The sequence below is a fragment of the Bufo gargarizans genome, chromosome 3, assembly GCF_014858855.1.
Source record: "Bufo gargarizans isolate SCDJY-AF-19 chromosome 3, ASM1485885v1, whole genome shotgun sequence".
NCBI lineage: Eukaryota > Metazoa > Chordata > Amphibia > Anura > Bufonidae > Bufo > Bufo gargarizans.
Genome location: NC_058082.1, coordinates 431,980,886 through 432,125,064, shown reverse-complemented (window position 1 = coordinate 432,125,064; position 144,179 = coordinate 431,980,886). Strand labels below are relative to the sequence as shown.

Sequence of the window (144,179 nt, the reverse complement as noted above, 5' to 3'; positions counted from 1 at the left end):
TTACATTGTAAGTCTGGACGGATCCGCACGCCTCCGCACGGCCAGGCGGACACCCGAACGCTGCAAGCAGCGTTCAGCTGTCCGCCTGTCCGTGCGGAGGCTGAGCGGAGCGGAGGCTGAACGCCGCCAGACTGATGCAGTCTGAGCGGATCCGCATCCATTCAGACTGCATCAGGGCTGGACGGAAGCGTTCGGGTCCGCTCGTGAGCCCCTTCAAACGGAGCTCACGAGCGGACAGCCGAACGCTAGTGTGAAAGTAGCCTAACTCAGCGATCTACCTAGAAATAGTTGTGTGGGTGCAGGACACATGGAGGCAAATGACACCACTCCTCCTCAACCATATGTGATTAGATAAATAAAAACACTGACAACATTTTTCTTAGTGGAATAGAAATGGCCGAAGTGCTTTATTAAGGGTAACCAAAATGAAAACCAATAAATAATTTAATAAATTAATTAATAATTAAAACCATAAACCATAACAATAAATACCAATTTCAAACCATCTATATAGACCAAGATCCACTCAGCATCAGCTGAGCGATACAGCGCCTCTAATAAAGCACAGCGACAGATAGCACAAAATTAAGGGAGGGAGGGCGGGCGCTGTCCAGATCCGTGACGACTGCCCTGAGGTAGCGGCAAACCTGGAAATATAAAGGGGACAAATTTCCCGCTTTGCGGGCAGGGACAAATCACAGAGCTGGAAATCTCCCCCAGCAACAGGGTAGCAACCAATCAGCAGCTCCGCTTCAGTTGCCATCCAAAAACTTCAACTTAAACAGAACCAGCGCCAACCGGATTCAGCTTCTTGAGGTAAATTTACCTGAAAAATAAGGTGGGAAGGGAAAGAAAAGGGGAGGGGGAGTAAAGACACAAACTGCCTAATAATCTTGCCATAAAATATGGGGGTCATTGCCCCCATATGTCCCCCAAGCTAATCGCTCTGGTGGGCCCTTACAATCGTTTCACCCTGCCCTGAGGCCATTGACCCCAAAAAAATGAACTTTTATAATTCTGTTAGTTAGGTGGGTGGCGGTGGCGGCCATTTTATGCATGCTCAGTGCACCAGCACTGCATCTGAGATTTTGAGACATTGCAAATCACCATTTTTTGGGGGCAAACTACAACATCTGGATTAGTCAGTGTGCAATATAAGGTAGAAAAACACACTTTTTTCTCTCCAAAAACAGTATTTTCCAGATCTGCAAGTGTTAAATTCAAGTTTAATATATAAGCTTTCATGTTCTGTTACCAAAAAATTACTTTTTGGGCAATCTACAACATCTGTATTAGTCAGTGTGCAATTAAAGGTAGAAATACACCCATTATTTTCTGGGGTTTGAAAAACACACTTTCTTTTTACAAAAAACACTATTTTCCAGATCTGCAAGTATTAAATTCAAGTTTAATATATACAGCTTTCATATTCTGTTACCCAAAAAATACTTTTTGGGCAATCTACAACATCTGGATTAGTTAGTGTGCAATTTAAGGTAGAAATACACCCATTATTTTCTGGGGTTTGAAAAACACGCATTTTTTTACAAAAAAACACTATTTTCAGGCCTTGCAGCATCAGCACGTGTGAAATTACAGGCTTATATACTGCTGTCAAATTCAGTTGTTAAACAAACACTCGTTTTGGGCGCAAAAAATTTAGTTGGCAGCCTTTGATGCAGGTGAATACCGCCATTTGGTGCACCAATATTGAATTCAGGCCTTAAAATACAGCCATTTGAAATACAGCCATTTTGTGCAAAGATATATTTACTTCAGGCCTACACTGGTTCAGACCATGTGAGATACCCCCCTACATACAGGGGTTTGAATCAGGCATTTGAAATGCAGCCTTTTGAAATACAGCCATTTTGTGCAAAGATATATTTACTTCAGGCCTACACTGATTCAGGGCGTGTGTGATCCCCCCTATATATACAGGAGTTTGATTCAGCCATTTGAAGTACAGCCATTTGAAATACAGCCATTTGAAATACAGCCATTTTGTGCAAAGATATATTTACTTCAGGCCTACACTGGTTCAGACCGTGTTAGATACCCCCTACATAGAGGGGTTTGAATCAGGCATTAGAAATACAGCCATTTGATATACAGCCATTTTGTGCAAAGAAATCTTTAATTGAGGCCTAGACTGGTTCAGGCTGTGTGAGATACACCCTTTACATACTGTCGTTCTTTTCTACTATTAATTAAACACCCATTTAGGGCAAGATCCTAAATTAAAAAAATATGAGGAGAGCGTCAAATAAGGGACGTGGCCCAGGTCGTGGTGCTGCTGGTGGAGCTCCTGTTGCAGGGAGAGGACGTGGTCGATCTGTGCCAGCTACACGCACAAGTGAAACCCCTTTCTCAGGTGCGAATAGGTGACAAAACCTGCAGCGGCATTTGGTCAGGCCTAATGCTGCTCTACGAATGGTGAGGCCTGAACAAGTACAGGCGATAGTAGATTGGGTTGCTGACAGTGGATCCAGTTCCTTCACATTGTCTCCCACCCAGTCTCCTGCTGAAAGACCACAGTTGGCACCTGCAGCCGATGTCCATCAGTCTTTCACCTCACCCCCTTGCAAATCAGCCAAGCAGTCTGAGCCCCAAGTGATGCAGCAGTCTCTTCTGCTTTTTGATGACTCTGTTAGAAGGGTTTCCCAGGGCCATCCACATAGCCCTGCCCCAGAAGTGGAAGAGATTGAGTGCACCGATGCCCAACCACTTATTTTTCAAGATGAGTACATGGGAGGACCATCGCAGCATGTCTCGGATGATGACGAAACACAGGTGCCAACTGCTGGGGCTTTCGAAAGTGTGCAGACCGACAAGGAAGTCAGAGGTGAAGACTGGGTGGAAGATGATGTGGAGGACGGTGAGGTCCTCGACCCCACATGGAATCAAGGTCATGCGAGTGACCGATGTAGTTCGGAGTAAGAGGCGGTGGTCGCACAGAGCCACCAGCACAGCAGAAGAGGGAGCAGGGTGCAAAAGCGGAGCGGCCGTCCTCTAGACAGTACGCCTGCTACTGCCCACCGCAGCAAGGGACCAAGCACACCAAAGCAAGCTCCAAGGAGTTCCCTGGCATGGCAGTTCTTCAGACAATGTGCTTATTTGGTGTGGTAATCGAGGTAACCTGCGACTGTGGAAGCCGAGGGTGTAGGGCCCTAGCAAGCCACTTTCCGCTTTTATCTCCATATAAAAAAAAAACGTATTTAACCCTATCCTGGAGGCATAGAGTACTCTGATCAAGGATTTAGAGTATTTGTTGACAGAGAAGGGAGATGTCAGCTTTCAACTGGTCAGATGGGGCAAGCTTATTTGATGTTTCTTTACCGTCAAGTGCTATAAGGAGAGAGGAAAGTTTCACGAAGCGTTCTTTCTTAAGTCTGGCACTATGGGATATAAAAATCCCTCTAGGGCGCATTTCATAGCCTCCCATTTTATCGGAGGGGGGACGGGTCATTTTGATGGATATTGGCAAATTCTGTAACGGCAGTGCGCATGTCGGTCATGCAGACTAGGTTGTTTAGAAGGTTATCATTTAATCTCCACGTGAAGGAGCGGGGGCATGTCTGTTGGAACCGGAGAAGGCCATACACAGGTGCATGATCAGACCAAAGGAATCCGTCCATCAAACATAGCGGATCTGAATCTAATAAAGTATGTGAGATAAAAAGATGGTCTAATCTAGCATAGCTATTATGGGCCTGATAGTGAAAACTGAAATCTCTGACTCCCGGATGTAACACCCGCCACAAATCAACTAGACGAAGTGAAGACTGGCCTTCCCTGAATCGGTGTTGGGATGCCGGGGAGATAGAGGACTTACCAGTTGAGGAATCCATGGCAGGGTCCATCACCATATTGAGATCGCCGCCCAGTATGATAGAACCATCTGCAAAGTGAGCTAATTTCCCGAGGATCTTAGAGCCAAACGGTACCTGCCCCTGGTTGGGAAAATAAACGTTAGCAATTGTATACACACGCTGACCATCAGACAGTTTGAGGAAGATATAACGCCCCCTACCGTCAATGTCCGAAGACAAAACCGTAGGGCGGAAAGATTTGTGGAAGGCTATGGAAACACCTCCTGATTTTTTGACAGGATTGGGACTATGAAACCAAGTGGTATAGTAACCACGTTCACACCTGGGAACCAAGGCAAGTTTAAAATGGGTCTCCTGGAACATAACAAGCATGACACGTTTCCGGTGGAGGCTGATATAAGATCTGGCTACATTTTTCTGGCTTGTTAAGGGCTCTGGCATTATAAGTGCAAAAAGAAAGAGAGGTCATCTTTTCTGCTGAGTGAATCACCTGAGAACTTAGGGAATAGGGTAGGTATAAAGGAGTTGAAGACAGGAGGGCAGACATAGGGTGGGAGACAAAACAGACAAATAACTACTAGACAAAGACAAACAAAACTCCTAAAGGAGAGAGCCAGTGACGTCGGCTCAGAGGTAAGCTAAGATGTGACAATGGTCACGTTCGACACCGGGTGTCGATATCCCTAGTGAGGGGAAGGAGAGGTCAAGGGCAAAACAGCAGCCTTACTGACCTCCGGCATGTAAACAGAAATACAGCAATAAAATACACATAGCATGTAACACATGAACATGAAAAAAATGCACGTCCCGTGGCAGCAATTTAGGCTCAAGCAGGCGGTCCTGGATGGCGTCTGGAGGGCCCCTGGGGCTTCGGTGTCGTCGTCTGCCATTGGTCTCTGGTAGGAGGTACCAAGAGGGGCCTAGGCCACTCTGGGAGGTCCACTGCAGGCAGGTCAAATGTGGCCAGGAATTTGGGTAAGTCGGCAAGAGATTTGAAGACAGCAGATCTCCCATCCTTTCTTGCAGAGAGTTGAAAACCCCATCTGTATAAAATCGCATTGTCCCTAAGTATGGACAGGAGAGGTTTTAAGGCTTTCCTGAGCTGCAAAGTACGTCTTGCGAGATCCGGGAGGATTTGAATGGAGTTTGTCCATAGTAGAACCAGCTGCACTTCAGGGCGCCCTAAGGATAGATTCCTTTTCTCTATAAAAATGGGTGTGGCAGATGATGTCCCTAGGACGGTTCGGATCAGACGATTTTGGGCCAAGAGCCCGGTGTATACGGTCAATTTCAATGAATGTAGTAGGAGCTACCTTCAGTAATGCTGCAAAGTAGCTTTGTGCCCAGGCGGCAAGATCTTCTACGGTTTTAGGAACCCCGCGGACAGGAAGGTTATTCCTCCGGTTTCGATTTTCTATGTCATCGATATGGGTCAAAATGTCCTGCAATTTAGCAGCATGCTCATTTATGACTTTGTAGTGGCAGTCCAGGGTATTGAGGATCTGCTCCTGCTTGTTTTCTATTTCCTCCACTCTCTGCCCCACATGTTTGATATCTTGGTGTAGGGCCGCCATATCCTGCTTGTGGGAGGCTTCCATCCTACTAAGCAAAGCGTCCACTTCTGTGGTAGTGGGGAGAGATTTTAAGTGCATTTTTCCAATCCCACTCATCAACTTGGGAGTGGGTGGTAGGTGATCTGCCTGAAGCAGCTGACATGGCTGGAGATTCATGCTGACAAGGCTGTGGGCCTGGCAAGGCTTTAGAGCTTCTGGACGGTGGTGAGGAGGATATGGCCACAGAGGCTGGACTTACCGCTGCTGCATATGAAGTCGGGGGCCCTCTGGTGAGTTGATCTCCCTGGGTGCAGGGCTGCAGTCTTCTCTCTGGTAACAGGCGTTGAGGCGCCGGGCTCAAACGCTATACCTGCCATCTTGGAAACAGAGGCTCTCATGCCTAAGTTCCCGACTGGCTGGACAAGCCAAAAAAGTGTGATATGTCGCCCGGTTCACTCGCTGCAGGTGAACCCTTCTTGCGACCCATATAGAATATTGCGGTCCTCTTTGCGCTATGGCAATGTGATAGAAGCCGGCGGTGTTCAGGAGCTCAGGCTGCGTGCTGCTTACTCCGCCATCGGCAAGCTCTGACCCCTTAATTTTACGAAATTTAATTAAAACCAAAAACCTGTATTGGCTATCTCGTCCTCCTCCACCGCCGCTTCTACCTACTCGGCTGTATTCACCACCTCCTCAAACTCCTACTCCATATGGAACTCCACCTCATAAATCCATATTTTTTTTTTGTACGTGTTTTATTTTATATTATTTCACTACTTTGTCATTTAAATTTTATGGTGAAATTAACAAATTTTGGGGTCTATAGTACCACTGCTATACCTAGTAGGCCGGTAAAAAAATAAAAAATTAAATTGTCATTTACATTTTAGGGTGAAATTCACCAATTTTGGTGTGTATAGTACCACTGCTATACCTAGTGGACCGGTAAAAAAAAATTCTAAAAAATTGGCAGTTACATTTTATGGGGAAATTAACAAATTTTGGGGTGTATAGTACCACTGCTATACCTAGTAGACAGGTTAAACAAAGAAAAAATAAACTGTCATTTACTTTTTTGGGTTAAATTAACCATTTTTTGGGTGTATAGTACCACTGCTATACCTAGTAGACAGGTTAAACAAAAAAATAATAATTGTCATTTACATTTTAGGGTGAAATTCACCAATTTTGGTGTGTATAGTACCACTGCTATACCTAGTGGACCGAACGTATTTTATGTTATTTAAAGTCATTTCCCTATTCACATTTGTTTGCAGAGCACTTGCCATGCTCTTAACCACATTTTGACGCCATTTGCAGCCCTCTAGCCCTTTCCATGACATTTTTACAGCCATTTTAGTGCTCAAAAGTTTGGGTTCCCATTGAATTCAAAGGGGTTCGGGTTCGGGGTCAAGTTCGGGTCCCGAACTCGAACTTTTTTCCGAAGTTCGGCCGAACCCGTTGAACCCGAACATCCAGGTGTCCGCTAAACTCTAGTTATGACCCCTTAGTGTTGCACACAGTTGTTATGACCCCTTAGTGTCGCATACAGTTTTTATGTCCCCTTAGTGTTGCACACAGTTGTTACTGTATGTCACCTTAATGTTACACACAGTTGTTATGCCCCCTTAGTGTTGCACACAGTTGTTACTGTATGTCCCCTTAAAGGGTTTCTACCACTTGCTTTGCACCCATTTCGTTTTCAGACACTAGCGATCCGCTAGTGTCTGATGTACAATACAAGCTAAGTATTATCTTATTCTGTCCGGCCGTTTTGTTTAAAAAAGCACTTTTATATTTATGCAAATGAGCCTCTAGGTGCTATGTGGGCGTCTTTCCAGCACCTAGAGGCTCCGTCTACCTTCCTAAACTGCCGCCCAGCTCGTCACTCCAGACCGCCCTTCTCCTAGCGAATTCGATCCTCCCCCTGCTCCTGGCGTCTGAAATCTCACGCCTGCGCCGCCCGTCTCTGCATTCGGCGCAGGCGCAGTGTAAATGTCTGAGCCCTCCCTGCTCAGACATTTACACTGCGCCTGCGCCGAATGCCGCCGAATGCAGAGACGGACGGCGCAGGCGCGAGATTTCAGACGCCAGGAGCAGGGGGAGGATCGAATTCGCTAGGAGAAGGGCGGTCTTGAGCGACGAGCTGGGCGGCAGTTTAGGAAGGTAGACGGAGCCTCTAGGTGCTGGAAAGACGCCCACATAGCACCTAGAGGCTCATTTGCATAAATATAAAAGTGCTTTTTTAAACAAAACGGCCGGACAGAATAAGATAATACTTAGCTTGTATTGTACATCAGACACTAGCGGATCGCTAGTGTCTGAAAACGAAATGGGTGCAAAGCAAGTGGTAGAAACCCTTTAATGTTGCACACAGTTGCTATGACCCCTTAGTGTTGCACACAGTAGTTATGCCCCTTTAGTGTTGCACACAGTAGTTATGCTCCCTTAGTGTCGCACATAGTATTTATAGCCTCTTTCTTCAAACAGTAATTCTGCACCTTACACTAGAGAAGTCCCTGTTAAGAAAATTAAAACGTAAAGCTCATTTATGTTAGGTTAGGACTACTCATAGAGGCTACCTTGGCGTAGTGAGTGGGCCTATGCCTTTTGATCAAAATTTACACTAATGCCTCATTCAGCATGTAGCATAGGAGGCGGTACACATGCGCTATTTAGTGCTGTCTTCTACAATAGTAGCAGGGATGAGATCAAAGCATAGCAGTGGATGTGCGATTCATTTCTTGTCTTTTCTCCCTTTATCGTAAAGCTCATTTATCCCCGGTTCCCTGATAAACAGAGCTTTCCCTAGTAAATACAATGCAGTGACACCATCGCGCCTGCTGAGCTGAGCAGGAGATCACAGAGGCCGGGGGATGATGCTCGGCTCTGATATCCCTGCATTGTAGCTGCTGGGGAGAGAACGGGATGAAGCCCGGGCCTCAATTAATGACTGTTACCTATTAGGGCCTTGTCCGCGCCTGCCAGCACACATAGTAATCATTACCGCTACAGTGGTAGTTCTGCCCCTGGGAGAGGTGACACGGCTTACTTAAGAGGATTACGCTGGGTAGTACTAGATGGCGCATATAATATCCCGCATTTTAACCATGGAGCAGGGGCAGCTGTGAAGGACAGCTTTTCTGTAGAATCAGATACGTTTAGAACATCATTTTCTTTCTAATGGGGGTGCAGGAAAGGGGTTTTTAGCAATTCACAGAGATCTTGAAAACTCCTTTATGATGAAACCTGCTCTTATCATTCTCACACCTGCAATAGGGGTAGTATGGAGAGGAGAATGGGAGTAGTAGTGGACAGGATGGAGGTGGTAGTTCTCGGTTTGTGTCTAATCTGGTCACAATGGTTGATCCTCTCTCCACCAAAACTCCTTCACCCTAGGGCTGGTGCAGTGATGAGGGGGTTACAGTTCAGATTATGGAGGTAGCAGTCTCACTATGCACACCCTTTGTAGTGCTTCCTGTTTGTAGCAGGTGGGGTGCCTTTAGGGCTCATGCACACGACCATATGGACTGCTGGTATTCAGGGAAACACGGGAAGGGGCACCCTTGGCCCCTTTACCCAACCTTGACCCATAACAAACAACATCGACAACTGTGTCACTTTATTTCTGGGTGGTGATCGGCCACAGCTTCTTCATTAAAGCGGCAAACCTTAATAAACCATAATATCGGAGCAGTATGCCAAACGCTGGACTCCCAGCGGGCAAGTTAAACTGTAATCATCAGAGCAGTATGCCCACCGCTGGACTCCCAGCGGTCAAGTACGCCATCTGCTCCCACCATATCTCCACTGTGCTCAAATGCCGCCACGGAGGAGACCCGTTCTCCCGACGGGGCTCCGACCACCACTCAGCAGAACAGAGTCTGTCTAAACCTTTCTTCCAGGCCGGAAAAGGTAATTGTCCCGACTAACATCCAGATGACGCCATCAGGTCCCATTAAAAACCAATGCCAATAATAAAACGGGTTTATCAAAAAAGGGGGGCATAGAAACCTGTGATGAGAACATAGTGCAGGCGGTGCAGGAAAGTTTTTTTTATCAATTCACAGAGATCTTGAAAACTCCTTTATGATGAAACCTGCTCTTATCATGCTCCCACCTGCAATAGGGGTAGCATGGAGAGGAGAATGGGAGTAGTAGGGGACAGTATGGAGGTGGTAGTTCTCAGTTTGTGTCTAATCTGGTCACAATGGTTGATCCTCTCTCCACCAAACCTCCTTCACCCTAGGGCTGGTGCAGTGATGAGGGGGTTACAGTTCAGATTATGGAGGTAGTAGTCTCACTATGCACACCCTTTGTAGTGCTTCCTGGTTGTAGCAGGTGGGGTGCATTTAGGGCTCATGCAAACGACCATATGGACTGCTGGTATTCAGGGAAACACGGGAAGGGGTAACACCTTTAACTCACCCTTGGCCCATTTACCTAACCTTGACCCATAACAAACAACATCGACAACTGTGTCACTTTATTTCTGGGTGGTGATCACAGCTTCTTTATTAAAGCGGCAAACCTTAATAAACCATAGTATCAGAGCAGTATGCCAAACGCTGGAAACCCAGCGGTAAAGTTAAACTGTAATCATCATAGCAGTATGCCCACCGCTGGACTCCCAGCGGTCAAGTACGCCATCTGCTCCCACCATATCTCCACTGTACTCAAATGCCGCCACGGAGGAGACACATTCTCCCAATGGAGCTCCGACCACCACCCAGCAGAACAGAGTCTGTTTAAACCTTTCTTACAGGCCGGAAAAGGAATTGTCCCAACTAACATCCAGAAGACGCCATCAGGTCCAATTAAAAACCAATGCCAATAATAAAACGGGTTTATCAAAAAAGGGGGCGTAGGAACCCATGATGAGAACATAGTCCAACCCTATTTAAAAATACTAGTCAGACCGCAATGGAGGACTGTGTACAGTTCTGGTTTCCCGTGAACAAGCAGACATAGTGGAGCTGGAGAGTGTTCTGAAGAAGGTGTTAAAAGAGCCGTATGACCTTTTGATCTGATGGAAGACTGCGGAGACTACCTGACCTGACCCTAGGAAGATGGTAGATCCTCTCATGACCTTTTGATTAAGGGGAAGACTGCGGTGATATTCTCTACCTGACCTGACCCCAGGAAGATGCGACGGAGCCCGTCTGACCCCTGGTTTTGGGGAAGACGTGCGGGGAGTCCCGGCTGACTAGTCAGACGTGATAGTCAGATTTGAGCCAACCAGAGGGGAGGGTGAATCCTTTGTCTGCGGAAGAAAGGGCTAAAGGTGCTGATCACTCCTCTGTTTTGTGTGTGTGGCAGTCTGAAATACTGTTGTTTTGATATGGGTCAGTCCCAGCATTATGAAGAAAGAGAAAATACAGCCCCTAGCTAGTAGCAAAGGAAGAATGTGACAAAGAAAGTTAAAAATGTGCAAAAGAATGTTAGAGAAAGTGTAGACTCGGACAGAGGTCGCCCCCTGGCAACAGGGATGAAGATCTGTAAGAATCTGTGAAGTTAGAGCTTACAGACTGCGGGCATCAGAACTCCCGTGATTTTGAGGGGGGGAGTTCTAATGAGTGAGAAACAGAGCAGTGTCAGGATGTTAACTGATGGCATTAACAAGAAAGAAAGTGCCCCAGTGTCTGCAATCAGAACGGCGCTTGTGTTAAATGTTCCGAAACGAACCGGTTAAGTTTTGTTACCCTAATAAAATGTGTGAGTTTAACTAGGGAATATCCTAGAGATTACAGCAGTAAAAGATGGTCAGTTAATGGATAGGTGTTGTATCCAGTGTGAGCTACAGAGACTCACTTCCCCCACCTTGACAGAAACATTCCTGAGATAAGGGGAGCAGGCGAGGGAAAAAGGTGAGAGGGAATGAGGGAATGATGCAGACTAAGTGATGTGTAATATATTATACAAGACAAAGAATTGTTCAATAATTTTCTTTCTTCTTTCTTCTTTCCCAAGCAGTGTACTGTGGGAATCCAGCTTTTAACAAAATGACTATATGATTATAACATGTATATTCTCTTACAGCGACAGACCATCAGCAATTCTGGGTGTGGTGTGGCTATCTGTTTCCAGGAAAGCTGTGTTTGTCTGTGCTGCAAGTTTTGGGATGAAACAATGTGGGTTGGAAGACATAAATGATTCAGTGGAATGTGAATGGGTGTGGCTTTGAGTTGTAATTGAGGCAAATATGTGTGAAGACTGATGGAGGTTTTTAGCAGAGCTGTGAATGCAATTCAGTTCTTATGTATGAGGGCGTGGTTATGAGCTGCTTGTGAAAATGAGTACATGAAAACATGAAAATATGAATGCGTATGGAGTACGGTATATTTATTTATTTTGTTGTTTTTTAAATAATATGCGCATTGAGTATTTTATTTTATTTTTCTTGGAAGTTTTTGGGTTCAAGCTGTACATTTTTATTTATTTATTTAATTTTTAAATTGAAGTCAATAAAACGTTTCTTATGGGCCCTTTGTGTGTTCATGTCTGTATTGTCCGATCTGTTTGTTTCAATGTTTGAAGTTACATTAAGTGTTGTGCTAAACATCAGAGCTCTGTTCTAATGGGCAGCTGGCACCTTACTGATGGACAAAAGGAGAACCATAGCGTCCGACTGAAGGGGGTGGACTTAGATGACAGAGCGTAGGGAGGAGGATAGGGGTGGACGTTACAGACAACGACAGCCCTTGTGCCCATCCCCTAGTTATAAGACACTCCCATGGAAGATGAGAAGTCCTGTTTTGTTTTCCAGTCTATTAATTCTGCGATAGGAAAAGTTGGATACTTCTGTAAGCCAAAATGCAGAGTAACATCAAGAAGCATTGGGGGGTTCAGTGGTGCCAACCATAGGTAGTGTTCCTTTGGCATTGCTTCAGCCCTGATGTCAAACGCCTCATTGAAGTGAGGGAAAAAGTAAGTCTGCCACCCTATGGTGGGCCTGCAGAGTCTGTGGGACCCAGATCCCAGAAGAGAGAGTGTTGTGCTGTGTTTCGTACTCCTCGTCCACACCACACGAGAGGATTGTATTCTATGTTGACCATGCCCGGATCACTGTCCGTCCCCACAGACACCCATGTTTTTATTTTTGTCATAAGGAGAACACAGACAGGTGAGGGGGGGGGGGAGTTAGATCAAGATTAAGAAACAGGAAATCCAGTATCGGCTCTACTTTTAAACATTTTTAGCAGATTAAGTCTGGCCCGATGATATCCCTCACTCTGGGTGATAAAGAAGTAGTCCCGTTTTTGATTGATACTGGAGCAGCCAAGACAGTTGTGCACAGCAAACATGGCCTCCCCTGATTTACTCTCCAAGGACACCAGCCTTTGGGTAGAAGTGGATGGGAAAGTAGTACGCTCACTTTTTTCAACAGAAGAAACCATCCATATTAGATTTGCCCCTAACCAAGATGCGCTTGCCCATTTGCTGGTCAGTGGTAACGCCCCTTGTTGCCTCCTAGGTGCAGATTTGTTTGCAAAAGTACATGCTGGTATCTCATATCTGGAGGACGGCACTGTGACGCTTACAGGTGCCCTCAACGACCAAGAACTTTGTTTGTTGGCCATTAGTGATAAAATTCCCTGGTCCATGTTTGTATCAGTACTCCCAGAAGCTGAGAAAAGCAAACCACTCACCATTGGATGGTACATGACCTACATGCAGTTAATGAAGCCACAATTTCTAACACCCACATCGTGCCCAACACACACACACACACCTTGTCGGCTCAGGTTCCCATTACCTCTACTCACTCCACTGTGATTGATTTGTCCTTTAGTCCCTACCGCCTCACAGATGAGGTGGTAGATGCTTTTTATGCCAAGAACTGGCAATTTTGTGTTCCCCCACACTGAGCCATCAGATTATTACATTTAGATTGTATTGTTAATGAAGTGAGTGGCCTATGACTCAGCTGTCCTCACCCAACTGCATGGCCAGCAATAACTCCCCATAGCATAATATTCAGTCAGACTTGATCCCGTGGCCAGAGGTGCCCCTTTCTGCATCAGAGCTGTAGTAGTTGTACTAGCTATGCTTGATGAAAGCTCTGAGATAGTTCTGAACCACAAAGTGATGCTCATATTACATCTATCCTCATGAACGTACAATCCAAATGATTGTTTTGTTGCCCATTATTGTTCCATTTTGTTGCCTGACAATGTTGCTCTCCAAAGGTGTAATACTTTGGACCCAGCCAGCCTGTTGCCTCTGGACCAAGGGGGGAGGGAAGAGTTAGGGCACCGCACTTTAAACTTTTCTTCCAGATTCAAAGGAAGAGGCTCCTGACTGTTTGCAGATGATGTCACAAGAGGTAGTGGGATTTGGTAAATCAGCCATTAGGTAATCTAGATCATATGCTCTTTGTGGATGGATCGAGGTATGGCCAGTATGGCAGGTACTACACAGGTTGGGCAGTGGTGATTAAACGTGAACTACCACACATGTCTGCTCAGAAGTGGAGCTAAAAGACTCTGAAGATGGCTTGCAGATATGCAGAAGGAAAAAAAGCTACCATTTACACTAATTCCAGGTGTGCTTTGGGATAGCCCATGACTATGGGCCCATATGGAAAGCCAGAGACTCCTTGATCGCTTCAGGTAAACCCATCGAAAATGGGGAAGCAGTGAGGTCTCTGATGGAAGCCCTCTTGTCACTAACATGAGGGGTGATGATAGCAACGAAAGGCCAGTGTAAACAGATGCAGAGGAGGCAAAGGGGAAAGCCACGGCAGATCAGGCAGCAAAGATGGCTGCCAAATTACCTAAGCAGACCCCTGTCTTAAGTGGCCACAGTTCAGGTCCCTGAAATAACTCCTCCTGTCTCCCGAAAGTTCTTAAGACCTTACAGAACAAGATGGGGAAGGAGGAAAGGGACTGGTGGATGAAAAAGGGGGGACTACAAATAAGAAGGGAAACTTTACCTTCCTAGGTCCCTCTACTCCACGATGGCACAGGCAACCCATGGAGTGATGCACCAGACAAAAAACTGCTATGTGTGATTTAGCATGTAGCACATGGTACGCCCCAGGGTTCAGCACTGTAACAGTCAGACATACTCAAGGATAAATGGTTTGTGCCCAGAACAACGTGGGCAAGGTGGTTAAGGTACCCAAGAAACACGTCTTGCTTTTTGTATCTGTTTCAACGTTTGCAGACTACCTTCAAATATCCAAGGTGGGCATGTATGAGTATGTATTGATATGTGATGACTTGTTTTCAGGATGGCCAAAACCGTACCCAAAGAAGTAAAGAAGATTATGGCTGAAGTTGTGTGCAAGTATGGGGTACCTTAGATCATTGAAAGTGACACAGGTGTTCACTTCACAGGTGAAGTGATGCAGGAGATGACGAAGGTTTTGGGTGTAGGACAGGCCTTACATGCTTCGTACCATCCACAAAGCAGCAGTAGAGTAGGGAAAAGGAACTGAACGGGACACTAAGTTAAAGATTCAAAGCCTTAATAGAGTGCCTGCTGGTAGCCCTCTTTTAGTAAGGTATACGCCTAACCGTGAGACAGGCCTTTGTCCCTATAAGGTCCTTTTTGGGTCAGCCCCTAGAATAGGATTTTTCTTCCCACAGCAGCTCCAGATGCAACATGGTTGTCTGACAGATTATGTGATCAGTTTTGTATAAGCATTTGACTAAAGTACATTTTCGAGTTTTTGCTTCACTTCCAGGTTTTGATAAAGTACCAGGAACCCACCCACTTGTGTCTGGAGATTGGGTGGTAGGAAAAGACACGTTAGGAAAGTCCCAAAACCCTGGTTTGATGGTCCATTCCGAGTGTTGTTGACCACAAGCACAGTGAAGCTCAAAGAAAAGCATAATTGGATTGATTTCAAGGAAGTGTTGAGACTGGTTTTCCCTTGTGTGACTGTTGATCATGACTCAAAAGAATATGGAAAATTGTATGAAAACTTTGATCCAGAAAATCAGGAGCACTGATGACCTCCAGTTCCCCCATATAATGTCAACGCCAGTTAGGGAAAGATCATCTGACTTCCCCGTGCTCAAATCCAGTGTCACGGGAGGCTGTTCGCTAGGTATGGCTTGTGGTGGAAGCTGGTGAAGAGGAGGCGGAGCATTGGGACAGATGTTTAGGTTTAGGGAGAGAATGAAATTCAAGGGGGGACTGTTAAAGATGTGTGAATTTTATTATATATTTTGTATATCTAGGATTATAATGAGTTAACTTTTTCTACTTCCAAGTGCCCACCCACCCCCCTCTTTGTTTCAAGACTGGAGAGGAGAGAGAGGGGGGCAAAGAGCTGTGCTGTGGGAAGTGTCTGATTTCTCATCTTTCTACAGGTGTCCCATAGAGTGTCAGGCATTGCCTTATGCATGAACAGGTGGAATGCGTAAGCCAATCATATGGCTTGATTATATGTATATATTATTTACTGCCTATAGAGAAGCACCTCTTTGAAGTGTCACATATGACGTAGGCAGTATTCTTGTTAGAATAAACTCCATTACAAAATGGCGATGGTAACCAGATGTTTACATTAGTTCACATTCCAAAGTGGTACTCACTGCGCAGATGTTGAAGTGTTATCTCTGTTTCTCTTATCACTTTTTCCTTTTTGACCAATGAAACAATGTTTTAGCCTCAGAGAGGACTGCCCTCTTCTGAAGATTCATATACGCTTAGTCCATGTAATAAAGTTAGAGATTGCTTTGACCAATTTCTGTGTCAGTGTCCAGTCTCTCAGCCACGCGTGGATATTAACCCCTGGGGGGGTACATTGATCTGGAACACCAGAGTGTATCTAAAATGCCCTAATTTAGGGTGGTTTTAACAAAGGCAACTAAAGTAATGACTGCAATGAGGGAACTACAGTACCCTGAAAGATTATCAAAAGTAGGATTATTCACTTTAAAAATATACGACTGAGGGGGGGGGGGGGTCTAAATACCATGTATAAATATCAGGGGTTATTACAGAGATCTATCCCATCAATCTACCCCCAGGACTGAGACCTTGACAAGAGGACATCCCCTGCGTCTGGAGGAAAGAAGGTTTGTACATAAACATAGAAGAGGATTCTTTACTGCAAGGGCAGTGAGATTACGGAAATCTCTGCCTGAGGAGGTGGTGATGGTGAGTTCATCAAAAAAATTCAAGAGGGGCCTGGATGTATTTCTGAAGTGTAACAATAGTACAGGCTATAGCTACTAGAGAGGGGTCGTTGATCCAGAGAACTATAACCACTGCACTACATAGCTTCAACTTCCGATAACGGCAACGAACTACCGCCCCTTGATCACTACCTTTGTATTGTATCCCTAACGCCTTCCCATATATGGCCCAAAACAACTCACCTGGGAGATTACCACCAACTTCCTGAAAAAGACAGGGATCATCATATGTAAGGACACACAAGGTCCTAAGCTACGTAATAGACCAGGGGAATTACCACAGCTTGGGTCACCAGCATCTCCGCGCCCCTGGTGAAACTCTATACCAACCACCTCCGGAAGAAGTTATGACCACCTGAATTCCCGGATCCCTTTCCAAAAGATTTCCACCTCTTGACAACCAAAAAACGCCCACCGGGCCTGTGGTCCTCTCTCCGAACTGCACAGAAGATATACGAAAGGCCAACCATCAAACCGCTGAACGCCACGAACCTGAAAGAAAAAACAATTAGCCCTAGCAGCAACACACATAGAGGATCGTATAACTAGCCACAAAATACCTATATTTCATCCAAAAGATTATTATTATTTTTTTTTTTTTAAAGACCAAGGTAAATTGTAAAATCACAGAGGGGAAACCACGCTGATGGGAAAAGGAATTGAAGCCACACCATAGGTAAGTCATAACCGAATACCCAACTAACCGGCCAGCCCGGACCGAAATCGGGCGGTAGGAAGGCACACACCCCTATATATTAACTGGATTGTCATGTATAGATGGACCCCAATCCCAAGAGTACTATTACCCCAATCAAAATCCTAGTATAACACCCCACACGCAGTGCGGACTCGAATGAAGAGACAAACACCCTAGAGGAAAAAGAACAGAAGGCTGAAAGAGATGGGACATGGCTTTCCAAGCTAAAAACTCCCTAACTACACCCGTATCGCCTACCGTACCATGGAACGATACATGCAAAATGATACCTGAAGGGTCACCATGCCAACCTGTGAAGTCCTGTCAAGAGGACCAGTCAGTGTGTCTGACCCGCATCAAAACCTAGATCTGAACGGGGAAAGAAAGGCTGCAGTTTTACTGTGTAACTCTGTTTGTATCAAGGCTCTACCCTGAGCGATGTCTACGAATGGACCTGGTTATCAGCTTCCAGCTTACCATCTGATTCTACCTGTGACTACTGATCCTGCAATATCCACCCAACTAGGGACAGCCCAGATTCGTACAAACCTTGCAACTGCTGCATCCCAATACCGCGTATAAAGTCTCTTGTACCGCATACATCGTGGACATCTCTTTTGGAGTCTGCCCTACTGGATCCCACCAAACTGTAATCCCTGTAACACTGGACATGAGGCAATTGAAATACCACCAAGCTGCCAGTTATGAACCATACTAGTTATCAAACTCAGCACCCGTACATATGAACAAACCCTTTAATATATGCGATTATTGAAAGCCCAAATAGAACAATTTATTTTTTATTTTTTTAACATACACACAGCCTAGTCCCCGCAGGTAGGAGCATAACAGACAGTACTACTTTACACAGGAAAGCACCCAAATATACCGCTCCCTTATACTCTCCTATGTTTAGGATATTTTATTTTATTAGTTTATTTATTTATTTTAAAAATACTTTAACCACAGGACACCCGAAGGGACTGAGCTTTACAACTACTACACCCTACCTCCGTTAAAATGTGAAATAACCACGTCATCTCATGTCATATTTGTATTTATTTTTTATTTTAATATATGTATATATATATATATATATATTATTATTATTATTATTTTTATTTTTTTCAAACATATACCTAACTACTGGGACTTGAACCAGGGGTAGCTATACTCAAGGAAGGTCACTATACCAATGGCTATAGCTGTGCCTCACCAAGTTCCTGCTAAAAAAAACAACTCTGAAGATCGTGTGGATTAATAATACTCGAAATTGAACCCCAGACCGTCAGTATAAGCCTTACCTGGTATAGAATAACTCTCTGTATGTGACAAGAAAAAACAACTGGCGAACTTCCGTACAACCAAGTCCAGACTCAACTTATTCCTATACCATACTATAAAGCTACCCATTCGCACCGCCCTACTTCTGGCACTAAATTAGGTATACAACTGGATCCACAACCAACGTCACGAAACCGACACTGACATAGGGGTTATGTCGCTTTACGTGTTTGCTTATTTATTTACTTATCTTTCCTTTGTTGACGTATAGTCAGGGAAAGCCCTATTCTATAGGATATGGATACCCCAAGTGCTAAACCCGCAGGTGCACAAACTCAAGAAAACTATGGATGGGAAACCTCCCAGCTAATTTATTTATTTATTTATTTTTTAACCTGTACCCAACTAACATAAACCAAAAGAGTTGTAAAGACAGGAATGGTATCCATAAAGCTATAGCGGTACCACTGAGCTACCAGCTCGACTCAGGGGCAGGGAAGCCAGTATCTTTGAAAAGTGCTGCACAAGGACCTCCCACCTCCCATAGCGTTAGTACTCACCAGTCGTAGGAAGGGATGGCACCGCCGAAGGAGCGGGTACAGGAATTCCATCCTAGTGGGCCGCTGCAGTGACCAGGCTGAGAACCCTGGATTGATGGTCAGGCACCAGCCTCTTACAGTTGTTGATTGCAACATCAGACCAGACTTCTCAGACGCGCCCGACATTCCATCTGAAGACGATGGTGAGCACCGCCTAGAGGAACTGGAGTGCCTACTTCTACCGGAAACCCTGGAACGGCGACGGGACTGGCGCTTGCGGGACCCACTTCGGCCATGCCTCCTGGCCACCTGCGAGAAGGAGGAAAAACAAAGAGACCCTGCTCCTGTGTGCCTGGAGGGGAGGGGGGTGCCCTAACAGGCATCAACTGAGACCCAGATTGCTGCATAGTATTAGAAGGGCATGGACTACATAAACGGGGGCAATAGTAATCCCCTTTAGAGGCAAGAGTATATATGTGGGAGCACTGTGATTTGGTATGGGGTGAGGGTGGCGTGGGTCGAGGTACAAGCAGCGCTGCAGAAATAAGGGGTAGGGCCAGGCGCCGCTTCCACCATCGGCGCGGAAGAGGCCATGACTGAACAGTAAGGGGCAGCAGAGACTCCGTCATGCCACCTGGAATGGAGATTGCCGGAGGGCATAAGGAGGGAAAAACAGGGGCAGCAGGGGCAGCAGAAACCCCCCCGCACGGCAGGATTCCACTATCTTGGACACTACAGGCTGGAATGGAGAAGGGGGGGCGGGGGGCGGGGGGCGGAAGTGGATGCTCCGGAGTTGGCGGGTGAAGATCTTCCCAATGCCACCACTACACAGTGCAAACTCTCCTGCCACACAATCGCGCCGTGAAGGGGCGACAGGATGAAGGGGCGGGGCCACGGCACAGCGCTGCATGTCCCCGCAGGCCGTTCAAGAGAAGCGCCGTGCACACTGCCCGAGGGACGCAGGTAGGAATGGGCAACACTGGGGCTGTGACCGATATGGGCAGGGGGGCAGGAACACTGTGCGGACCGCCGGCCCCTTGCTTAAAGGGAACCTGTCACCGGGATTTTGTGTAAAGGGCTGAGGACATGGGTTGCTAGATGGCCACTAGCACATTCGCAATACCCAGTCCCCTTAGCTCTGTGTACTTTTATTGTGTAAAAAACACGATTTGATACATATGCAAATTAACATAAAAGAGTCATTTCTTACTTGTGTGACCAGAGAAGAGTCATATTTTCAAGCTCTGACTCATCTCAGGTTAATTTGCATATGTATCAAATCAGTTTTTTTTACACAATAAAAGCACACAGAGCTATGGGGACTGGATATTGCGGATGTGCTAGCGGTCATCTAGCAACCCATGTCCTCAGCTCTATACCCCAAATCCCGGTGACAGGTTCCCTTTAAATGCTGGGGCTGCTCGCATGGTGTGGCAGCTACCGGCCAGTTATATGAATAGACCAGGGGGAAAGGGTGCCAGGGGAAAGCCATTACTGCTCATAAATGAGCACAGCCAACCCTCCGCATGAGAACTCGCGAGGAGGAACCTTGAGGCCGCGTCTCCCACGGGAACTTGGTGTGGACAGAGCAAAGGGGATTACATACCTCTCCAATTTGCTTCCACCTGCAGAGGAAGTGACCGGAACAGGGAAGGGGTATATGTAACCTTAAGGATTCCTGCACCACCCCTATCCTGTCTAAGGAGGATCCCCAGAGAATTAACCATTAATGGCCCCCTAATCTGCCACCTATTTAACCATTAACATGACGGGCCAGCTCCCTAAACTCTCTAGGAGGAAAAGGGGGGAATGGGGAGGACCACCAGTCGCTAAGCACCCTCCCTCCCCAGTCGGGCGCTTGCCAAATTTTGCCGTCCGCAAAACATTGATCCGCAAAAACTACAGATGACGTATTGCATCTGTTTTTATTTTTTTGTCGGATACTTTGTAACAATGTGTAACACCCCAGAGTTGTGTTATGAAACTCTTCTACCCCGCTACAATCTGTTAAGAGCTTTCACTTTGTCATCTGATGTAATTTTACACTATGTCATTCACAGATATGCATAAAACCTTGTTAAATCTAATAATTGCTGTAATTTCCATGTTCACCAGCAGGTGACAGCAATGTGTTAGCAAGGACTTAAGTTCAGTTTAGTACATCTAAGCTGGAATAGGGAAGAAAGTTAGAGGCAGTGTGCCAACCACCCCTGTTGGGGAAGGCTGTGCGTGTTAGGAGCTCCCAGATATAGAGAAGAAAGCCAGGATCTTGTCTCAGCTGAGACATTGATCAAATCCACAGCCTGATCCCTGCAGCCTCAGCTGGATGAAGCAAGCAGACAACCTCCAGTTCCAGGAAGAAAGTATTCCCTGTGAATACAACTGTGTGTAAAGTCCAGACAGAGACTCAGGAGAAGCCATATTCCTCCTCAGCTAGTCAGTCCCCATGAATCAGAAGATAGAATGTGCAGAAGCAAAATTCCTGCCACACAGTATAGAGCTACAAAGCAGACATCCTTTGCTGCAAGCTCCAGGTTGATAGAGCAGAATATTTCATTCCTGCCAACCATTGCTGAAAGCCTTCTGGGACCTAAGACTAAAAGCTGTACCTTGCTTGGATGAAAGTTACTCTCAGTAAAGACAGAGAGAGAAAATGTAGGCATGCTCAAACCCTGTCACACCGAGCACGGACCAGACCAGGAACCACGGCGTTACTTAAGTAAAAAGAGAAAAGGGTCCAGCTCAATTAAAATGTTCCCTTTATTTTTCAGTGCAGATAAAAGCCAGTTACACTCCAGTCTACATGTTTCGTATCAGGGACAATAGCGATCCTTCCTCATGACATACACATACTGAGGAGGAGGTTGGATATATAGCGCCTCCACCTAGGAGCAGGTGGACACACTAATTACAAGCTCCTCCTTTAAATGAAATTGACAACACATGCTAAAAGGCGTGATAAATTAAAACAAAAGAACACACACAAATCATGGATCAAAAATTCAATTATGTAACATCAAGTCGTGTTTCCGATTAAGTCCACTTGGTGCGGTGGACCCCATTTTAAAAAATCCAGACTCACGATTCAAAAGCTTCTTTTTATAATTACCACCCCTTGATGGTGAAGTAACACTTTCCAAGCCTTGCACTATTAAACCATCTGTGTCACCACCATGCACCGCTGAAAAATGCAGGCTGACTGCAGACACATTTCTGGCATGTGAATGAGGAATGTCAGAGATGTGCCTGCACAGTCTAACCTTAAGGCCATTGGTGGTGTAACCAATATACTGGAGGGAACAGAGAGTGCATGAGATACAATACACCACATGAGTGGTGTTACAGTTGATGTATTGTTTGATGGAAAAACTTTGATTCATGGGATAGGAAAAACTTCCTTGCCAGGTCGCATATAAGAGCAACACGTACAGATTTTATGCCCACATTTATAGCTGCCAAGAAACCACAACCACACTGGAGAGGCTCATGCCCCCTCAGAATAGAGAGAGCGGCCGAGTCTGTTGCCCAGCGTGGGCGCTCTACGGGCTGAGCACAAGATGCCACCTTTCAAGACACTGCGCCATTGGTCATCTGTTGACAATACAGGTAAGTGCTTTCTTACTATGTTACAGACCTGTGAGTATTGTGTACTATAGGCAGTGACAAAAACAGGCAAACGAGAATGCCGTGATTGATTTAAGTTATCAGAGCGACGTGTGCGCTTATGTTGAGTAAATAATAATGATTGTCTGGGTCTGGACAGGGCTTCCTTCTGGGCGTGTGCTAAACCGTGCTGGGAATATTGTCTCATGGAAAGGCGAAAAGCCGCAGAGCGCATCTCCATGCGGCATGTTGCATCCTGAGTGCAGGAGGATGGCAAGACGCCGCATGGAGAATTGTGTTGCCCACAGTTTCTTTGCGAAAGCTGCGGGTATTAATTGAATTAGTGCACGCATCGCCTTCCAGAGACAAATCCAAAAAGGAAATACAGGTAGCATGAAAATGCACAGTAAATTTCAAATTGCAATAGTTGCAATTTAAAAACTCCTCAAAGAGTGGTAATGGCCGCCACATCGCCCGGCCATATAAACAGCAGTAAAGACAAGTTTGAACTTTACCAAAGGTCTGGATCTCAATTTCTGCTGCAAAAATCCCTCTATTATTCCTCCTATCACTACACTCAATTTATTGAAAGTGAGCCAGAAGCCAGGAGTCCAGCCGTACCCAGGAAGACACAGTTGACACAATTACCACTACCATACAGAGACATTACACCACTCTGGCATTCCTAAACTGGGATGTGCGTTATGACACTTTTGAAGGGCCCTGTGATAGTACCCTGCGCACCTGCAATTGGCGTCACGAATAAACATAGACTATCATCTACTCCTGACCCAGTCACTGCATAATTTGGCGTCAGCGTGTATACCCCGTATCCTGCTCCATTGCAAATGTCTATCTCTGTCTGGAAAACAGACAAGTATAGGACATGTTCTTTCTTTTTTACAGAACGGCCATGCGGAAACGGAATGCAGACGGAGTCATTTTATTTATTTATTATTTTTTATTTGTGGACCCATTAAAGTGAATGGTTCAGCATATGGGCCCCCCCAAAAAACAAAAACAGGACGAACACGAAAATAAATATGTTCATGTGCATGAGCCCTTAGAATTAGGCCTCATGCACACAGCCGTGTTCCGCAGCCGAGAGCGGTCCATGGTAACACGGCCTGGATTCCTGTTGAAAGCAGGAGCGCACAGCGTCATTGGTTGCTATGAAGCCGTGCGCTTCATGCTGCCGCTGCACTATAGTAATACACTATACGAGTTTATTACTGTAGTGCAGCGGCGGCATGAAGCGCACGGCGTCATCATATCAACCAATGACGCCATGCGCTCCTGCTTTCAACAGGAATCCAGGCCGTGTTACCACGGACCGCTCTCGGCTGCGGAACACGGCCGTGTGCATGAGTCATTAGTATGCAAATTCATAGGTTTAGTGATTGTAAATCAGTGTCTGCAGGTAATCTACAGATAAATACTCCGCTCTACCACCTGACCACAGATTTCTTCATTTCCATTGAATTCAGTGAGGAAAATAATTATGAATCTTCCCGCAGCTCAATGTCCAGGAGGAGAATCTCTGCAGCGTGGAGGAAATTCTGGAAAATCTCATCCAGTTTGCTGTTACTGGATTTACAAATTCACACAAATAATTGGAGACATTTCTGTCCGCTGTGGAGGTCCAGTAAGAAGAGCTCAGATCCCTCTCACCTCCTCACATGTGCCCTGTGTCGTCACCAGTCTGATATATATATACACCTGCAGCCGCCATGTTCTTACAAATGTCTGCTATTTATTTGGGAAACAGATATTCCTGCTCTTAGAGATAAAACCAGACAGCGTCATCTCCATAAATCTCCATTAATGGCACAAACCACGAAGAGTCAGCAGCTGCCGACATGTAGCAGATAGCAAGATGGCGCAGAAGTCACTGGATGTGGCCGAGCTGAACGCGTTGTGTCCATAGCAGGGACTGGCGAAAAGTGGAGATGATCTTCCCCTTGAAGCCAAGAATCATCCGCAAAGAATCTGAAAAATAGAAAAGACAACCTTATAGACGCGACAACATCTCCTGGGAGTAACATCTGCATTTACAGGATCCTCCAGATGTGAACTTCAGAAGCTGCTAAAATGAAGATGGAAGATGCAGAATTGTCACCATCTGCGTCTCCCATGTCTAGAGAAATGCACAATTCCCCTGCACCCCCTTCTCATGACTCATGACTGAGTTTGGGGTGTAAGGCTCTGTGTTGGGGCCAGGATTTGGTGCTCATCACTTGCCCGCTGGTTCATTAGGAGGATTAGAGGTACGAGTAGAATGAGGGACACCGAATGGAAAGTCTATTCACCTACCATGATGTATCGGACTAGCAGAGCTGAGATCGTAGAACAGGTGCAGTGATCAGGAGGATGGTCAGATAACCCGAAGAGGAACAATGAAGATGTAGTAGGGATGAGTATGCAGTACAGAATCAGGAGGCAGAAGAGTAGTCGTATGGCTAAGGGTCAGCAACTAGGGTCAAGCAGAGCCGAGTGTGCGGTACAGAATCAGGAGGCAGAAGAATAGTCGTACGGTCCAGGGGTCATCAACGAGGATCAAGCAGAGCCGAGTGCGCGGTACAGAATCAGGAGGCAGAAGAATAGTCATACGGTCCAGGGTCAGCAACGGGGGGTCAATCAGAGCCGAGTGCGCGGTACAGAGGGATCATTCAAATTCATAGTCAAAATCAGATCGGATCATAACTAAAATCAAATACAAAATCCAGGATCAGAACCAGCGCTACCAGGTAAGGGAAAAGACCCCAATAACTGTTCCTGGGGCCAATACACAAGGAAGTGAAATAGAGCGCCCAGCCGTGCATTCTGCGAATGCTCCACCTGACAACCCTCCAGCTCCTTGGTAGTCGGCTGATGAGGTGACTTCTGTATAAGGGGCTTATTCTATACAGGGCACACAATCCACATACCATATAGGTCCTCCATCATCTGGTCAGCAGCGGGGAGCGACACAGGGGGCAGACTGGATTCTCCAGGAGCCAAGGTCTTATACAGGCTCCATGGAATTCATGGGAGCAGGGGAGAGTGGTGACCGACTCTCCCACCTCGAACTCCAGGAGGCAGATGACACAACCTCCTCTGGAGCCGGCTGTGCCCAAGATGTTAATGGGCAGCTCCTCCAGCGCCTGGTGTAACTGGCGCACTGCCTGCCGTGTCCTCCTCCAGCCAGTGGTGTTATTGGGGGCAGATGGTCTTCTGCGTCTCCCTGTAGTGGACGCCTGCTCCTCTCCTGTCATGGCTGCCCGCTGTTCATATGGCGCCAGTCGAGCATGTTGTCCTCTGGAAGTCTGTCCTCCAGGACGACCGCGGGTACGAGCGGCACCTTCGAGGGCTGATCTTCCAGATCTGTGTCCTAATAACAAGACATTATATAAATAACTAAAAATTCCATATAACCCCCCAAAACTCTCTCACCTGAGGCCGGTGATTGGTAGATAGCAGAACATGTATGTTATGTACGTAGAGATCACTTACCTCTTCGGGTAGACATTCTGAGATTTTCCATCATGAAAGACTCTGGATACAAAATATGCGCAGAGATTCCCAAAAATGGGGAGCAATCAATAATATTGCTGCAGTCTCCTGAGCAATACCAATACAACTGCACAGAAATGATGGTTCCAATGCCCGACATAGAACTCTTGAGTGATGTCACAGTCACTTGGGGGCGGAGCCATTCTAGAAGGTGATGACATCACAAGTATCGGCAGCCAATGGCTCAGTCCAGTTAATGGAAGTTTTTAAACAATATAAAACATTTATTAATTTTTTTAATAAACCAGTACATTCTAACTACAACTCCTAGCAGAGCTCGTACCTCTGGATTTTTAATATACAGCCACCAATGATGTTCTACCTTCTAAGGAATGACACCTCCCAGCATAGCCCCAACCTCTGGGTGTTCTATCTGAATGATATGTGTTATGCAGGGCCTGGGGCTAGGAAGTCAAGTGACCGACCTAATAGACAATGTGCAAAGTGATTGAAATAATTAAAAATAAAATGATTAATAATATATAACATTATATTTTTCATAATACCTTCAGAGATCAGTAATCCGCACACATGTTCTCCTATAATGGACCATTCACATGCTCCTGTAGCAGGGTTGCCCACCTCCCTTAAATATTTTCTGGACAGCTGAGACAAAAATCACACAGACCACTCCCACTTATATAGACCACACCTCCAAATGCATTCAACTTCATTTTACAGTCCCCAGGATTAAAGGGGTCTTTCCATGTCAGACATGTATGGCCTATCCACAAGATACAGCATGGGGGTCTAATTCATGGAGGTCCCACCACTGGAACACCCCCACATTTGCTGTCAGCCTATTCCTAATTGTCTTGGGAAATAAACACCAAAGCTGGAGATCTGGAGGATGAAATGGTCCCTGCCTTCCTCCATCCCACTCCGCTCCTTCCACTAAATCTCTGGCAGCTTTTTGGAAATTTACTTCAATAATAAATACTAGAAACAGTTCTATAAACTGAGTTCTATAAACTGAGTGTCTTATATCACCAAGTACAGATACACCCACAGCTCATCACAGAGGACCCCTCACCCTCCTGACATGTCCCCATAAAATAACTTATCTGGAGAATCTTTTCTTTATCCCTGTGTTGTGTCATTCCTCTACTATTCCACCAGAAACGTATCACTAAATCACAAACTGGATGCTACCATTTTTCATGTCAAAGGGGTGTCCCCCCACAGTCTGATACTGTCAGCACTGATTGCACAGCTCCCAGTGTCAGACAGTGCAATTGCAAACTCCACCTGGTAACAGCCTTATAAATGCCTATTTATTTTATACATTTCTAGCAGGAATAAAAGAGTAACAAAACAATACAGAATTCTTAGAAATATTCTCTGGAATTATATTATGGAAATACAAATAGTCACTAAAACAGACATGTCAGGAGAGGCAGGGCCGGATTAAAAGCATCATGGGCCTGGTGCTTAAGATTTCAATCGTCCTTTTTTATAGAAACTGAAAACGCAACGCAGAGCAATTTTTCATAACACAAATAAAGTGCATCTGTCATATGTTTTATGCATATGAAATCACCAGCATAGCTGAATAGATGTTGATGTATCGATACCTTGCTTACCTTTATAGAATCTCTTCTTTAGCCTTTATTTAGCTTAAAAATAAATAAAAGTAAAACACTTGTGGGGGCCCAGAGTGTCAAAAGAGGTGTGGTAGGGGATCCTCTGTGCCCTCCAGACCGTAACACCTTTCCCATGTGAAGTCATGCCCGCTCCTTTGGTTGACACCGACATGTTGAGATCCTGCGTATGTGCCATGAGTGGGTGAATGGGGATTGCGGTACACAAATGTGGAGTCTGTAGGAACCTGAGACTGTGCATGCGCCGCAATCCCTATTCACAGCGCATACGGGATGTGTGTGTGTCAAAGAAGGTGCAGGCATGAACTCACCGGGCAGAAGTGTTGCAGCCCAGGAGGACAGCGCACCCCCAGCCACACCTGTTAGATATTGGGCCCCCATAAAGAATTATTTTTTTTTCCTTCCTTTAGTGACATAAAGGCAAGAACAACATCTATAAAGGTATGCAAAGTATCCATACACTAACCGCTTTTTGGCTGTGATGGCGGTTTTCATGTGCGTTTTCATATGTCGTATGCACTTTAAATAATTTTAATTACCATTAAAGTGCCATAACAGAAATTAAAGTGCCATAACAGGAACTTATTGAAAATATTTCTTTTTTGTGAACAATAGAAAACTGGTCAATTAAATAAATCCATAATAAATACAACATTTGCAACAACCATTTCTTATAAATATAACAAACCATATAACATATTTTTCGCCCCCTATAAGACGCACCTGCCCATAAGACGCACCTAAGTTTTTGAGGAGGAAAATAAGAATTCGTTTTTTTTTATCAAAAGGTTCTTTTCGTGGGTTTTGAACTAATGGTGGTCTGTGCATGACCCTATTATGGGGGATCTGTGGATGATACACTGTTATGTAGGGGATCTGTGGATGGCGCTGTTATGGGGGGGATCTGTCGAGCAGCTCCAACAGCCCTCCCCAGCCCGATGTGAGACTTCAGAGATCCGGATTTCAAAACTGCGGGTGGAGGACTTTCCCCTGCTGGACAAACATAGGGACTTGGACACTTTCTTGTTGGTGTTTGAGACAGCCTGCCATCAGTATTAGCTGCCGGAGGACCAGTGGGTCAGATTTCTAATGCCATGTCTCAGGGGAATAGCCCCTAAAATCTTCGGGTACCTGCCCAGTGAGACCATCTTGAGCTATGAGGATATCAAGCAGACTCTGATCCGGCAGTACAACTTGACCCCTGAGACATACCGGAAAAAGCTCAGAAGTTTGCAGCAGGGTCCTACCCAGAGCTGGGCCAATGACATGTGGGCCCTGCTGAGAGCAGTCGACCAATGGACCATGGGATTGGAGCTCTACAACGTCCAACAGCTGAAGGAGCTCATCGCCACAGAGCAGTTCTTGTGGAATTGCCCGGAGGACCTCCAGCAGTACCTCTGTGACGCCAAAAGGGGCCTCTGCAACAGCAGCCCTGGCAGACAAGTACACTAACAACAGGACTTCAGAGGCCAGGAAACCTGTCAGCTGCCCCCACTTTTCACGTCGGTGGGGGAACACCGACTTTGCCACTTCTGTAAAGAGCCAGGAAACTTCAAGGCCATGTGTCCCCAGTGCCTGAGGGACCCGTCCCAGTCATCGATCCGGAAACCATCCACTGTGTTGTGTGTTGTGTGTTGGTGGGGGTGGTGGGAGGTCCCTTGACAATTTTCAACCGATCACCGTGAGCCAGGCCATGGCTATGGGACTTAGAGACACCGGCGCTGAGATGACACTGGTACGGCCTGAACTGGTGGCATCCCATAATTTCTTGCCAGGGAGATCCCTTACTGTCTCCAGGATTGGAGGAGTAGAACCTGAGCTGCCAGTCGCCAAGGTCTATTTGGACTGGGGCGAGGAGTAAGGGAGGTGGGGGATCTTCAAATATCCCTGCCAGTGTTTTGCTGGGGATGGAACTTGGGCGGCTTGTGTCTAAGTACGTGGCCGCTGACACCCCGAGGTCCGGTCCCCCAGAATGTGATGCCATGTCCACCCCTGTTGATACTGTTAATGTTCATAACATGTCTGTTGATGGGGATGTGGGGGTGGGGGATGTAATGTGTGCCTCTCCCCTCAGGGGAGATGAGGTCTTTCACACCTTCTGTGCTGAGGCCCCTGGGTGTGGCCAGCAAGCATGCTGGAACCTGTTGTTCTCAGGTGTGGCTACTGAGGGGACAAGCAGGGGGCAGACATCTGCGGAGGAGTAGGATGCAAATGAGGTCAGGGCTGTCCTAGGAGAAGTAGGGCTCCCAGGTAAAGCCTCAGTGCATGGTTCCTCCATAACCGGGATGTTAGAGGGCCAGGTTAGTCTGTCTGGACTGGCGACTTGGTCGGAAGCCGAGGGGAAGCAGACACTACCAGCGGTGGCAGCGGCCATAGCTGCTGTCACACGCAGTGGGAGTGCTGGAGCCTTAGGGGCCCCTCAGTGGTCTGATGGATTTCCCCCTTCCGACCAAGTGGCAGCTGAGTCAGACGGAGGCCAGGAGACACGTCCGGTCAGGGGTTTCAGGTGGCGTTAGTGGCTGACACCAGCATGAACCCTCTCAAGGAGCAGACGGCACAGTCTCCCACAGACTCAGACCTCGAGCGGGTGGTCTGGGACCAAGGACGGTTGTGCCGGGAAACAGTTTAGCAGGGCTCACCGGAGGAGTAGGAACCAACAATTCATGGTCCGTTATCCGTTCAGGGAGGAGATTTTGTGGGTTGTGCACGAAATTCCGATGGCCAAATACCCAGGGGCCTGGACGGGAGACGTAACCACCCCTAGGGTGTCCGTCATCGAGTGTGTCATGCGCTTCCAGGAAAAGGCGCAGGCCTTGTCGCAATTGGTGCATGACAGTATGGGGCAGGCCCAGACCGACAAGAAGCGGGGGTATGACCAGAAGGCTTGTGAGAGGACCCACCAGGTTGGTCAGCAAGCGTGGATACTGGTTCCTGTACCATAGGACAAGCTTTAGGCAGCCTGGGAAGGCCCGTACCTTGTGCACCAGTGGCTCAAAAGGCCTTCCCTGTGAACCTTATGCAGGCGCATCATGAATGGGAGGCAGGTGCCCTCCCGTAATGCCGCCCTTACCGGGAAATGTTGGACAAACAACTGCGAAATGGCCTTCCAGGCACTGAAGGACGCCCTTTTCAGGTTCACGGTACCCCAGGCAGCCTCATGCGGCCGTTTATAGTACCGACTAACGCCAGTAATTGTGGCCTCAGTGTCATGCTCAGTCAGGGTGACTCCATTGGTCAGGAACAAATGGGAGATGGGTATGCGGGAGGAATGTGCTGCCCCTAGCGCCCTCTAAAAGGGGGAGGTGTGAGGAATATGGATTATTATTTACTGTCAGCCATGTTCCCACACCAGCCATCAGCTGTCAGATAGCAGAGATAGTGAACTCCACAGGGGGGCCCTGCTACAAAGCCCAGAGAACTGGCAGAGAACCTAGCAGGCCACTGTTGTTTACAATTTTTCACCTCCATTCAGCCAGTCAGGAACCCAGCTAATGAAACAGAAAAAAACTCTCTGCAGTTGTCTAGGCCATTCCCCAGTTCAATGAACATTATCAGACATCATGGAACCGGCAATTCATAAGGAATTATGAATCGCCGTCTATCACAGACATAAACCAGATGCATATTTGTGTCCCTGTGGCCAAGATGAACAGGCCCGTGGTCATAGTTTGGTGGTGGAATGCCAGGGAGGGGAGATATACATATCTCCTCACAGAAACCAAATAACGGTTTCATGTTTGGACTCTACTGGTAGCCGGAACCCAGGCGGATCCATTGGTCCCAGAACCACCTCCCTGCGAAATTCTGGTCTGCAGAATGAGCCCTAATTGGTTTTGTGGCTCATGTGCTGCCAGCCCAGCAGAGGGGGAGTGGCCCCCTCTCAGAGGCAAGGAGGGAAGGCGCCGGCTACAGATTAAAAGGCTTGTGCCAGCAAGCGGGCGGGTCTTTTTCTGAAGGGAGGTCACATCGTGCCATGTGTTTAGAGGGACCTGAAACCAGCTGACATCACTGCTTCCTATGTGACCACAGCTAAGAACTCATCACAACCCAAAGGAGTCCTATACCTGGTAAACTGGCTTTTGTTCTGCTTAACCCTGTTTGTACCACGCCATCTGTATTGGTAACCTCAGACCACTGTATATATTCTTTGTGTGCATAGTGTTAATTCTAGTGAGCCCTTAAGGTAATGAAATATATAATTTAATCTTGTGATGCCTTGTATCTCGATCACAAATCCCCATGTCCGTGTTTCGTCCTAGTAATACGCTACCGCGGGTTGGTTTCTTACCCTATATAATCCCTTTAGCGGACCGGGCTTATATCAAACAAGAAACTGGTGGCAGCATACCCGAGCTGAGAAAGCGCAGTTTCACTGGGGCAGTGGAAAGGCTGCCTCAGTAAAACCGCTAGGGCAGCGCTAAAGCCCGTCCATCAGAGCCGGTGACGTCACCGAACACACTGCCGGGCTGAAGTTTCCGCCCAGCAGTGTGTTATTGAAAACAAAAGAGACCTTGCCCTGCGCGATTTAGCGGAGGGCAAAACAGCACATTGGAGCATGAGAGGCTCCGATGCTAGCCTCAGGGGGGCTGCCTGGGTGAAAATAAGGGTACGTCCGGGTTCAGCTCTGAACCTGGACAATCCCTTTAATGGGTTCACAAAAAAATGTGGGTACCACTCGGATAGTATTCGTATTTAGCAGATCCGTGTTTTGAAGACTGCAAAATACTTGAGTTGTGTGCATGAGGCCTTATATATATGCTAAACCAAATCCAGTCTAATAAAATGCAAAGGTCACATCTCAAGTATAATTCATGTGGTGTGATAGTTTCTAGGGTGAACATCCAGAGAACTTCACTTATGAATTTATGAGAAGGAGGCTGCTCCAATCTCCTCTCCTTTCATGTAGCTGGTATTGTCCTGATGTATGGCTCTGAAGTAGTGAGACAAGATGCAGTTGATGTTCCTGCAAAATACTTGCTGGTGTATTTTTCTAAATGCACGAATTGTGCATTATGAGATTGTAGGTGGTAAGTTCAACCTGTGCACAAAGAAGTAAAATTAGATTTAATCATGTGTGTACACAGTTCATATCTGTGTATGCACCGCACATATATCTGCCACTGTAGTGTAAACATATGCGAAGAGTAGCTTTGTTAGTATACACACTCCGAGAGAGTATATTTCCTAAAGAGATATATTTTTGGGCAACAAAGTAACAGCTATTTTCAAGTGTCTTTCTAAGGTAAAAATCTTGTGCAAAAGCTGCAAACAGGGCCGGCGCTATAATAAGGCAGACCAAGCGGCTGCCTGAGGGCACAGAGAAGGGGTGGGCACCGGGGCAAAAAAAATAAAACTTTTATTTTTTTTAAATCAATAACTTGAGAAATTGCGCTGCAGCGCCGCCTGCCCCAGTCTGCATGTGTGCCTTGCGGCCCCGGCCCTCACTCACAGAGCAGCACGCAACACGGTCACGGGGTCTGGGGGGTTTGACTGGCGAGTGGCACCGCGGCAGCTGACGGCAGCAACTGGAGCGGAGGTCTGGTGCGGAGCTGTTGGTGACTGTGACTCTGTGACAGTGACTCACACAGCCAGGACCAGACAAGACGGACAGCCGACTGCCGTAGGTGGCACTGGTAGGTGATGAGCGCAGAGCGGAGTGCTTAATGTTTTTACATAAAAGAACATTAATGGGGGGATGACATGATGGGAGGGGGGACAAAACAATTGGACAAATGTCTGTAGTCTGTCTGTGCGGTCCGCGAGGAGAAATGTGACATGGGGGGGGTGTAGTGAAATAGATATGATGGAGGGGGAGAAATGTGACATTGAGGGGGAGAAATGTAACATGGATAGAGAGTAAGAAATGTGACATGGAGGACTGATGTGACATAGGGGGGTGATTTGACATGGAGTGTGAGAAATGTGACATTGAGGGGGGAGAAATGTGACATAGAGGGGAGAGAAATGTGACATGGAGGGGGGAGAAATGTGACATGGGGGTGATGTGACACGGAGAGGGAGAAATGTGACATGGGGGTGATGGCACATGGAGGGGGAGAAATGTGACATGGATGGAGGGCGGAAAAATGTGACACTGAAGGGGTAAAATGTGACATGGAGGGTTGATGTCACATAGGTGATTTGACATGGAGGGGAAGAAATGTGACATTGAAGAGGAGAAATGTGACATGGATAGAGGGGGGAGAAATGTGACATTGAGGGGGAGAAATCTGACATGAGGAGGTGATGTGACATGGAGGAAGAGAAATGTGACGTGGAGGGGGACAAATGTGACATGGATAGAGGGGGAAAAAATGTGACATTGAGGGGGAGAAATGTAACATGGAAGGGATGAAATGTGACATGGAGGACTGATGTCACATATGTGATTTGACATGGAGGAGGAGAAATGTAACATGGAGGGGGAGAAATGTAACATTGAGGGGGTGAAATGTGACATGGAGGGCTGATGTCACATAGGTGATTTGACATGGAGGGGGAGAAATGTGACATGGAGGGGGAGAAATGTGACATGAATAGTTCTAGTGTGGTAGGATGTTGACTCACAGAGTCAGGGACACCAGTGTAAAGCATTGAGGAATCAGGCAATACTCATAATCAGGAAACAGGCATAGGTCAGGGCAAGCAGAGTTCATGCAAATCCATGAAACTATTTGCACTGTCCCAATGCAAGTGTTTATTTCACTGTATTCTGTGCACTGTGTGCCCAACAGGCTGTGCATGAAGAGGGCAGGAGGTTCATAGATACTGTTGTTAGGCAGAGTTGGCACCACCCCTTCCTCTGTAGGAGGAAGTCAGTCTAGTGTGATCTGTGAATATGTGTGCAGCAGACCAGAGCTGAACAGGGACACCCCTTGGCCTGTGGTTTAAAAAGCGGCAAAGTGACAGCATATGTGTCAGCTACTGAGGAAAAGGGTTATTGGATTCAGTAGAACATATAGGGGCCACATAAGGGACCAGAGCATTTACCAGAGAAAGGTAACTCATCTACATTGTCGCTACAGACTTCTCTGCATACCACCAGTAATAGGCTTCAGGTCCTCTATCATATCAAAAGGAAAGAAGGGCCCTCTCTTCAGAGACTGTATTCCACTGAGCGTACTGCAGAGCTACTATATAGCTACTATATAGTGAGACTGAAACAGGTCAGCCTTAGGCTGAGAGATTGTGCAATCTCCTCATTGCATGCACCAACACCTACATTGCTGTCACATTATTCAGTGAGCTTGCCTTGCACCTCAAAACTCATCTACACCAAGGGTACCCCACATGACATCAGACAGAAGCTCCAAAACCAGGGTGTGCCCCGAAGGAAAAAGGTTGGTACACAGACAGACAAATGGTTTATACTGTAGCTCTATTACAGGCTCTAGCAATCTAGAGAGATCTAGTAAGATCTGTTGAGACCTTCTGCTCGAACAAGGTATGAACCAAACTACACAGAATATATAGCCTAGGCTGATTAACAATTGTAATTTGTCTCTCAGCAGCTCACAGAGGAAACGGAAGTTAACCTATGCAGTACTGCAACTGAGGTGAAATACAATGAACAATAGTACTAATTCACACAGAGGAGACCATGCACATGGGGCAAATGCACCCATAAACCATCACAGTACCCCCATTCCTTTACATACTCTCTTCTTTGGACCAGATACTTGCAGAAATTCATTCAGAAGGGAAGGGCATCAAAATTCTCCAAAGGCTCCCAATATCTCTCTTCTGGTCCAAAGCCATCGGAATTAATTGGAGAAACAGCAGGACATCTGGAATATCAGTTGTGAATGACTGGTTCAGCAACTCTCCTTAAACGAGCCAAGGCCTGTGGTAGGAAAACTTAGTTTCAAGCCCAGTCTGAAAAAAATATTGTTAGAAGAGTCAGTTGTTGGTACTTCAGAACTGTTGTGCATTTTCATACGTATACAATATTATCTAATGACATTATCAAAATGTACAGTATGCTCATCTCATTGCCTTTAAGAATAAAATCAGCCTGAACCAAAGTTCTATTATGTGGCTGAGGAAGCCAAGATGAGTTCATGGCATGAGTTCATGGCAAGTTCAGTTTATAAAAAAATAATTGTGAACATAAATGGACATTGTGTTTAAAAGTTATTGCTAAAGATATGGGACCATCTGTAAGGAGTAAGTCAACTGCCTAAGACATGTCTGTCTGGAGGGAACAAGGTTACTTGATAAGGACTCATATCCTTGAGGCACACCTGCTGTATGAGGTTCAATTTATATATTCATAATTATATTATATATATATCTGCATGGTATATTTAGTTTACAACATATGTTAAGCAATAATTCATATAATGTATTATCTATGTGTAACAATGTATCGATTTATATATACAGTACAGACCAAAAGTTTGGACACACCTTCTCATTCAAAGAGTTTTCTTTATTTTCATGACTATGAAAATTGTAGATTCACACTGAAGGCATCAAAACTATGAATTAACACATGTGGAATTATATACATAACAAAAAAGTGTGAAACAACTGAAAATATGTCATATTCTAGGTTCTTCAAAGTAGCCACCTTTTGCTTTCATTACTGCTTTGCACACTCTTGGCATTCTCTTGATAAGCTTCAAGAGGTAGTCACCTGAAATGGTTTTCACTTCACAGGTGTGCCCTGTCAGGTTTAATAAGTGGGATTTCTTGCCTTATAAATGGGGTTGGGACCATCAGTTGCGTTGTGGAGAAGTCAGGTGGATACACAGCTGATAGTCCTACTGAATAGACTGTTAGAATTTGTATTATGGCAAGAAAAAAGCTAAGTAAAGAAAAACGAGTGGCCATCATTACTTCAAAACTTTGAAAGTGTCCCCAAGTGCAGTCACAAAAACCATCAAGCACTACAAAGAAACTGGCTCACATGCGGACCGCCTTAGGAAAGGAAGACCAAGAGTCACCTCTGCTGCGGAGGATAAGTTCATCCGAGTCACCAGCCTCAGAAATCGCAGGTTAACAGCAGCTCAGATTAGAGACCAGGTCAATGCCACACAGAGTTCTAGCAGCAGACACATCTCTAGAACAACTGTTAGGAGGAGACTGTGTTAATCAGGCCTTCATGGTAGAATATCTGCTAGGAAACCACTGCTAAGGACAGGCAACAAGCAGAAGAGACTTGTTTGGGCTAAAGAACACAAGGAATGGACATTAGACCAGTGGAAATCTGTGCTTTGGTCTGATGAGTCCAAATTTGAGATCTTTGGTTCCAACCACGGTTGAACGGATGGACTCTACATGCCTGGTTCCCACCGTGAAGCATGGAGGAGGAAGTGTGATGGTGTGGGGGTGCTTTGCCAGTGACACTGTTGGGGATTTATTCAAAATTGAAGGCATACTGAACCAGCATGGCTACCACAGCATCTTGCAGCGGCATGCTATTCCATCTGATTTGCGTTTAGTTGGACCATCGTTTATTTTTCAACAGGACAATGACCCCAAACACACCTTCAGGCTGTGTAAGGGCTATTTGACCATGAAGGAGAGTGATGGGGTGCTGCGCCAGATGACCTGGCCTCCACAGTCACCAGACCTGAACCCAAACAAGATGGTTTGGGGCGAGCTGGACCGCAGAGTGAAGGCAAAAGGGCCAACAAGTGCTAAGCATCTCTGGGAACTCCTTCAAGACTGTTGGAAGACCATTTCAGGTGACTACCTCTTGAAGCTCATCAAGAGAATGCCAAGAGTGTGCAAAGCAGTAATCAAAGCAAAAGGTGGTTACTTTGAAGAACCTAGAATATGACATATTTTCAGTTGTTTCACACTTTTTTGTTATGTATATAATTCCACATGTGTTAATTCATAGTTTCGATGCCTTCAGTGTGAAGCTACAATTTTCATAGTCATGGAAATAAAGAAAACTCTTTGAATAAGAAGTACTGTATGTCATACTATGTATTTACCATTTAGAAGGTATTGTAGAAGGTATAGAAACAAGTACGTTTATGTTAATTGGATTTATGGGAAGAGTAAATGCCATTTCAAAACAACAGTTATTCATGGATGTAGATAAGTGAAATGTACAAGTTCCAATGCCAAGCATCAAAGCCGTTATATAAAATTTCCATCAAGTCAACCTATATTTCAAAAAGATAGGATAAGACAGTCTACTCCAACAAGTCCGGGATATAGGTAATTAAAAGTGTCAGGAAAAGACCTTCCTCAATGATTTATATTTAAATAGGTGAAGAAGGTCATGAGAACATATTATTAGATATTTAATTTTAATGCCTAAAGTTGTGATGTTCATTTACAATACCGCAATGCCATCTGGAGGCAGATGGACAATATTATATTATTTCATTATTTGTTCTATACCATATTAGGAGTTGATATGACATCATGGTGTTATTAGCATGCAAGTACACCCACCTTACCTGATTGGGAATCCCTAATCTAAAGGGGATGATTCTTAGATAAGGGGGAGGAATAATTACTCGTGTGCGGGGTAGCAAGGGAGAGCGAGAGAGAGGAAAAAAGATCCATATATCCATTGATCCATTCATTCAATCAAAAAGATAAACTTTATCAGAAGAAACTTGGATTATTATTTTTGGATTACTAGGAAAGTTCTTCAGAACTGTTCCCATCTGAACTCTGTCTACCTTTGACCCGGTAACATATATTTTGTTTACTACTCATGATATTAATAAGATATTTCTCTCGGTATATAGCCAAGAGTTCCCATACTGTGGGAATATATAGTCTTAGGTGCCTCCATAATGCTGATTATTCTCTTAGCAAAGATGCATATTGTTAATGGAAGATCTGACATTATTTGAAAAGAGGACTAAACCCTTGGAAAGTTATTTTCCTTAGTCTGATTGCCGAGCTGAATATTTTATCATATTAATATCATATATTTTTGATTGGTCATAGGAAAACAGAGTCAAGGGATAACAGTTATTTTCCTGTAAATCCGTGTTTTATTGTTATAGCCTGTTTCATAACAGAAGATCCTAAGTTTCTCTTTCTGGTATATGAGTCTGTTTGTTAAAAGTATGACACCGGTTGTCATAAATCATTAAATCATACTGTGCTGATCAGATAGGGGTGTGTCAACACCACTGTGTGGTACATTTTGGGTGTTACTTTGTAACTTCATCATTTGTTTTGCAGTTGTATTGTTTTTATATTCTTGGTTTTTATAATAAACGATTATATTTTTTTGCATATACAATTGTTCCTTTGTTTCACTGCTTGCACAAATCAAATTAAGATACTTGATAAAAAGAACTTAGAGGCATTTTTTTATGTCCACCTGAAGGATAATATAATTTTTATATTTTTTTTATCCTCTCTTTTATATGAAGATTCTTTCATATAGAAGATATATAACAGAACAGAATCATGCAGGGAGAGGCACTTTACTCTGGGTATAGTACTTAACTGGACTGGATTCACTGACACGATATTGGCAGAATTGAGGCATCACCTACTGGTTGGCTGGATCAACAGATTTTCAAATAACACCTCTCTCAAGGTTATTTCTGTCAGGTTCAGATTTATGTTTCAATTCTAGAAAAAAGGACCCAGAATTATTTATCATAATGCACTCAAAACAATAGCCATAAGGCTATATTAATCTGTTTTAGGCCTTCATTTCTTTATTTTCTCTTTTTTACACAAATAAAAATTAACCTTTATTGTCTCCATTTAAAAACAAACACAGAACTGAATATAGTATTTTAAATGTTGTATTTTTATATTTGTCTGTGTTTAATAATTCACAATAATGCCTATAGTGAGATTAAAAACCCAAAATAAATATTAGTGTTTTTTTGTTATTTTTTTCTGAATGTTGATTATGCTAATAGCGGAGTGTAGAGATATAATAGCGGTGGCTGTGTTATTTAAACCACAGCACAGCTACAATATTAATCATATAGCAACTGAAAGTGATTTACTTCTCATCAGCAACCTTCATGTTGCAACTATAATGTATTAAATTGTTTTCATACACTATTTACTTTGTTGCAATAAATCCCTTCAGTCTTAGCTTCTACTAAACGACCCTCTCCTGCTCTATTAGGCTGGCACGGGCATTGCGGGTGCGTTGAGGGAAAATGCAAGATTTTTCAGCGCAAGTGCAAAGCGTTTTAATGCGTTTTGCACGCGCGTGAGAAAAATTGGCATGTTTGGTACCCAGACCTGAACCCGGACTTCTTCACAGAAGTTCGGGTTTGGGATCGGTGTTGTGTAGATTTTATTATTTTCCCTTATAACAATGCTAAGTAAATTAGGGATGGAGGGGGTTAAAAAAAATATATAATAATTAAACTCACCTCATCCACTTGTTCGCACAGCCCAGCTAGTCTTCTTTCTTCTTCTTTGAGGACCTTGGAGGAAAAGGACCTTTGGTGACGTCACTGCGCTCATCACATGGTCCATCAACATGGTGATGGACCATGTGATGGGCCATGTGATGAGCTCCCAGGTCCTCAAAGAAGACGAGCCGGGCTGCACAAACAAGTGGATGAGGTGAGTTTAATTTTAATTTTTTAACCCCTCCATCCCTAATTTACTTAGCATTCTGTATTAAGAATGCTATTATTTCCCCTTATAACCATGTTATAAGGGAAAATAATAAATATCAGGTCCCCATCCCGATCGTAACCTAGCAGCCATGCGTGAAAATTGCACTGCATCCGCACTTGCTTGCGGATGCTTGCGATTTTCACGCAGACCCATTCACTTCTATGGCGCCTGCGTTGCGTGAAAAACACACAATATGGAACATGCTGCGATTTTCACGCAACGCACAAGTGATGCATGAAAATCATCGCTCATTTGCACAGCCCCATTGAAGTGAATGGGTCCGGATTCAGTGCGGGTGCAATGCGTTCACCTCACGCATTGCACCCGCACGGAATTCTCGCCCATGTGAAAGGGGCCTTAGAGCTAGTCTATTGCTTATAGTTCTCTTCCCAGCTATATATTAGCCCTCTTCTCAATTCTGTATCCTAACACTGCTGGGGAACGCCTGCAGTTCGATTCCCTAGCTATGACAAACATTAACGTTTCTTTATTATAAAATAACAAACAGAGCTTGCCCAACATGTTTCACCACGTATGTGGCATCTTCAGGGGTTAAGAGCTTATGAACACGAATGTCGGGTTAGTAAAGTATTTCTATTTCCCCCAATCACCGCGCTCCCTGTTCAGATTGACATTCCCATAATGAACTTAGAACTTCTCAGTCTGTAAACCAATATTGTAGTGTCACAATAGGATGGACCTATGCTTCACGGACGTCCGCGCCTGCGTGTGGAACAAGCAGCGCTCTTCTTTTCCCTTCTCATAGCGCTACTCCACTCACTGATCTTCCCTCTTACTGCGCATGTTTTTGGACTTCACTTCACTCGCTGCTCTTGCTTAGTACTGTGCATATTTCTGGACTTAGCTTTTTGGGGGGCATATAGACATCTATTAATCAGTGTATGGATGCATGATTAGATAAGGGGATGTATAACAGACATTGTCATATTTATTAGGGAATGTATTCACAATGATTGGCCATAAATCAATTTATTTTATCATCACCTATTTTCTCCTGTACCCTACATAGAAACAGTAATTATATAAATTAATATTTCAAATCATGATATTATACTAAACATCAAAGGTCATTTATAGAGATGAGTGAATTGAAGCTGACGAAGTCGAATTCATTCCGAATTTCCTAAAAAATGTGATTCTGAATAAATGCAAATTTCCTTGCGCTTCGTGGTAACGAAACGCAATTTTTCCTTACATGGCGTCTACAATGGCAGCTAAAATGGCTGCTACACATGTGAGGACATGGGGCAAGGAACTCTGGGAAGGAGGGATGACTCATAATGCCATGCATGCAGCCAATCAACAGCCAGTTAGCCCTATAAATTTGGCGGCCATCTTAGATTCTGCCATTCATTATCGTACTTTGTTCAGGGACAGACGTTTATGCAGGCGCTAGGGAGAGTGAAAGAAAACATCATAACATCATAAGTGTTAAGCAAAGAACTTTGCTGAGTTTGTGGGAGGGGAGGCTGATTACACGGCTACTTACATCCACCTGTGAGCCCAGGCTGGCTGGTTACTAGGCTATTTATAGGCACCTGTGGGTCCAGACTGACGCCAATTCAGCTGATTTCACTACCTCTGGGACAGCTCTAGGATACAGCAGCATGGTGTGGAGGCTCCTTACGGCTGGGCGATGGCAGAATGTCTCAGGAGGGCGCTGGTATTCATGGTAGGATTGGAATGGTTTGCACGGGACCAACGCTGCGGTCTGCGACATGTAGCACTTTGGGATGTAGCAGAGTCGGACGCTAAATGGTTGAGCGATGGTTGTTAGTTGGTTCAAGCTATGCTTGCTGTGTTTTGCGTGTCAATGGTTGATAAAAAATAAAAATAAATACGCTGTAGAATTGCACTTGTTGGCACGGGACCCACAGTGTGGTATGAGATTCGCAGTACTCTGGTTCAAAGCAGAGTTGGGTGCTAATGGTCAAGTGACTGTTGTTAGTATTTTGTCCGGCTGTTTAGGGGCTTGCTGTTACCTGTTTTACATGTGGGGGCACATCCGCAGTTAACGCCAGACATGCAAGGTGTTGGGGATTGTATATCAGTGGTCTGTATATAGGTACTCAAGTAGACCGGTCTAGGTGCCTGTATTTGAGTTCTGATGCTCTTGTATGTAAGTGTGTTTAATCTATAAACTGTATGTTATGGGCACGCATGTGTCAGTGGTTCTGTGCTAGGTTATAGTTGCACTATATGTTGATTAATTGGCGTTGCATCAGGGTTTATGTTCAAACACATTTATGTTTTCTTAGGTGGTGTTGTGGTGACCATCTCCTAGAAAAGAAAAAAAAAAACCTGCAGCATTATGTGGAGGTTCATTCGCACCTGGGTAATGGCAGAAGGTGCCAGGCGAGTACTGGCATTCACGGTAGGATCGGACTTGGATACACCATTGGTGACTTGTAGCGCTCTGGGGCGAGGGGGGTGGGGCGATAATGGTCGAATGATCATGGTTAGGTTCGTTACCTTCAAAAGCTACGTCCATGTGTCTGCATTTACAATTTTATACTCCATTTACTACTAGAGCTGCGTTCATGCGTTGCTGTTGCATCACATTATTACCCTGTCACTTCAGATTGCATTCATACAGCTGCGTTATACCTTGCTCTTCATGCTCAGAGCTGGGCCCATACCATGTTTTTAGGCACTACTCACATCCAGAGCTGCATTCACCCACCTGTTCTTACATCAGTTGTTCCATATTCGGCTTCCACTTAAAGCTGCATTTTCCTTTTCGTTGCTACATCATGGTTACTCAGTATTTTCTCTAGGGCAGTCAGTGCACCGCTCTGATACCGTTCTCCCGATAAACATAGCTGCTTTCTTTCAGGTTTACGTTTCTTTCCTCACTGGTGGTTACATTATAGGCCTACTTTTCTGTTTCACTTCGGCAACAAAAAAAAGTGTGTGCTGTTCTTTAGTTCTGGTTCGCATTCACTCAGACTGGTCTCCTTTACTTCTGGTTCGCATTCACTCGGATTGGCCTCCTGCCCCAGTTCACCATGCAGTCCTCAGCGGTTAGTGGGCTAATAGGAGTAAGTTTCCTACTATGTTTCACAAGTAGTTCATTTGTTATCACGATAAGGGTCTTCTCTTAGCGAACTGTAATGCCTCTGGCTCTTTTTCTCCCATCTGTTTATTCACGGTTGGTTTAAGGTTTTATTTAGGCACGTGGTTCGGTTCACTAACGTCGATTCATATCCCATCAGGTCTAGCTCACATTTTAATTACTTATCGTCACTGCGATGTCATCTAGTTCAGTCTTGGCTTCGGTGGCCTGATGACCTCTTCAGCCTCATGGCTCCGTGGGGCCTATGACCGGTCTTCATGTAAAAAATAATAATAATAATAATAATAATAAATCGCCATTAGTTTCGCATTCATGGCCACCGCCATTAGTGTCTCTCGCGCATGGCCACCGCCATTAGTGTCTCTCGCGCATGGCCCCGCCATTAGTGTCGTTAGTCCCTTTTGCGCTTGGTTCCGCCATTAGTCTCTCACACATGTCTTCTCAGTTTACATTTTACACACACAACTGCGTGGTCCCGCCACAGTAGGTTCATGTCTTTTCTGCATTCAGGCCCGCTCGCATGCCTCGGTCAGCTGTGGCTCGCGTTACAATTCTTCTTGTGGTGGCTTTGCCATTAGAACCTCACATTATTGTTGTAGGTCGTTGGGTCTTCATTGTTTCTTTTCAAGCAGTCATCCCAAGCCTTCCTTTCGGACATCACCTTCTCCCAGGTTCGCATTTTCTCCCATTTACCCTCTCTAGGTTCTTGCATTATAGACCTATTCTCCCAGGGAGATGACCTTGTGGTCTCACAATTCCGCTTCTCAAGGGGTTGTTTTAAAAAAAAAAAAAAAAAAAAAAGGTAAACAACTATACTATGGCATCAGGTTCGTCCACAGGGAGTCCGGTCACCACTACAGGTGATTTACGAAGTCTGTCACCACTACAGGTGATTTACGAAGTCTGTCACCACTACAGGCGATTTATGAAGTCTGTCACGACTACAGGCGATTTACGAAGTCTGTCACGTTTACTGACACGATAAGTCCTAGCACGACTACAGGCGCAGCATAGGTAGTCTATCATGACCTTAAGCTCGTCCTGTCATAGCAGTAGGCATTGTGTGTACATTATGTCTTCATTATAGGCATACTTACTTCATCTTCAAACTCGGGCTGAGGGTATTGGTGTCGCACCTTGTTCCGGGTTCCGGTCCATCTTCAAGTGGGAGGTACAATAATAAGGCACAATACATGTAGTCTGTCACGTCTACGGACACGACAAGTCCTATCACTATCACAGGCGCAGCATACATAGTTTATCACGACCTTAAGCTTATTTCCTGTCACAACTGCTAGTATAGTGGGTACGTTTTTGTCCTCATTGCAGGCAATATTAGCTCGTTTAATTTCAACCAGCCATGTATTCGTGCTTATGGTTCCCCAGGCTTGGTGAGTCTACACATTTCACGTGATCCATTACTAGAGTTAAACGGCATACGCCATCTTCTAACTTTTTGGGTCCTTTATAAAATAATAATAATAATTAAAGCGGTGGCCTGGGGAATAAGTATAGGTGAAGTATTTTGCCACCAGTAACAGTTGGTGTCCAAGCAGGGCCCTTAGCTAATGGTTGGACTTCATTTAAGCCCTTCCATCAGATTCACCATTGTTGTTTCAGTCTGCAGCTCTCGGGATTCAGACCTTCTCGTAATATGTTCATATGTTGGTCAACATAGGAGTATATTCCGCACCTTCATCGTGTAGTGTCTTTTGCGTGCAAAGCGGGTGTCGTAATGGTATGTATATGTTTTACTCTAAACTAAGGTCTACGCTTTTTGGCCCCTTTAGGCTGCCCTACCGCAGCAGTTATGGCACAATTCTACTGCTTGTTGTAGATGGGTGTACCCAACCTATCTAACCCTTTCTGATAGCCGATCCGACCACAAAAACATTTGTCAGTTCAGTACAATACGAGAAAAGTAGACGCTGTTCATATCTGGTGTTATTTGCGCTATAAGCGTTTCTTGTCATATTTCTAGAGAAAAAAAGGAAAATACACGCCGTTCACATTTGGTGTTATTTGCGCTAAAAACATTTATTGTCAGTTTAGTGCAATATGAGAAAAATAGACGTTGTTCACATTTGGTGTTATTTGCGCTAAAAACATACACTCACCTAAAGAATTATTAGGAACACCTGTTCTATTTCTCATTAATGCGATTATCTAGTCAACCAATCACATGGCAGTTGCTTCAATGCATGTAGGGTTGTGGCCCTGGTCAAGACAATCTCCTGAACTCCAAACTGAATGTCAGAATGGGAAAGAAAGGTGATTTAAGCAATTTTGAGCGTGGCATGGTTGTTGGTGCCAGACGGGCCGGTCTGAGTATTTCACAATCTGCTCAGTTACTGGGATTTTCACGCACAACCATTTCTAGGGTTTACAAAGAATGGTGTGAAAAGGGAAAAACATCCAGTATGCGGCAGTCCTGTGGGCGAAAATGCCTTGTTGATGCTAGAGGTCAGAGGAGAATGGGCCGATCCTCTAATGGCTACTTCCAGCAGGATAATGCACCATGTCACAAAGCTCTAATCCTTTGAAATAGGTTTCTTGAACATGACAATGAGTTCACTGTACTAAAATGGCCCCCACAGTCACCAGATCTCAACCCAATAGAGCATCTTTGGGATGTGGTGGAACGGGAGCTTCGTGCCCTGGATGTGCATCCCTCAAATCTCCATCAACTGCAAGATGCTATCCTATCAATATGGGCCAACATTTCTAAAGGATGCTATCAGCACCTTGTTGAATCAATGCCACGTAGAATTAAGGCAGTTCTGAAGGCAAAATGGGGTCCAACACTGTATTAGTATGGTGTTCCTAATAATTCTTTAGGTGAGTGTATATTGTCAGTTTGGTAAAAGGCAAGAAAAATAGACGCTGTTAACATTTGGTGTTATTTGCACTAACAACATTTATTGTCAGTTTAATACAATACGAGAAAAATAGACGCTGTTCACATTTGGTGTTATTTGCACTAACAACATTTATTGTCAGTTCAGTACAATATGAGAAAAATAGACGCTGTTCACATTTGGTGTTATTTGCGCTATAAGCATTTCTTGTCATATTTCTAGAGAAAAATACACTCCGTTCACATTTGGTGTTATTTGCGTTAAAACTATGGATGGAAGGCTGAGGAGAAGGACAAATGTACCCCAAGATGAAAACAAAAAGCTCTCCAAAATTTAGAAATAAACAATGTTCCCCGAAACAACATCGGCAGTGACGCCGTGAAGCTTCACAATTTCACTGATAAAAACCTAAGCCGAGGTTTTAGCATTTGGCAACGCAGATAAGGCAATAAAATGCACCATTTTACTGAACCTGTCTACCACTACCAGGATAACAGTTTTGCCTACAGATACAGGTCAGTAAAAAAAATCCATCGACAGGTGTGTCCATGGTCTGTTGGGAATGACCTGTGGCAACAGAGACCCCGCCGGACGAGTATGAGTGACTTTAGCGTGTACACAGGTTGTACAGGTGGACACAAAATCAACTATATCCTGGTGCAACCGCAGCCACCAAAAACGAGGAGACAATAGATCCGAGGTTGCCCTACTACCAGGGTGCCCAGCAAGTGCAGAGTTATGATGTTCTTTTAATATTTCAAGGCACAAATTCAAAGGCACAAACAACTTTCCTGGGGGACAGCAGACCGGGGCGTAACACTGAGCCTTGAACACCATCCCCTCCAGGTCTGAGTGTAACGCAGAGACAACCCCCCCTTTGCAAAATCGACCCCGGAACGTCAACATCATCCCCTCCAGGAAAACTTTGGGATAATACATCAGCTTTTGTATTTTTTGCCCCCGGACGATAGGTGATAACAACATTAAATTTGGTAAAAAACAAAGACCAGCTAGCTTGTCTAGGGGTAAGACATTTAGCAGACTCAAGGTATAAAAGGTTTTTATGATCTGTAATCACTGTGACGGGATGAGCTGCCCCCTCCAAAAAGTGATGCCATTCCTCAAACGCTAATGTAATAACTAAAAGTTCCCTGTTGCCTATATTATAATTTTTCTCAGCTGTCAACAATTTCTTAGAAAAGAAAGCACAAGGACACCATTTACTTGGAGACAGACCCTGGGACAGTACAGCCCCCACCCCTGATGCATCAAGCTCCACAATAAAAGGTTGAGAAACATCAGGCTGGATCAGTATGGGTGCCAAGGTGAACTCTCCTTTATAGAGGAGAAAGCCAGTTTAACAGAGTCAGACCATTTAGAAAAATCAGTCCCCTTTTTAGTCATGTTAGTAAGGGGTTTGACAATCACCAAATAGTTCTGAATAAATTTTCTATAGAAATTGGCAAAAACCCAAAAAATGCTGCAGAGCTTTTAGGTTCTCAGGAAATCCCATTCTAGGATCGCATGGACCTTCTCTGGATCCATACGGAACTCTGAAGCTGATAGCAGATACCCCAGGAATTGTACTTCCTGTATGGCAAATACACATTTCTCTAATTTAGCGTACAACTTATTTGTCCGTAAAATCTGCAACACCTGCCTGACATGTACCTTGTGCGTCTCCAGATTGGTTGAATAGATCAAAATATCGTCAAGATATAACACAACAAATCTGCTGATAAGATGACAAAAGATATTGTTGACAAAGTGTTGAAAGACAGCAGGAGTATTTGTCAGGCCAAATGGCATGACCAGGTTTTCATAATGCCCCTCCTAAAGTGTTAAACGCTGTGTCCCACTCATCCCCCTCTTTAATGCAAATCAGATTGTAGGCTCCCCTTAAATCCATTTTGGAAACCATTTCGCACCAGCAATCTGATTAAAAAGGTCAGGAATGAGAGGAAGAGGATAGGGGTCTTGGATAGTTATCTGATTTAGTTCACAAAAATCTAGCCAAGGATGCAGGCCCCCAACTTTCTTCTTCACAAAGAAGAACCCTGCAGCCACGGGTGAAGAGGAGGGTCTGGCCAGACTATTGGAAATATAATCCTTCATGGCTTGTCGTTCGGAGACAGAAATATTATATAACCTGGTCTTAGGTAAATTTGCTCCAGGGAGCAGGTTAACCAGGCAATCATACGGACAATGGGGTGGTAACTCCCGACACCCCTTCTCAGAGAAAACATCTTCAAAATCGGACACAATTGCTGGTAAGGTTGTAATGGAGGTGGCTGAACAACTGCTACTTGGGCAATTGTTCCTACAATGCTCACTCCAATATCTCCCTGGCCTGCCCATCCACAACAGGATTTTGCGCTACTAACCAGGGAAGACCTAATACCATAGGAGTAGGAAGACCTTCAAGGACATAGCAAGAAATAAACTCATTATGGAGGGCCCCCACCCGAAGATGTATGTTATGCACAATGTGTGTCGTCAGGTTTCCCTGACTAAGAGGAGCAGAGTCGATAGCGAATATGGGGATTGATCTAAGTAACGGACTAAAAGAAAAACTGAGAGTCCGAGCAAATCGGGCATTCGCCAAATTGTTTTTGGGTACGGATGGACAAGCTCCAATGAAATGACCCCTCCAACCACAGAGAAAACAAACCCCAGACTTATTGCGAGCCCCAGGAGGACCAACCTGACGAGTGGCTTCTAGGGATGAGCGAATTGGCTTTAAGTACCACTTAGAACCGAACCCGAATTCGGGAAAAAAATTTTTACAGTACAAATTAATTTATGAAGTTATTGCACGAAGTCTCGCGAGTCTCGCTCCTGCTCTGTACAGTGTCAGAACATAGTTTTATGGAAATTGACTTTGGATGTTTCATCCGCAGTCGATTCACTCATCCCTAGTGCAGTGGCGTAAATACCAGGGAAGCAGGAGAAGCTGCTGCTTCGGGGCCCGGGCTCACAAGAGGCCCGGCGCCCAGGAGCATGTCGGTCAACTCAACTTAGCTGCCCTGCCTTTAAGTTAGTTTTTCAGGCCAGGCAGGCCCCTTCACAGTGCGGCGCTGGTGACATTGGGGGCCTGTGTGACCTGTCCATCAATATCATCCAATCCCTCCCGGGCCCCTCCCGCTCTGTTCTAGTTAGGCACAGACAGCACAGTCTGGCAAGCCCTCCGACTTCTGACCAGAGGAAGCAGCAGGAGGGCGGGAGAAAAGCTCAGCGACAAGAGGAACAACACACAGGAGCAGCACAGCAGCGCAGAGTGGCAGCGCACATCAGTGACTGACGACTCACTGGGCTTTTCAGTCAGGTATGTGTGCCCGCTTCCTGTCTGCCCCCCTTGCCCATGTGTGCCCTGTGCCTACTGCCTTTGTGTCCCCCTTGCCCAAGTTGCCCTGCCTGGCCCCTGTGACTGTGCCTCCCTTGGCTCCCTGGTTGGCTTTTTCAGTAGAGCAGTGGCTGTGGCTGACCATTATGTTTCCCGGGCCTTCTGGACTTCCTTTCTCTGTGCCCCCTTGCCCAAGTTGCCCTTGTCAGTGCAGCTGCACAGCCCTGTCTGGCCCCTGTGACTGTGCCTCGCTGGTTGGCTCTTTCAGGACAGGAGTGGCTGACCATTATGTGTGCCCCTGTGGCCTTTGTCTGTGCCCATCCTGGCCTGTGGCCCAGGCCACTACCTGCGCCTTCCTGGCCCCTATCTGCGCCCCTGGGCCCTGGCCCTTATCTGTATCCCGTCCCTGGCCCTTGTCTGTGCCCCTGGCCCTTATCTGCACCCCCCCCTGGCTCTGGCTTGTGCCTCCCCCTGGCCTCTGTCTGCGCCCCTGGGCCCTGTCCCTTATCTGTGCCCCGTCCCTGGCCTTTATCTGTGCCCCGTCCCTGGCCCTTGTCTGCCCCCCCTTAAGACTTTGACAGGGACCCCACAACAGTATTATTCAGTGTATGTATGTGTGTGTGTGTGTGTGTGTGTGTATGTGTGTGTGTTTATATATATATATATATATATATATATATATATATATATAATTAGGAAAAGGATGGCATGGCAGCCTGGTCTGGTCTAGATTGTGACTAGCCAAAGGAGTGGGGTTTACACAGGAGGGGGGAGTTGCGAAGCGCGCTGGGGAGAGCCCATACATTTTTTTTTTTGCTGTGGGGCGCAGTCACTTCTAGTTACGCCCCTGCCCTAGTGGCTTCCCTAGTTGCATAGGTTCATCTGACTCAGAACAGACAGACTCCTGCTTGAGAAAAGTCTCTGGCGGACAAGAACTCCTCAGCCTATCCCTAAGGCGCCTATCAATTCTTATAGATAAACTACATAGCAGCCTCAAGGGATATAGTAGTCTTATACAGCACAAGCGCGTCTTTTACTTTCTCTGATAACCCCTGGCAAAACCGGGTCATCCCACTGAGTATCTGTGGCTCACCTTCAAAACTCTGAACAATAAACCTCCACTGACCAATCTCCCTGCTGAATCCGCCGTAATCTAGACTCAGCTAGGGAGACTCGGTCAGGGTCCTCGTATATGAGATCCAGGGCCTCAAAAAACTCACAAGAGATAACAATCCCCACCCGCTGTTCCTCATTACCAGAAGAACTTGGACGCAGCCTGAAACATAATTTACAGGCTTCACGGAACACCACAAATTTGTCCCTCCTTCAGAAAATCTGTCAGGGAGAGCAACCTTAGGTTCCGGATAGACCTGGTTACCCAAAGCAACCACTGGGTTCGAGGTCTGCTGCAGCTGCTCTGCTGAAGGCCCGACGCCCTTAATTCTTGTCACTTCAAGAGACAGACCTTGCAACTGTTTTGCCAAAGCAGCAATAGGATCCATAGTGGATCTAAAAAAATATTATATATATTTTTTTTTTAAAGGGCCAGATATAATATCACGTCTGATATGGCAGGTAACAGACATGCAGCGCAGAGAGGAAGGAAGGAGGGTACCCTTTTACTAGAGAGAGGGAGGAGTGGTGACCCCTAACTCGCCTAGCACTGGCACCTGGCTGCCCTGACGTCCCTAGACAGGCTGCTCACCCGTATGCCGATCACGTGCCTCGTCCCTGGCTTACCCTGAAAGAAGCCCTAGGTAGTGAGTAGGGCGATGGGAGCACTTGTCCTCACCACTGACACCTAGGGTAACAACAGGAAAAGGACAAACACCACATACAATCCCCAAAGGGAGACAACAAACAGGAGAGAACCGGAGATCCGACGGCACCAGTTCCAACAGCTCCACAAGCTGCACAGCAACTCCAACTCCACCAGAGGTCAGAATAGAAAATCTAGAAGGTAGGTCTATATCTAGCAACAAAGAAAGTAGAAAGGGAGAATATATAGTAGCTGGGAGTGGCTAACAAAGAACAGCTGAAAGGAAAAGCTAACAATTCCAAAATGGGACAAAAAGGATCACAAACCTAAGCAGGAAAACCTAGACCGGAATCCATTCCCACAACTCGGTCTTCAAGTGTTCTTCAAGCGTTCTCTTGAAACTGAGCGAGTAGCCACCCGCTTTGACCTTCTGACTCCAGGCGCAACAGGGTCAGCGATAGGTTGTGACATCCTCGTGACAATAGCTGATCATGATGCCAAAAGAGAAAATTTCACCAGTGTATGTGAAGCACTAGAAATCCTAAAGTCATGTTTTTACTATACACAGTATACATTTAAATGATTAAAGTTACATTTTATTAGTAACCATCAGAAAATAGGCATACCTTTTGCCTTTGGGTGATTTGTATAAAAAAATTTGACCCTATTGAAATCTGACCCAGTTTATCTATAAGGTTGACTGGTGGGTAGGGGACAGGCTGCTTATGTGCTAACAGGAAAAGTGGTTTTGCTGCTAGTGGCTATTCTTAGTTTTTGAATTTCACTTGTGTTCATTGTTATAAGTACCAATATGCATAGCATAGTAACATAGTTTGTAAGGCTGAAAAAAAGCATCCGTCCCTCCAGCTCAGCCTGTTATCCTGCAAGTTGATCATTACTGAAACACCTATAGAAGAAGAAGAAATGATGAGTTTCTTGTGGTTCCTTATCATGCTGTTTGTTTGGTCAGGTAAGAATATATATCTGTATATGGGACCAAATTTTACAGCTAATATGAGAGGTTTTACAAGCAAATGTAGACTCCAGTATTGAAAAGTACTACTGAACATGCTACTGACAAATGCCATATTAACAGAGAGTGAAGAAAGATTCCTAGGTCTTTTTCATGATCCATGCCATTTTTGGCATCATAACTTCAGTTTTAACAAACTCTGGCAAACTTGCTTTCAGTAGCCACTGGAAAAGGGTCATGACCACCTGAGAAGAGTTATAGTTATTCATGGTCATCTGCTTCATATCTTCAACCTGCTGATAATTAACAGCCCTTTCCTTAGTTTTTCCCTAGGCAGCGTGCTGGGGAGAGCAGGAGCTCATGAATAACCATGACTCTTCTCAGGCAGCCATGACTCTTTTCCAAGTCTGGGCTGCAATTATTATAATGCTGGTTCTTAGCAACCACTTACTTTTAGCTCATGAATGACACATTGCTGAAATCAGTGTGTCTGTAACTACTTCATGCTGCCCTTAGTGAGGGCACCATAAAGTTGATGACAGGTTCTCTTTAAGTGTTGTGGAAGATGAAAAAAGAGGTAAATCTAGATGTTACACCCAGCAAACAATTTAGTTATGTTGAGTCTACACAAGGCCATTTTGGAGCGTATATAAAACTACAAAATGAATTATACAATTTCTTGTGGTTCACTGTTAAACGAACTATAAAACGCTACCAAACAATAATTGAATAATTGTCTTACCTGATATAAATAACAACGTAATATTCAAATGCTGCATAATAATTGATTTATTACAATCCAAATGTATATAAGTAAAAACAACAGTAGCCATCTATGGGGACCTCATACGTGACCTGCTCTGAGTCTCCTATTCTGACAAATGCACTCTGATATGGTCAGGTTTCCTGATACGGTTTTGGAAGCCAAAATCATGAGTGGACATAAAAGGAGAGAAAACAGATAGATGATCCCTCTTTTTTTTTTTTTTTTAATTCACTCCTGGTTTTGGCTTCAAAAACTGCATCAGGAATCCTGATCATACGGCCATAGTCCTACCTACAAATCAATATAAGGCATGTAGGAAAAAGAACCTACACGTATATTTCAAAATTTAAGTATCCAGGACAGTTACCTACACCAATCTGTACATGATTGCTAAGTACTAGTACTAAGTGTGTACTGCATATATGTCACAGCACTTTATGCATAAAAAACATTTAATGTCTGCATAGGATCACTTTTCAACTGTATATAGATGGATATTGATTAATTAAGTCTCTAAATAGTCACTTCTCAAAATCACAGTAAATAATCAGCGATTTTGTAACTGATATAGCTGGATATTCCACTGGCGCTTGTGCCCCGCTCCTCTATGTCGCAGCAGAACAGCACATACTGCTGAACACCACACGTAAATTATAGACCAATCTCTGATACCGAGCACTACCTTCCCCAAATAAGATATGATCCCCCTGCTGAAAGATAGCCACAGTAGTACAATCAGTTTCTATTCCATATTACCTTACTGATGGTTTCTTTCTCTAGAGCATCTGTCTTTCTCTAAATGCAGTGTGGGACTCATGCTGTAACGAGTCTGGTATCTAGGCTATTAATCGCGCCCCGGCCGGTGGCGCAATTCCGTTTGTTCGGAATTGTAACTCGTGCACTCAAGGAGCAACTAGTGAGGTCACTATACAATAACGGATGGTTGCAAGTGCCAAACTTCTACCAACGCGTTTCGGACAGTGCACTGTCCTTTATCAGAGAAACTAGCTGGCGCTCCTAGATACCTTACTTATATACACTTTCTCTTAATTACTCTGTTTTAATCCCTTGCCTACCGCCTCATAGTGTATTACGTTGTCCTTGGTGACAAGAACTACTACCACTTTCACTACATTTTTATCACTCCACATTCCTATTCAAACGCAAACAGTTCTATTTTATAGGTTATAAACAGTGGCTCACCAATAAGCACTAACCATAGGGATGGTGCTCACTCCCAGGGCCACACCCTCTGCCCAGGTAAATCAGTGCAATAAAAAGAGAAAAAAAAAATTGTAGGGCACACAAAATATTTGGATGACAGGGAATATTCAAATGGCAATATAAAAAACTAGTATATAAAAAAACATCTAAAAAAAATGGTGTTACTGAATGTTACATGCACATCCCATGTTAAATCATGATTGCATATTGGTACTAAGTAATGATGACATATAAAGCATTGGTCAACACAAATGTAACGACGGTTATCCTGGTGCTAAGCACTCAGTTCAAATATGTCTGGATCAATGTTCCATAACCTTTACCTATTATGTACATAAGGCAAATATAACCTAAATCACCTAAAAATATGGAGACTACATTGGATAAATAATAAAGATAAAAATATTAGAAGTGATAAAAATGGCTGTCGTAAAGAATATCTTCAATTTTGCATGATATGCAACGCACTCCTTATGTGTTCACCAATATGTAAATGCTGGACGTGTTGCTTGCCGTTAAATGGCCGTAAATACTTATTCAATGTTAGTCTGCTGATAAGTTTCTATTTGCATTACTTCTCCACTAATGTTAGTAGATATATGTACCGTATTTTTCGCCCCATAAGACACATTCTCTCCCCCCCCCCTCACCGGTTCCTGGTCCTCCGCTGTCGGCTGTGCAGGGCTGCGCACAGCGTGAATGGCTCTGTGACGTCATGCTGTGCGCGCCAGTTCACAGAGCACAGCCGACAGCTGATGAAGAGGATCGCGATGGTGAGGAGCGGTGGTGTCCAGGAGCAGGAGAGGTAAGTGATTGTTTTTATTTTTTCATTTGAAGCAATATGGGCTTATAAAGAGGCAATGGGGGCAGATAACGAGGCAATGGAGCTGATAAAGAGGCAATGGGGGGTGATAGAGGCAATGGAGCTGATAAAAAGGCAATGGGGGCTGATAAAGAGGCAATGGGTGCTTATAAAAAAGGCAATGGGGGCTGAAAAAGAGGCAATGGGGGCTTATAAAAAGACAATGGGGATTATAAAAAGGCAATGGGGGCTGATATGAGACTGGGTTCTGATCTGAGGTCTGAATGGGGTCTTATTTATATTGGGGCTCATATCTGAGGTCTGATTGGGGGTCATTCACTTTTGGGTGTGAGCGGAGGTCTGATTGTGGGTCTGATCTGAGGTCTTATTGGGGGCTTATTAACATTGGGGGACTGATTAGGGCTGTTATCTGAGGTCTGATTAAAATTGGGGGACTGATTACTGATCTGACCTGAGGTGTAATGAAACATATTTTTTTTCTTATTGTCCCCCTCTAAAGCCTAGGTGCGTCTTATGGGCTGGTGCATCTTATAGGGCGAAAAATACGGTATTGGTTGCTACATTACCTGTCCGTTGACCCGGAGTTATGCGGGGGATATATAGATGTATCGCGCCAGTCCTTGTATAGTTGTACTATATCAGTATATTACATGGCCGCAGCATACGTGTAGATGTTGCGCTAAGACGGCGTCCCACGTGGCGTCCCAGTGGTTAGAAGCTCGCTGATATATCCTGCGCTTCAAAATGCTCTGCTGCTAATGATAACGGGGCGCTCCTGTTGCTCAATAAAGCAATTTCATCGGGTCCAGACGTTGATGCTTATGGGTATATTAGCCCCAATATACAGTCTCTAGGTCTTGTCATCAAATGTGTTTCGAGGCTTACTGCTCCTTCATCCGTGGTTGACTGCATATTGCACCTTGGCTCCCTATATAGGGGAGTATCACTTAGGAGAGGTGTAGGTTCGGTGGAGAATAACATATGGACCGTATCAGATGTTTTATGCCCATATCCCAATTTATCTCAATTGGAGTCAAATGTCCACGTTACTTCCCCATAATGTCCACATATCTTGGGTGTCTCATGAAAATGCTTCAAACATATTACAAAAATATTGAAAATATATAACAAATATATAACTCCCCTATAAAATTTAGATAATTAAAGATGCTGAATGCATTTTATTTGTGTCTTTCTTGCGGTAATGATACTCAGAAATCCAATGTCATCAATCCACATATCTAGCACTAAAAGTGTCTACTAATTAAAAATAAAAATAAATAGATAAATAATAAAATTGTATAATTTAAATCTATATGTATTGTGTGGGGAGTCTTCTGTACTGTTCAGACCTACTGTACAGACTATACATTTTCTATATATGAGCATATATACAGCTGATTATTTATCTTGCTTTCATCGTATTCTATATAGGGGTGATGTGAGGAGCAGAAAAATGGTGGAAGTGGATGGGGTTGGCCAGGGAGGGAAGATCGAGGTGCTGGTAAAACAGCCGGACCCCGATTTCCCACCCCTCAACCGGCACCCACCCTAAAAACTATAAAAATCCAAACAATTCCATCTCTGCATTCAGGCCAGTCGGTACTAATGTATCAAATTCTAATATTTTCCTAGATTCTGCTCTAGACATATTTGCGAGATGGTTACCTCCTCACCATGGTTTCCTGATTTTTTCTAAGGGCCACAAATACAAGTGAAGTGGGGTCTTTATTATGGTATTGTTTGTAGTGTTGTGAAACTGTATGATTTTCAAATCCATTTTTAATGTTGTTGATATGTTCAGCTGTTAGTTTTTTCAGTGTTCTCTTTGTGCATCCAATACAGGGCTTTTTTCTCAGAGAAAAGGTGGTGGAACTCACCCCCCCCCCCCCTCCCCTGTCCACGCCTCTACCCCCCCTAAGACCGCCCCCTAAAACCGCCCCTTTAGAGAACAGGGATGCAAGTAAAATTTGGGGGTGGGGGCTATAAAAGTAAATGTATGGGGGGCTCTGTGGATGGCACTGTTGTGGGGGGGATCTGTGGATGACACTGTTGTGGGGGGATCTGTGGATGACATTGTTGTGGGGGGATCTGTGGATGACATTGTTGTGGGGGGATCTGTGGATGACATTGTTGTGGGGGATCTGTGGATGACATTGTTGTGGGGGGATCTGTGGATGACATTGTTGTGGGGGATCTGTGGATGACATTGTTGGGGGGATCTGTGGATGACATTGTTGTGGGGGGATCTGTGGATGACATTGTTGTGGGGGGATCTGTGGATGACATTGTTGTGGGGGGATCTGTGGATGACATTGTTATGGGGGCTCTGTGGATGGCACTGTTGTGGCTGTGGGGATCTGTGGATGACACTGTTGTGGGGGGGGGATCTGTGGGTGACACTTACATATAGCACCTTATGCTATATATGTGGCATCTACAGATCCCCCATAACAGTCAGTGTCCCGTCCCTGTGAAGTAAATCCCCAATACAGGGTCTGGGGGCCGGCATCTGGTCTTGAACTTGTAATGGCAGCGGGGCCCGGTGCAGTCACTGTATTACACCAGGCCCCGCTCACTGTCACTGTAATATAGAGGCATTATTAATTTAATAACAGATTAATGCCGCATTATGTAGGCAAAAATAGGCATTATCCATTAAACAACAAGAGAAACCCTCTGCGAGTCTGCGATCCTCTCCCTCTGTCTCTGTACTCACAAACTCAGTAGCAGGCAGGTTGGGCGGCAGCGCAACTCACTGAAGTCACGCGCCTGCTCCTCCCACTTTATGAATGAAGCAGGCGGAGCAGGCGCGTGACGTCAGTGAGTTGCGCTGCCGCCCGGCCTGCCTGCTACTGAGTTTGTAAGTACGGAGACCGGAGAGGATCGCAGAATCACAGAGGATTTTCTCTTGTTCACAACTGGGTTATTTTGTTTGCGGCGGCGGGCAGACGCCCATGAGGGGGGCGGGGCGAGTCAAAATAGGTGGCGGAACGCCGTTCCGGGGCTTTCCGCCAGAAAAAAAGGCCTAATCCAATATATTGTTTATGACATGGGCATTCTAAAAGGTAGATCATATGTGTCGTATTAGAGGACAAACTGTCCCTAATAGTGTGACGGAATGGACTATGGGTAGTGTGTACCTCTATAGTCTTTCTCTGAAAATTTGTCGTTCTGCAGTTATTACACATACTGAATCTGTAAAATGCCTTTAGGAACAACCAATTGGAATTTGTACCTAATGATCTTTTCTTTTTTATGGATGGTGCTACTAGCAAACCTAAACTGGGTGCCTTTGTACAGTGGATATAGAAAGTCTACTGGTATGCTTAGGATCATGAGCAGTTCCTTTCCGTCTCCATACTCTTCTCTTCCCATCACTCTGGTACATATTGATCTTGGTCTCATCTGTCCATAAGATGTTGTTCCAGAACTCTGAAGGCTTTTTTAGATGTTGCTTGCCAAACTCTAATTTGGCCCTCCTGGTTTTGAGACTCATTAATGGTTTAAATCTTGTGGTGAACCCTCTGTATTCACTCTGGTGAAGTCTTCTCTTGATTGTTGACTTTAACACACATACACCTACCTCCTGCAGAGTGTTCTTGATCTAGCCAACTGTTGTGAAGGGTGTTTTCTTCACCAGGGAAAGAATTCTTCGGTCATCCACCACAGTTGCTTTCAGTGGTCTTCCGGGTCTTTTGGTGTTGCTGAGCTCGCCGGTGCGTTCCTTCTTTTTAAGAATGTTCCAAAAAGTTGTTTTGGCCACGCCTAATGTTTTTGCTATCTCTCTGATGTTGTGTTTTTTTTTTTTTTTTTTTTTTTTTTTTTTTCAGCCTAATGATGGCTTGCTTCACTGATAGTGACAGCTCTTTGGATCCTATCTTGAGAGTTGACAGCAGCAGATTCCAAATGCAGATTGCACACTTGAAATGAACTCTGGACCTTTTATCTGCCCCCTTGTAATTGGGATGATGAGGGAATTACACACACCTGGCCATAGAACAGCTGAGAAGCCAATTGTCCCATTACTTTTGGTTCCTTAACAAGTGGGAGGCACATATGCAAACTGTTGTAATTCCTACACCGTTCACCTGATTTGTATGTAAATACCCTCAAATTAAAGCTGACATTCTGCAGTTAAAGCACATGTTGTTTATTGTATTTCAAATCCATTGTGGTGGTGTATAGAGCCAAAAATGTTAGAATTGTGTCAATGTCCCAATATTTATGGACCTGGCTGTACATTTAAATTATACAATTTTATTATTTATCTATTTATTTTTAATAAGTAGACACTTTTAGGGCTAGATATGTGGATTGATGACATTGGATTTATGGGTATCATTACCGCAAGAAAGACTCAAAGAAAACACATTTAGCATCTTTAGCGCAAGAAATACACAAATAAAATGCATTCAGCGTCTTTAAGCCTTTAATTATCAAAATTATATAGGGGAGTTATATATTTGTTATATGAAAATATTTATAGGTCAGTGGCTACACCTCCCTGGGGGACTATGGCTCCGTGCTCTACCCCGCGACTCACCGTTATGTCGTGAAGAAAGAATGTCAATGATTAGTAATAGATATGGGGGCACTCAAATATCTAGAGCTGTATAAAATGATTACAATATATTTGGATGCAATTATACACTTATTAAAGTAATTCGTACTATGTCATCAGGCTTCAAAAGCTACTAGTAGTTATCCAACAAATTTTTTTAAATATAAAACAAGGGAAAAAAATATTGAGTTATTTAAAAAAAAAATATATATTTAATAATTCATGTGTAGAATTCACTTCATGAGAGATTATTAGTTCGTCATCCAATAACTATGGAGTGATAGTCATATAAATCATGTCCATAAAGGTGGCGCTGTTTTTCTCAGTTGTTAGATCATCTTTAGCTGATATTAAATGGCTCAGTCCTCCACTGTTAAGGAAAAACATTCCAGATGCTGATTCAGACAATGATTCAATGAGTTTCTGTTTGGGTAGTATGGCGGTACCGTTACTTCTCAATGTCAGCAATGTATTTAGTATGTTTATCTGATGATCATGTATCCAGTAATTAATATGTCACTTATTTGTGAAGAAGTTCGGATACTATAACCAACCAGATAAGTTTACGATTCAGCTTTACCTCAACGCAATGCATGACTCCTCCTTCACAACCAGTGTTAACAATCATTGGGTCACCACCAATAGCCTGCAAACTTTTATTAATGCTGTTTTTCTTTAAAAAATCCACAAGATGGTTAGCAATAACTTCAGCGGGTTTCTTTCTCTGGAGTAAAATGGCAAAGATACCTTCCACCTGGCTCACTGCAAAAAGTGTAATGCTCTTCTTTCACAATACTTAGAAACTGATGACTTGAGTTATCTGCTTGTAACAGAACTTTAGTGGATTCTTGGCGTCCATCAAAGAAAATACATTCAATCTTGCCTATCTGGCATCGAGCATGAAATTCTTCATCAAGTGATTTCATGACTTTTTCTTGGGCGCTTTTTACTTTATTGTGATCAACCACAAGTCAGTCTCCTTCAGTTAATTAATCCAGCATCCAAAAATGCAGCTGTTGTAATGGCAGCTGTAGCGCGTAGACCGACACCATACCTAATACTTTGCAATGCAACATTGCGAAATTGTAATCTAGTATACTGACTTGTACTTGAACTAGAAGGTACATCAGAATCATCACATGGTATCTGCAAAAGTTCTTCAGAATCTTCATCTTCACCATCAGTTGGCTCTTCATCTTCGGAGAAAAGAACTTCATTTGGTTGTAATGACTGTAATGTTAACTCTTCCTTCCTTTTCTGCTTATATTCAGAAATTCTTCTTACGTCATCTTCTTGCCTCTTCTGCTTTTTAATTTGTCTTCTGTGCATCTGGTAATCCAATTTGATCCTGTCCAACAGATGCAACCTTCTCTCTTTGACCATTAATAAACACCAGTTCTTTGGCAGGGATCTTCATGTCCTTAGAACAAGAGCAGGAGATGTGCACTTTATGTTAACAGTCAGCACCACCTGGGCATGGACCCTCAAATTCTGAACATAGCTGAATCTCACACTTGCAATTGAGGATGTCAAAGAGCTTGTCTAGCGTTGCTATGAAAGCCTCTTTCACTTCAAGTTTTCTTCTGCCAAGTGATATGTTTTTGGCCAGTCTTCAGGACTGTGACTCTCGAATTTAAAATTGGCACCACAAAACAACTGTTTGCTAGCTCCCACTTTTCAAGCACTTTTGGATAAATATCCTTTGTAAGAGTGGCTGCTTGGTAATTGCTGACATTCTCTGCACTCTGCTCTCTTAGGAGAAGGCCATATCTTAGAACATCACGCAGAGTTGGGAGTTCAGAAGGCAGCATTTCTCGACCAGTTCCAATGAAGTTACTCATGTGAGTGGAAGTTGCTAGTCTTGTTTTCCTTTTACTAGCCATGGTTCCGAATTTTCAGATTGTGCAAGTGGAAGAAACTATTCGTGCCTAGAAAAAAAGACAAGAAAATGTTACTATTTGTATGATACTATGATAAAAATTGATAAAGTATGACATTAGTAAAAATTATTAAGAAGACACTCTGCTGCAAATGAGTATTGCTAGTTAAAACATTTTTATGAATGGCATGATTTTTTTAAACATATTTTATAGTATAATATAAGTAAATTCTTAACCTTAGAACAAAAGTACAGACAGAAATAATGAGAAGGCACTTCTTGAAAGAAGACAGTTTGCTGCGATTTTTACATAAAACGTCTAAATATCACAAAATTGAAGTAGCTATTTACCAAGCAAAACAATGTAATTGCCATTTTTTTGTAAATATTATTGTGAATTCACGAACACCGCTGTGACTTAAAGGGGCGGCGCTGTGGAGGTCATTGTTAAAGGGGTGGGCACTGTGGAGGTCACTGTTAAAGGGGCAGGCACTGTGGAGGTCACTGTTAAAGGGTTAGTTACTGTGGAGGCCACTGTTAAAGGGGCGGGCACTGTGGAGGCCACTGTTAAAGGGGCGGGCACTGTGGAGGTCACTGTTAAAGGGGCAGGTACTGTGGAGGTCACTGTTAAAGGGGAAGCCACTATGAAGGTAATTGTTAAACGGGGTGGTCAATGTCAAAGGGGCGGGCACTGTGAAGGTCACTGTTAAAGGGGAAGGCACTGTGGAGTGCACTGTTAAAGGGGCGGACACTGTAAAAGTCACTGTTAAAGGGGCGGGCAATGTGGAGGTCACTGGTAAAGGGGCAGGCATTGTGGAGGTTACTGTTAAATGGACAGTCACTGTTAAAGGGGTGGGCATTATGGAGGTCACTGTTAAAGGGGCAGACATTGGAGGTCACTATTAAAGGGGCAGGCACTTTGAAGGTCACTGTTAAAGGGCGGTCATTGTTAAAGAGAGGGCACTGTGGAGGTCTCTGTTAAAGGGGTGGGCACTGTAGAATTCACTGTTAAAGGGGCGAGTACTGTGGAGGTAACTGTTAAAGGGGCGGCCACTATAAAGGTCACTGTTAAAGGGGTTGTCAGTGTTAAAGGGGCGGGCACTGTGAAAGTCACTGTTAAAGGGGCAGGCACTGTGAAGGTCACTTTTAAAGGGGCAGCCACTATGAAGGTCACTGTTAAAGGGACTGGCACTGTGGAGGTCACTGTTAATAGGGCGGGCACTGTGGAGGTCATTATTAAAGGGACTGGCACTGTGGAGGTCACTGTTAAAGGAGCAGGCACTGTTTAGGTCACTGTTAAAGGGCCAGGCACTGTGCAGGTCACTGTTAAAAATGTGATCACTGTTAAAGGGGTCGGCACTATATAGATCACTGTTAAAGGGGCGGGCACTGTGGAGGTCAATTTAAAGGGGCAGGCACTGTGGAGGTCATTGTTAAAGGGGCGGGCACTGTGGAGGTCATTGTTATGGGGGATACTGTTGATATCCTTTTACGACATACAGAAACATGAAATTAAATAGATGAATTAATGATATTCCCGTGCAAAGTCGGGTCCTTCTGCTAGTCTTATATAAAGATAGATATGGATGCGAAAATACTTAAATCATTTATGTTATTTGTGCGCTTGTGATAGTATGTAGACAAAAAAGTAATTTTTTGTTGGATGACATAGGCTGGTGTCAAATAAAAGTGGAAGTGAGAAAATGTTTAATTTAGGGATTTCACATGCTTGTATATCTTATTACATATTGTGAATTGTGTGGATCATTTGGTAAATCTCTGACTGTGAGTGCGTTTTCAGTGCGGTTTTTCGTGTGTCAAGAGATTAGACATTCATAGAGTGTACACACTGAGTATGTGATGTGTAAATGTGCTGTGGTGATGATTCCTCTATTGGTTAGTATTTCCTATTTATGTGTTTAAATAAATTATTCTTCTTTTTGTTTTCTTTCGGACTGTGTTTATATATGTGATGTTATGTGTGGTGTTTAATTGATTCACTCTGTTTCATATAACAGCTCGAATACTTGGATGATATTTGATAAATCCCTGAAAGTGAAGTGCGTTTTCAGTGCGGTTTTTCATCTGGATTGATAAGGAACGGTACCTCCATACTACCCAAACAGAAACTGATTGAATCATTGTCTGCATCTGGAATGTTTTTCCTTAACAGTGGAGGACTGAGTCATTTAATATCAGCTAACTATGATCTCACAACTGAGAAAAACAGCGCCACCTTTTTGGACATGATTTAAATGACTATCACTCCATAGTTATTGGATGACTGAATTAATAATCTCTCATGAAGTGAATCCTCTTTTTTTTTTTTTTTTTTTTTTAATAACTCAATATTTTGTATAATTATTTTTTCCTTGTTTTATATAAAAATTTAGTTGGATAACTTTTAATTATTTTTGAAGCCTGATGACATATTACAAATTACTTTAATAAACTTATAATTGCATCCAAATATATTGTAAAGGTTTTATCCAGCTCAAGATATTTGAGTGTCCCCCATATCTATTACTAATCATATATTTGTTATATATTCACAATATATTTGTAATATGATTGAAGATAAATTGGGATATGGGCATAAAACATCTGATCCAGTCCATATGTTATTCTCCACCAAACCTACACCTCTCCTAAGTGATACTCCCCTATATAGGGAGCCGAGGTGCAATATGCAGTCAACCACTGATGAAGGAACAGTAAGCCCCGAAATGCATTTGGTGACAAGACAGAGACTGTATATTGGGGCTAATATACCCATAAGCATCAACGTCTGGACCCGATGAAATTGCTTTATTGACAAACAGGAGCGCTCCGTTATCATTAGCAGCAGAGCATTTTCAAGCGCAGGATATATCAGCGAGCTTCTAACCGCAAATACTAAAAGACTGCTGCGATATATCCGCCGGCACCAACAACGCTGCTACAGCGCAACTATCTAAGGACTGCTGAGATACATCTAACCGTATGCTGCGGCCACCTAATATACTGACATATATAAGGACTGCCGCGATACACATATATATATATATATATATATATACAAACCGGATTCCAAAAAAGTTGGGACACTATACAAATCGTGAATAAATACTGAATGCAATGATGTGGAGGTGCCAACTTCTAATATTTTATTCAGAATAGAACATAAATCACGGAACAAAAGTTTAAACTGAGAAAATGTACCATTTTAAGGGAAAAATATGTTAAATCAGAATTTCATGGTGTCAACAAATCCCCAAAAAGTTGGGACAAGGCCATTTTCACCACTGTGTGGCATCTCCCCTTCTTCTCACAACACTCAGACGTCTGGGGACCGAGGAGACCAGTTTCTCAAGTTTAGAAATAGGAATGCTCTCCCATTCTTGTCTAATACAGGCCTCTAACTGTTCAATCGTCTTGGGCCTTCTTTGTTGCACCTTCCTCTTTATGATGCGCCAAATGTTCTCTATAGGTGAAAGATCTGGACTGCAGACTGGCCATTTCAGTGCCCGGATCCTTCTCCTACGCAGCCATGATGTTGTGATTGATGCAGAATGTGGTCTGGTGTTATCTTGTTGAAAAATGCAGGGTCTTCCCTGAAAGAGATGACGTCTGGATGGGAGCATATGTTGTTCTAGAACCTGAATATATTTTTCTGCATTGATGGTGCCTTTCCAGACATGCAAGCTGCCCATGCCACACGCACTCATGCAACCCCATACCATCAGAGATGCAGGCTTCTGAACTGAGCGTTGATAGCAACTTGGGTTGTCCTTGTCCTCTTTGGTCCGGATGACATGGCGTCCCAGATTTCTAAAAAGAACTTCGAATCGTGACTCGTCTGACCACAGAACAGTCTTCCATTTTGCCACACTCCATTTTAAATGATCCCTGGCTCAGTGAAAACGCCTGAGCTTCTGGATCTTGCTTAGAAATGGCTTCTTCTTTGCACTGTAGAGTTTCAGCTGGCAACGGCGGATGGCACGGTAGATTGTGTTCACTGACAATGGTTTCTGGAAGTATTCCTGAGCCCATTCTGTGATTTCCTTTACAGTAGCATTCCTGTTTGTGGTGCAGTGTCGTTTAAGGGCCCGGAGATCACGGGCATCCAGTATGGTTTTACGGCCTTGACCCTTACGCACAGAGATTGTTCCAGATTCTCTGAATCTTCGGATGATGTTATGCACAGTTGATGATTATAGATGCAAAGTCTTTGCAATTTTTCGCTGGGTAACACCTTTCTGATATTGCTCCACTATCTTTCTGCGCAACATTGTGGGAATTGGTGATCCTCTACCCATCTTGGCTTCTGAGAGACACTGCCACTCTGAGAAGCTCTTTTTATACCCAATCATGTTGCCAATTGACCTAATTAGTGTTAATTGGTCTTCCAGCTCTTCGTTATGCTCAAATTTACTTTTTCCAGCCTCTTATTGCTACTTGTCCCAACTTTTTGGGGATTTGTTGACACCGTGAAATTTTGAATCAACGTATTTTTCCTTTAAAATGATACATTTACTCGGATTAAACGTTTGATCTGTCATCTATGTTCTATTACAAATAAAATATTGACATTTGCCATCTCCACATCATTGCATTCAGTTTTTATTCACGATTTGTATAGTGTCCCAACTTCTTTGGAATCCGGTTTGTATATAACTCCGGGTCAACAGACAGGTAATGTAGCCACCAATACAAATATCTACTAACATTAGTGGAGAAGTAATGCAAATAGAAACTTATCAGCAGACTAACATTGAATAAGTATTTACGGCCATTTTAAGGGCAAGCAACACGTCCAGCATTTACATATTGGTGAACACATAAGGAGTGCGTTGCATATCATGCAAAATTGAAGATATTCTTTACGACATCCATTTTGTCACTTCTAATATTTTTATCTTTATTATTTATCCAATGTAGTCTCCATATTTTTAGGTGATTTAGGTTATATTTGCCTTATGTACATAATAGGCAAAGGTTATGGAACATTGATCCACACATATTTGAACTGAGTGCTTAGCACCAGGATAACCGTCGTTACCATTTGTGTTGACCAATGCTTTATATGTCATCATTACTTAGTACCAATATGCAATCATGATTTAACATAGGATGTGTATGTAACATTCAGTAACACCATTTGTTTATATTTTTTTTATATACTAGTAGTTTTAGAATTAAAGGTTTTTATATTGCCATTTGAATATTCTCGGTGTCCTCCAGATATTTTGTGTGCCATACAATTTTTTTATATTTTTAATATAGTCACCTCCACTTTTATCTTTCTTCACCACTTCTATCCCACAAAAAGTTGAGTCTGCAAAATTTTCTCTTTATATTTTCTAACCATCGCGGTAAGTGGCAACTTTCTATGGAAATATAACTATTCGCATCTGTTGGTTTATTGAATGCTTTTGTAGATATTTTATACCCTTCAATATATATCGTCAAGTCTAAAAAGTTTATCTCTTTACTACTGTAACTAGGTGTAAATTCTAAGTAAAAGTCTTTTGGTTTATACTTTTAAAAAACTCCTGTAACTTTTCTTCACCCTCTTCCCATATAAAAACCACTTCATCAATAAACGCCGCCACAGGACGAGGCCCACCCGGAGCTCGCCATTTGTGTGGATATGTAGGTGCTCCCACCACCTCACGTATAAATTGGCGAAACCCGGTGCGAACCTCGTCCCCATCGCAGTCACCCCACGTCTGGAGGTAAAAATTTTCATTATAAATGAAATAATTTCTCTGTAAAATACATAATAATTCATAATACATAATACATTCCCCTATATATTCAATCTGTGCTTCTGGCATTTCACCCTTAGCTCTTAAAAAGAATTTGGCTGCATCACACACATTCTTAATCTCAATGACAGTGTATAGTGACTTGACATCAAGTGTGCCAATTATATAACTATCCTTCCATCTAATGTCACCTAAAATTTGTAACGTATGTTTGTTGTCTTTTTAGTACGTGGGGAGAGATTGTGCATATGGTTGCAGATGCTGATCTACATACAGTATCTAGAAAGAGAGCTTGCGAGGCAATCTATCCCAGACACAATGGGTCTACCTGGCGGGTTTTGCCTGTTTTTATGTATTTTAGGGTTATGATAAAATGCCGCAATTTTGGATATTGCATATTAATAAATGCTGCTTCTTTTTTATGTATAATTTCTTGTCTTCTAGCTCTTTTTTAAAACGTGTTGGAAAGAAGTTTGGCACTCGCAACCATTCGTAGTTGTATAGTGACATCACTAGTTGCTCCTTGAGAGAGCGAGTTGCAATTCTAAACAAATGGAATCGCACCACCGGCCGGGGCGCGGTCCATAGCCTAGGTACCAGACCCGTTACAGCTTAAATCCCACACTGCATTTAGAGAAAGACAGATGCCGCAGAGAAAGAAACCATCAGTAAGGTAATCTGGAATAGAAACTGATTGTACTACTGCGGGTATCTTTTAGCAGGGGAATCATATATTATTCGGGAAAAGTAGTGCGTGGTATCATAGAGATTTTGTAGCTGGTGTTGACAGATAAGGCCTCTGTAGAAGTATGGGCCTGTGAACATTTGTTCCAATAGACTTAAAGAGCCTCTATCACCAGGATCAACCCTATTAAACCAGTCATACTGCCTGGTAGGGATCATCGTGCGGATTAAAACTATACCTTTCTTTTGTCTGTATGTTAAACAGCTACAGAGATATCAGCATTTTTAGTTATATGCAAATGATCAATTCAAGCACTCAGAGGCGGGGCTGGATATTCTGAGCACTGCTATGTAACACCCCCTGTACTCTGCACACCCCCCCCCCTCCCCTTGATTGACAGGGCTAGGGATTGACAACAGGCTGAGGGCAGAGCTGTGTGCTAGCATGAAGATATAACATACACTATAGCTTCATCACACTGAGATCTGCTCAGAAAGCTAATCTACATATTACTGCTTTATTCACAGGCACAATATATAATTATATAGACACCAGTAGAGATGGCCTTGCGGTTCGCCCAGCGGGCAGTTCGCGGTGAACTTTGCGCGTTCGCCGAACATGCGAACATATGGAGATGTCCGCCGGCGCCATATTCTTTTGCATTGCGCCGAACTTTGCTCCATGGCACATCCATCAGGTGGAACAGGACAGCCAATTGACACATTTCAGCACATGGACACACCCCCACCGTATCATAAAACCCGATCTGGCCGCCATTTTACATTCTGCGTTTTGCTAGTGTAGGTAGAGGTTGCTTTGTGGAGCAGGGACAGGCTGTTAAGGACACCAAACGCTAGCTAATAGGGCCACAAAAGTCCTTTTAAGGACTGGTATAGGTGTGCTATCGATAGGTGTGATATACTGAGGGGTGTGATATACTTATAATATATTTTCTATCATAGAAAGTATATTATAGTGCATTTGTATTGTGCAGCAGTTGTGTGCGGTTCTGCTGCAATACTGCAGCTATATACACTACGTGCAGAATTATTAGGCAAATGAGTATTTTGACCACATCATCCTCTTTATGCATGTTGTCTTACTCCAAGCTGTATAGGCTCGAAAGCCTACTACCAATTAAGCATATTAGGTGATGTGCATCTCTGTAATGAGAAGGGGTGTGGTCTAATGACATCAACACCCTATATCAGGTGTGCATAATTATTAGGCAACTTTCTTTCCTTTGGCAAAATGGGTCAAAAGAAGGACTTGACAGGCTCAGAAAAGTCAAAAATAGTGAGATATCTTGCAGAGGGATGCAGCACTCTTAAAATTGCAAAGCTTCTGAAGCGTGATCATCGAACAATCAAGCGTTTCATTCAAAATAGTCAACAGGGTCGCAAGAAGCGTGTGGAAAAACCAAGGCGCAAAATAACTGCCCATGAACTGAGAAAAGTCAAGCGTGCAGCTGCCAAGATGCCACTTGCCACCAGTTTGGCCATATTTCAGAGCTGCAACATCACTGGAGTGCCCAAAAGCACAAGGTGTGCAATACTCAGAGACATGGCCAAGGTAAGAAAGGCTGAAAGACGACCACCACTGAACAAGACACACAAGCTGAAACGTCAAGACTGGGCCAAGAAATATCTCAAGACTGATTTTTGTAAGGTTTTATGGACTGATGAAATGAGAGTGAGTCTTGATGGGCCAGATGGCTGGATTGGTAAAGGGCAGAGAGCTCCAGTCCGACTCAGACGCCAGCAAGGTGGAGGTGGAGTACTGGTTTGGGCTGGTATCATCAAAGATGAGCTTGTGGGGCCTTTTTGGGTTGAGGATGGAGTCAAGCTCAACTCCCAGTCCTACTGCCAGTTTCTGGAAGACACCTTCTTCAAGCAGTGGTACAGGAAGAAGTCTGCAAGGTAAGAAAAACATGATTTTCATGCAGGACAATGCTCCATCACACGCGTCCAAGTACTCCACAACGTGGCTGGCAAGAAAGGGTATAAAAGAAGAAAATCTAATGACATGGCCTCCTTGTTCACCTGATCTGAACCCCATTGAGAACCTGTGGTCCATCATCAAATGTGAGATTTACAAGGAGGGAAAACAGTCCACCTCTCTGAACAGTGTCTGGGAGGCTGTGGTTGCTGCTGCACGCAATGTTGATGGTGAACAGATCAAAACACTGACAGAATCCATGGATGGCAAGCTTTTGAGTGTCCTTGCAAAGAAAGGTGGCTATATTGGTCACTGATTTGTTTTTGAATGTCAGAAATGTATATTTGTGAATGTTGAGATGTTATATTGGTTTCACTGGTAAAAATAAATAATTGAAATGGGTATATATTTGTTTTTTGTTAAGTTGCCTAATAATTATGTACAGTAATAGTCACCTGCACACACAGATATCCCCCTAAAATAGCTAAAACTAAAAACAAACTAAAAACTACTTCCAAAAATATTCAGCTTTGATATTAATGAGTTTTTGGGGTTCATTGAGAACATGGTTGTTCAATAATAAAATTAATCCTTGAAAATACAACTTGCATAATAATTCTGCACTCCCTGTAGAGGGACAAACGTTATTGGAACAACTAATTGCAACGGGTGTGATATACCTGTTGCCACAAAAAAAAAAATGATTGAGGGGTGTGATATACCTATAATATAGTTTTTAACATAGAAAGTACAGTTGCAAGAAAAAGTATGTGAACCCTTTGGAATGATATGGATTTCAGCACAAATTGGTCATAAAATGTGATCTGATCTACATCTAAGTCACAACGATAGACAATCACAGTCTGCTTAAACTAATAACACACGAAGAATTAAATGTTACCATGTTTTTATTGAACACACTATGCAAACATTCACAGTGCAGGTGGAAAAAGTATGTGAACCCTTGGATTTAATAACTGGTTGAACCTCCTTTGGCAGCAATAACTTCAACCAAACGTTTCTTGTAGTTGCAGATCAGACGTGCACAACGGTCAGGAGTAATTCTTGACCATTCCTCTTTACAGAACTGTTTCAGTTCAGCAATATTCTTGGGATGTCTGGTGTGAATCGCTTTCTTGAGGTCATGCCACAGCATCTCAACCGGTTTGAGGTCAGGACTCTGACTGGGTCACTCCAGAAGGTGTATTTTCTTCTGTTTAAGACATTCTGTTGTTTTACTTCTATGCTTTGGGTTGTTGTCCTGTTGCAACATCCATCTTCTATTGAGCCTCAGCTGGTGGAAAGATGGCCTTAAGTTCTCCTGCAAAATGTCTTGATAAACTTGTGAATTGATTTTTCCTTCATGATAGCAATCTGTCCAGTCCCTGACGCAGCAAAGCAGCCCCAAACCATGATGCCCCCACCACCATACTTCACAGTTGGGATGAGGCTTTGATGTTGGTGTGCTGTGCCTCTTTTTCTCCACAATTAATGTTGTGTGTTTCTTTCAAACAACTCAACTTTGGTTTCATCTGTCCACAGAATATCTTGCCAGTACTGTTGTGGAACATCTAGGTGCTCTTGTGCAAACTGTAAACGTACAGCAATGTTTTTTTTGGGACAGCAGTGGCTTCCTCTGTGGTATCCTCCCATGAAATCCATTCTTGTTTAGTGTTTTACGTATCGTAGATTCGCTAACAGGGATGTTAGCGTATGCCAGAGACTTTTTTGTAAGTCTTTAGCTGACACTCTAGAATTCTTCTTTACCTCTATGAGCAGTCTGCGCTGTGCTCTTGCAGTCATCTTTACAGGACGGCCACTCCTAGGGAGAATAGCAGCAGTGCTGAACTTTCTCCAATTATAGGCAATTTGTCTTACCGTGGAATGATGAACAGCAAGGCTTTTGGAGATACTTCTATAACCCTTTCCAGCTTTATGCAAGTCAACAATTCTTAATCATAGGTCTTCTGAGAGCTCTTTTGTGCGAGGCATCATTCACATCAGCCAATGCTTCTTGTGAAAAGCAAACCCAGAACTGGTATGTGGTTTTTTTATAGGGCAGGGCAGCTGTAGCCAACCCCTCCAATCTCATCTCATTGATTGGACTCCAGTTGGCTGACACCTCACTCCAATTAGCTCTTGGAGATGTCATTAGTCTAGGGGTTCACATACTTTTTCACCTGCACTGTGAATGTTTACATTGTGTGTTAAATAAAAACATGGTAAGATTTAATTATTTGTGTGTTATTAGTTTAAGCAGACTGTGATTGTCTATTGTTGTGACTTAGATGAAGAGCAGATCACATTTTATGACCAATTTGTGCAGAAATCCATATCATTCCAAAGGGTTCACATACTTTTTCTTGCAACCGTATTTAAGCCTGGCAGCTGAGGGGTGTGTCCTTTCTCGGTTGTGTGAAGATTTAAACTGAGCACATGCAACCATATCTATGAGGTGGACAGAATATAAACAAAAGAACAAACAGCAGGTGGCGCTATACAAATACATTTTATTAAATAGCTCATTGGCTATACAAATGTATTAATTACATGCAATTACAAAAGTTTTCAGATCTGGGGCTGGTTTGAAAAATGTAGAATATTTTCCGTGGCACAACCCCATTTAAGGTATTTGAATTATTATTAGCAAGGACAATGATAAGTTTGACGCCACAAAATAAGTTAGATACCTTCAGTAAGTACTTCTGATAATTGGGAATTATACTAAGAGTCCATTCACATGTCCTTACCACAAAAGTTCTGTTCCATGTCCCTGTAAAAAAAATAGAGCATGTCCTATTCTTGACCGTAATCGCAGACAAGAATAAGCATTTCTATCATAGGGCCGGCCATGTGCGGTCCGCAAATTGTGGAATGCACATGGGCCAGTATGCATGTTTCGCGGATACGCAATTTGCAGTCTGCAAAAACCTTACAGATATCTGAATGGACCTTTACTGAGTTTTAAATATTATAATTAGCCTTGAGCGAACTGAGGCTTGAGCGAATCGAGCTTCGGTTTATAAATCCAAAGTCAATTCGTTCAAACACTTCAGTTTTAATGCTGTCTGAGACCTGTCTCCATACGGCATTAAAATGTATTGCCTCCGTGTAGCCAAAGTTTGTTTCACCTGAAGTCGCATAAGACTCCTGTGAATTAATTCAGTAATCACATCTGCGTCTTTAAAAACATTTTAAAATAGCAATCCGAGTCGGGTTTGGTACCGGCTGATAGAGATGGCCTTGCGGTTCGCCCCACGGTCGTTTCGCGGCGAACTTTGCGTGTTCGCGATTCGCCGAACATGCAAACATAAGGAGATATTAGCGCCCGCCATATTCTTTTACATTGTGAAGAACTTTGACCCATGACGCATCCATCAGGTGGTACAGGCCAATTGAGACGTTTAAGCACATGGACATACCCCCTACCTTATAAATAAATCTGATCTGGCCGCCATTTTACATTCAGTGTTTTGCCAGTGTAGGGAGAGGTTGCTGTGTGGAGCAGGGACAGGTGGTTAGGGACACCAAACGCTAGCTAATAGGGCCACAAAAGTCCTTTTAAGGACTGGTATAGGTGTGCTATCGATAGGTGTGATACACAGAGGGGTGTGACATACTTATAATATACTTTTATAATGAGTCAAAAACACATAGATCTATATAGTGATCACCTGGAAGTCAGGGGTCTAGGGGCTAGGTGCATACTAGGGCCATTTTTATATAGGGTAAGGTTCCGGATAGGGTCACTCTTATCAGGGAGGGTGGTCTGTGGTTAGGCTATCAGGGCCAGAATAGCACCGCCCTGTAGGGCAATATCAGGGACAGTTTTTTTGCCCACCCTGTCCTTCAATGCCACATCATCTTCTAACCCATGTTTTTTGCATTCCCTCCGGGATTCATGGATGTGCACTGGAACCCCGCGGATTGTGGTAGGACATATGGTTTCTGATTTGGTGCCGCCGAGCACCTGATTTAGTGCCGCCGAGCACTTGTTATTGCCTACCGCATCTATGCTTTTTGCTTAACTTTAATAATTTAATTTATTTTCCATTCCATTCACACGCCCGCAAAATGGGTCCGCGTCCGTTCCCCAATTTTGCAGAACGGGTGCAAACCCATTAATTTTCAATGGGGCTGGTATGTGCTGTCCACATCCGCATTTGCGGATCCGCACTTCCGCATCCGTGCTTCCGTTTCTGCAAAAAAATAGAACATGTCCTATTCTTGTCTGCAATTGCAGACAAGATTAGGCATTTTCTATTATAGTGATGGCAAAGTGCGGTCCACAAATTGCGGAATGCACATTGCCGGTGTCCGTGTTTTGCGGATCCGCAAAACACTTACGGACGTGTGAATGGACCCTCATAGTAATATTATTAAAGGTTACGTTTTATTTTTATGTATATTCTAATGGATTGACTTCCTTGTACAATGTTATAATATACTTTCTATGCTAGTGTGCGGTTCTGCTGCGATACCGCAGGTATATAGAGGGACAAACGTTATTGGAACAAATAAATTCTACTGTGTGATATACCAGTCGCCCCCCCAAAAAACTGATTGAAGCGAGGTGTTATATACCAATATACTTTCTTTATTGTGCATTTGGGTACTGTATAGTGCATTTGTGCATGCGCATATGCGAATATTATATTGCAAATATTTTGCATTGAAAAAAATAATGAATGGAGATCGCAAATTCGAATAATACATCTGGTATGTCACTGTCCATGTTGTGGAACTATTGGTGCACTTAGTCATTATTTATTGGCTGCAAATATGAACTGAAGGTTTTTTAGGTTCGCCTGCCATTAAAATGAATAGGACCCGCCGCGAACTTGCGGTTCGCGAACATTTGATTGCATTCGCGTGATCGCGTTCGCGAACCGTCCCGGCAGATGTTCATTCATCACTACCGGCTGGTAGCTCGGTACCAAACCCAACCTCGAACTACTATTTTTGTAAAGATGCAGATGTGATTACTGATTTTTTTCACCAGTATCGCGTGACTTTAAGTAAAACGAATTTTGCCTAAACGGAGGAAATACATTTTAATGCTGTATATGAAGTCAGCATTAAAACTGAAGTGTTTGAATGAATTGACTTTGGATCTCTGATCTGAAGCTCAATTCGCTCAAAACTAATTATAATCCTCAACCTCAAGCAGTAATCAAAGAAACGACGAATATTATAAAAAAAAAACATCTGATTATTGAGACTACATAGACTAAAAATTGTCATCAAAAAGTGTATGTACAACCATAGCCTGATAAAAGAACTGCTTCTCAAAACTTTCTGTGAGTGTGATTTCCCCCCTTTCTGTGAGTGTGATCTGTTCTGTGAGCTTCGGAGCTGAAAACAAACATAGTGGGAAGTAAGGGAAAGTATGTTACAGCAGTAAGATTCCACAGAAAGGAGATGTCACATGATTCATCTTTATAAATTCTAGTCATTGTTTAATTTGATATAAGCCCCCACTGGACAGCAGTAATTACGATGGTTGATAATTGTAGAAGAGAAATCCATAAATTCCTAATTTTTATTTTAGTTACTTAGCTTAATGCATCATTTGGGTTAAGGTTAGAGTTAAAAGTGGTTTTGTCACTTCAGAAAGTGGCATTTATCATGTAGAGGAATTTAATACAAGCCACTTACTAATGTACTGTGATTGTCTATATTCCTGCGTTGCTGGCTGGATGCATTTTTCCATCATATTATACACTTTTCGTTTCTATGGTTACGACCACCCTGCAATCCATCAGTGGTGGCTGTGCTTGCAAATTCCAGCCTCGCTGGTGATTGTGGGAGCTCACATAGGCTGGTGCTTATAGGTGTGCCACTGTAAGTGGCCTGTATTAACTTTATGTACATAATAAATGCTATTTGCTAAAGTGACAAAACCCATTTAACATCAGTATGGCTGCATTCCTCTGACATGCAGCTGACACATTTCCTGGTATAGGAAAAAATGTATCATGGACATAACAAGCAATAGCTACAACACTGTATAAACTATCGTATAAAGGGGCTTTCCCACGATAGTCAGTGGCAACCTATCACTAAGATAAGCCACTTACTGATTGGTGGTAGTATGACTGCTGGGTCCTCCACCAATCCTCAGAATCAAGAATTCAGGATCCATTATGGGAGCATTGCTTTTTCATTTGGCAATTTTAACCATAATATTTCAAGGGAAAACCCCTTATTAGGGTCCATTCACACGTCCGTAGTGTATTGCGGATCTGCAAATTGCCGACACCCCCATAGAAATGCCTATTCTTGTCCGGACAAGAATAGAACATGTTCTATTTTTTTCAGGAGCCGCGTAACGGAAGATCGGGGCCGTGCTTTGGAAATATGCGGATGCGGACAGCACACAGTGTGCTGTCCGCATCTCTTCCGGACCCATAGAGAATGAATGGGTCAGGATTCGTTCCGCAAAGTTGCGAAACGGATGCTGACCCATTCTACAGACGTGTGAATGGACCCTAAAGGGAATCTGTCACCAGTTTTATTCTTCTAGGTTCTAACAGCTCCAATGCATGCCAATAAATCCTAATATTCATGAGCTTCTGGATGTTCCCACCCCTGACAGACAGTTTTTTCCAATTGAATTAGCAGCCAAAAGGGAGGAGAAGAAAAAATCAGGAGCTCATGAATATTCAGTACTCATTAGCATGCGCAGGAGCTGTTCTATATAAGAGTCGGATAAAGAAAGCCATACAGCGTTTTACTAAGGGGATCTGTCACTAGTTTATGCTGCCCTTAGGACTGATGACAGATTCCCTTTAATTATTGCACAGAGTCAATGTCATCCTGTAATGCGTTTAAGTGATTTATATTATTACAATCATACTTAGGCCTAAAGGCAAAGGATCTCAGTACAGAAAAAACAAGAATTGGGAGAGCTGGAGAAGATATCACTATTCTGTGCAACTATGACAGAACCAGATTTGCATTCTACGATAAATTTTGGTGCCGCGGTGAATGGAAAAGTAATTGTGAAGTTCTTTGTGAGAGTAAATCATCAGTAAATAAATGCCATGACAAGCGAATGAGTATTGCAGATAACAAAAATGGAAAACTTGTCATAACTATGAGAAACCTTGTACTAGAAGATGGAGGAACTTACTGGTGTGGAATTAAAAAAACATATGGGAATCCTATGATATTGGTAAATCTTCAAATCGTGGATGGTAAGTTCTTCTTTGAGTTGGATGTCATAACACATAATAATTACAAAGTAGATGAATTAATTAAAGGGGTTGTCCAATATTAGAAAAAAATGGTCTGCTCTTTTTTTTTTTATCAAAAACAGCATGTTTGTTCCTGAATAGTCTCTGCTATCACAGCTCACCTCCATTGAAATGAAGTACAAGCTACAATGCCAGACACAGCCCATGGACAAGAGTGGTGCTGTTTTTGAAAAATTGTTAGTTTTCTGCGATCATAAAATGATTCGATTCTTGCTGATCGTGATCTTTCACCATGCTTAAAAATTCTCGTTTATCGAGCGCTTATCTGAGCATGTAATAAGTCGTAACTTTCTTTCTTTGCATTGACTAGCGATTAGCGAGTTCATAATGATTGAATTATCGATTTACTACAGCGGCCATTGCTCTGTGTAATGTGAGCACTTTTGAACGCTAACAAGTCACTATTTGGTTGCCAATCGTCATCGGTATGAACTCAACTTGTCTAATACAGCCCTTAGCATAAAAGGACATTTGTCCACTAAATTAAAATTGATCATCTAAAAATGATTTTATTGTGTCTCCAGAATTTCCACCACTGCGTTGTGACTCAATTTTCCAGAATCCAAATCAAGACATCTACCTAAACTTAAATTGGTTTTCTGACCACTTACAATAGTGGCTAAAGACATTAAAAAACACAATAAAAAAAATAGGTGTCACATTAGGATTTCAGTGGATAATCATTGACCACAGAGGTCATGGAGCATGATGGTGCGGCAATGACAAGATTAGATTTACTATAGTCGGCCCCCCACATGTGACAACATATAACCAATGACCACATACTATCAATCAAAGACACCTGTGTGTTAGTTAAAATTATCGCTGCTACCAATACAGGTAACGCTCTACCAATCAAAAGTTCCTGATGTTAATTAAATCGGTTCCAGCTGCATTCTCATGTTGTCCATACCTGTCAGTGTCTCCCTGGGCATGTTGCGCATGTCCGTGACGTCATCACGTCGATGTGGAGGCGGAACAACGTCGCCTCATACAGCAAAAAAGCTGTATTCAACTGTGAACAAGCATCACATGTAGACCAATGAAAATCAGTATTCTCGGTCACATGTCTGATGCATCATCGATCATGTGACGGTCACCTGACACAAGCATCGCATGTAGACCAATGAAAATCTGTATTCTCGGTTACATGTCTGCTGCATCATCGATCATGTGACGGTCACCTGACTCGCAACAGGTCCTGGAACGCCACAGAAGATAAAATTATACAAGATCATAGCTATCAACCACAATAATATATATAGACAGTATGATAATGGTACAAATATATTGCATATATAATCTGGCCAGGTCTACACACAGCAGCAGCAACACAACAATGTCACCAGACCGCAATATATCAAAAACCTGACCGAGCCATATGTCTCTGATACATGATATGGACAACAGAGAGCTATATATAGAGAACCATCTATAAAAAATGAGCATTAAAGTCTATTATGGAGCATGCGATCATTTAAAAGGTGTGAATAAATAGGTTGCTAATTGTACAAAAGTAAATGGGGTATATTGCATACAAGTGTGTGTATATATATAAACCTTAAAATCCCAGTAAAAACAAGATACACTGAAAAAGACATTGACATGTAAGGAAGAGTGTTTTATCTGTCTACATTGTTAGCATTAAACTCTATGTTCAGTTCCTGGGGTTGGAGAGCTTCTAAGGTGAAAATCCATTTCAGCTCTTTTTTCTTTAACCTGCGTTCCCTGTCACCTCCTCTCTTGGGAATCGGTACCGAATCGATGACCCGGAATCTCAGTTGGCTGACAGAGTGTCCACAATCGGCAAAATGTTTTGCCACTGGCTTATCTAACTTTTTTTTGCTTATGGTGCTTTTGTGTTTGTTGATACGTTCCCTCACCTCCATGGTCGTCTCGCCCACATAGATTAAACTGCATGGGCAGACTATCATGTAGATGACGTACTTGGATCGACATGTAAAGTTCTCTCTGATGTTGAATTTCTTACCACTATATGGGTGGAAAAAGGTATTACCTTTCAGCATATTGCCACAATTGCAGCATCCCAGACAAGGGAAATTACCCATCTGTCTGGGTTTCAAAAATGTCTGCCCACCTTTATTGACTTCACATGTATCTGTGTGGATCAACTTGTCGTGTAAATTGGTTCCACGTTTGTATGCCATCAATGGTGGTTTGTCAAATTCACTGATTGAAGGAAGACCACTGTGTAGTATATGCCAGTCCTTTCTCAAGATCTGCGCAATATCCCCACTGTGGTGGCCATAGGTGGATACAAACGGGATATGTCCCATGTTTTTATTCCTAGAGGGAACCTGAACAGTAGACACCCTGTCAGCCAATGAGATCCGGGCCCTCGATCTGTGTAACAGTCTGGATGGATATTTTCTCTTGGCGAATTTATTGCACATTTCATCAATACATTTTGTGAACACATTTTCATCTGACACCACACGTCTCACACATAGCATCTGGCTCCACGGTAAGGAGTCCAGCATGCGACGTGGGTGGTTACTGTCATATCTTAATAAATTATTCCTATCTGTAGGCTTTTTATGCAGATCTGTTTTTAGTTGACCTCCTTCTAGGTATACCCTGACGTCAAGAAACTGCAACTCCTCAGCCCGGGTACCCCATGATTGAGGTGCTGATGAAACTCATTCAAATCCTCCATTGAACCACTCCAAATCATAAAAATGTCGTCAATGTAACGCCACCAGCACAGGACCCACTGGCGATACTTAGACGCATAAACCAATTTGTCCTCGACCTCCGCCATGAACATGTTGGCATAATTTGGTGTCACGTTGGACCCCATGGCAACACCGAGTGACTGTTGGTAAAAGGTGTTCCCAAAGAGGAAATAATTCCTCTTGAGGACCAACTCGAGGAGGTCGAGGACAAAGCGGCGTGCATCACCAGTGAGTCCCGTGCTGGCCAGGGCCACATCAACGACATTTAATCCATAATCATGCATGATAGACGTGTATAGAGACACCACATCAAAACTTACCAGATAGAAATGGGTAGGTAAACTGATGCTACCAAGTTTAGTTAAAAAATGTCCTGTATCCCTGACATAGGAGGGAGCTGATGTAGCATGGACACAGAGTAATTTGTCAAGAAATATAGCAATGTTACTAAATGGGTCTGCCCGACACAATGGGTCTGCCTGGGGGATCTATCAGCTGTTTATGAATTTTAGGGAGAACGTAAATAAGCGGAGTGATGGGGAAAGGTGTCTTGAGGAACTGACACAGTTCTGAATCAATGATACCACGTGCAGCTGCCGTATCAACGATATTCGCCACCTCTCTGGCTATCTCCCATTTGGGATCATGTTGTAGTTCAAAATAGACCTCCCATCACTCAGCTGTCTACGTATCTCCCGAATGTAATCATCCGTGATCACCACAGATCCCCCCCTCCCCCCTTGTAGGCTGGTTTGATGGTGATGTCTCTATTGGACATCAAAGCCTTAAGGGCCAATCTCTCATCATGTGACAGATTAGGACAAAAATGTCGCTGCTGAGTACATTCCTGCAGGTTTCTAATATGTTTGGTAACAATTTGGATATAAGACTCCACAATGTCATTAGTGTGTAGAGGCATGAAGCTGCTCTTGTTGCTCAGCTCAAATTTGGCCAAGGACAATTCAGCAGCTTCACAGCCAGACATAACCCCACTGTGGATCCTATTGTCAAAAAATGCCTTCAATCTGAGACGCCTAAAAAAACGCTGTAGGTCAAGTTCTAACTTGAACCAATCAGTATCAGCTATAAGACAAAAGGAAAGTCTATGTGCAAGGACATTGATCTGATCATTATTCAATTCTATAGATTATATGTTTACCACTAAATTATTTATTTCTTGTGCATGCATCTCGTCACCCTCTCCCGGGCTCCCTGGTTGTAACTCGGGTACATCGGTGGGGGCTGATCTTTTCTGGACTCTGTGGTGTTTTCTGCCACCACGTCGGAGTTTCCTCCTCCTGTATGTCCCGCTCTCCCTAAAAAAGCCGGTTTCATGGAGTCGTCAGTGGAATCTGACTCGCCTGTTGTGAACCCAAATTGGCTTTGGTCAAACCTCCTCCCTCTGCCCCTTCTCTTGGGCGGTCTGGTGAGGGATTGTTGGTTCTGCCAATTATACAGTATTTCCGTCCAGATTGATGGTCCTCCAGATCACGGTGCCACTTAGCTCTTTTTGTTTTTTCCACTTAAACCTTATGTCGTTGCATGTGTGAGGCTAGTTTTTCCTTGTGAGCCGCAAGATCATCCACAGTCATCAAATCGTGGATCTGCGTTTCCAAAGGCACCAGCATTCTTTTGATACCCTGGCCAGATTATATATGCAATATATTTCTACCATTATCATACTGTCTATATATATATATATATATATATATATATATAGAAAAAAAGGCAACAGGAGCCGCACTGCGAAAACAGATGTAAGCGGAGTGCCAGCGGCTGTGAAGGCGGTCCCCCTCCAAAGCATATAATAAAAAGACAGCAACGTTTCGATCCTTCTCTCTGGGATCTTTCTCAAGCAGTGAACATATACTAGCATAGCGTGCTTTTTATACAGCTTAGTGTCATTAATCAATAAACATTTCTCAATTGATATATATCCGTGAAATAATAAAAAAGCATAATACAGACAAGTGAACCAATAAATTGTGTCAATCATGTGTCCCATATATATGAGATATACAATTAATATAAAAAATAACATATTATAATAAAATACAAATACAAATCGACATGATTCATGATTTATATCCATCTGATCATGATTAGCAATAGTGAATTGTGCAGGTGTACCTGTTAAAAACATTCACAATCCAAGAAGGTCCTTGGGTGGAGGTGGGACACAAACCGCATGGAGTTCGGCGTATCAATAATGTAACTGCGCATGTCAAAGGACCTTAAAGATCCAGCTCATCATGTGATCTATGTTTTGGTCACATGATCGCTGAAGTCATGATGTTTAAGTTCACGCCCTCTCTTGAGATAGCGTCATGCGTTCCAGCGTGGAGCGCAGGACGTCCACTTGTATAGAAGAATACAAGTGCTACACTTATCAAGTGACGCGCACGCATCCCCATAGAGACCAGCGATCGCTACTAGGTATCGAACCCTCACGGCACACACTCAACGGCACGGCTAAGGCCACAGCATATCACAGAAACAGCATGTGGGAGTACATCTAGGATGTGAAATCAGATCCGGGAGAAATCAAATGTAACCTGATATCTTTAAAAATATCTGAATCAAATCAATGATTATAAGAGCGTATGGTACCACCTTAGATAATCAATATATCGTATATGACCAACTGGCCGAGTATATGGTATATACCCCTAGTCTTACGAGGAGTCGTAACTGTGAATCCTGTGTGTGTGACACAAGTCCACAGTATCGAATTGCCGCAATTGTCAGTGAACACCCATCCCTGGGGGTCAACATGGCAAATTGATAGCTACATCCTCTAGATTACGGGGAATAAGATTCTATCATAATGGGCCAAAGCCAAAACTCTCAGTTTTAAACATATCCAGACATGTAACACCCAACCTGCTGCATCCGTTTGTCCATGACAAACACCAGGCCGAAAGTATAGACCGCGAACGGCACGACACCCACAGCGAGCAACTGATCAAAAAACAAGTAATCAAGTATAGGGATTTATTATAATTTTTTGTGTTAAAAGAAATTTTTCCAAGTATAGAGTCATAATCATAAAAAAAAATATAATTGTATTCCATGTTCAATTAATGGTCTGCTTGTCCAACTTGATTATATTTTCACATCCACCTTTCATATTACGGACCAAACTTGGATTGTAAACTGCGGAGACAAAAATATATACACAATATGGTTACATGGTATATCACCCACAGTATTTAAACAGGGGGTACTAGTATATATATCCCCCCAGGAACAAAAAGTCAACAACATCCACAATGCCATTAGGATAAGATCCACGGTCTGAAGTCTACATTCAATCCTGCCGGTTTTAACGTATTCAGTCTGGAGATCCAAAGAATCTCACGTTGTTTCAAAAGGAGCTGTCGATTACCACCTCCTCTAGGGGTAGGTATATGATCTATCAACATACACTTCAGATCGCGTTCATGATGATCCAAATCAACAAAGTGTTTGGGGACAGGAAGATCCATTAGTTTTTTACGGATCGTGTACCTATGTTGGTTAATTCTAGATTTAAAATCCAATGATGTTTCACCAATATATAGTAGTTGGCATGGACACCATAATGCATATACCACATATACAGAGTCACACGTTAGAAAATGTCTAATTGTGTACTTTTTTTGTGTCATAGGATGTATAAACACACTGCCCTTTATGCATATACCGACAGTTCACACAGTTCAAGCAAGGGAAGCTGCCCAATTTGGGACAGCGTAAATATGTTTGTCCACTTGGTCGTTGTGGACCAATATCTGTGTGCACTAATTTATCCTTCAAGTTTTTTGGTCGCTTATATGACATAAGGGGAGGGTGTTTAAATTCCTCAATCTCATTAAATCCACTTCTCAGGATAGGCCAATGCCGTACAACTATCTGTTGGACCTGTTTGCTATTTTCAGTATATGTACAGACTAGTGGAATTCTATTCCTATTCTTTATAGATACTTTCCTTTTTTCTAATAACTGATTGCGAGGTCTGTGTTGTATGGTCTCAAGATGTTCACTTAACAATGATGATGGAAATCCTCTGTCTCTAAAATTCTGTGTCATGCACTCAAGTGTGCCCACAAGTTCACTGTCATCACTTACTATACGTTTTGCACGTAAATATTGACTTAGCGGTAGTGACTTAACCATCGCCCTGGGATGTGCACTGTTAAAACTCAATAAAGTATTTCGATCCGTTGGTTTACGGTACACTGTTGTGGAAAGTGACTGTCCTGTCAATGTAATAGATGTATCAAGGAAATGTATTTGTGTCTTTGAATATTCAAGAGTAAATTTAATGTCAGCATCTATTGTGTTCAAAAATTGAAAAAATTCAAGAAGCAAAGACTCAGGACCTGTCCAGATCAAAAAAATATCATCTATGTATCGCCACCACCTCAGAACATGACGGAAGTGGGGCGATACATAGATGTGTGTGTCCTCAAGGAAGGAGACCGCCATGTTTGCGTAGGTCGGCGCCACATTAGACCCCATGGCGGTCCCCTTCCTCTGAAGGTAAAAATGATCACCAAATAAAAAATAATTACATGTCAAGACCAGATGTAATAGCTGTAAAATAAAATCCTGACACTCCGCTGAGTATCCAGAATCAACCAAGGCCTTTGTCACTACCGCTAAGCCAAAATCATGTCTGATGGAAGTGTATAGACTAGTAATGTCAAGGGAGGCTAAGATAGCCCCACCCGGTACAGAAACATTAGTTAATTTGTTAAGAAAGTCTGAAGTGTCTTGAATGTACGAACGAGCAGTTAAGGCATACTGTCTTAATACCTTATCCAAAAAGATGGATATATTACATAAAAGAGAACCCCTCCCTGAGACTATAGGCCTACCTGGGGGGGTCTTGTCATTTTTATGTATCTTGGGAAGTAGATACAGAAAGGAAGTCATAGGATGTATAACAGAAAGAAAATCTTTAAGTTTGTCGTCAATGAGGCCTGCCTGTAAGGCCTCCTGTAGAACCCCTTGAATTTTTCTCTCTATATCCCATCTGGGATCAGTGTTAAGTCTTTGGTATACGTCACTATCGTCAAGCTGCCTCTGTGCTTCTGCTATGTACTGATGAGTGTCCATGACCACAATCGCACCACCCTTATCCGCAGATTTGATGGTGAGACTGTGGTCATGGACTAACTCATCAATAGCATGCCATTCTGATTGGGTCATGTTAGGATGTCTAAATTTACTGTTACTGTTAGATTTTAAAGCATTTATATCTTTCATTACTGCCTCTATGAAAACATCGATAGCAGGAGAGGATGAAGGTGGTATAAAGTCACTCTTGTTAAATAAACCAAAATCACACAATCGCATCTCAGTAATTTTAGTGCCTAATTTTTTTTTAAAAGAATGTGTGTTAAACCAGGTTTTGAGCTTTACCCTGCGGAAAAATTGATGTAAATCCGCCTCCAATTGGAGCCAATCGGTCTTACTATTGGGGCAAAAGCTCAATCCCTTAGATAACACTTTCAATTGTACATCAGATAATACATGTGATGAAATATTTACCACAATGTTAGATTGAGTCAGAACATTGTGGTAAATATTTCATCACATGTATTATCTGATGTACAATTGAAAGTGTTATCTAAGGGATTGAGCTTTTGCCCCAATAGTAAGAACGATTGGCTCCAATTGGAGGCGGATTTACATCAATTTTTCCGCAGGGTAAAGCTCAAAACCTGGTTTAACACACATTCTTTTAAAAAAAAATTAGGCACTAAAATTACTGAGATGCGATTGTGTGATTTTGGTTTATTTAACAAGAGTGACTTTATACCACCTTCATCCTCTCCTGCTATCGATGTTTTCATAGAGGCAGTAATGAAAGATATAAATGCTTTAAAATCTAACAGTAACAGTAAATTTAGACATCCTAACATGACCCAATCAGAATGGCACGCTATTGATGAGTTAGTCCATGACCACAGTCTCACCATCAAATCTGCGGATAAGGGTGGTGCGATTGTGGTCATGGACACTCATCAGTATATAGCAGAAGCACAGAGGCAGCTTGACGATAGTGACGTATACCAAAGACTTAACACTGATCCCAGATGGGATATAGAGAGAAAAATTCAAGGGGTTCTACAGGAGGCCTTATAGGCAGGCCTCATTGACGACAAACTTAAAGATTTTCTTTCTGTTATACATCCTATGACTTCCTTTCTGTATCTACTTCCCAAGATACATAAAAATGACAAGACCCCCCCAGGTAGGCCTATAGTCTCAGGGAGGGGTTCTCTTTTATGTAATATATCCATCTTTTTGGATAAGGTATTAAGACAGTATGCCTTAACTGCTCGTTCGTACATTCAAGACACTTCAGACTTTCTTAACAAATTAACTAATGTTTCTGTACCGGGTGGGGCTATCTTAGCCTCCCTTGACATTACTAGTCTATACACTTCCATCAGACATGATTTTGGCTTAGCGGTAGTGACAAAGGCCTTGGTTGATTCTGGATACTCAGCGGAGTGTCAGGATTTTATTTTACAGCTATTACATCTGGTCTTGACATGTAATTATTTTTTATTTGGTGATCATTTTTACCTTCAGAGGAAGGGGACCGCCATGGGGTCTAATGTGGCGCCGACCTACGCAAACATGGCGGTCTCCTTCCTTGAGGACACACACATCTATGTATCGCCCCACTTCCGTCATGTTCTGAGGTGGTGGCGATACATAGATGATATTTTTTTGATCTGGACAGGTCCTGAGTCTTTGCTTCTTAAATTTTTTCAATTTTTGAACACAATAGATGCTGACATTAAATTTACTCTTGAATATTCAAAGACACAAATACATTTCCTTGATACATCTATTACATTGACAGGACAGTCACTTTCCACAACAGTGTACCGTAAACCAACGGATCGAAATACTTTATTGAGTTTTAACAGTGCACATCCCAGGGCGATGGTTAAGTCACTACCGCTAAGTCAATATTTACGTGCAAAACGTATAGTAAGTGATGACAGTGAACTTGTGGGCACACTTGAGTGCATGACACAGAATTTTAGAGACAGAGGATTTCCATCATCATTGTTAAGTGAACATCTTGAGACCATACAACACAGACCTCGCAATCAGTTATTAGAAAAAAGGAAAGTATCTATAAAGAATAGGAATAGAATTCCACTAGTCTGTACATATACTGAAAATAGCAAACAGGTCCAACAGATAGTTGTACGGCATTGGCCTATCCTGAGAAGTGGATTTAATGAGATTGAGGAATTTAAACACCCTCCCCTTATGTCATATAAGCGACCAAAAAACTTGAAGGATAAATTAGTGCACACAGATATTGGTCCACAACGACCAAGTGGACAAACATATTTACGCTGTCCCAAATTGGGCAGCTTCCCTTGCTTGAACTGTGTGAACTGTCGGTATATGCATAAGGGCAGTGTGTTTATACATCCTATGACACAAAAAAAGTACACAATTAGACATTTTCTAACGTGTGACTCTGTATATGTGGTATATGCATTATGGTGTCCATGCCAACTACTATATATTGGTGAAACATCATTGGATTTTAAATCTAGAATTAACCAACATAGGTACACGATCCGTAAAAAACTAATGGATCTTCCTGTCCCCAAACACTTTGTTGATTTGGATCATCATGAACGCGATCTGAAGTGTATGTTGATAGATCATATACCTACCCCTAGAGGAGGTGGTAATCGACAGCTCCTTTTGAAACAACGTGAGATTCTTTGGATCTCCAGACTGAATACGTTAAAACCGGCAGGATTGAATGTAGACTTCAGACCGTGGATCTTATCCTAATGGCATTGTGGATGTTGTTGACTTTTTGTTCCTGGGGGGATATATATACTAGTACCCCCTGTTTAAATACTGTGGGTGATATACCATGTAACCATATTGTGTATATATTTTTGTCTCCGCAGTTTACAATCCAAGTTTGGTCCGTAATATGAAAGGTGGATGTGAAAATATAATCAAGTTGGACAAGCAGACCATTAATTGAACATGGAATACAATTATATTTTTTTTTATGATTATGACTCTATACTTGGAAAAATTTCTTTTAACACAAAAAATTTATAATAAATCCCTATACTTGATTACTTGTTTTTTGATCAGTTGCTCGCTGTGGGTGTCGTGCCGTTCGCGGTCTATACTTTCGGCCTGGTGTTTGTCATGGACAAACGGATGCAGCAGGTTGGGTGTTACATGTCTGGATATGTTTAAAACTGAGAGTTTTGGCTTTGGCCCATTATGATAGAATCTTATTCCCCGTAATCTAGAGGATGTAGCTATCAATTTGCCATGTTGACCCCCAGGGATGGGTGTTCACTGACAATTGCGGCAATTCGATACTGTGGACTTGTGTCACACACACAGGATTCACATTTACGACTCCTCGTAAGACTAGGGGTATATACCATATACTCGGCCAGTTGGTCATATACGATATATTGATTATCTAAGGTGGTACCATACGCTCTTATAATCATTGATTTGATTCAGATATTTTTAAAGATATCAGGTTACATTTGATTTCTCCCGGATCTGATTTCACATCCTAGATGTACTCCCACATGCTGTTTCTGTGATATGCTGTGGCCTTAGCCGTGCCGTTGAGTGTGTGCCGTGAGGGTTCGATACCTAGTAGCGATCGCTGGTCTCTATGGGGATGCGTGCGCGTCACTTGATAAGTGTAGCACTTGTATTCTTCTATACAAGTGGACGTCCTGCGCTCCACGCTGGAACGCATGACGCTATCTCGAGAGAGGGCGTGAACTTAAACATCATGACTTCAGCGATCATGTGACCAAAACATAGATCACATGATGAGCTGGATCTTTAAGGTCCTTTGACATGCGCAGTTACATTATTGATACGCCGAACTCCATGCGGTTTGTGTCCCACCTCCACCCAAGGACCTTCTTGGATTGTGAATGTTTTTAACAGGTACACCTGCACAATTCACTATTGCTAATCATGATCAGATGGATATAATCATGAATCATGTCGATTTGTATTTTATTATAATATGTTATTTTTTATATTAATTGTATATCTCATATATATGGGACACATGATTGACACAATTTATTGGTTCACTTGTCTGTATTATGCTTTTTTATTATTTCACGGATATATATCAATTGAGAAATGTTTATTGATTAATGACACTAAGCTGTATAAAAAGCACGCTATGCTAGTATATGTTCACTGCTTGAGAAAGATCCCAGAGAGAAGGATCGAAACGTTGCTGTCTGGTAAATAAAAAAACTTTTTTTCATTTTACGCCTTGGAAGTGCTGCGGAATTTCTTTTTATTATATATATATATATATATATATATATATATATATTATTGTGGTTGATAGCTATGATCTTGTATCATTTTATCTTCTGTGGCGTTCCAGGAACTGTTGTGGGTCAGGTGACCATCACATGATCGATGATGCAGCAGACATGTAACCGAGAATACTGATTTTCATTGGTCTACATGCGATGCTTGTTCACAGTTGGATACAGCTTTTTTGCTGTATGAGGCGACGTTGTTCCGCCTCCACATCGACGTGATGACGTCACGGACATGCGCAATACGCCCAGGGAGACGCTGACAGGTATGGACAACATGAGAATGTAGCTGGAACCGATTTAATTAACATCAGGTACTTTTGATTGGTAGAGCAGTACCTCTATTGGTAGCAGCGATCATTTTAACTAACACACAGGTGTCTTTGATAGTATGTGGTCATTGGTTATATGTTGTCACATGTGGGGGGCCAACTATACTATTTATATGCTTGATTGATTTTGTACCAGTATACTTGAGAAAGGGTACTGCGTAGCCGAAACGTCGTACTTGTGTGTGCACTCTGGTCCCCAATAAAAGTCACACTGGACATGCTGCTGTGATATCTTCTGTGAACCATTCATGTCTATGGGAAGGCGTTGGATTGGCTGTCCCTTCACAGCTGGTGCATTCCAGACAGGCCAGAAGGTCCATTTTGTGCTGCTCTACAAATATTGTTATCAAAGATTAGATTTACTGAGATTTACTAATTTTGGTGCACCTCATGGGCAGTAAACCAGTATTTCTCCCCAGTTTGTTTTCTACACACCCTATTGATGCCTAGTATAAGGTAGAAACAACACCAGTTCAGACAATGCCAATAACATTTTAATACATTGTAACTGGGGGTTGGGTACCCAAATCCCCCAACCATTTTTTTAAGTTAACAGAATCTCAATTTAAAAAATATATATTTTTACAATATTTATGTCCATAAATTTCAAAAACTTTGAATGAAAAGATTAAATCAATTTAATTCATACACTTTACAGTTCCAAAAGTGTACAGAATGCAGCAAGATATGAAACACACGGTGAAGGAAGGAGAAGACTTAACTATGAAATGTTCATATGATAAGAGCTCCATAGCGTCCTATAGGAAGTTTTTTTGCCAACAAGTTTCCAGTACACAATGCAATATATTGGCAGACACCAAAGGATTTATATCAGAGAAATACAGTAAGAGGATAGAAACTGTCGATGACAATCTAGGGACGGTATCATTTACAATGAAGACTATTCTTTTTGAAGATTCTGGAAAATACTCATGTGGGGTTGAAGTAGAAAAGTTGAACACATTGGCTTCTTTTGAGATTACAGTTAAACTTGGTGAGTTAAACTTATTTCCATTATTTTTATATTATTTAATATTAATGTTCAGTATATGAAATTTAAAGGGCATCTGTCAGCAGATTTGTAATTATGAAACTGGCTGACTTGTTACATGTGCGCTTCGCAGCTGAAGGCATCTGTGTTGGTCCCATGTTCATATGTGCCCTTATTACTGAGAAACATTAAGTTTTAATATATGCAAAGGAGTCTCTTGGAGCAAGGGGGGAGTTGAATTTTCTCATAGAGCCTCTGCTCTGTCTGACATCTAAGTCTTGACATTCATAAGATGAGAGTCCATATGTTCATACAGGCAAACTTCACTAATCGGGACTGAAAAGATAAAAAATTAAAAACAAAATAAACCCAAAATTAAAATAGCGCATGATGACATTTCATAAAGGAGTTTTTTTAGAGAGTTTTTATGGATGACCATCAGGTTAGGTTATCAGCATCTGATTGGTGGGGGTCCAACATACGGGACTTCTGCCGATCAGCTGTTTTGAGAAGACAGGGCCGCTCTCCCTGTTTACCAAGCACAGCGCCATACATTGTATAGTGGCTGTGTTTGGTATTGTGCTCAGCCCCATTCATTTGATTGGGGCTGAGCTGCTCCTAGGCCACATGAACAATGAAGATGTCGTCACTCGGCATAGGAAAAGCAGAGAGAAGGCAATGGCACTCAGAGGAGCGCCAGTGCCTTCTCAAAGAGCTGATTGGCAGGGGTCCCGAGTGTCAGACCTCCACTGATCAGATACTGATAACCTATACTGAGGATAGGTCATCAGTATAAATATCTAATTGGTATTACCATTTTTAACCTCATTTTTGAGTTTTCATTTTCTTCCCTTGAGCCATAACTTTTTTTTATTTTTCCATCCACATTGCAGGACAAGTTGTACTTTCTAATGCCACAATTTCATATGGCATACAGTGTAGTGGGAATGGGGTGGAATTGGAAAACAAATGCAATTCCTCCACGGTTTTACAGGTTTTGTTTCCATGGTGTTCCATGGCCCTGTGCCCTTCATTCTCTGGGTCAGTACCATTACAACGATACCAGATATGTATAGGTTGTTATTTCTAAATAGTATAAAAATGTTTGTAAACGTTGAGAAAATATATATATATTTTTTTTACATCACCACATTCTGACCCCCATAACTTTTTTATAGTTACATATATCTACTGAGCTGTGTGGAGGCTCATTTTTTGTGGTACAATTACTTTAGTTTTTATTGATACAATTTTGGAGTGTGTGTGACTGTTTGATCACATTTTTATTCCCTTTTTTTTAGTTAATAGAAGCGATAAAAAAACAGCAAATTGGCCATTTTGACCCTTTTTTCCGTTACACAATTCGCCATATTGGAAAAATATTTTTTATATTTTAATAGTACGGGCATTTTCAGTCACGGTGATACCCTTGATGTTTATATGTTTTGTTATTTATGTTTTTTTTTATTCTATGGAAAGAAGGGTGATTTAAACATAAATTTTTTATATATTTTTAACAGCTTTTTTTTCTTTTTTTTATGATTTTGAAGCTTGTATTTGAGCCAACAAAATCCAGTATTTAAAAAAAATATGAACTATTAAAATATGATTTTTTACATCCATTAATTGTTTAGAATTGCTCATTTCTTATGTTGGCCTGTAACCTGCTGGCCAAAATAAGAATGACATCTTTAATGCCCTGGGTCTCTTCAGCTAAACCCAGCATATTAAAATTAACTACTGGCATCCTCATTAACCTCAGAGGTTGCCGATAAGAATCCCAGAAGCATGATCTTCCATGTTTTTTACCCTTTAGATGCTGTGATCTCCCTTGATCACTGCATCTAAAGGCTTTAAAGTAGTTGTCCAAGTTATTTTTTTGTTCTTTGTATCTTTCTAACTAATCAAATGTAACAGCTTTACCATGCACTTACTGCATCTGTAGTTGCTCCTTTCTCAGATTTCAATGAGGGTCACATGACCTGTGATGTTAGCTTCGCTCCCTGCTCTGATAATGTTTCATGCACAAAGCCTGAGAGAGCAGATATGAGTCTGTACAAGAGACGTCACAGTGCTGGCCACGCCCCCCCCCCCCATTATTAACCCCTTCAGCAGCACAGACTCAGGGCTGAAGGCTTTACTGAGTAGCTGCATGCAGTTAGGAGACAAATGCTGGGCACAGGAGCTGACAGAGGAGTTCTGCAGAGCATTGCACAACAGGTAGGGGGAAGATCCTGTGTGTATCAGCGGTTTCATTGTACAGCTGGGACCTGTAGTCCTACACATACAACATGCTGTCGAGTATCCCAGCAGTCAGACATGTGACTCAGGGAAGACATGCTCACTCCCTTTGCAGAGCAGGGGGAGGGGTAGAGATTGTTGTTATTGCAGGTAAACAAAGGGCCAGAAGAGAACCAGGGAAATGAGGAAATAGATTTTTTTTTTATACCTACAACTTGCTTAGCTTAGTTATATATTGCTGCCCATCAGATTTACTGGGCTTTTTTTTTCATAACTCAGACAACCCCTTTAATGATTACAATCAGCATTATTGCCTTTTGCAGTAATTAGCCATGGGTCTCTGCTGTTTGAAACAGTGGAGACCCGCCGGCCATGACGCCAGCTGCATGTGTGAGAGGGCGCCATGTTTGCCCATTGCTCCATCGCAGAACATGTATGGAGCTGGTAGCGAACGGGTTAAAATAGTAATCCATTTGGTCTCCTTTTGTAGGAGTAATTTCTTAATGCCCTCCTCCCCTGCAACCCAAAATCACCATCTCTATCCACTGAACTCTGATGCCTTTGGGGTTACACATCTGTATTTCTTTCAAATGTTTGGCCATTGGTTATAGCTTGCCAATCTCCTCTTCTACAATTGTCAATATACGGACCTCGATCTCCCTCTTTGTCATCCCTATGTATATCAAATTACATGGGCATGTCGCAAGATACGTAGATCTGCCGAGGTCCTACATGTAATGTGATGTACAATCTTGTTTATGTACCTCAGATGTATCACGGAACTCAAAGGATATCCCCATATATCTTCAGGCCAAACAATTGCCACAGGCAAAAGAGCCCCATCTTGGGCTACAACCGCCAAACACATTAAGCTTCAAAAGTGGAAAATAGTGACTTTTAGTTAGAATTTCTTCTAAATTCTGTTATCTCCTCCAGGTAATTAGCGGACATTCCGACAAATATGCCCTTAAATTTTGATCGGACAGAAGTATAGGCCAATACTTCTGTACTTGTCTCATACATTTCCCCCCACTGAGAGTTAAATTATGTAATCAATCTTGATTTCAAATCAGAAGTCTCCTACAACTTACTCATTAGTAGGGAGTCACAGGAAGCGTCCTTGGCTCTCAAATACCCCTTTCTTGTATTTCTTTGTAACCTTTGTTACAAAATCTATGTTGTAAACCACACGCTTGGGCTTCGAACTTTCGAACTGGAACAGATGCGATGTGATCTTAAAAAATGGTCCGATAGGAATACCTTTAATTATCTGTGGATAAAGAGAAGACCCAGCATATATTAGGGAATTTGTTGAAGTTGGTTTCCTGTACAAGACTCTACTGTCCCTCTCCTTTATGATTAGGACGTAAAGGAATTCCACCCGGGATTGTACTTCCAAGATAGCTTGATGTTCAGATCATTAGAGTTCAGCAACTGCAAAAAATGTTCCAAATCCAACACGGAGCCCCGTCAAATAAACAAAATGTTCTGGATATACCTTGACTGAATTATAACCACTGTTTTCTGTACCCCTCCTCCCTCTGCCAGAGCTCCAGAAAGTGATTAGGTTATGAGGAGGCACAAGTCGCCCATAGCTCTTCCCCAGACCTGCAGGAAAAGGTGGTCCATTTTTGCGTTTTTTGCGGGACAAGTTGTAGTTTCTAATGGCGCCATTTATGGTTGCATACCATGTAGTGGGGTAGAATTGGGAAAAAATACAATTCTGACAAGGTTTATTTATTTATTTTTACACCGTACACCATGCAGTAAAATTGTCCCTCTCCTTTATGATTAGGACCTGCTATCTTTATTCTCCAGGTCAGTACAGTTACAATGATTCCACACTTGTATAATTTTTCTTGCCTTTTAGAACTGAAAAAAAATTTAAACCTTTGAGGAAAAAAATAATTTTTTCTACAACCATATTCTGACCCCTATAACTTTTTTTTGTAGTTATATGTACAGGGCTGTGTGAGGATTAATTTTTTGCGGGACTATCTGTTCTTTTCAGTGATACCAACTTGAAGTGTGTGTGACTTTGTGATCAATTTTTATTAAAAAAAATGATTGGATAGTCGAAGTGACAAAAAATGGCAAATTAGCTGTTTTTATTTTTTTTCTCGTTACGCCATTTGCCGTATGCCATTAATATTGTTATATTTTTATAGTATGGGCATTTTCGCACGTGGCGATGCCTATGATGTTTATTTTTTTATTGTTTAAGTATTTTTATTTTAAGTTAAGGGGGTGATTTGAATATTTGCAAAAACTTTTTTTTACTTTTTCTTTACTTTCTTTAAGTCACCTTGGGTGACAATAACTGGCAATCATTAGAGTGCCTATTGTGTTCATTGATGTCTATATAGACACCATTGAACACTTCATTTGCACTATACCAATACAATGCTGCCACCTAGTGGCCTGTATTGGTATAGTCATCTAATAGGTACCAAAGCCTGCTTGAGTCTTCAGCCTATTAGATCAATGTAACAGGTTCCCCGATTTCAGCCGGGGAACTCTGTTACCGGAGCGGAAGTCCGCTACTTCCACTTCAGGACTGCGCAGATGCCATGGTCACATTTGACCATGGCTGGTCGCATACATGTGCCGTGGGTCTCTGCTATTTAAAATAGCAGAAACCTGTCGGCTATGGCGCCCGCTGCAGGTCCTTAATGGGTTAAAAACAAAAAAATTGTGTTTCAATAAAATCCAAAAGTAACAAAATATATTCAAGCAAATCCGGTTCAAATCGAATTTGTCATCTGCAGAAAAAACCTGGATGCCCTGATCGTAGCATATCAACGTATACAGGGATTCCATATTGCAAGTAACCAAATACAGATCATCCTCCAGGTGAATCCCATTGAACCATCGGAGGTATCCTTAGTAAAGGACGGCAGAGTCTCCACACACCTCGGCAAGCAAAAGTTGGCAGGGGGGTGATGCTGCCCCCTCTTCACCCAGTTCCGATGTGCGATCAGCTACATCATCATCTGCATTTGTTTGGTTGTCACTTATGTCACCTTCACCTGTCTCTTGCGGACTTCCCTGACCTCTCGCAACATGTGCTCCCACCAACTGTCATCATCGGTAGTTGCATTCTTGCTCATACTGACTCATCCTCGCTGAAAAGTGGAGCAGAGCAGGGGGGATGCATTACTTGGCTATCAGAAGAAGCAGCAAAAGCAAGAGGCAGGTTTAGGACAGGTGAGGGCAAAGAGGCAGTTCCTGGGCCATGCCAACTAAGTGTGGTGTAAGAGGAACCCACCGATTCCTGGCAATGTGTATTTTTTGTCACTTGAGATGATGTTGAAGAGCAAGTCAACCATTCCAGTACAGCTGGATTGTTGGTCAAAACACAACCGCTGGTTGAGAGTGGCAGATCTGGCCTGTTGCTGCGGCTGCTGCTACTAGTGTCGGCTACAGCAACATTTTTGCCATTGCCCATTCATTTGGAGGGCCCAGGCAACTGTCTGATGGCCATAGTGTACACTAACTGTATCAGTAATATAACAGATTATAACACTATAAGGCTACATTCACACGTCAGTATTTTCCTATATCCCGATTTTCGGTCCGTTTTTTGCGGATCCGTTGTTCCTGAAAATGTTTCCGTATGTCATCCGTATGTCATCCGTTTTTTGCGGATCCGCAAAAAACGGAAACATGTATAAATTTCAATAAGCAAATAAAGTTGTTTGGATTTCTTTGAAAAAAAATTGGAAAAAAATAAATAAAAATATTGTTATGTGTTTCCAGGAACGGATTCCGCATAAAACGGATGACATACGGAATGACATCCAAATGTCTTCCGTTTTTTGCGGATCCATTGACTTTGTATTGTACCAGGATCCGAATTTTGCAGAAAAGAATAGGACATGTTTTATATTTAAACGGTCATGCGGAACGGAACAACGGAAACGGACAGCACACATTGTGCTGTCCGATTTTTTTTCCAGGACCCATTGAAAATGAATGGGTCCAGATCTGGTCCTGATCTGTTCCGCAAAAAACGGAACAGATCAGGAAAGAAAAAACGGACGTGTGAATGGACCCTAAATGTTGCAATACAGGTCCTTCTCAAAAAATTAGCATATTGTGATAAAGTTCATTATTTTCTGTAATGTACTGATAAACATTAGACTTTCATATATTTTAGATTCATTACAGACCAACTGAAGTAGTTCAAGCCTTTTATTGTTTTAATTTTGATGATTTTGGCATACAGCTCATGAAAACCCTAAATTCCTATCTAAAAAAATTAGCATATCAGGAAAAGGTTCTCTAAACCAGCTATTAACCTAATCATCTGAATCAACTAATTAACTCTAAACACCTGCAAAAGATTCCTTAGGCTTTTAAAAACTCCCAGCCTGGTTCATTACTCAAAACCGCAATCATGGGTAAGACTGTAAGACACAGAAAGAAATTTCTGAACGAATAGGCTGTTCCCAGAGTGCTGTATCAAGGCACCTCAGTGGGAAGTCTGTGGGAAGGAAAAAGTGTGGCAGAAAACGCTGCACAATGAGAAGAGGTGACCGGACCCTGAGGAAGATTGTGGAGAAGGACCGATTCCAGACCTTGGGGGACCTGCGGAAGCAGTGGACTGAGTCTGGAGTAGAAACATCCAGAGCCACCGTGTACAGGCGTGTGCAGGAAATGGGCTACAGGTGCAGCATTCCCCAGGTCAAGCCACTTTTGAACCAGAAACAGCAGCAGAAGCGCCAGAGAAGCAGAACTGGACTGTTGCATGTCATTCGGAAATCAAGGTGCCAGAGTCTGGAGGAAGACTGGGGAGAGGGAAATGCCAAAATGCCTGAAGTCCAGTGTCAAGTACCCACAGTCAGTGATGGTCTGGGGTGCCATGTCAGCTGCTGGTGTTGGTCCACTGTGTTTTATCAATGGCAGGGTCAATGCAGCTAGCTATCAGGAGATTTTGGAGCACTTCATGCTTCCATCTGCTGAAAAGCTTTATGGAGATGAAGATTTCATTTTTCAGCACGACCTGGCACCTGCTCACAGTGCCAAAACCACTGGTAAATGGTTTACTGACCATGGTATTACTGTGCTCAATTGGCCTGCCAACTCTCCTGACCTGAACCCCATAGATAATCTGTGGGATATTGGGAAGAGAAAGTTGAGAGACGCAAGACCCAATACTCTGGATGAGCTTAAGGCCGCTATCAAAGCATCCTGGGCCTCCATAACACCTCAGCAGTGCCACAGGCTGATTGCCTCCATGCCACGCGGCATTGAAGCAGTCATTTCTGCAAAAGGATTCCTGACCAAGTATTGAGTGCATAACTGAACATAATTATTTTTTTGTATTAAAAACACTTTTCTTTTATTGGTCGGATGAAATATGCTAATTTTTTTAGATAGGAAATGTGGGTTTTCATGAGCTGTATGCCAAAATCATCAATATTAAAACAATAAAAGGCTTGAACTACTTCAGTTGGTGTGTAATGAATCTAAAATATATGAAAGTCTAATGTTTATCAGTACATTACAGAAAATAATGAACTTAATCACAATATGCTAATTTTTTTAGAAGGACCTGTATATTAGACCACGCTTTAATTATTGTCAATTCCTTAAAGCCTGGCTTTTCATTGGCAAGGAAAGGGACATCATCTATATTTCTCCCAAAATGTTTTTAAAAAGGTAACTTCCTCCCTAATATCTCCAGATCCTTCACAGCTGTGAAGAGATCAAAATTACTCATTGGGCAAAGGTAAGCCCTTTTTGGAGAACTTCAACTTGCTTGATATATGAGAAGTAAGATTAATTACCTTCAGAGTATCCTGTATCTCTTTTCCAGTCGATTCATACATTTTTTTATTTCTCTTTGTGGAGGGAATCCTGGGGTGTATGGGTGGTTTCGTGAATTGTCTCCATCTACCCCCATTTGTCTAAAAAAACGAACTCCACATCCCTCATCTGAGGCAATTGTGGTACTAGAGAAAGAGGGTGTGATGGATCCCGATCTTTCACGCTCAGCCTGCCAGCGATATACTTTTTTTGTCTGAAAGTCGCCGAGGTCACAGTGAAATTTTTTTACTTTCAATTCTTGAATCTCCTTCCCCCATTTACATAAGTTTTTATCTAATGATTTATCAAACGCCCACAATCTTCCTTAGGGCTCATGCACACAAACGTATTTTCTTTCCGTGTCCATTCAGTTTTTTTTGCGGACCGTACGCGGAGCCATTCATTTCAATGGGTCTGCAAAAAAAACGGAAGTTACTCCTTTTGCATTCAGTTTCCGTATGCTCGTATTTCCGTTCCGCCCAAAAAATAGAACATGTCCTATTATTGTCCGCATTACGGACAAGGATAGCACTGTTCTATTAGGGGCCAGCTGTTCTGTTCCGCAAAATACGATATGCACACGGATGTCATCCATATTCATTGCGGATCTGTTTTTTGTGGACCGCAAAATACAAACGGTCGTGTGCACGAGCCCTTAGTAAGGACTTCCTGTAGTTTATCCTTTGCCGGGTCAATTTCCTTCTCAATCTGCTCTAGTGATTTACGGTCTGACCCAATAAGTACTTCAATAAGAGCAGGGTTGTTCAGACTGGATGCCATCCATACTCACTTGTCCTATAGCTTGACTCTGTGTTGACCAAAATACCCGCCATGATCTGCACAGGTAGTATCATAAATGAATCTTTGATATGAACCTCAGAATGCTGGAATCACACATGTACTTTTGATTCAGTAGTAAGGTGAAAGCAGGAACCTTATAAAGGAAGGACTGATAAGTCTCCTCTCTTATTGTCCACACCTGTGTTTGGATCCAAAACTGCCACAAAAAGTGCATGTGTGATTCCACCATAAAGCCTAAAGCACACGTCCATGGAACACAGACCATGAGATACCGGCCTGGATTCCTGCTGAGTGCAGGAGAGCACAGCGTCATTGGTTGCAATGATGCCGTGTGCTTCGTGCCACCGCTACTGTACAGTAATACACTCGTATAGATCTTACAAGTGTACAGGGAGTGCAGAATTATTAGGCAAGTTGTATTTTTGAGGATTAATTTTATTATTGAACAACAACCATGTTCTCAATGAACCCAAAAAACTCATTAATATCAAAGCTGAATATTTTTGGAAGTAGTTTTTAGTTTGTTTTTAGTTTTAGCTATTTTAGGGGGATATCTGTGTGTGCAGGTGACTATTACTGTGCATAATTATTAGGCAACTTAACAAAAAACTAATATATACCCATTTCAATTATTTATTTTTACCAGTGAAACCAATATAACATCTCAACATTCACAAATATACATTTCTGACATTCAAAAACAAAACAAAAACAAATCAGTGACCAATATAGCCACCTTTCTTTGCAAGGACACTCAAAAGCCTGCCATCCATGGATTCTGTCAGTGTTTTGATCTGTTCACCATCAACATTGCGTGCAGCAGCAACCACAGCCTCCCAGACACTGTTCAGAGAGGTGGACTGTTTTCCCTCCTTGTAAATCTCACATTTGATGATGGACCACAGGTTCTCAATGGGGTTCAGATCAGGTGAACAAGGAGGCCATGTCATTAGATTTTCTTCTTTTATACCCTTTCTTGCCAGCCACGCTGTGGAGTACTTGGACGCGTGTGATGGAGCATTGTCCTGCATGAAAATCATGTTTTTCTTGAAGGATGCAGACTTCTTCCTGTACCACTGCTTGAAGAAGGTGTCTTCCAGAAACTGGCAGTAGGACTGGGAGTTGAGCTTGACTCCATCCTCAACCCGAAAAGGCCCCACAAGCTCATCTTTGATGATACCAGCCCAAACCAGTACTCCACCTCCACCTTGCTGGCGTCTGAGTCGGACTGGAGCTCTCTGCCCTTTACCAATCCAGCCACGGGCCTATCCATCTGGCCCATCAAGACTCACTCTCATTTCATCAGTCCATAAAACCTTAGAAAAATCAGTCTTGAGATATTTCTTGGCCCAGTCTTGACGTTTCAGCTTGTGTGTCTTGTTCAGTGGTGGTCGTCTTTCAGCCTTTCTTACCTTGGCCATGTCTCTGAGTATTGCACACCTTGTGCTTTTGGGCACTCCAGTGATGTTGCAGCTCTGAAATATGGCCAAACTGGTGGCAAGTGGCATCTTGGCAGCTGCACGCTTGACTTTTCTCAGTTCATGGGCAGTTATTTTGCGCCTTGGTTTTTCCACACGCTTCTTGCGACCCTGTTGACTATTTTGAATGAAACGCTTGATTGTTCGATGATCACGCTTCAGAAGCTTTGCAATTTTAAGAGTGCTGCATCCCTCTGAAAGATATCTCACTATTTTTGACTTTTCTGAGCCTGTCAAGTCCTTCTTTTGACCCATTTTGCCAAAGGAAAGGAAGTTGCCTAATAATTATGCACACCTGATATAGGGTGTTGATGTCATTAGACCACACCCCTTCTCATTACAGAGATGCACATTACCTAATATGCTTAATTGGTAGTAGGCTTTCGAGCCTATACAGCTTGGAGTAAGACAACATGCATAAAGAGGATGATGTGGTCAAAATAGTCATTTGCCTAATAATTCTGCACTCCCTGTATTACTGTACAGGAGCGGCAGCACGAAGCGCTCGGCGTCATAGCAAACAATGATGCCGTGTGCTCCTGAACTCAGCAGCAATCCAGGCCTGTATCAGACGGTCCGTGTTCCATGGACATGTGCATGAGGCTTAAGGCTGAGTACACACATGCAGTTTTTACTTCAGTACCTGCATGCAGTTTTTAGCCAAACATTTTTGCAAAGGTAGAGTAGACATAAGGGGTAATTTATTAGGACTGGCATTTTAGACACCGGCCTTAATAACCCCTATATCTGGTGTAGATCCGCCAACGTTATAAAGAGCCTCTACATAACTTTGGCATATCCTGCGCCAGTTTAAATGTAAGTCAGCTTTCTTGCTGGCTTAAGTTTAGACCATTTTATACACCTAAAACAGTTGTAGAAAATGATGACTGAGATGGGCCTGCCGGCCCTTCCCCGCCCACACCACGCCCACTTTTTTAGACCTGGCATGAGCGGGGAAAAGTCGCAGATTAGTTTCACCGCAATCTTCACCTGAAATACACCTAATATAGGTGTATGTCAGGATAATAAATGATCCCCATAGTCTTTCTTTTTACTTCCTAAAACCCTTTCTGCCCTGCACTAAATATTTAGGCAACATGCCACTTGAGGACACATCACCACTGTGGCTAGTCAATGGCTTCAGCAGCATGAATGACCCTGTCCGTCTGGAAGGTTACAGGATATAGATTGGAAGACTGTAGTAGGGAACCAAGGACCCAAAGAAGCTGGAATAGAGTGGTAGGGTGCAGGTGAAAATGGTCTTTTAAAGAGGCACAGTAGGCTGGGCTTTACATTTTAAAAAAAGAGCACAAAGCTGGAAAACCCCTTTAAGGTACAAAATAGGGTGGATCCCTAGAAGAATAAGGTTTTACAACAAAATATGTGAAAGTAGCCTAAACCATTTACTACCTATGAAGAGGAATGAAAAAATTTGGTTTGAATGTGACGAAGTTGAAGATCGAGTCAACCATTCAAGAACTGCTGGGTTGCTGGTCAAGGCACGACCGCTAGCTGAAACTGGGATCTCAGGCCTCTCAAAGTGACCCCTGCTGCCATGGCCCCTTACTCTGCTGCGACCTCTGCCTGCGCCATAAACAGGGCCTGGCACTTCCCTGTCTGACATACTGTTAGATCAAATAAATAAATAAAAAGGAAATTAAAACACCCCCAAAAAGTCTGTAATTTTCTCACTTCACCACACAACGGCTAATAAGCCCTTTTTTCACATTAATACACACCACAAAAGGCTTTAGTACATATAACTGCACCGCTGAACGGCAAATATATTTTACTTTTGCCACTAATACACATTACAAAAGGCTTTAGAACGTATACCTGCACCTCTGAACGGAAAATATATATTTCTTTTTCCACCTATATACGCCACAAAAGGCTTTGGAACATATAACGCTAAAAGCAAATATATTTTTCCTTTGCCACTAATAAACACCACAAAAGTCTTTAGAACATATAACTGCACCGCTGAACGGCAAATATATTTTACTTTTGCCACTAATACATGCCACAAAAGGCTTATAGAACATACAGGTCCTTCGGTTGATTGAAAAATCCTATGCTGACGTCTCTGGACTTCTGTCCGTTCGATCTGCCCGGCCGCTTGTGAAGACTCTGTCAGGATCCCTTTTGCATTTTTCCAGAGAAGTTCTGTAAGTACAATTGCCTTGCAGGCGTGCACCGTGTCCTTTCCTACTACACCATAGTGTTTTCTTTCCAGCAGAACCCTATAGAAAATAGCGTCTAGATCTCTACGTGCACTTACCCATCTGGAATCTTGTGAGTATATCCCGTTCACATGGTGCGTTTGATGTCTGAACTCGCTACACCATAGTGCGTTTTCTATACCACAGATTTCCATACCAGTGAAGGTTGCAAAGTTGGTCTGTGATCCCAATGGTTTAGGACTTCCATAAGGAACTTATATTTACAAGAAGATTTTTTTCCTGCAGCGCAATCCTCCTCTACATTTATCTACATAGCGGACTTTTCCCACATCGTCTTTTGGATTTGCAGCGCTAGAGAGAACAAGTATTTCTAACAGAGACTCATATCTTTTTATTTCTCATATTGTGATAAAGTTCATCATTTTCTGTAATGTACTGATAAACATTAGACTTTCATATATTTTAGATTCATTACACACAACTGAAGTAGTTCAAGCCTTTTATTGTTTTAATATTGATGATTTTGGCATACAGCTCATGAAAACCCAAATTTCCTATCTAAAAAAATTAGCATATTTCATCCGACCAATAAAAGAAAAGTGTTTTTAATACAAAAAAAGTCAACCTTCAAATAATTATGTTCAGTTATGCACTCAATACTTGGTCGGGAATCCTTTTGCAGAAATGACTGCTTCAATGCGGCGTGGTATGGAGGCAATCAGCCTGTGGCACTGCTGAGGTGTTAGGGAGGCCCAGGATGCTTCGATAGCGGCCTTAAGCTCATCCAGAGTGTTGGGTCTTGCGTCTCTCAACTTTCTCTTTCCAATATCCCACAGATTCTCTATGGGGTTCAGGTCAGGAGAGTTGGCAGGCCAATTGAGCACAGTAATACCATGGTCAGTAAACCATTTACCAGTGGTTTTGGCACTGTGAGCAGGTGCCAGGTCGTGCTGAAAAATGAAATCTTCATCTCCATAGAGCTTTTCAGCAGATGAAAGCATGAAGTGCTCCAAAATCTCCTGATAGCTAGCTGCATTGACCCTGCCTTTGATAAAACACAGTGGATCAACACCAGCAGCTGACATGGCACCCCAGACCATCACTGACTGTGGGTACTTGACACTGGACTTCAGGGATTTTGGCATTTCCCTCTCCCCAGTCTTCCTCCAGACTCGGGCACCTTGATTTCCGAATGACATGCAAAATTTGCTTTCATCCGAAAAAAGTACTTTGGACCACTGAGCAACAGTCCAGTGCTGCTTCGCTGTAGCCCAGGTCAGGCGCTTCTGCCGCTGATTCTGGTTCAAAAGTGGCTTGACCTGGGGAATGTGGCACCTGTAGCCCGTTTCCTGCACACGTCTGTACACGGTGGCTCTGGATGTTTCTACTCCAGACTCAGTCCACTGCTTCTGCAGGTCCCCCAAGGTCTGGAATCGGTCCTTCTCCACAATCTTCCTCAGGGTTCGGTCACCTCTTCTCGTTGTGCAGCGTTTTTTGCCACACTTTTTCCTTCCCACAGACTTCCCACTGAGGTGCCTTGATACAGCACTCTGGGAACAGCCTATTCGTTCAGAAATTTCTTTCTGTGTCTTACCCTCTTGCTTGAGGGTGTCAATGATGGCCTTCTGGACAGCAGTCAGGTCGGCAGTCTTACCCATGATTGCGGTTTTGAGTAATGAACCAGGCTGGGAGTTTTTAAAAGCCTCAGGAATCTTTTGCAGGTGTTTAGAGTTAATTAGTTGATTCAGATGATTAGGTTAATAGCTCGTTTAGAGAACCTTTTCATGATATGCTAATTTTTTTAGATAGGAATTTGGGGTTTTCATGAGTTGTATGCCAAAATCATCAATATTAAAACAATAAAAGGCTTGAACTACTTCAGTTGGTGTGTAATGAATCTAAAATATATGAAAGTCTAATGTTTATCAGTACATTACAGAAAATAATGAACTTTATCACAATATGCAAATTTTTTTTAGAAGGACCTGTATAACTGCACCGCTGAGCTGCAAATATATTTTTCTTTTGCCACTAATACATGACAAAAAGTGCTGTCATTTTCATACTTTACCACACAACGTCTAATAAGCCCTTTTTTCCCTGCTAATACAAGCCCGAAAATGCTTTAAAACATCTAACTGCACCTCCAAGGGCAAATAAGACATATAAATATTTCCTTGTAATAACCCCTGTTAATGCCTGTATCAAACAGCACTTGCACCCTAATAAGAACAGTTTGCTGGAATAACAGAGCTGTATAATGGTAATTTGGATCCCCAGCCAGTGCAGCAAGGTGTAATAGGATTGTTACTATTACCCAGGCTGTAACCTCATCTACTGAACCCTGTTCAACATAAATGCTGTGTAATGAAAATCTTTCCCTGCACTTGTAAATTTTTTTTTTTTTTTAGCACAATTACGTTTTTTCTAGCACTGTCCCTAGCGCCTGCTGATGTCTCTCCCTGCACTAAGTACACTGGAAAATGGCAGAATACAAGATGGCTGGGGTTATTTATAGGGCTGTGACATCACAGGGCTGGCTGGCTGCTGATTGGCTGCATGCATGGCATTATGGATGATCCCACCTTCCCAGTGTTTCTTGCTCCATGTCCTCACACGTGCAGCAGCCATTTTAGGAAAAAATGTGATTCGTTATCACAAAGCGAGAAGAAATTCTGAGTCAGTGCGAATCAAATTTTTCCTGAAATTTGGATCGAATTCCACTTTGTCAACTTTGATTCCCCCATCTCTATCTAGGACTATAGCTAAGGTATATAAGGTATGTATTACCACACTATAGGATTTGAGCAGTTTAGGGCTGATTGGTTGTACACTTATGTATAATCATACCCAGATTCTGTTGACCATTATGTTTCTCTGTGTTCTTCTAATGTTTACACAGAGATACACAAGGATTTTTATGCTCACAGATGCTCAGGGAAGATATCATGACACGCACCATTGTACCCTATATTAAATATGGACACCACATCAAGCCAGACTGAGTGTCTATTCTGGACATTCTTGATTAGTTACAAACTGTCTCCGGAATTGATTCTACTAGTATAGACATGTATAACATGCACTATATTAGTGACTCAATTTGCAAGCTGCAGTTGGTGGCTTTCATACATCTATACCGCACAAGATATATATATAAAAATGTATCGTAGTGTTGACCGGAAAATGTTCTACAGATCTGTGGTAAGATAACAAGTACCTAGAAAAGGAAGCATATATAATACACTGCTCTTGAAATAGGTCAGTAAAATATTGCTAAAATTCTGAAAAATATAACAATGTTCTATGAAATCTTATTTAAAAACTAGTTAAATACATTTTTGCACATTTTTTTGCAGTGTATGCTTATAAAAGAACATACAACTGAATTTGTATATGATTCCAGGCTATTGACTTTTCAGATTATTTCATTCACCGTTGCTTTCAAAGTTCAAATTAAAAGAGAAATGGTTGTTGTTCTGCATTCTACATGTGAAACTCACAGTCAAGGCTTGTGCACATTTTATATATTGTGCTCATTTATATAGCGCCAACATATTTCGCATTTCTGTGTCATCATGCACTGTCCCCCTTGGACAGTATCTAAGTACCCAATGAACCTATTAGTATGTTTTTTTCAGTGTGTCAGATTTTAGGAACAGGCCTGCAGGTAAGCTGACACTGTAAAACCTTATATGCAAGGGCCTTCAGGTGAGCTGACCCTCTAAAAAATTATATGCGATGGCTTGCAGGTGGGCTGACCCTGTAAAAGATGGTAGATGAGGGTCTGCAGGTGAGCTGACACTCTAAAAAATTATATACGGGGGCCTGCAGGTGAGGTGACCCTGTCAAAGATTTTAGCTGAGGGCATGCTGGTGAGCTGACCCTCTAAAAAATTATATGCGAGGGCCTGCAAGTGAGCCGACCCTCTAAAAAATTCTATGCGAGGGCCTGCAGGTGAGCTGACCCTGTAAAAGATTGTAGGTGAAGGTAGGTAGAAGTCAATGGGAGTACCCGAGCATTAAACCAGGCAACCCTGCTCTGAAGAGGGGAGGGTGTCTGGTTCATAGAAAAAGGTCAGAAATTGATGGAAACACCCCCAAAATGGTTCGGTAACACAGGGGAAGAGAAGGCAGTGGTGCGATTTTTTTTTTTTAATTAAATACCTTTCCTTACTTAAATACCATACTTTATTGCAAACTTGAAACTAACTCTGCAACCTACAATACAGATAACGCAGCTAAAACAGCAACGTAGATAAATTGAATTGGACTGGCACTCTGTATGTGTGGTGATATGGAATGAATACAATGAATGGTATAGTAAAATGTAAGTGATCACAGTTTAATTCATAAACATAGTATAACACAATAAAATACACAATACAATCAAAGCATATATACGTAAAAAATTGGTAGATAGCAGCACTGGCATGTATTGATAACTTTGTTAGTTCATATAATGTGGTTGGTGTCTTGTAGTAAGCAAAATCGTTTGAATAGAGTAGTTGTCCTTCCAATCACATTATATAGTACAAAAAAACAATCACATGCAGGTATGAGATCCAATAATTGTATAGCTTGTATAAAAAGTTCAGTACAAATATATCGGCTCCTAGATAGCGGTAAATAGCAGTCACTGAGATGTAATGCTCCAAGGCAAGAGAATTGAATCAATTCTTACCTTGAGCCGGCTGGAGTAAAAAGCAAACAGTCACTCACGTGTTCAGATGATCCCGCGTTTAAGGTAGGCGCTGGAACGATACGATATATGGCGTATTGTATTAGGCGCCGGAGCAATGTAGTCTATGGCGTGCTGTGGTAGACGCTGGAATAGTACGGTCTTTTGCGTGTTGCTGGCTTGGCCGTCTGTATCGCAATGTGTGCTGCGTCCCACGTGGTTCGTGACGTACCTCCAGTCCGGGACTTCAGCAGAGTATCTCGTGACCTGGTGTGCGGCAGTCAGAATAACAGAGACTGTGCTCGGCGAAATCTGAATAGAGTTGTTCACTGGAGCGCTCCAGTTGTTGCAAAGAAATGTTCTCAGGTTATATTTCCATCTGAGTATATGAAGAAGGCCTTAATTCTGATGGGAGTATATCAGCTGGTTACGCCAGACGCGTTTCGGGGATCTCTTCCCCTTCCTCAGTGGCAGCTCACTGCTATCTAGGAGCCGATATATTTGTACTGAACTTTTTATACAAGCTATACAATTATTGGATCTCATACCTGCATGTGATTGTTTTTTTGTACTATATAATGTGATTGGAAGGACAACTACTCTATTCAAACTATTTTGCTTACTACAAGACACCAACCACATTATATGAACTAACAAAGTTATCAATACATGCCAGTGCTGCTATCTACCAATTTTTAACGTATATATGCTTTTATTGTATTGTGTATTTTATTGTGTTATACTATGTTTATGAATTAAACTGTGATCACTTACATTGTACTATACCATTCATTGTATTCATTCCATATTCCCACACATACAGAGTGCCAGTCCAATTCAATTTATCTATTTTTCTAATCCTATCTGTAAGGGTGATACCGTTTTTCTGGCCTAGAGCACCTGGTCCTGCTTTGCATAAGAGTGAGCTATTCCTTTAACACTTTCCCTAAAACAGCAACGTAGCGGTCATTATTACACAAAAGGAAGTCACACTCAACCGTATATTCAGTAAAAGTGGCCAGTCTCCAAACCTCAATTGAGTTATAAAAAGCAAATAGGTCTTTGTATGCTCTGAAAATTAACATGATTTTCTTGCAATTTAGAACCAATTTCTTTGCCAGTGATCACCTTTATTAACAGTCCTGAAGGTTCCTGCTTAGGGCTTCCAGTGGTTATAACCTGTGAATCTAGCACAGGATTTCAGCTGCAGTATTCCTGGTACAAGAACAATCAGACCGTGTCAAATACCAAAATTCTGGAGATACAATGTGGATCACTTGTACAGAATGAAGACAGAGTATAAATGTGAAGCTGCTAACCATTGGCAGAAAAGAAGTGTCCCTGTCAGAGTGGTGCTTCTAAAATTCACTGAAGACACTTGTTCCTATCAAGTGTTAACTGAAGGTAAGTCATAGGAAAAATATTATCAGTTTAACAGAGTGATGATGGGTAGTCCTCATGGTATATTTGATATTTGATACGTCATGTAATCCAAAGAAGCGCTGATTCTGCCAGAGCTGAAGCCACCCAACAAAGCAACCATTAAACAGTCAAAGCAGTAGCTTTTAAAGCACTTTTATTTTATTTTTAAGCTTCAATACAAAAACCAACATTGCTCTGTTATGGTTGTCAGTGTGGAACCACTGTGTCAACCAACAGATTAGACTTTGGGATAGCCCTACGGCGTTATTCAGGCTGTCCCCTGGCTTTTACCCTTTAACGCCTATACAGTGATCTGGACTTTGCTGCAGGGGAACCACCAGGCCACCTGGTCCTGAGGTAGTCTCTGTATAATTGACAACTGACCCACATGGGTCAGAGATACCGGTGCAGAGCACGGAGGGGTCAGGTACAATCATACTCACGAAGAGGCTGAGGTCACAGCAGGTGAAGTAAGTGCTATATGGTAAACTAGCAGAAGGACCCGGCTTTGCAGGGGTATATTTCATCTATTTAATTCAATGTTTGTGTGTGTTGTTAAAAGATATCGACAGTATTCCCCATAACAGTGACATCTACAGTACCCTGCCCCCCTTAACAGTGACCTCCACAGCCCCCCACCCATTAACACTGACCCCCCACAGTGCCCCGCCTCTTTTAAATGGGACCTCCACAGCAGCCTGCCCCTTTAACAGTGCGTTCCACAGCACCCCACCCCCTTGACAGTAACCTCCACAGGAGCCCGCCCACTTAACAGTGACCTCTACAGCACCCGCACATTAACACTGACTATAGGTTACATTCCCATTAACTGTGACCACCATTCCTGGCCCCCTTAACACAGACCTCCACAGAGACTGCCCCTTTAACAGTGACTGCCACAGTACCCCGTTCCCTTAACAGTGGCCTCCACAGTCCCCTGCTCCCTTAACAGTGACCTCCACAGTGCCCACCCCTTTAACAATGACCTCCACAGCGGCTTGCCCCCTTAACAATAACATCCACAGCGCCCTCCCCTTTAACAGTGACCTCCACAGCAGCCGTGCCTTTATTAGTGACCTCCACAGTACCCCGTCTCCGTAACAATGATGTCCACAATAACACTCGTCCTTAACAGTGACCTCCACACCAGCTTCCCCTTTAATAGTGACCTCCACAGTCCCCCGCCCATTAACAGTAACCTCCACGGCACCCGTCCGTGATTGTAAATGCGATGGTGCAGATTCTTTTAGCGGACATGCATACATACACTCAGATTTATATATTAGATGGTCCGAGGTTAGGGCATGCAGTGAAGGGTAAATATGGAGGACAGGTAAGATCAGGCAGTTGAGGGTCAGAATCTAGTAAACAGGCAGAGGTCGGTACACGGGCAGGATAACAAGATAAAGCACAGCTCTCTTATGTTTCCTTAGGGGTGGGAAGGAACAAGGGTTTTCACAGATCAGACTCATATCTATAACCCAGATTGTGCAAAATCAGTTTTCGAAGTCCTATTTTATACCCTTATACTTAGCCCTTGGTCAAGTTTTCAGAGCTTCCCACAAATTCATTAACATGTTAACTAATGGAAAGTATGCTAGTCCTTAAAGGGGTTGTGCAAGAATGGGAAGGGGGTGGTGGAAAAGCCCCCCTACTTGGCTGGTTTTGAAAAGGGAAGCTTACTTTACGTGCGTCCCTGTGCTGGATCCCTGCAACTTCTCCTTCCGGCCTGTGATGCTCTGCTGGCTCACTAGCTGAAAATATCTGTTTCGAAGCCACTTGCAGCCGATCACAGCTCCCCTTATGTCATGACTAATGGTAGCATGATGGGGATCCGGTCACTGCCATAGATAGTGATTGGCTGGAGTCATCGTCGAACCGGATGTTTTCACCGATGAAGCCCAGCGGAGCATAGCAGACCAGAAAGAGTAGGAACAGGGAGCCAGTGCCAGGAAGCTTTCTTTTACAGGGTTTGCCAATGCACCCCCCTATTCTTCTACAATCCCTTTAAGGCCAAAATCACCTCGATCTCCCAGACTTACTGTCTGATGTGCTCCCTGGGCTCAATAAATGAAACATGTGAATAGCACATACATAACATTTCTGTTTAATCGTTACAGTTTTAACTTTTCTGTTATGATTTTTTCTTTTTATGTATGTGGTTGTTTAATGTAACTTCAGATGAGAAGCAATACAATTGTTCCTTCAGCACCTCTGCTGCAACCACTGCTACAACTACTCACGTTGCAGTTACCTCAGAGACTACTACCCAGTGTTCATCTGACTTTATTTCAAGGTACAGTGCATTTTCTATATTTTCATGGGTATGACATAAAGCAAATTTCACCTTAAAGGGGTTATCCAACCCCTATATTGACCCCCAATGCCCGGGCCCCTTGTATACAATATACTTACCTGCTCCCCGACACCCGCACCCGCATCGCTCCAGATCCCTGCACAGCCGCCGCTGCATCTCACTGTCGCTCGGATCGGCTGAAGTTATGTAGAGGCGCTGACCTTTAGATAACTTAGGCACTGGCTATTCAACTTGCTTAAATCTATGCCAGCTCCTTCACTGGCGTAGATTTAAATCATTTTCTACACCAAAAAAACTGGCGTACAAAATGATAAATGAAACGGGTCGGTCAGTCGTCCCCTTCCCCGCCCACGCGACGCCCTCTTTTTCCACCACCTCGGAAAAGTGGCATGAGCGGGGAAAAATCACAGATTTGGATGCAAATCCCCTTTGTGACTGATTCTGCAAGAAAAATATGCCAAAAAGTGGCGTACGCCGCTTCATAAATGACCCCCTATGTTCCTATGAAGACCTGTCACAGACAGGGGCTCCATAAGAACTAATGTGTGGCAGCTTCTGTTCATTCAGGAGGACAGAAGCTTCCACACAATGCATCTGGCTCCTCCAATCTCCGCCGGGGGAAGCCGGAGCACACCCCGAATAAGCGCTTCCAGGTTTTAGCGTATCCAGATGCCATGGTCATGGTTTACCACAGCATCTGAAGGGTTAAATGTCCGCAACCGACATTACCACTGTGTGTGGACATTAATGCCAGGTGCCTCCTGTTTAAAACAGCAGGCCCCAACGTGGCTATGACGCCTGCTTCGCTCACAAGCGGACGGCATTTTTAAATACCCCTCTGCCAACGTAAATTTAGGTTGGCCAGTCGGGAAAGGGTTAAAGTTCATAAAGTTCAACCATAAAGTATAATGAATTCACTGACAACTAGGAGATTTAGAATATTTGTGCCTGCTGGAACCATACACATAAATAATATGAGCCAAGAAGTATCTAATATGATATATGATAGTGCTATGATTATACTATTATGTATCCTTAGATTGGAATTTGACAATTTTTTATTTACTTATTCTTCTTTTTCAGCAATTACAGTGTAGTAGGACATGGGTAAGATTTCATAAATTCCATAAACTACAATTGAGTCACACAGATTTGTGGTCAGCTCTATGCCTTGTGTCCTACCAGATAGTTATGTCTTCATGGTATATCTTGTGGATATACCATGAATGTCTCAGATGCAGAAATTTAACAGTGTCTAGTATAATGTAGAGCGTGATAGGGCATTGGATCTAAAGAGCACCCAAGAGAGAATCCCACTGCTCTAGGCATTATACAGTAATAGTTTTGACTAGATTGTTGTATTAAAGAGAATCTGTCACCTCCCCTGACATTCCCTATGCAATGACAATTCTGAAGCATTTTTATGTATTCATCTTGTGCCATTCCTCTATTATCCCTACTAGATATTTATGAATTGCCTGCAATAAAGGTTGACTGTGCAGGCACACACCCCCAACTTGTAACATCCAGCTGGAACCGCATTGCAAACTGCTGGTAATTCATTTTTATAAACTTTTAGTAGGAATAATAAGGGAATGGCATAAGAAAGAGTGACAAGAATATATGCTCCAGAATCGTTATTGCAAGGGGGATACAAGTAGTTACCGAAACAGACATGTCACTAGAGTCGACAGATCTTCTTTAGCCCCTTCCACATCCTCATGTACATTGAGGATGTGAATATATACATCTTTCTATGATATTATTTCTATGAGGCCAATGAAGGAGGTCTGCCTCCTGCTACAATTTTAGTCCATGAAAAAGATCAGTCATAAATGTTGTTTCATCTCTTTGTCACCTCTAGACTTTTCAGCAATGAATGGAATCATTGGCGATGGATTTTCTTTCTGGTGATGACTTTTACTCTATTACTGATCTGTGTAGTCTTAAAAAGTAAATTTGGTAAGTTTTTGACCATAATTATCTTGATAAAAGAGTTCTATTGGCTAGTACTGAATATGGGGGGGGGGGGGGGGAGAACAGATTTTTTTTTTTTATTCCACCTCCATCAAACAGAATCTGTACAGGGAGTGCAGAATTATTAGGCAAGTTGTATTTTTGAGGATTAATTTTATTATTGAACAACAACCATGTTCTCAATGAACCCAAAAAACTCATTAATATCAAAGCTGAATATTTTTGGAAGTAGTTTTTAGTTTGTTTTTAGTTTTAGCTATTTTAGGGGGATATCTGTGTGTGCAGGTGACTATTACTGTGCATAATTATTAGGCAACTTAACAAAAAACTAATATATACCCATTTCAATTATTTATTTTTACCAGTGAAACCAATATAACATCTCAACATTCACAAATATACATTTCTGACATTCAAAAACAAAACAAAAACAAATCAGTGACCAATATAGCCACCTTTCTTTGCAAGGACACTCAAAAGCCTGCCATCCATGGATTCTGTCAGTGTTTTGATCTGTTCACCATCAACATTGCGTGCAGCAGCAACCACAGCCTCCCAGACACTGTTCAGAGAGATGTACTGTTTTCCCTCCTTGTATATCTCACATTTGATGATGGACCACAGGTTCTCAATGGGGTTCAGATCAGGTGAACAAGGAGGCCATGTCATTAGATTTTCTTCTTTTATACCCTTTCTTGCCAGATACGCTGTGGAGTACTTGGACGCGTGTGATGGAGCATTGTCCTGCATGAAAATCATGTTTTTCTTGAAGGATGCAGACTTCTTCCTGTACCACTGCTTGAAGAAGGTGTTTTCCAGAAACTGGCAGTAGGACTGGGAGTTGAGCTTGACTCCATCCTCAACCCAAAAAGGCCCCACAAGCTCATCTTTGATGATACCAGCCCAAACCAGTACTCCACCTCCACCTTGCTGGCGTCTGAGTCGGACTGGAGCTCTCTGCCCTTTACCAATCCAGCCACGGGCCCATCCATCTGGCCCATCAAGACTCACTCTTATTTCATCAGTCCATAGAACCTTAGAAAAATCAGTCTTGAGATATTTCTTGGCCCAGTCTTGACGTTTCAGCTTGTGTGTCTTGTTCAGTGGTGGTCGTCTTTAAGCCTTTCTTACCTTGGCCATGTCTCTGAGTATTGCCCACCTTGTGCTTTTGGGCACTCCAGTGATGTTGCACCTCTGAAATATGGCCAAACTGGTGGCAAGTGGCATCTTGGCAGCTGCACGCTTGAACTTTCTCAGTTCATGGGCAGCTATTTTGCGCCTTGGTTTTTCCACACGCTTCTTGCGACCCTGTTGACTATTTTGAATGAAACGCTTGATTGTTCGATGATCACGCTTCAGAAGCTTTGCAATTTTAAGAGTGCTGCATCCCTCTGCAAGATATCTCACTATTTTTGACTATTCTGAGCCTGTCAAGTCCTTCTTTTGACCCATTTTGCCAAAGGAAAGGAAGTTGCCTAATAATTATGCACACCTGATAGACCACACCCCTTCTCATTACAGAGATGCACATCACCTAATATGCTTAATTGGTAGTAGGCTTTCGAGCCTATACAGCTTGGAGTAAGACAACATGCATAAAGAGGATGATGTGGTCAAAATACTCATTTGCCTAATAATTCTGCACTCCCTGTATAAAGAAAAATACTTATCTGCTACCTGACATTCACTTCCAGCTCCCGGACTGTCTGCACATCACTGCTGGGTCACATACTGCTTCGGAAGAAAAGTCATTTTTTGCAGTAGCACACATAACCCCATACATACAGATTAGAGATGAGCGATGTTTTCAAAAATTCAATTCAGTCGCTTCTCCAAATTTTTCCCAAAAATGTGCTTCGATCCAAATTAATTAGTCACGAACAGTGTTAAATCAAGTCTATCCCAGCCTGCAGTTACTTTTTAGGAAGAATCTATCCTGGTATAAATCACAGTGCAGTACAGCAACATGTATAGCTAGTACTTTTTGGTAGCGAAACAGTTACTTTGCATCTGAATGACAGGCAGGTTACATATATGGTCACGCACATCATCATGCAGGACACCAACATTCCTAGCTAACTCCTAGCTAAACAAAAAAAAAAAGCATACAGCATCCTTCAGTAAAGCAAAAAAATAAATAAATAAACGCTGTGTGCCCATGCAGGTCTCCCAATGACTCTTTAGTGTAACAAGATAAGGCCATGGAGGCAGCGCCAATAAAGTAGCGGAGAAAAAAAGTTATTTTAATCCATGTTATGAATCACTTCTGTTAGATGTAGAATGACTGTGCATCACTATTAGGCTCCATTCACACATCCGCAATTCCATTCAGCATTTTGCGGAACGGAATTGCAGACCCATTCTTTTCTATGGGTCCGCAATTCCGATCCCCCAAAAAATGGAACATGTCCTATTCTTGTCTGCAATAGCGGACAAGAATAGGCATGTTATATTAGTGCCGGCGATGTGCGGTCCGCAAAATGCGGAACGCACATTGCCGGTTTCCGTGTTTTGCGGATCCGTGGATCCGCAACACGCACACGGATGTGTGAATGGACCCTTAGACTTAGTTTACATTTACTTGGTCAGTCATTGTCAGCCCAAAGCAGGTGCGAGTCAAACCCACAGGACGGGTGCAGAATTATTCTTGATACCTAATCAGAGAGTAGGCTTGGCTCCTGAATTTGCCTCACAATAAGGGATGGAAATAACTGACTAAATAACAGAAGTGGAAACTCCGCCTTACAGGTAAATGTGACCATCAGGTGTAATTTATTGGCAAGTACTTAACCGTGCAGTGACCCAATATTCAAGGAGTGGCCCCATAACAGTGGGGAGGGTGTCAGCAGTAAGGCTGTGTTCACATCACTGTTTATATTTCCGTTCTTCTGATCCATCAGAAGAACAGCCCCAAAAAAGCGAATCCTATAGTTTGAGCATCCGCCTTCACGCGGTCAATATTTGGTCAGTATTGTGAGGAAAAAAGAGAAGAGGGTGCAAAACAGAGATGACACGTGATTGGAATATATGCATGTCTTCTGTGTTTTGGACCCACTCCTGCTTTTGGCTTCCAAATCCTAATCAAATCCTGATGCAAAATACTGCCCATGTGATAGAAGCCTTCTGGACTCTCAAACGACAGGATTATATTATTATTTTTTTTGACGGTTTAGAACGGAAGAATAGTCATGTCAACACGGCCAAACAGGGACTCTAGTGGCCCGGTAAGAGACTGGTGAGGGTGGCAACAGCATGAAGAGTCACAATAGTGGGCCCGGAACAGAGTGGGGAGAGGAGGGGCAAAAGCAGTAGCAGTGACAACATAAGTTGTGGCAAATAGCAGTAGAGGCAGCAGGAGCGTGGCAGAAGTAACGCGCATTTTGTAACAATGTTCTGGTGTGGCAGCACGCTACATAGTCAGATCATTACTGCCAGAATTATATACTCTGTTGTATCAGACACTGGTGTCTGGAAATCCTAGGTGATCCAGGCCTAATTTATCTTAATAATAGTTAGTCTCTCAAACATTTTGGGTTGAAAAGTAAGTTCTCTATGGGTAACTATACCCCCCGCCGCACTAAACACCTGCTTTGATGCCACACTACTGCCCGGGCAGGAAAACTTTATCAGGGTAAACTCGGGTAGCTGCAGCCACAATTCAAATTTGGCTACCCATTAGTCCAGGGGATCTTGGATCCGTTTTGACAGATTGCAGTCCAAGAATGTCACCACCTGTTGGTTCAGGTTCTGCTCCATGTCCTACTGCTGGGTGGTTTCTTCAGTAGCTGGGTGAAGAAACGTGCTTATAAGAGACTCAAGACTTAAGTTGCTGCTGATGGAGTTGGTGCTGCTCCTGCCCTCCATCACTCTCCAGCAGTCATGGCAATGGCATGTGAGCTCAGAGAGTCCCCCAGGTTAGACTTTTGTGAGGATGGGAGATGGGGTGCGTAGGCAGCGACCAACTGACTACTAAGGATGTCTCGATAGTAGTTGAGTTTTTTATCTATCTCAGAAGGTGTCAAAAAAAGGCCCCTATTTTGGACTGGTAGCGAGGGTCTAACATTGTGGAGAGCCAGTAGTCATTCCTCTGCTGAATAGTGATAATGTGCCTGTCACTACACAATCAACTCAGGATGCTTCTGTCTATTTGCACAAGGGACTCAGAGGGACTCTCTGCCTCCATCTCCAATGCATACTGCGACAGTGTGTCAAGGTCATCTACGTTGTCTTCCTCATCTCCCTCAAGTTCCTCATAATTATCTTCTGTTGCTTGGGCAGATAAACCACCTAGTTCTTTATAAAATTCCTGGGGTTTTAAGCCCTCCTAATCACCCTCCTCCTCTTACTGTGCCAGTTCAGCCTACAGAGGGCTCAGAAGACCGTGAGATGTAGGCGCCACGTCTTCTGTCCTCTCGCCAGATTTATCAGCATTCCCTCTAGGACATGAACGAGTGGAATGACATCATTCAAGTTACACCGGGGGGTAGTCCTGTCCATCTGCAGCATCAAGAAATCATCACAGGTTTCCTCTGCTCATACAGTCGGTCCAACATGTGGAGGGTGGAGTTCCAATGTGTGGAAACATTGCATATGAGGCGATGTAGAGGGAGGGAACTATTCTGCCTTTGCAGCTCAAGGAGGGCGTGTTTTGCACATAAGAGTGGCTAAAGTGCATGCACAGTTTCCTTGACATGTCTTTTTTAAGACATCTTGCAGTTGGGTGGAAGACATCAGGAACCGAGTGACAACCATATTGAAGACGTATACCATGCAAGGTGCATGAGTCAGCCCTCCCTGATGCAGTGCAGACAGAATGTTCTTCCAGTTATCAGTGACCATAGTTCCTATCTCTAGTTGGAATGGAGACAGCCAGGATTCGACTTCTTGGTTGATGACACAGAGCAGTTCCTCCCCGGTGTGAATCTGTTCGCCCATGCTGACTAGGTGCAGAGGCACATGACAATGCCGTGCTTTGTATAGGTGGCATGCTTGAGGACCACTCTGAACTGTGCCTACAGTGGAAGCAGTTGACAATGAGTCTGATGCATTGTACGTCTATGTATAACTGAACAGATTAATTATGAATGGCGCAGCAGATTAACTAGGTACACACGCCTGTATATTAAACCGACTGTTGAGACTAAGTCTGATGCACAGTCAGTCTATGTATAATAGAACAGATTAAGAATAAATGGCACAGCAGTGGAACAAGATGGACAGGGTGATTACACAGACCCTGCACTGTCCCTAACTAAGATTCTACAATTAAAGAGGACCTGTCACCACTCCTGACATGCCTGTTTTAATTCTCAATCAACTTCTGGGCCAATTCCTGACTGATAGCAACCTATTCTTTCATAATCACTTCTTGGAGTTTGTCAGAATTAGTGGGTTTTTGTTTGTCCACCCGCCTCTTGAGGATTGACCACAAGTTCTCAATGGGATTAAGATCTGGGGAGTTTCCAGGCCATGGACCCAAAATGTCAACGCTTTGGTCCCCGAGCCACTTAGTTATCACTTTTGCCTTATGGCACGGTGGTCCATCGTGCTGGAAAATGCATTGTTCTTCACCAAACTGTTGTTGGATTGTTGGAAGAAGTTGCTGTTGGAAGGTGTTTTGGTACCATTCTTTATTCATGGCTGTGTTTTGGGGCAAAATTCTGAGTGAGCCCACTCCCTTGGATGAGAAGCAACCCCACACATGAATGGTCTCAGGATGCTTTACTGTTGGCATGACACAGGACTGATGGTAGCGCTCACCTTTTCTTCTCCGGACAATCCTTTTTCCTGATGCCCCAAACAATCGGAAAGAGGCTTCATCGGAGAATATGACTTTGCCCTAGTCCCCAGCAGTCCATTCACCATATTTTCTGCAGAAGATCAATCTGTCTCTGATGTTTTTTTTGGAGAGAAGTGGCTTCTTTGCTGCCCTTCTTGACACCAGGCCATCTTCCAAAAGTCTTCACCTCACTGTGTGTGCAGATGCGCTCACACCTGCCTGCTGCTATTCCTGAGCAAGCTCTGCACTGGTGGCACTCAGATCCCGCAGCTGAATCCTCTTTAGGCGACGATCCTGGCGCTTGCTGGACTTTCTTGGACGCCCTGAAGCCTTCTTAACAAGAATTGAACCTCTTTCCTTGAAGTTCTTGATGATCCTATAAATTGTTGATTGAGGTGCAATCTTAGTAGCCACAATATCTTTGCCTGTGAAGCCATTTTTATGCAACGCAATGATGGCTGCACGCGTTTCTTTGCAGGTCACCATGGTTAACAATGGAAGAACAATGATTTCAAGCATCACCCTCCTTTTAACATGTCAAGTCTCCCATTTTAACAAATCAGCCTGACATAATGATCTCCAGCCTTGTGCTCGTCAACATTCTCACCTGAGTTAACAAGACGATTACTGAAATGATCTCAGCAGGTCCTTTAATGACAGCAATGAAAAGCAGTGGAAAGGTTTTTTTGGGATTAAGTTAATTTTCATGGCAAAGAAGGACTGTGCAATTCATCTGATCACTCTTCATAACATTCTGGAGTATATGCAAATTGCTATTATAAAAACTTAAGCAGCAACTTTCCCAATTTCCAATATTTATGTAATTCTCAAAACTTTTGGCCACGACTGTACATGTTTAACCAACTCATATCCAGTACCTGACCATTAGTACATGTATATATAGAGACTCAGGCATAAATAGCATATATATCATCTACATGTAATACAACTGTAGACTACAAATATCTACTGTATATGTAACCATATAAAGTCTACAGCAATATTATACTTTTATACATATGCAGAAAGCACACATATGAAGTTAGCTTGCTCTTGAAGTGCTGTTTGTCCAGGTCTTGCAGTTAGAGAGGGCATCCCCAAGTTTCACATAGCCTATATGCTCCTGGGTCTCAGCCCCCACCCTATGACCACCCAAATATCTTCTCAATCTGTTGGCCAAGAGCCTTGATATGGCTTTGATATGATAACAAGGGACACAATGACCAAATGGCTTCTGGCCATACCGATATCACTCAATGGGTGAATACCACTCAATATCAATATACACTATATCCAATTATTAGGCATATTTGTGTGGTCAGCAGGCTGACGTTCTGGCTAAGAGCCACATTTTCCTGTAACAAGTACATTTTTGGATTGATATATATATATTTTGTATTCACAGAAGCATCACCCAGACAGGATACTTCCTTTCCTCTCATGATGATAATGAGAGATCACATGCCTCTTCTTCACAGCAAAAATGTTATAACATGAACAGAGTTGAGAAAAAGACCTTAATCCTAACTTCTACAAACCTATGAATACAGAATCAACCTAATCAAACTAATATGAAAAGTTGTTATTCTAAAAATCTTCATCTACTTGCATATTATAAGTTATACCAGCAAGAATTAGTCTTTATGTAGAAAACTATGATTTAAATCGAGCCTTACTGACTAGTGATTTAAATCGTGATTTAAAACAGTTTGATTTAAATCAAATCCACCGTGATTAAGGGTACTTTCACACTAGCATTTAAGTTTTTTGGTATTGAGTTCCATCATAGGGGCTCAATACCGGAAAAAAAAACGCTTCAGTTATGTCCCTATATGCTCCAAAATGCATTCCGTTCCGTTTATTTGCGTTCCCAAACCAGAGAGCAAACCGCAACATGTTGTATTTTGCTTTCCGTCCTGGGAAAGGTTTGATTTTAAACTTTTTTTTTATTATTTTAATTTTATAATAGTTTTATAATTTTAGAAATTATACATTTATTTTCAAGACGTGCATTATATGTTCACCTATTGTCAAAAGTGAACACAATGCTTTTGAATTTGTGGATTACATGTAATACAATTCTCCAGTTTGCTAATATAATCTGTGTTCTATGGTGTAAGTTTTTATTTTTTATTTGACTATCAAGGTAAAGGAAATAGGCACATGGCTATAGTTTTCCTAAGGCTGGGTGAAGACACAGCAAAAAGATTACCATGTGGAAGCAACCAACAAATCCACACCAAAATTCACTATGAAATTTGCATATCTGCTGTGAAAATTCACATAATTTCTGCAATAAATAGGATTCAGGGATACTACTTCTCCTTATGAGGAGCTCCTAATCAGCACGAGGAGCCTTATAGGCAATATATGCTCCTCTAGAATTCTGGGAAGAAGGGATGCAGATGAGCTTTTAACAATCCCTGCCTCTAATGCCACCAGATGTAAGGCAGCTATCCTATAAGTCAATGTTCAAACTTTTAAACAGGCCTTGAGACATACCTTTGATAATAATGAAGCCAGCATCTCATCTGCAGACAGCTGTTTCGGGGTGATTGTCCCTCATCAGTGCAGAGCAGAAAGGACTGGCTTAAAGAGGTGATGTCACGACTGAGGATGGGGAAAACCCTCAGCCGTGCGATGTTGAAGATGTAGTCGCTGCAAGGCCAGGACAGAGATCAGGAAGCAGGTCACCTCCTATCATATCCCTAACTCTGACTAACTCTGACTCTGACTCCTAGCTGTATGAGCCGACCCTGATGGTGGGAGGGCTCATACTCCGGAACCTTGAAGACCCTACTAGCCCTCAGGGTGGCCCTCAACTAGGAGCAGGGTAAGACGACCTGTTCCTCCTAGGCATGGAGGAACAGGAGTCTCACAGGCCAGGCCACAATAAAGGGGAAACATAAACAACTTATGGCAATGGCAGGTAAATGTAACAAGTACAACACCTACCTGCCACAGACACAAAGCCTGGAACCCAGGTGCAAGTGCTGCTGTCCACAACAACACAAACGGACACAGAACACACCACACCACACACAGGAACCAAGGACCATAAGCTGCAAAGAATAAAGACCAAACAAACATCTTCATAACATCATGTAAGATAAACCTATGACCACAAGGGTGGCCCCCCACTGGCAGATGGTATAACACAGGAGGCTGACTCCAGCTAACCATGGCTGGAGTACCCCTCTGACTACTGATCTTAACTGAGGCTTTATATCCCATGTAGCCACACCCACACACAGACACACCCAGTGCACACATACTAGGAAGGAAGTTAACCCTTCCAACACAAGGCAAGGGAAGACGGCCACTTAAAGGGGAAGTACACACATATACACACACACTTCACCTGTTGCCGCGGGCAACGGCATGCGTGGCAACCATGTCCTGGGGATCAGCTAGAAGGCCGAGACATTGCCACCACATGCATACAACACCAAACGTAGTCACGGGTAACCAAGTGAAGGAAAATGTCACTACGCACACCATAGGCCGTGACACTCTCACCCCTCAAAGCTCCCTCACCAACACAAAAGGGAAAACAAGTGTGGGACCCCAAACAAGGAAGGGAGAAGGAAATAAAAAATAGCTGAATCTGTGTCAGCGAGTCTATCCAGGACTGCTGCCAGCCCCTGTAACAACACACAGGGACCAGGGTGCTGACTGCCAGCCTCTGGAACAACACACAGGGACCAGAGACCAGCAAAGAAACAGCCCGGAGAGACTGCACACTGCGTCCACTCTCAGCAAACTGTTCCCACAAAGTCGCTGCTAGCATGCATCCTCTCCCAGCACACACTAAAGCCTCCGGAGGATAAGCATGTGTGCCAGAAAGCGGCAGGTACCACATGCTGCGCCCTCTTCCGAAGGCGGGATACTCCCACCCCTCAAAGCCCCTCCCAACAACAAATGGGGAAAGTTGGTGAGGCAGAAAAAACAATGGGATCAGGAGGGGAATGACAAACAAGGGTAAACCAACACGGACAACGGTAAGAAAGGAATGGCGGGGAAAAGCCACTCACCTGGCCGTAAATAGTGAAACCCCCATAACGCTCTCCCTCCGGAGAACGCACATGCACCCCATCAGCGGATGACGGTACATGCTGGACCCTCTTTCGAAGGTGATGCCACGTGAGGAGCCATTGTGGTCATACTGTCACGACTGAGGATGGGTAAAACCCTCAGCCGTGCGATGTTGAAGATGTAGTCGCTGCCAGGCCAGGACAGAGATCAGGGAGCAGGTTTATCTTACATGATGTTATGAAGATGTTTGTTTGGTCTTCATATATTGCAGCTTATGGTTTCCTGGGTTCCCGTGTGATGTGTGGTGTGTGCTGTGTCCTTTGTGTTGTTGTGGACAGCAGCACTTGTACAGGGGTTCCAGGTTGTGTGTCTGTGGCAGGTAGGTTTGGTACTAGTTTAACTTACCTGCCATTGCCATATGTCTGTTTATGTTTCCCCTTTCTTTATAGCTTGGCCAGTGAAACTCCTGTTCGTCCGTATCTAGGAGGAACAGGTAGTCTTACCCAGCTCCTAGTCCAGGGACACCCTGAGGGCTAGCAGGAATATCAGGTTCCGGAGTATGAGCCCTCCTACCATCAGGGTCAGCTCATACGGCTAGGAGACAGGGTCAGAATTAGGGATTGATAGGAGGTGACCTGCTCCCTGATTCCTGTCCTGGCCTTGCATCGACCATCCATCTTCTGGCATCGCACGGCTGAGGGTTTTCCCCATCCTCAGCCGTGACAGGTGAGAGGTCAGGATTGGGCGTGTGCTATATCTCCTTATGGAGAGCACCTAGTCGGTGTGAGGAGCCTTATAGGCCAGATAGTGAAGATTTGTTTGTTTTTTTAATTTGGATTTTTCACCATTGAGGTGAGTAGGGTTTGTCTAAACCACATTTGCTAACCTTGTACTGTATTTTTGTGGAATTTAAGCACAATTTTCTCCACTAAAATTCCCTGAAAAAAATAGATGTGAGAACTCACACTAAAGTTGTCGTTTTAATATTAGCAATTCTCTTTATAAGCTTAAATAAAATCCTATGCAACTTCTGTGCACACTTGTGAAAATCTATACCTGCGGATTTTCGGGCGGATTGTTCTTCTAATTGGGCCTCACTCCTTCGTGTTCACTAAGAATATGCAAACATGCAAGATCACTCCTATGGAGATAACATGAACTTTATGTAAAGGTTACCCAAGACACAGCAGAGAATTACAGGAATAAACAATGAGCTAACAGCTGTGTGTTTTCAAATTTCCCATGACTGGCCGCAGTTCAGACACCGCAGTAGGGGGAAGTCCAATGGCAAGTTAGAGACTAAATTTGGTAAACTGCTGTAGTTGGAAAGCAGCATCTGTTGGGATTTTTACATCATGCAGATGTCATTTCAGTTTTAATATCATCTCTTCTGTTCCTAAAATTAGATTTGCTAATCTATGAGTGTTAGAAATATGTAATAAAAGTTATATAGTTAGGTAGTTATATTTTATTTAGAACCAAATTAGTGAGTTCCAGCAAAAAGCCAACAGTCCCAGTTTTAGCAGATTTGTATATGTAATACTTTAAAGGGAACCTGCCACCTAAAAAGCGCCTCCCAAACCCCCAGCATTACCTTAAAGTATCCAGCAGTATGCTTCTAAAGATCCTTTTCTTCCTGTGGTCAGATGCACCAAAATTGTGAAAAACAACTTTTAATCCCCTGCGCGCACTTTATAACCGCAGAGTTTGAAGTCGGGGAGGAAAGCGGCCTCCTTCCTCCTTTAACTGCCCCTTTAACTCTGATTTACAGCCGATAGTTTTTGGCTGTTCAGCAAAGCCGGCCGAAGTCTGACGCATATGGTCTCTATTAGGCTCTTGATGCATGCTCGCACCAGAGAGCCTGCGCCTTCCCTTTAAGTGTTTTCTGCCCCCATTCCTCCCAGCCTTTAAAGTGAACCTCTGTCTCATGTAATTCTTAGTTCCAAAATTCTGCGCTGATTAAATTCCTAATGTATGTTTGTAGCAGTTGGAGTTTTGTTTTTCTCATACAGAGCTCCAAATCCCCTGCATAAACATAGCATCAGAAAGACTATGGTCACCGCCCAGCGACACAGTCAGCAGACTCAGAAACTGCTAACAGTCTTTCCTAACCACTACAGTTGGTAGGAAGCTAAGGCTACCCCTGGGTTCTTCACTACAGCCACTGCCAGCTTTACATGGTGGTCTGTGCCTGCTGCGACCCTGTGCCCCTACTTCTGCATCTTTGCTAGGCAGTGGCGTACCAAGGGGGGGGCGGGCCGCCCCGGGTGCCACTCACAAGGGGGGTGCCAGGCCGCCTGTCTTTAAAAAAAAAAAAAAAATTTTTATTCTTCTGGGCCGCACCGCCGATCGCCACAGGCGGCGCGGCCCTGGATGTAATTGCGGCTGTGTGCTGTGGGGCAGGGGAGGGAGAGGCGTGTCCCTCCCCTGTTCTTCTGATAGGCCGCAGGCACTAATGCCTGCAGCCTATCAGAGGCCGGCTCAGGCAGCGATGATGTCATTATCATGACGTTGCGCCTGAGCCCGGCAGCACACAGCAGGGACACAGGCCGGAAAAGGCTTGCATCGCTGCTGAGCTGATGGAGGTAAGTATTAGTTTTTTTGTTTTTTTTTTCCTCTTTGGGGGGGCTGGCACTATGGGGGGGAGATCTGGCACTATGGGGGGGCTGGCACTATGGGGGGGAACTGGCACTATGGGGGGGCTGGCACTATGGGGGCATTTCTTACTGGCACATTATGGGGGGCACCATGGGGGAGAGGAGCACTATGGGGGTATCTGTGGGCTTTTTTTTTTAATTATTGGCACATTCTGGGGGGCACTATAGGGGAGAGCAGCACTATGGGGCATCTGGTGTTACTATAGGGGCATTATTTGGGGGCACTATGGGGAAGTGGGGGCTCTAAAGTGGTCTTTTGTATTGGAACATTATGGGGGGCACTGGCATTTGGTGGCACTAAGGGGGCATTTTTTACTGGCACATTATGAGCGGCACTATGGGGGAGTGGAGCACTATTGAGGCATATGGTGGCACTAAGAAGGGGCATTTTTTTACTGGTACATTGTGGGGGAGGAGCACTATAGGGGCATCTGCTGGGGGCACTAAGGGGCATTTTTTTACTGGCATATTATGGGGGACACTATGGGGAAGGGGGAGAGGAGCAGTATGAGGGCATTTACTGGGGCACTATATAGGGGTATTTTATACTGGCATACATTATGGGGACATTAGCTCAACTGCGGGCACTAAGCGGGGGTATTTCATGTACTGTCATATTATAGGGAAAATTAGTACTACTAGGGGGTATTATGGGGAGCTTTACTACTACTGGGGGCTATGAGGAACATGATTACTAGGGCACTATAGTAGTATTTCCAGGGGGACTGTTTCTGCAGTATAGTATTGGGGGTGGCAGGAAACTAATGTCTGTTTCTCAATCTCTGCAGAGACGGGAGATGGCAGAAAAATCATCATGGCGGTCTGGTCTGAATGGAGAAGATGAGGAAAGAGAACGTCTACATCAAAGGTGACATCACTGGATGTAAGAGGTATGTGGCGCTATGTAGGAGAGGAGATGCCCCTTATGAACCATTGATCACCCCCCTGTAAGGCTCCATTCAGAGGTCCGTATGATTTTTACGGATCCACTGATACATGGATCGGATCCGCAAAACACATGCGGATGTCTGAATGGAGCCTTACAGGGGGGTGATCAATGACAGGGGGGGTGATCACCCATATAGACTTCCTGATCACCTCCGTCATTGATCACCCCCCTGTAAGGCTCCATTCAGACGTCCGTATGATTTTTACGGATTCACTGACACATGGATCGGATCCGCAAAACACATGCGGATGTCTGAATGTTTTGTAATAAATATTATTGAAAACATTGAAAAAAGTTTGTGCATGTTTTCTTAACTTTCTTGGGGGGGGGGGGGGGTGCCAAACAAAGGGTTCGCCCCGGGTGCCAAATGCTCTAGGTACGCCCCTGTTGCTAGGGTTTACTTGGTTTCTGTGTGCACCTACTTGACTAATGGGCTAATCAGCCCTGCTGTATATTCTGTGTTGTGTGTCCCACCCCTTGCCTGTGCAACGGGGTCTGTCTGATTTTTTTTTTCTAGTCTGCTGGATCTTGTGAAGGAGCTATTTTCAGTTTGTCGATCTGTGGACCATATTCTGCCTGACTCCTGAGTCTGTCTGTCTGCCGTCTGACCTGTACCTGTTACCCTGTTCATCTGCCTGTGCTACATCTTCAGGAATCACAAGAAGCCAAATAAGCAGACAAGAGGTTAATGCATATAAAGTCACAAGCAAGGACAGCAGTAAGCACAAGGCTTAAATCCTCTGCCTAGCTCTCGGATTGGACACTGAGTCAGAAAGCTGTTTGGCTCGATGTCCAGTCTCAAGGATAGATTAACCAGCAGAGGCTTGACTGCTCAGCATAGAAACCCTCCTAAAACGGTCATGCACTAGATCATAGCATGTTCATTTCCTGGAACATAGGTTTAGATTAAAATCTAACATGCTTGCTGCCTAAACCCTCCACTTGAGGAAGCATGGAAGCTTACTGCACACAGTCCTATTACTGACTGCAGTATGCAGTTTACTCCCAAGACCCCTAGTCAGGAGATTGAATGCCCTGTATCAAAAGGCCCCACCATAGAGGATTCCTTCAAGTTTGGGCTCATGCACACGGCCGTTGCCCGGCCGTGCCCGCAAAGAGCAGGTCCACAATACACGGGCACACCAGCACCGGCCATTTACACCCCGCATCACCGAATCATTCACTTGAATGGGTCCGCAATCTGGAAGGTTGATGCGGAACAGAGGCATGTAACCCCAAGGAAGCACTATGGAGTGCTTCCGTGGGGTTTCTTTCCGTGCCTCCGCACAGCTTAAAAATGTTGCGCTGTGGATGGATCACGGACCCATTCAAGTTGAATGGGTCTGCATCCGTCATGGCAGTCGCACGGATAGTGCCTGTGCATTGGGGACTGCAAATGCACGGAACGGCCGTGTGCATGTAGCCTTAACCTCACCCACGCAATGCAGTTTGTGGGACTTAATATAATGTAATTTTTTGCTAGTCTCTATATATATATATATATATTTGTGCAATTCTCATTTCTTTGTAACCTGTTTCATGCCAATGACTCACTTGCTTTTTATCGCTCATTTATTAGGAAATACGGCATTTCCTGGATACACCAGCATACCCACTTTAGCATTTAGTGTGATATAACATATATACATTTCCGTTTTTTCAAAGAGCAAATGATATATTTACAGTCTTGATTCTTTAGCGTTAGCATTGAGCTCAGCCGAAAGTCTACTGTAGTAAATATGAGAAGAGGTGTTAACAAGTCCGTAATCACAGGACAGACGTGAAATGCCTATGGTGGTGTCTTTGCCTTATTCACACACGCATACAAGTCTTTGATACTATCTTCTGGATTTTTTGGCAGTAGTTTCACCTCTGCATAAGTGGTTTCTGGAACAATGTTTTGGGGGAGATTCTTTGCTTTACGTTTTGCATCGTGCTTCACCTCCGTGTAGATGAGTCCATCATCTGGTTGTGAGGCTTTCTGTGTGAATCATGAAGCGGAATATAGTCAGGTTTACATATGTATCAAAAATATTGGTAAGCGCAGACGTCATTTTAACATTTCCATTATAGACTTGTTGAAGGACAAATTTACTTTCCACAAACGACACTATTTATATTATTTAAAGGATAACTTTAGGTGGAGCGGAAATTAAAGGGGACATCTGGGACATTGATGGCATATAGCTAGGATACACCATAAATGTCAGATTCATGTAAGTCCCACTTCTGAGACCTGCTCCTATTTCGAGAAGGGCTTAAAGTGGAGGAGAGCACACTGCACATATGCAGATTACTCCACATGCACATGGAAGAAATCATTGAGAAAAATCTGCGATATCTATTGTTGGCAGAGGTTGGCACATAAAGAAGGCAAATGAATGTATGCGAGCATGCAATCTACACTGTTATTAATATGGGGAAATACAGCTCATCAGATACCTGCTTCCCATTGAGGTCAGTGATTCATTGAACAGGACATTTTTTTTTACATGGCCTGAAATTAAACAGTGGAGGTGACTTTTTGTCAGTGCTATTGCATAATGGCCTGTAAAATTACCTTGATTTCAGCATAAGTGGTTTCTTCTGGTTTTGTTGCCCTTGGCTTCTTATTGTGATTATTAAATACAATTTTGCCGTAATTCAGATCGCCATCTTGATTCTATGAATGAGATGTTCAAAGACATGAATGGATGTTAGATTTGACATGTAAACCACTATTTACTAAATGAAGATCCAAATACACAGTCGAATCACATTATTATGACCACTTCCTACTTTCAACGATGGCAGCGTGTGGCTCATGAAAGAAGTCACGTGTTGCGAGTTGGCTTGGTGGGTATATCAGGTGTGCGATAGACTGATGGCAAAAGGGGGTGATAATTGACTTTTGGGTGGCAGTATTTCTGAATCTGCGCACTTTGTGAACTGTTCGGGTGCTGCTGTGGTGAAGTTAAATTGTGAGTGGACAAATGGCACCATTGCGAAAAGCAACGTGGAGACTGTGGAGTACCACGTGCAGGATTCAAACCTAAAACCTTCATTAGTTTTCCTGTACAATGCTCTATATACCAGTACATTGTAGTTAGCAAAATTCCATCAGCTGGGACACAGGAACACAAGCGGATATCAGGAACCTTAGCAGGACCTTGACACTGAGGCATCTGGGAAATAAGCTGAGCCACTTATATATGATCGGGAGGGATAGGATTGGTCCGCGAGGTCACATGACCTAACCCATAAAGCCCAGGAAGTGACGCGCGCTGGCCCTTAAAGGGTTTCTGTCATGAGAAAAATAGTTATGTAGCTGACTGACATTAGCGATGTGCTAATGTCAGGATTACATAACAGTATGATTTATAACTCCCTGCCTGCCGCCGTTCCCTCAAAATAAAGACTTTTATAATATGGTAATGAGCCTGTAGGTGCTAGTGGGGGCTCCGTCTACTCACCCTTTGGCATGCCCATGTACAGTTGATTGATATCCGAGTTCTCCTCAGGCCTGCGCCGTCCTGTTTAGTATTCAGCAGTGAGTGAAGGACGCGCTCCTGCTGCCGGCTTCCTCACTGCGCCTGCGCCGAAGGAAGGAAGCCGGCAGCAGAAGCACGTCCTTCACTCACTGCGCCTGAGCCGAACACTAAATAGGACGGCGCAGGCGAGGGATTTACGGGACACTGAGGAGAACTCGGATGTCAATCAACTGTACATTGGTGTGCCAAAGGGTGAGAATACGGAGCCTCTAGGTGCTGCAGCAATGCCCCACTAGCACCTAGAGGCTCATTAGCGTATTTTAAAAGTCTTTATTTTAAGAGAACGGTGGCAGACAGGGAGTTATAAATCATACTGTTATGTACTGCTGACATTAGCACATCTCTAATGTCAGTCAGCTACATAACCATTTTTCTCATGACAGAAACTCTTTAAGGAAGTGCTTCAGGAAACAAGCAGCAAGCATGCTGTGGCCAGGGCTGAGAGGAAACTGTGGAGCGGATCCAAGAACAACAGTACCTACACAGACAAAGCCCAGGACTGCAGAGGTGAATGGGAAGCACTGGCCGCAGATCACCACTGAACACGGCGCCTGGGACCGCTGCGGTAAGGAGAGAAACAGCGGCACACAGCAGCTGCTGTTACAGTTGCCTTCTCTAGTGAGTCGCGTTTTCCGCTTCATCGAACAGATGGACGTTGGTGTGTCAGGTGAGAAACATTAGAGAACCCAAGCTGGAGGTGGCAGCGTTATGGTCTGGGGAATGTTTTCATACCATTCTACTCATCCAAGTGGAAGGCACTCTCAACCAATTTTGCTATGAAACCATCCTTGCATATCACATAAATCAATATATGCTGATTGTCACTTGGTTAGATGGGATCCTCTAGCAAGACAATACTGCACATGTCACACAGCTAGAAATGTTCGACATTGGTATGAAGAGAATGACCAACACTTGAACCTCTTTGGGACCACCATGATTGTCGTATTCACTCTATGGATTCTCCCCTATGGACCGTCCAGCAGCTGCTGGAGTCATCATGGCTCCAGATACCTGAGACAACCTTCCAGGACCTTAAAGGATAACTGTCACATTTAGACCCTAATTTCAATTTTCATATATGTAGTTATTAATAACATGATATTCCAGAATCAGTTACTATTAGACGGACTTACCCTATATTTAATAAGATTCAGCCCTTAGTAACCAGTCTGCATAAAACTGCAATTTCACTATTCAGTTAAGATGGCCGCCACTGTCCTCACCCTGAAGCTAATCCCACCTGCCCTCACTAGCCAGTAACAATAGCCCCCCAAAAGTGTCAGTAACCAGAGCCCTCCCCCTAAAGGGTTAATCTCCTGCAGCACAAAGGGGTTCTCTTACCACATGTTGCTTTCATTTATACAATGAGCAGATGGCAGATCTCCTTTCCCTGGTCTGCGCTGCTTCAACTCTGCATTCTCCAGCTCTGCTGAGTGAGGGAGTGTCTGCCAAGCGCAGGGACAGGGAGAAGTGCACACAGCCCAGGCACTGTTATCAGCTGCTGGGGGGGACCTGGCTTTAATCATTTACTTACAGTCCCTGGCTGTCAGTAATGTGACCTTGCACGCTAAGTGCTCCGTCTATCAACAGATAGACGGACCATGCCTAGCAACCCTATTTTAAGCACAGGTAAAAGTAGGCAGTACAGGGAACAAAAATTTGGAATTAAGGGGTAATTGAATACACAGTGAAAAGTTGAAATAGGGCCACCAAGGTGATATTAACCCCTTCCCGACCGCAATCTGTATATATACGTGATAGCTGCACATACCCCGTGCAGCTACCACGTATATATACGTTCTGGCAGCTCTTTAATCCAAGCGCTGCAAAGCGCTTGGATTAAAGCTTCTGCCCCTGCACTGATGCTGTCAGGGACAGCATACAGTGCAATAATGCCGGCAAGGGACCAATCAGAGTGGTCCCTTGCCGGCAATCGATCTGATTGGTTAGTCTGTGCAGACTAACCAATCGGATCGCGGCAGTGTTAAAATGCCGGTTTCAGGCTCTGATCTGCGCTCTGCAGATCAGAGCCTGAAAGCAGTGTCCTCGCAGCCCCCCCCCCCCCCATCTGTGCAGCGCCCCCCCCCCCCCCCGCCCCTGATCTGTGCGTGCAGACACTTACCCCTCCGCCCAGATCTGTGCTTGCCCATCTGTGCCCCCTCCGTCTGTTCCCAGTGCTGCGGCGCTGCCCCCTCCTTAAAGGGGTTGTCCGGGTTCAGAGCTGAACCCGGACATACCCTTGTTTTCACCCCGGTTGTTTTACTGGCTAGGGCAGAGCCAAATCCCGCCCATCAGTGCCGGTGACGTCACCGGGGTTCCTGTCAGCCCCATGGAGAGCCCCGGTATGTCACCAAAACTCTGAAAAATGCCTTTGCCCTGTGCAATTTAGCGCAGGGCAAAGGAGAGCATCGGAGCATGAACTGCTCCAATGATTATGTCAGGGGGGCTGCCTGGGTGAAAATGGAGGGCTGTCCGCGCTGACCCCCGTCTGCCCCCCTGCTGTTTCATGGCGGCGGCTCCATTCCTGAGCCGCCGCCATCATCAGAGTGTCAGCCCTATGCTGCAGCAGCGGCATCTATGGGGTTAATAGAGGGAGGGGGCTCCCTCTCTCCACCATCGGGGCTGCTGCGCTGTGATGGCAGCCCCGATGGTTGCCCTGGCAACCAGACGCTTTGCAAAAGCGTCCGCTGTTGCCACCTACAGGGCATCTGAATGTATTACACTTTGCAATGCAAGAGCATTGCAAAGTATAGTACAGTCAACAGCCCCACTAGATCTTTATGATCCAAGAGGGACTTGATAAAAAAAATGTGAAAAAAAAATAAAAGTAAAAATAAATAAATATGCAAAATAAAAAAAATTGCCTTTTCCTACAAAAAAATTTATTTTTAAAAACTACACATATTAGGTATCACCGCGTCCGTAACGACCGTCTCTATAAAGATATCACATGATAGACCCCGTCCGATAAACACCATAAAAAAATAAAAAACTGTGTAAAAAAAAAGCCATTTTTGTCACCTTACATCACAAAAAGTGCAACAGCAAGCGATCAAAAAGGCGTATGACCCCCAAAATAGTACCAATAAAACCATCACCTCGTCCCGCGAAAAATGATACCCTATTTAAGACAATCGCCCAAAAAATAAAAAAAGCTATGGCTCTCAGACTATAGCGACACTAAAACATCATTTTTTTGGTTTCAGAAATGCTATTATTGTGTAAAACTTAAATAAATAAGAAAAAGTATACATATTAGGTATTGCCACGTCCGTAACGATCTTCTCTATAAAACTATCACATGACCTAACTCCTCAGATGAATGCTGTAAAAATAAATAAATGAAAACTGTTCCAAAGCAGCCAATTTTTGGGTGACCTTGCCCCATAAAGTGTAATAATGAATGATCAAAAAATCCTATGTACCCAAAAATGGTACCAATATAAACCTCCACACTTTCTGCAAAAAACAAGCCCCTGCACAAGACGATCGGCAGAAAAATAAAAAACATATGGCGTTCAGAAAACCAATCCACACTCTGCCTTCCAAAAACTGTATGGCATTCCTTTCCTTCTGCGCCCTGCCGTGTGCCCGTACAGCAGTTTACGACCACATGTGGGGTGTTTATGTAAACCGCGGAATCAGGGTAATAAATATTAAATTTTGTTTGGCTGTTAACCCTCAATGTGTTAAAGAAAATTTTTTTAGAAAATGGAAAATCTGCCAAAAATTTGAAATTTGGAAATTTCATCTCCATTTTCCTTTAATTCTTGTGGAACGCCTAAAGGGTTAACAAAGTTTGTAAAATCAGTTTTGAGTAACTTGAGGGGTGTAGTTTCTACAATGGGGTCATTTATGGGGGGTTTCCACTATGTAAGCCCCACAAAGTGACTTCAGACCTGAACTGGTCCTTAAAAAGTGGGTTTTGGAAATTTTCTTAAAAATTGTAAGAATTGCTTCAAAACTTCTAAGCCTTCTAACGTCCTAAAATAATAAAATGACATTTCAAAAATAATGCCAACATAAAGTAGACGTATGGGGAATGTTAAGTAATAAATATTTTATTAGGTATGACTTTCTGTTTTAGAAGCAGAGAATTAGAAATTTGGAAAATTGTTAATTTTTCCAAATTTTGGGTAAATTTGGGATTTTTTCATAAATAAAGGTGAAATATATTGACTAAAATATATTACTATCATGAAGTACAATGTGTCATGAGAAAACAGTCTCAGAATGGCATGGATAAGTAAAAGTGTTCCAAAGCTATTACCACATAAAGTGACGCATGTCAGATTTGTAAATTTTGACCTAGACACTGGGGCATCAATGACCCTTGGTCATGAAAGGGTTAATCACCACAATCCAATACTCCAAAAAATAATAATACGACAGTTATCCTTTAATGAGACACTACCAGGTTGTCTCTGCAGCACACGACAGTTAATCTGGATGTTAGTTGGTGGTCATAATAAGGTGACTTGACTGTGTATAGTGTTGAGTGAATCAAAGCTGATGAAGTGGAATTCGATCTAAAGTTTTGGGAAAATTCGATTCGAACCGATTTGATTTCCTGGCGCTTTGTTGTAACAAATCAATTTTTTCCTAAAATGGTGGCTACACGTGTTACAAAGTGAAATTACGAAGCCCGGGAACACGAGATCACCCATAATGCCATGCAGATAGCCAATAAGCAGCTAGCCAGCCCCTGTGATGTCACAGCCTTATAAAACCCTCATTCTGCCCAGTCTCTGCTATTATACTGTAAACTGGGTATAGGAAGAGACGTGACAGGCACTAGGGACAGTGATCAAGAAAGACTTTAATTGTAAAATATTGTATAGGGAGAGTTCAGGGACAGTGCAGGTACAGTGTAGGGAGATCATACGGAGATTTCTTACACAATATAGGGAGATCATAGAGAGAGTGCAGGGACTTATTGAACAGTGTCCCCCTTGAGAAATAGATAAGCAATTCTATTACACCTTGATTCACTAAGCTGTCTAATACTACTGCTATTGTGGTGTCCACATTGTTTTATACATAAGTAATTCTATACCGCCTTCATTCTCTAATTGGGATTAAAAAGCGGTCATATACTACTGCTATTGGGCTGTCCACTTTGTGTTATATATAAGAAATTCTATAACGCCTTAAATCTTTAATTGGGGTGAAAAATCTGTCTAATAATACTGGGCTGACCAATGCTGTTCTGCACCTATCCTGCCTGGGTGAACGGAGTCACATCGGGGAGCAACTGCCCCAAGTCCTTCAACAAGAAATTGAATCCTGGCTATCTTCTCACCAACTGAAAATCGGAACCATGATCACCGATCATGGAAAGAACATTCTGGATCGGGGCTGTGTCAAGGAGGGCTGACCCATGCACCCTGCATGGCACACATCTTTAATCTGGTTGTAAAGCAGTTCCTGAATTCTTCCACCCAACTGCAAGACATCTTGAAAATGGTCAGGAAATTGTGCATGCACTTCAGCCACTCTTACCCTGAAAAACACGCCTTCCTTGAGCTGCAAAGGAAGAATAGCATTCCCCAACATCTCCTCGTATTCAACATTTCTACATGTTGGAACTCCACCCTCTACATGTTGGACTAACTATATGGGCAGGAAGGCCGTAAATTTTTTTTGATGATGCAGGTGGACAGGAGTACTCCCCTGTGTAACTTAGACGTTAGCCAATCAGAGCTCATGCGTGACACCTGCCATTTGCTCAAGCCGTTTGAGGAGGCAATTTTGTCACTCGCGAGGACTATGGGATGAATGATGTCATTCCACTCCTTCATGTCCTGGAGTAGATGCTAATAAATTTGGCTGGCCAGGGGACAGGAGATGTGGGGCCTACATCTCATGGCCACCTAAGCCCTGTAGGGGCTGAACTGGTGGAGGAGGAGTAGGAGAAATAAGAGAACATTTCCGCACAAGCAATGTTACAGAAATGGGTAGTTTATCTGCACAAGGGACAGGAGAGGAGCAGGAGGAGCTGGAGGGCAATGAACAAGACCAGGCAGATGACCCCTACAGACCGTGGCAGTATGCAGTGGAGATAGAGGCAGGGAGTCCCTCCAATTCCCTTATGCAAATGTCCAGACGCATCCTGATGCGTTGCTTGTGTAGTGACAGCTGTATTATCACCCTTCGACAGAGGGATGACTACTCGCTCTCCACCATGTTAGACCCTCGCTACCAGTACAAAATGGGGCCTTTTTTACACCTGCTAAAAGGAAGGATAAACTCACCTACTATCGAGACATCCTATGTAATCAGTTGGTTGCTGCTTATGTGAACCATTGCCCATCCTCATGAAGGTGTGACCGGAATGCTCACATTCCACTGCCATGGCTACTGGAGGGGGTGGGGTGGGAGGGCAGCTGCAGTACCACCTCCATCAGCAAAACCTGAACCAGCAGATGGCGGCATACTTGGACTGCACCCTGCCACCACAGATCCAAGAACTCCTGGACTATTGGGCAGCCAAACTTGATTTGTGGCCGCAACTGGCCGAGTTTGCCCTGGACAAGCTTTCCTGCCCAACCAGTAGTGTGACATCAGAGAAGGTGGTTAGTGGGGTGGGGGACACAGTTACTCCAAAAAGAACTCACCTTTGAACACAAAACGGATCAGCCATGAATTCAACACGCCAGTGCCTGATGCAATTCTGGCAGCCACACCAAAACATTGTGAAAAATGGCCCATCACTGCAGGCCACGTGCTTCAGCCACTTTTCTGATGCTGCCAGGGGCAGACTGGGAACTTAAAGTGGCTCTGGAAAAAATACTAAAAGTGGCTCCGTTTTGTATTCGGGTCCAAATTGATGGAAGGCAGAGCTAGCAATAACATATTGTGGCACATTATACCACCCCAACAGAGCCAAATACCACAGTCCATCCTAAAATACTGCCAGCAGCACAAAATACATCCCCAAAAATCTTCCACTAGCCAGCCGCGAGGAGGGCCCAGATGGCCCCCTGGGCATCGGGCCACAGGGAAATATCTCTGTAATATCTATGGCCAATTTGCCCCTGGATGCTGCCACTTTCCTGATGCCACACACTTGCTTCCTCTGTTGCCATCTTCTCCTACTGCCACTATCTTGTGCTGTTACTGCCACTGATGTTGCCCCACACCTCCCCACTCTGTGACTGGACCACTATGTTGACCCCTCATGCTGTTGCCACCCTCACCATCTGTGCCTGGGCCACTATGTTGACTCCTCATGCTGTTTCCACCCTCACCACTCTGTGACTGGGGCAATATGTTGAATTCTCATGATGTTGCCACCCTCCCTGCTCTGTGACCAGGCAACTATGTTGACTCCTCATGCTGTTGCCACTCTCACCACTCTGTGACTGGGCCACTAGTGTCCCTGTTTGGCTTTGTTGACATAACCGTTTATTTTACCCTTCTTCTGATCTGTCAGAAGAAACGAAAAAAAAAAAAAAAACAACGGATCCTGTTTTTGGAGCATCCATAAGGCCTCTATCACACGGTCAGTAATTTGCATCATAATTTGGTAGCCAAAAGCAGGATTGAGTCCCCAAACACAGAGGACATGCAAATATTTCCATCACATGTTATCTCTGTTTTGGACCCACTGTTTTTGCCTTACCAATACTGATGAAATACTGATGCACAAAACTGACCAAATACTGACCATGTGATAGAGGCCATTAACGCCCTGCATGCAGGACTTCTTTTCCATCTGAATAAAACTGATTTCAGAGGCAAATTTAATTCACAGTGTGGACCAGTAAAAATTAGGTCCTAGCTATTTTTCTCATTTTGAGTCATATAATAGGATCAGTACCTCCCTTGGATGGAAGCTATATTCATTTCTGTAGTATAGTTATTGTTAAGATATTTCTGGTATAGGGAGTATAGATGCAGTGGCGTAGCTACAGGGGGGCAAGGGGGGGCAATTTTACCCCCAGGTCATTCCTTGCCCCCCCGGGTGCCCACCCCACTGATTCGCTGCTGCGCCCGCACTACTGATTCACAACAACAGACAACATACACATGACAGATGGGGATGGGGGCGGCGTTTGGACCCAGCGGAGGCAGAGCGTGCAGGGCGGGCGCAGGCTGGGATTGCGGCAGCCGCAGAGTTGACGTCACCATGTAAAGCTGCGTGCCTGCCCGCCCGCGCTAATGCTTGCTTCTGCAGCTCTGCTACTGCTAGTGAGCCTGTCTGTGCCCAGGAGAGGAGGACTGTGTGTGGCAGCACTGCACTGGCACTGCTGCGCCTGCACCACTGTCCCAAGAACTCTGCCTGGCCCTGCCCTGGCCGGCCCCTAGGCAAGCTAAGAAAAGTAAGACTAAAAACGTTTAAAAAAGTATGTACCCCCACTACCTAGCCTCATGGCCTGCCTGCTTGCACCCAGCCCCTCCTCAACCCTGATACCCCTATAACTTAGGGGTATCAGGGTACATTATACAGGGGTAATATAACTGAGGACCCCTGTATAATGTCCCCTGATAGCATTAAGTCCTCCTCAGTAATATTACCCTTGTATAATGTACCCTGATACCCCTTAGTTATATTACCCATAATGTCCCCTGATACCCCTCAGTTATATAACTGAGAGTAATCAGGGTACATTATACAGGGGGTAATATAACCAAGGGCTATCAGGGTACATTATACAGGGGGTAATATAACTTATATTACCACCGTATAATGCCTCATAGGCTTCCTGAGTTATATTACCCCTATATAATTATGTACCCTGATACCCCTTAGTTATAAGATCCCTGCGGGTCATATAACTAAGGGGTATCAGGGTACATTATTATACAGGGGTAATATAACCAGGAGGCCTATCAGGCATTATACGGTGGTAATATAGCTTACATTATCCCTGTATAATGTCCCATGATAGCACTCTTCAGTTATAATACCCTTGTATAATGTACCCTGATACCCCTCAGTTATATTACCCCTGTGTAATGTACCCTGATACCCCTTAGTTATATAATATAACTAAGGGGTATCAGGGTGCATTATACAGGGGTAACATAACTGAGGAGTGCTATCCTATCAGGGACATAATACAGGGGTAATGTAAGCTATATTACCCCTTTATAATGTCTGATAGCCCTCCTCAGTTATATTACACCCAATGTACCCTGATACCCCTTAATTATATTACCCCAGCGCCACTGCCCGACGGGGTCATATAACTAAGGGATATCAGGGTACATTATTATACAAGAGTAATATAACTCAGGAGGCCTATCAGACACTGAAGAAGTAGTAATGAATTACTTCGAAACATGTCTGGTGCTTTATTGATCCACTCGCTATGAGCCGCAATATTGTATAAGCATGGCCATGCATGAAGATGAATAGCGAAATTGCAATTAAGCTAACCTAAAGTCAATTTTCCCAGGCATACAGCGAGCAAGAGAGCAAAGAGCGCGAGACGCCCAAACGTCCTCTCATCTCGCGGGAATTCAACATGAGAGCGTGAGAAAGGCAACTGCGAGACGCTGAGGACTGTAACTGACTGTCTCCCTACTTAATCTCTCTGTGTATCTCCTCTACTCCAGCACATGGATGAAGTGGTGGGACGCATAGAAGGAAAAGGAAATGATCATTATTCAGTATCATATGTAGCAAAGACAAAATAGATGCCCTCAAATCCACAGGAAAATCTGATGTGCTCAAAGCCTGTTCTACCACCGTCATTCCAATGTTATACTATATGAAAGTGTAAAGACTAACAATATTTAAGGAGGCCAAAATGGCCTGCTTTGGTTTAGTTACAGTTCTCAATTTCCTCAAAAATCTGTTGTATCCTGTACATAAGATTTTGTCTTTGTGGCATACTGACCTGCTGGAGACAATTGGTCTGCCTGGTGAACACTGCATATTTTTATGTGCTTCTCGAGAATGATCCCAGCAAGTGGACTGACACATTGCACAGGTGAATACAGGATTTCAATATTTTTTCACTATTTGGAAGTGCTGCATTTTTTTATTTTCTTTAAATCTATATTAAGTTATATGCTCTTCTTAATTCAGGGGGCTCCTGCTTGTATAACAGAGCAGAAGATAAGAAATTATTGATTAAACAGACTGTAATAAAGAAACCCAAAAAATCTAGGTTCTATTTACCATAAAGTGTGTACAATGGGCATGGCTGTGCAAGTCACAGAAACTGAATCTTTGCAGACTTTAGTTTTATCAGTTTAAAAAAGTGAAATGTTTTGTTGTTGCCGTTCTCATTCATAAAATGTGTCTCAAAAACAGTCAGGTCTATTCAGTAAAAGGTCAATTGCTGAAGAATTTCAAAATCTAGACCAATACGATTTGGAAAGTGGGTTGAATGGAAGAATTTTTCTGGTTTGCCAATTTTGACCTAGATTATTCAATTCTCCTACCAGTTCTCCTAGCTAAATTGCAGTTAAATTATTAGAAGAATTGAAAAATCTAGGTAAAAATAGCTAAAATAGAAAATTTCTCACATTCTGCTCACTTAACCAATTGTATATATTGATCTAGATTTTTAAATTCTCCTGATATTCACCTTTTAGGGTGGGTTCACACTAGCGTTAGGGCTTCCGTAATGCCTTTCCGTTATAAAATGGTTATAACGGAACATAACGCAATCCATAAAATGGAGGACGGATCCGTTCTGCTGCCCATAGACTTGGATTATAATGGAATGCAATACGGAAGCCTTTAAAAGGCATTAAGTTTGGTTTCCGTTATAATAGAATTCTGTGGGAATCATAACAGATCCATCTGGTTCCTGTTATGCAAGACGGAAAACAAAGTCCTGTCGACAGGATAACAGCATAACGGGACCCAGACGGATCAGTTAGGCTTTCTCATAGACTTCTATTAGGACAGAGCAAAAAGGAATGCCTCTTAAAGGCTTCTGTTTTGCATTCCATCTGGCCATTCCGTTATATTCTGTTTGAAACAAAATGGCATAATGCAAATGTGAATCCACTCTTAGGAATAGATTGTTTCTGAATACTCAAGCGTACCGAGGAAGAAAGGAAACTCTTGAAAGCTTGTCTTTTAAGTATTTGGTTTAATACAATAAAAAGGTTATCCCTGCATACCGCAATACTCTCGTATTTTCTTATATATATATATATATATATATATATACATATACCTAGTTAGTATTTTTCAATAGTATGATTAGCTGGTAAAAATTATTATCCTTGGGGGAATTTCAGTAAAATGACTTAAAGGGATTCTGTCACCAAGTTTTGGGCTATAGAGATGCGGACATGCACGGCTAGATCGCCGCTAGCATGTCCGCAATATATCTGTCCTATAGGGCTGTGTGCTTTTATTTTCTTTAAAAAAGGATTTTAGAGATATGTAAATTAGTCTTGTAGGTGCCCAAGGGGCTATACGAACCTTCCTGGTGCCCAGCCGTGCCCAGCCACGCCCGCCTGTGAAGGAGTCCAGCACCGCCTATGTCCTCCGAATTTCCTCCTTTCATCAACGATAGATTGGCGTAATCTTGCGATGCGCAAGCTCGCGCATGCGCAGTTCTTTCCCTGAGGCTGATGCCAGCACAGGGAAGGAACACTATACCGGCACTGCACATGCGCGAGCAATGATGGCAATCTATCGGTGATGAAAGGAGGAGATTCGGAGGACATAGGCGGTGCTGGGCTCCTTCACCGGCGGGCGTGGCTAGGCACCAGGAAGGGGCACCCTTGGGCACCTACAAGACTAATTTACATAGCTTTAAAATCCTTTTTTAAAGAAAATAAAAGCACGCAGCCCTATAGGACAGGTATATTGCGGACATGCTAGCGGCGATCTAGCCGTACATGTCCGCATCTCTATAGCCTAAAACTTGGTGACAGAATCCCTTTAACAGGTACAAATGCATCTAATAGTATGATAGTGGGTTTTGTACCTTTAGCACTGTAACCAGGTCTAGTAATTTCTCTTATCAACTCTATGGGCTAGAGCAGTGATGGCTAACCTTGGCACTCCAGCTGTGGTAAAACTGCAACTCCCAAGATGCCCCCTTGCTTGGCTGCTCCCAGAACACTATAGAAATAAAGGGAGTCGTAGTTTCACCACAGCTGGAGTGCAAAGGTTAGCCATCACTGGGCTAGAGGTTAATCAATGAAGACCAAGCATGTTATGGTGCCCGCCGCCATCCCACTATATAGGCGGCCAAAGGCGGCTCATCATTTAACTAAGGCCATCCTAACTAACCCAAAGTCAAACCAAGTGATTGGTTGGCACACTGGGTCCACACCCACTGCCCAAAACATATCCCTCCCCTATATGTGTGGAGAGCTGCATTAGATTTTTTTTTCCAAACATTTAATTTAGAGCAGGGGTGGGGAAACTCTTTGCTGCCGAGGGCCATTTGGATATTTGAAAAATCGCTCGGGCGCCATACAAAATTCTCAACTTAAAAATTAGACTAATGTGAAGGCTGGAACTGCTTCTCTTTGATGAGGTGTGTAATGTTAGCTGATATTGATCATTTTCCAGGTTTGTGTTGGTCAGTCTAGAGCAGGGATGCTCAACCTGTGGCCCTCCAGCTGTTGTGAAACTACAACACCCAGCATGCCCGGAGAGCCTACAGCTATCAGTCTACAGCAGGGCATGGTGGGAGTTTTAGTTTTACAACAGCTGGAGGGCCGCAGGTTGACCATCCCTGGTCTAGAGCGTAGTCGACTCTTAGCACTGGTAACTTTTGGAAAAAAAAAGAACTGCTCACAGCAGTCAGTTGTGCCAAACAAAGATGCATATTTCAGTGAATGTCTCCTCAAAGTGGGAAATTCATCATTACTTATGTAACATTTCTAGAACTGAAGCAGTGGAAGGTTGCTGTACCTGGCTTTCAGCTCATCATTGCATTGCAGCTCAATTATTTCGTGTTGTAGGTTATCAGGCACATCTAATGGTTCTACATTGAAAGGTGTAGCAAAGATGTTCAGTTCCATTTGTTTACTTTTTGGATCCTTGAATCTTTCATCAAATGCCTCAATAAGTTTCGCAGATTCACCAGCATACTCTTTTGTTGTAGAATGTTTTTGTTCTTCCCAACTGGGAAAATGCACCATGTTATTCTTTTCAAGGTGCACTTTCCACAGCCTTAATTTAGCTTCAAATGATTTCACATTTGAAAGCAAAGAGCTGAGAAGCTGGCCGGGGCCCTGCAGCTTGACATTCAGCTCTGAGAGGCATTTAGTAATGTCCACCATGAATCTCCGCTGTAGAGCATTTATTTTATCTTGACACATTTGGCCTCCCAATTCATTCAGTTTAGCATTAGAGATGAGCGAATCGAAGCTGCCGAAGTAAAATTTGATTTGCAACTAATGCAAATTTCCTCGTGCTTCGTGGTAACGAATTGCATTTTTCCTTAAATGGCTGCTGCACGTGTGACTACATGAAGAAAGGAAGTCTGGGAAGGCAGGATCACCCAGACTGACATGCATGCAGCCAATCAGCAGCCAGCCAGCCCTGCGATGTCACAACCCTATAAATTGGGGCGGCCATCTTAGATTCAGACATTTTCCAGCATTCTGAGTGCAGGGATAGACATGAGAAGGCGCCAGGGACAGCATTGTGAAAAGAAAAACTGAAAAAATGAT

The 144,179-nt window shown here is 43.2% G+C and overlaps 1 protein-coding gene across 1 annotated transcript; it reads left to right on the top strand.

Moving 5' to 3' along the window:
- Positions 1–52,304: 52,304 nt before the first annotated feature.
- On the top strand, positions 52,305–120,932 carry LOC122930251 (CMRF35-like molecule 3). Its single transcript, XM_044283476.1, has 5 exons — positions 52,305–52,424; positions 76,920–77,255; positions 111,506–111,620; positions 113,506–113,603; positions 120,803–120,932. The coding sequence occupies exons 1-5, from the start codon at positions 52,379–52,381 to the stop codon at positions 120,892–120,894; spliced, it is 687 nt and encodes a 228-aa protein (XP_044139411.1). The 5' UTR covers positions 52,305–52,378; the 3' UTR covers positions 120,895–120,932.
- Positions 120,933–144,179: the final 23,247 nt, after the last annotated feature.

Excerpts from the sequence above, each read along its gene's own strand:
- LOC122930251 (XM_044283476.1), top strand. The coding sequence starts at position 52,379 with ATGATGAGTTTCTTGTGGTTCCTTATCATGCTGTTTGTTTGGTCAG. Across the intron at positions 52,425-76,919 it reads CATGCTGTTTGTTTGGTCAG|GCCTAAAGGCAAAGGATCTC; the intron begins GTAAGAATATAT and ends AATCATACTTAG. Across the intron at positions 77,256-111,505 it reads AAATCTTCAAATCGTGGATG|ATGAGAAGCAATACAATTGT; the intron begins GTAAGTTCTTCT and ends ATGTAACTTCAG.